Source organism: Crassostrea angulata, chromosome 10 (assembly GCF_025612915.1).
Source record: "Crassostrea angulata isolate pt1a10 chromosome 10, ASM2561291v2, whole genome shotgun sequence".
In the NCBI taxonomy this organism is placed as follows: Eukaryota; Metazoa; Mollusca; class Bivalvia; order Ostreida; family Ostreidae; genus Magallana; species Magallana angulata.
The window spans coordinates 42,933,263-43,059,726 of NC_069120.1; the positions used below are offsets into that span (position 1 = coordinate 42,933,263).

The 126,464-nt window shown below is 34.8% G+C and overlaps 4 protein-coding genes and 1 pseudogene across 9 annotated transcripts; 1 reads left to right on the top strand and 4 right to left on the bottom strand.

The window, feature by feature from the left end:
* Nucleotides 1-1,631: 1,631 nt before the first annotated feature.
* Nucleotides 1,632-22,100, bottom strand: LOC128165073 (brefeldin A-inhibited guanine nucleotide-exchange protein 1-like). Of its 5 annotated transcripts, XM_052829275.1 has the most exons (41): nucleotides 21,859-22,100; nucleotides 19,466-19,496; nucleotides 19,079-19,214; nucleotides 18,812-18,958; nucleotides 18,195-18,374; nucleotides 17,955-18,008; nucleotides 17,768-17,828; nucleotides 17,378-17,503; nucleotides 16,916-17,062; nucleotides 16,548-16,683; nucleotides 16,191-16,425; nucleotides 15,965-16,064; nucleotides 15,735-15,857; nucleotides 15,441-15,566; nucleotides 14,955-15,141; nucleotides 14,512-14,623; nucleotides 14,351-14,385; nucleotides 13,986-14,156; nucleotides 13,659-13,743; nucleotides 13,204-13,366; nucleotides 12,885-13,039; nucleotides 12,589-12,717; nucleotides 12,175-12,333; nucleotides 11,831-11,966; nucleotides 11,189-11,326; nucleotides 10,764-10,933; nucleotides 10,234-10,385; nucleotides 9,666-9,838; nucleotides 9,341-9,391; nucleotides 8,186-8,346; nucleotides 7,877-8,007; nucleotides 7,426-7,555; nucleotides 6,590-6,604; nucleotides 4,486-4,760; nucleotides 4,263-4,347; nucleotides 3,821-3,938; nucleotides 3,518-3,660; nucleotides 3,200-3,374; nucleotides 2,738-2,876; nucleotides 2,374-2,491; nucleotides 1,632-2,084 (listed from the first exon to the last, which is right to left on the bottom strand). In XM_052829275.1, the coding sequence occupies exons 1-41, from the start codon at nucleotides 21,980-21,982 to the stop codon at nucleotides 1,950-1,952; spliced, it is 5,367 nt and encodes a 1,788-aa protein (XP_052685235.1). In that variant the 5' UTR covers nucleotides 21,983-22,100; the 3' UTR covers nucleotides 1,632-1,949. The 5 variants fall into 5 exon arrangements, with proteins under 5 accessions (XP_052685235.1, XP_052685239.1, XP_052685237.1 ...); XM_052829279.1 differs by lacking the exon at nucleotides 16,916-17,062; XM_052829277.1 differs by lacking the exon at nucleotides 9,341-9,391.
* A 158-nt stretch (nucleotides 22,101-22,258) lies between these two features.
* LOC128165074 (COP9 signalosome complex subunit 5) lies at nucleotides 22,259-31,958 on the top strand. The gene is made up of 8 exons (XM_052829280.1): nucleotides 22,259-22,438; nucleotides 23,359-23,593; nucleotides 23,735-23,863; nucleotides 30,096-30,161; nucleotides 30,636-30,721; nucleotides 31,008-31,119; nucleotides 31,462-31,610; nucleotides 31,737-31,958. Exons 1-8 carry the CDS (start codon nucleotides 22,305-22,307, stop codon nucleotides 31,822-31,824), a joined length of 999 nt encoding a protein of 332 aa, XP_052685240.1. The 5' UTR covers nucleotides 22,259-22,304; the 3' UTR covers nucleotides 31,825-31,958.
* A 2,847-nt stretch (nucleotides 31,959-34,805) lies between these two features.
* LOC128166095 (uncharacterized) lies at nucleotides 34,806-74,654 on the bottom strand. Of its 2 annotated transcripts, none has more exons than XM_052831030.1 (62): nucleotides 74,540-74,654; nucleotides 70,791-70,936; nucleotides 70,280-70,400; nucleotides 69,283-69,449; nucleotides 68,391-68,593; nucleotides 66,754-67,065; nucleotides 63,038-63,127; nucleotides 61,874-62,413; nucleotides 61,300-61,372; nucleotides 60,828-61,102; nucleotides 60,128-60,194; nucleotides 58,750-59,006; nucleotides 58,300-58,363; nucleotides 56,281-56,543; nucleotides 55,816-55,873; nucleotides 55,008-55,303; nucleotides 54,803-54,860; nucleotides 54,413-54,678; nucleotides 53,978-54,044; nucleotides 53,572-53,843; nucleotides 53,197-53,266; nucleotides 52,793-53,067; nucleotides 52,509-52,575; nucleotides 52,162-52,418; nucleotides 50,640-50,694; nucleotides 50,225-50,502; nucleotides 50,068-50,125; nucleotides 49,637-49,893; nucleotides 49,258-49,336; nucleotides 48,876-49,153; nucleotides 48,678-48,735; nucleotides 48,197-48,462; nucleotides 47,974-48,034; nucleotides 47,577-47,845; nucleotides 47,395-47,464; nucleotides 47,019-47,284; nucleotides 46,751-46,826; nucleotides 46,014-46,288; nucleotides 45,814-45,883; nucleotides 45,455-45,717; nucleotides 45,271-45,331; nucleotides 44,732-44,997; nucleotides 44,419-44,482; nucleotides 44,029-44,300; nucleotides 43,796-43,853; nucleotides 43,378-43,649; nucleotides 42,833-42,896; nucleotides 42,402-42,673; nucleotides 42,089-42,152; nucleotides 41,686-41,991; nucleotides 41,038-41,282; nucleotides 40,739-40,799; nucleotides 40,340-40,623; nucleotides 39,769-39,817; nucleotides 39,422-39,678; nucleotides 38,780-39,070; nucleotides 38,488-38,593; nucleotides 38,140-38,378; nucleotides 37,968-38,025; nucleotides 37,549-37,702; nucleotides 37,051-37,148; nucleotides 34,806-36,717 (listed from the first exon to the last, which is right to left on the bottom strand). In XM_052831030.1, the coding sequence occupies exons 1-62, from the start codon at nucleotides 74,588-74,590 to the stop codon at nucleotides 36,561-36,563; spliced, it is 10,692 nt and encodes a 3,563-aa protein (XP_052686990.1). In that variant the 5' UTR covers nucleotides 74,591-74,654; the 3' UTR covers nucleotides 34,806-36,560. The 2 variants fall into 2 exon arrangements, with proteins under 2 accessions (XP_052686990.1, XP_052686989.1); XM_052831029.1 differs by having other exon boundaries at nucleotides 34,806-36,720.
* A 15,499-nt stretch (nucleotides 74,655-90,153) lies between these two features.
* Nucleotides 90,154-94,306, bottom strand: LOC128167432 (uncharacterized). Its single transcript, XM_052833154.1, has 2 exons — nucleotides 94,208-94,306; nucleotides 90,154-92,861 (listed from the first exon to the last, which is right to left on the bottom strand). Exon 2 carries the CDS (start codon nucleotides 92,856-92,858, stop codon nucleotides 90,597-90,599), a length of 2,262 nt encoding a protein of 753 aa, XP_052689114.1. The 5' UTR covers nucleotides 92,859-92,861; nucleotides 94,208-94,306; the 3' UTR covers nucleotides 90,154-90,596.
* Nucleotides 94,307-120,194: 25,888 nt separating this feature from the next.
* LOC128165982 (uncharacterized) lies at nucleotides 120,195-123,207 on the bottom strand (annotated as a pseudogene).
* Between the last annotated feature and the right edge of the window lie 3,257 nt (nucleotides 123,208-126,464).

Consider the following 126,464-nt stretch of genomic DNA (forward strand, 5'->3'; position numbering starts at 1 on the left):
AATATCACAGGTAAACACAATTCTTTAAAGAAAGAAATTTGACAAAGTATAATGGTTGCGATGTTTTAATTAAAAGCAATGTAACAGCATTCTAGAATACCTGTAAATTAAGACTTGAAAAGAGTTATCAAATGAAGTATATTTGGTTTTCTGAACTGAAGTAAAGACTAGGCAAAAATGCATGTATTCACAAGTAAAACCATCATCAGAACCCAGAGTTTTCTATCTGTTACATTGCGTTGAAAGCAGTTTAACAGATAGAAAACCTGTGGGTTCTGAAAATGAAGTAAAGCCAATTCACTCTATATAACACATACATACTAGTATAATACATGTACATGTAATTCATTCCTCATTCATGCTTGAAGGACTTCCATCAGCATATACATCACATTGTCTTTAAATTCTAAAATATTTTGTTAGAAATTCAAAATCACAAAATGTTACATATAAATAAAACAAACAAATGAACAGTGGTGTGAATAAATGTATTACCAAGAGATTACTTAAGAATATATTACACTATATACTCATAATAAATATAAATAAAGCATTAAAATTAACACTGTCAAATAAACCAATCCTTTTAAACACCATGTATGCCTCTCACATGAGAACTGAATTCTGGGTAATTATGATCAAATATATACTTGTGAATTACTGAATCATACAGTATATCAATTGCAGCTTCAAGCTGAATACCATTGGTCCCTTAATTACAATACACAGTAGAAAACAAACTTGTGTATATGTCCTGTATATGTCCTGATCAGTTTGTATTACACATATATGTACCTCATTCAAATATACATCGTATATTTTCCTTGATCAATGAAACAAAATCATAAACATGTACATGTATATCTATATCTTTCATTTCCAGTATCATATTATGGCATTAAATAATTTACTAGATCAAGATAAGAAAATATGGATATCACACTGTGATAAGACATCTAATTAATACAAAATGACTGGATAGGTACATGTATACTCTGTCCCAAGATATTTTGGATTCACGTTTGGACGATTTTTAATAAAAATACACTTACCTGTGAAAGAAGTGCAATTGAAATAGTTGAAAGGGATATTTTCCAAAATAATTTCATTGACACATTATCATCTTTCACTCGGAAAAATTCACAGGAACGAAAACAGATTCCTTACGGAGATTTATAATGGGGAATGTTTACATCTTTTCTCCATTCGGAATACACTCGGAATACATCGCGCAATATTTTAACGTTATCATCCGGGCTTGCTGCAATGCAAAATCTCCGTAGACATCACATTTTTTAGCATTGTATTAAAACCTGATAAGCTAACAGGGGCGTTTTGACTGAGAAATCTTGGAAATCTTTCATACTTTTGAATGAACATCGTTTGGATCCTGAGGTATTTATAAATATCAAACAATTAAGCCAAACGTGAATCCAAAATATCTTGGGACAGAGTATAGTATCTATTAATTTCACAACTGATATAAATCTCAAACTATCTATACATGTACTGTATTTATCACAGATTTTTCTTTCAATCAACAGAAATTTTAATGGAATGTTCCTTCAAAGAAGCCTACAGGGTATCAAGTTTATTATTCTTTTTACCTAATTTTTTTTTTTTTTAACAAATTTAAAATTGACTCTTGCTATGATTTACATGTACAATGTATGTATATTCTTTAAAATCACTCCACAAAATCATACATGTCCTTATGGAATAAAAGAATCATCAGATTTTTACTTGGTTCTAAAAACTGATATATACTGGGATTAATCTTCAATACATATATACAATTTTCTGAAGTTGTGAATGCTATAAAAAATTTTGAATGCACTTTTTAAAAGAGAGAGCACTTTAAGTGCTGAACACGTCAATATATAAGTATTACAGTGAAAGAACAGTGGGCTTGTGTGAAGGCCCTGGGTAATGGAAACAAGGTCTGAATGCTAACTGTTGGATATGTGACACACTAGGCCGGCCCGGCTGAAGAACTTGCGTAATGTGGATCTCATTTCAAGCTTCAGATCAAACATGATGACCTCACACATTAGCTGGTAGTAAGCTGCCACATGAACTTTGAACTACAAAAAAAGAAAAAAAGATTAGAAGTGGAAGTGCTAAGCATGGTCATGTGTAATTTTCAAATAAATGTAGGTAGGTTATATCAACTTTACATGTACAATGTTTTAGTTTCACCTTTTCAATCTAAGACACAAAATTATTAACAAGTCTTATGAAAGATACATTTTTTCACTATAAACCCAAATGATAGATCTAACTAAAGGTGATATACAAGTCAACATTGCATTAAAGTAAAAAGATATAAAAACTAAGATTATAACAGGAGTTTGCGTTCCTTAGAGAACTCACCCTATCATCCGGGAGCTTGAGGAGGCGGGTGATGAGGAGGATCATCAGACTCCCCCACGCCTCACGGTGGCTGTCTGACTGTAGGGACAGGAAGTACTCCAAGGAATCCCGGCAAACACTAGCAACAGAACAACAATACATGCATATCGATGAAAATGAAAAACCCTTTCTATAAAAATTCGTAGATTTTTTTTTTACACCTTAATCATTCTTTAAATCTAGCAATGAAGTTAAAAACTATTTCACAATAAATTAACTCAACTGCCAAACAGGCTTTTTTTTATCATTTTGAATTAGATTGTAAGAGAATATCTACAAGAGAATTTTGTAAGACTGTCCATGTTTTCCTATTAATATATCTTACGTGATTTGCATATTCTCCACATCTTTCCAAGCATCCATCCGCGACTCGTCATTGTACATCCTGAACAGAATCCGTAACAAACAAGCCAAGCTCTGGGTCTCTTGCTTCAGAAGATTTGGTTTGGCTTTTCCCCGAAAACCTATTGAGGATGAAGTTTTTTAAAAAATCATTCAAAAACAGTTAATTTTTGGAATCAAAATGAATGCTTATAGAGTAGTATTTACTTATCAAAATTCATTCAAGCATGTCATTTAACAAAATTAACTATTCTTATTTCTTTCATAAGAATTGTTGGCTATCACTATTCAATAATTCTAAAACAATAATCTTAACTCAAAAAATGTAATAAAAGTTTCGTACCTTTCTTATTTACTGGTATTCATAAAAGTTGTAAAGTAATACGATTAATATTTCTTAAAAATACTAATCAACAAAATGATTGTCACCAAAAGGCCAACTAACCTGCTTTCCAGAGAATGTTTCTTTGTTCATGGTTGGAATTGAAAGCCTTGGCAAACTTGTGGGATTCCAGGAGGCAGTCGGCAAGCAGGAAGAGCTGGTCCGAGGCCAGAAACTGGTACATGCCCTGGTCCTCCCTCTGCTGGCTCCCATCCTGACCGTCGTCCGGAGAGCCACCCTGGCCACAGAAAACAAACAGATTCTTTCAACTCTTTTATATGTCTAAAGTATGGTAAACACTCTGTCGATTTACCAGTAGACAAATGGATTCTTTAACAAAACTCTGGATTAATGTCTAAGTAAAATATACCAGGGTCATACCTGAGCTGCAGCCAGATTTTCAGCGTCCTCTTTTTTGCTGGTGGCCGGGAAGAAGACGATGTCATCAATGGTCTGGATCAGCTCTAGCTGTACCACACACTTGATCAGCAGGCCCTGGAAAAGCTTCTGATCCGTCGACACCTCTGTAATTACACAACAACAAAGGTTAACAAAGTTCAACTACAATGTAACACACAGCGTTAAATTTAATTGACCTATTGGCCAATACATGTAAAAGTCATAAAACATTTACTGCCTATGGGTAAGTGATACCTATTTTAAACTTTAAACTTTTAAGCTTACTAGAGCGTGGAATTTTGTGATCTCTGGAATCCTGGGATACTGTGCTGTTGACGCTATGGTTACTGTCCGCCCTTGTTAAAGCACGATTGTCCTGATTGCTGTCCATAGAGACAGCGTCCTGGAAAATTTCGGAAAAAACACCAAAATAATCAAACATGCTCTTTGGATTGATTATTCTTATTCAGGGCATTTGACAGACCATTTTTAGATTTTGATTCAATTCATGATCTGAAAATTCCAATGGACCATATCAGAACTTTTAATAGCTTAGTTGAAACTTCAGACAAAATAGATATGCTTTAATGGTAAATTGTATGAGGGATTGCTAAGAAATTTTTTGGGGCACTTGTAGTTTTGATAGGATCTTCCATCTGTTCAAAACCTTTGAAAGATTGTTCAAACATTAGATAATTCTATAACAGAACATGTACTAGATATATACCTGACTTTCATCAGCATCTGGTTCTGAGTCTCGACTAGACACCATTGAGGCAGATTCAGCTGTATCTGGTCGCCATGTCAACAAACTGTAAACAAACCATCAAATTTTACCTTATCTTAAGTAAAGTACATGTACATAAACGTACCGATAGTTGTATAAAGTATCAATCAAGTATCAAATTACGATACCAACATTTCCTTTACACAATAGCCAAATGACTTACTTAGTTGGGATTGTAGACCTAAATATATCCAGCATGCAGGAACAAGTCTGGTGCCAGACAGAAGACGAGAACTTTGCTCCGTTAGAGATGACCAGGTTCTCCAGACAGTTGGTCCCGGAGCGGGCCAGCTGCTCGTTGTCCTGCTTCACGCACCAGTGGAGCTGATTGTACAGTTCAGTGAGCAGCACAGGGCTCAGGATCTCGTAGTACTGGGTGAAGACATCCACGATGGCATACAGCGCGTGGTTACACGTGGTCGTCATCCACTCGGCCTTCTGTGAAGTACACAAATACTGTAGAAGCAGAAATATTCCTTCAAGATTTAATTTTGTTATTTTTATTTATGACAATTTTTTTAACCCAAGTATCAATAAATACAGAGTTGATGCACAATTCATTTAAGGGATTATGATATGACGAAATTAAATGCTGACAAAATTGTATCTGGTTTAAAAACAACGAATTTTAACCCAATGAAAATATGTGCTTCTACAGTATCCATACTCAACTTAACAGAAACCATAGATATCTTACTGAATTATGAATTAAGATATACAATTTTTTTTACAATTACTGTCAACTTAATACAGTGTTTATTCATGTACAACGATCGTTAAAACAACGTACAAAATGGAAATTTAAAAATAAAGAAAATTCTCCTATAACTAGACCATTGTCAACAGAATTTAAGAACTGAGGTTACATCAGAGTACAAGTACTTGTATTAATTTTAAAAACTTCATACAAAACACACAATAATGATTAGTAAATACACACAATCAAGTTCACTGTCAAGTACATTCATACAAATTTCAAACCATTAAAAACTGTAAAAGCAGCTACCTGTACATGTATATACAGTTCCTGTACAGTACCTGATCTCAACCAAACAGCAGCTCAAAATAAGCAGTGCATGCTTATAGAAGCAACAAAACTCATCAGACAGCTCAAATAATCATCATGCCAAGCATTGATTAATAGCTTGGTAATGTCCACTCTCTATAAGCCCCTAGGACTCCAAAAAGCTAGTTGGCACTTTTTGCTTGACGTTTTATGTCATTGATGGAAATGGATCTTTTATAGGTTTATTGTTTCAAGAAATATTAAGTCTCAATAGCATTGTGCTTCATTACAAATTAATTGTTTATAGATTAACACATACTCCATAAATCAACATTAGACAAATATACTGACATATTCTAAATATGAATTCATTTATGATACGGAATACTCAAAAATCCCTCTTTAATCTTGTCAACTTATACATTGTATAATAATACAACTTCATTCTAAAACCTAAAATTGCTAAACATCATAAAAATTGCAAGACAGGGCAATGATCAAAACAAGCAACTTTTTCAAGGAACCAAGAACACCCAGAATAAGGCACTCAGAAAGGGGCAATATATTTGTGTGCAAGCTATGCATACTTAATAGTCATTAAGAACCAAAAGGACCAAGAAATAATGATAAATAGAGGACTCCCTGCTGTATAATATTACCACAAGGCGCATTATCTTATAGATGGATCGTAATCATAATGGTTAATATCACTGTGTTGTGGTAACTTGCATAAATCTAACTGATATTTTGGAACTGAATGAGGTATTGACCTTTTTTTTTATTGGGGGTGGTTGACATTCATAAACACAATTTGCTTTTCAAAGGAAATAGAAAGAACATACATGATGCAAATAAAGAAGAAGAATGAAAGATTACCTGTTCCGCCTGTGATGTATAAAGACAAGATAAAACTGTGTAAAGTCAGAGAGAATTTAAGAAAAAGAAGAGAAGCCCTTACTAGATGGAAATTACCCATGTCTGCTTACTCAAGTTTGTAATTATGGCATAATGATATATACAGAGAGAGAGAGAGAGAGTAGTTGGATTCCAGATTGTTTCTTTTTAAAGCAAGTACCATAATGTGATGACAGCCATTTTAATGTACACTTCTTGGCTATCAGATTGCACTGCTGAAAGAATGTTAGAAAGCAAATCCAAGAGCACACATCTTCTATTACTGAAATACTCAGAGGTTAGAATTGTGCTGAAGTGTGCATGCCTTAGTTTGAAATCTGAGCACTAAGTGAGCTTGCTACTTTACCTTGCTTTTAAAATGCTGTAATACAAGTTATTTTGTTTTTACAACCAGCATTATAGCAGATTTAATTACTGAAAAATGCACTTAATTCATCAAAGTTTACTTGTTGTCATTGTCATAAACCTTTTTTGAATTTTACTTTTAAATATTTTAAGCTTATACTGGTGAGTTGTTAGTAATTTGGGTGAAATATCAAAACAAGTTGTAGCCTTGATTTTTAAGAACATGTATAAATAAACAATAAGAAATATTCTGACACAAACCAACTTAAATTTAACAAAGTTCCCATTGATTTCAATTTATATTTCTCAATATTGAAAAAGAAAAACAATATTATAGAACTTTTTTATTGAACAAAATAAAAAAAATTTGTACACTAATTTAAAAAAACCCAAATCTCAAGTCATCAAAGCTTGTACAAAAAATTCCAAATGTAAATATTGTAGTATTTATAAAACTGTATATTCATATGCATATACATGTATTATAATATCCATGTATGACAGTTTAAATTGATTACTTAGTCAAAGATTTTATCGAGAATAAGTACAGGTACAAGTATACTCAGTATAATTGCATTTGAATTTGTACTATTGTGCAGCAAGAATATCCATTGAAAAGTAAAAAAGCAGTGTTCAAAATTCTGTAGACAGATACGTTTATGTGTACCATGTCTACAGTGTGAGCCAAAAGCTTTGATTTCTTTGTGTGAAGACAATAAAACCCATGTCTACGGTGTTAGCCAAAAGCTGATTAAATGGCACAGAAACCCCACTCCAAGAAGAAGCTGATATATGATAAAGCTTACTGAAGACCGAGCCCCATCCCCTCCCACTCACCTCATTCTGTTGCTCTGGTAACTTCATGTTGTCAAAGATACGGAATACAATCTGGAACAAATCCTTCCACCAGTGACTGGCAAAGGTCTCACCATATGTCTTCATGATTTCAAACATGACAGTAAGACCCCTGTAAATGAACAATATTTATAAAATATATTACAATAAACCCCAGTAAAAATATTGTTTATCAAACAAAAGAGTCAGACCCCTGTAAATTATTTGTACATGCGTATCCCATTAATATCATTTACATGAAATTTTGCATATACATGTATTGGGCATTCATCTCTTTTAAAAAAGAACATGTTAATAATCTTCTTTGAAAGAGATGTCTAATATATAGATAGTTACATTAACATCAATCACAATTAATGTATATACATATATCTATCTTGTGTTACAGGTAAATGCAATTTTCTGCCACACTGCTCCTGTACCAGTACTTTACCTGGTTCTGACGTCCAGCTTACACCTGTTGATGACACAGGACAGTTCAAACAGCACGGGGAACCACCCCCTCACCCACACTCTGTCCTCCTCTGGAACATTTAGATCCTCTCCTCCGTGATCTTTGAACATCTACAACAAGCACATTACATGTATCGTAAACAATCACTACTGTTTAAACTGACGGAGGTCAACTCTGTTAATTGTACCATTGAGGAACAAAACCATGTAAAATCATTTTTAGAAATAAGGATATCTTTCTGCAGACTTTACAGTCTCTCGGTCAATTTTTTTTAAAATATATACTTACATGGGGCTTTTCAGCGACATATTTAGCACAGTTTCTGATCAGCCGAATTGCCTCCATACTAGTATCAGGAAAAGCTGCATTGCAAGCAAATTCAGACAGACACTTCACCGCATCTTGGAATGAATCAATGATGGACGCAAAATGTTTTTCACATATGCTGGCTATAAGTAGATTGAAAATAATTCGAAATGAATACTAATCTTCCTCAGGCATATTATGCTTGTTATGTGATACTTGGATTATACAAAACTGCAATGAAGACAGGACAAGAAGTTAATAGAAATGCTGTTATAGTAATACACCAACCAATGTTTTATACTTCTTCACAAATAAAAAGAAAACAATTGCTATAACAAACCAATTCAAGAACAATGTTATGTCAATATATTTAATGTGGAATTCTTTCACAACCTTTATGATGACTAAGGGTTTACAAAAATGATCAATATTGCAACTGTTACAGTAAAAAAGCATTGACTTACATGTATAAGATCTAATATCTTTTTAAAACATTTTACAGCTGCAAAAATTACCTACATTTACATGTACATTATAAACAATTTGCTACATAAAATTATAAAAATATCCACACCTATAGTGATTAATCTGCTCAAACTATATTCTTAGACTACCAAAAAACAGCAAAACTTGTCCAGAATTGAAAGATTTTGGCAATCTGTACTTTTCCAACAAAATATGGAATTCAGCAACATTCAGAATCAAGAAAATAACACATTCAAATGTAAATGATTAAAAACAAAGAGCTCAGCATCAGAATGTGCATGCAGACAACATAAGACTTAACCATGCACAAACCAGAGGTCAGACAAGTTTTGTTGTTCAAGTATCAGTGTTTTGGAGTGTAACAAATGCTACTGTTTGAGAATGTGACAGATTTTTTTCAGGAGTTGTTAGTTGTTGGAGTTATTAGAAGTTGAACTCCGTCACATTTTGAAGTTCCTTGATCCATAGTTCCAAGATTAAAATGCAATCAGTTAAATCCAGATCAAGAGTTGAGAAGAATTTTGACACATGTACATCTAGAAGATTTTTTCATAAGACTGAGTTTGATTGTGAAACCTTGCTAGCTAAAAAGTTAAATAAAAAAACACAAGTGTAGAAAATAACTAGACACACTGCAAAGACCAGTGTTACCTTCACAGACAGCGTCTGCATCAGATCCTTTGACAACAGCACTGCTGGCAACTGTTGGACAATGTATTGTAGTCATAACAAAGTCAATCAACACGTACTGACACTGACAAATACCTTTAACATTAATTTATTCACAACAAATCTTTGAAATGCTTGTATCATGGAAATGTAGTTATTCACCACAAACTCTTAATTTAGTTTTTTCTCCCAATCAACTAAACCCAAATTTTACTACAGACGAGGAACCCTGTCAATATATAACATTAAATACTAAACATCTAAAATTATCGAAATTCCACAACTGAATCTAACAAATCAAACTTACATATAATTCTGCCGGTGGTCTGGAATGCCAGTTCTACAATGCTTTCTTCGTGATCAGAAGCTGCTAAGTGGAAAACACCAAAGATATTTTTCCACCCAGACCGAATGTTGGCGTGTTGGGAATTCACCATCTGAGCTACACATCGGACAACCATGTCTCTGATGGTTGGAGATCTGCCAAGAAGAAAGATATAATGCGTGCAGTACATGTTTAGTATCTCTTAACTTTAAATTTTACTGAAGATGAAGTACTATTTATGTCTATAATGAATCAATTTTTCACTGTTTTTTGTTTGTTTATGGGACTCTCATCCATAAATTCAAATCTTTAACAAACTACTACATACAGTTTTTTATCATTACTCCTACAAAAAATCCATCAAATTAAGTCCAAGTAAATCTTTGATACACTGGCAAATCACAGAAATTGGCCTCCATGATTTTTGATGATTCCACAGTACATGTAAGTCCCCATTGCTAAATCCCCATTGTTAAATTAATATTTATTCTAATTAACATTAAACCTTCTTTCTTCCATTAAGTGGTTAATACATGTAGTTATTGAATACCTGTTTCTTTTCATGATATGTTCAAAAGGCCTGAGGAAATCTTTCTGGAAACGGAAGTTGGCGAACTCTCCTTTTTCTATGAATTTCATGGAGAGCTGCCGTAGGGAATCCACGGCAAAGAAAGCTATATCCTCATTAGGATTACACCCAACCTACAAAAAAAGAAAACTACCAGTAAAAATAAAAATTTTACTTTATAATGTACAAAACATTACATATTATTTACCACACCAAATTTAATCAAACTGATAACTTATACTGTTTGGAATAAAAAATATGACTGTATAACAAATTCATAACATTGAAAATACACTGCAGAATAATACCTGGAAAATTGTAATTCGTGTATTTTCTAACAAATTAAAGTTAAATAAACTTGAATTCATTTGAGACTAAACTGATAAATAACCAGTTTCCTTGCAAATTTTGACCTTTTAATATTCAATCCATGCACAAATGCAACTGAATTGAAAATTTTATGTTCTATTACACTTGTACATGTAAGTCTATAGGAAATGCCCTTGACTGACCTTGTTAAAGTGGTCTCCAATGACCTGCCAGATTCTGGACCACTGCAGCCTGATACGACCCATGTTGTAGTAGGAGATCTCCACAATCTTGGTCAGGCTGAACATGCGGGGGTGATTTATATTGGATAACTCGTCCATTGAAACCTGACACAGGGCCTTTACAAACTCAACTACAAAAGAGAAAGACATACATGTAGTTTAACAGTTATAACATGAAAAATAGTTTTTCTTTAAAAAAAATGATCAAAGAAAATTGACATTTGAATCAAAAATATAGCAGGACAGGTACATGTACAAGTTCATCAATATCATCTAATGACAATTCTCTAATGTTAAGAGTATGAAAATTCTTTTCCATAAACATGTTCATGATTATTAATCTGTTTGCAAGTACATTGTCTTTTGGATTATTTGACACAACTGACCTATGGCGTCCCCATCCAGTTTGAGGGAGCCGGTGAAGATGCGGTCCACTGCCACCACCACACTCTGGGAGCTGGTCTCTCCCATCTGTTCCTGTAGGTTGGCTAGTCTCTTAGAGTCCAGACCACCTCTTGCTATCACTGACAACAAACAACACCAAAAAAGATGAGTTAGGGAAATACTACATACCGGGTAACAATGGGGTTCAACTCAATTCTGGCTGAAATTCAGCTCATTCTACAATACTGTAAATTCCTAATTAAACGCGAGGAATTAATGTCCGCGTAAAATCGCGAGAAGCCCGTCTCGCGAATTCTAAAATCTCGCTTTTAAATTTTCGGACAAATGTAAACTACATGAAACTATGATAAAATTTCGGCATTCGCGATTTTATGTTCTCGTGATTTGATGGAAAATCGTTGAATCGTGGAATTAAGTACTCGCGTAAAATAAGGAATCTACAGTATACAATCTACGATCAACTTAATTCAATCAATGTTTAATTTGAAAAGAGAAAAATATTAAATCACAAATTTTCACTTCATTAATTCATTTCTGCATAACATTGATCTCACGTATTTTCACTGACCTTTGAAATATACAATGTACATTTATAGTGACAGATGTTGTCCAAAGATTATTACCTTCAGGATCAAAAGCCTCCAGAGGATGCCCTGCATTCTGCATATCTCTTTCCCTATGGTGACCTTTATTTGACCTAGGTTTGACCCCTGTCCCAATTAATTGAGCCAGTTCCAGCTGTGAAATGCATCTTGCAATCTATGGAGAGGAAAGGAAATGTATAAACAAATATAAAAGTAAAGTACATTTTTTAAACTTTCTTTAAAGTTCTCCTTACAAAGAATTATTTTTCATTTGTGCAAGTTGAAAAATCTTGACTAGGAATCAAAATCCAATGTACAATATCATTCTTGTAAGGTATCAAGCAAGTTTATCCTATAGAACAAATAGTTAATGATGAGATCACCTCTAGCCAGGATTTGCCGAGATAGTTGCCGTCTGTGTGGGCCACAGAGATGAGGGTTTTGATTGTATCTATGTTCTTGGTTTTCATGTCCGTCAATGAAGAGGAAGCTGTGAGGAGGGTGAATCTAGCTAATGCCTGGACATAGGCATCTCTCTCCAGCTAAAATACAACAATTACTGTCATGTTACAATGTCATTATTTCAAACATGAGTAGATATATATGTACATTTGTTTATAAATGTACTTTTATTGATTTAACAATAACAAAAATTTTCAATCATCAAAATTCTTGATATTCTACAAAACATATAATTGTAACTGAGTAAAGCTTTAATCAACCATGCAGTTCATAGATATGTTTTCTGAAACATTATCCGTTATTGATTTTTAAAGAGAATCCTTTTCAGTGCCTACCTCCATATGAAATATACAAGCTATTCGTATGGCACAGCGTATTCCATCCAGACACAGTGTGGCTATGTTAGAATCATCACAGTCCTGTAACCCCACGCTGAAAGCTGCCAGGAATGGAGTCCAAGCCGTCTGTAACCAAATAGAAAAGGATAATGCTACAACTCTTCTGATGTACATATACAAAGTATTATAACATAAACCATAAAACCAATGGGGTTGTCCTACACGTTTGATATCTTATTTTTCAAATATTTTTTTACTTCTGTAGGTAATTCCCAAGTGTGCTTTATACTGACCTTAAACATTGGTCGGACATGCTCAAAGTGGGTGGCACTGGTGAAGTTTGATTGGACGTGACTGACACTCTCCATTAAAGCTTTGGCGGTGGTTGCCATGTGCTCCATTTCAACGTTGTATAGCAATCGACGCTGCTTGTCACTTGTGATATCACCTATCAACCAACCCAAATCAAGTTATCGAAAAATCCAAGCATTCATATAAGCAAAAAACCAGCTTAAACTTTCTGAAACTTCAAAATTTATTCATCTTTCCATTCAAAATAAGTCCCATTTTATAATCACCACATCAAACACTTAAATACTTGTCAAAACTTACGAGATGATTTATTTGGCTTTACTCCGCCTACAACCTTCATCTTGATTTCGTTCCCTGCAATCTCATCATAGATAGCAGACAAGTATTCCCCTGGCAGGTCCTTGCTATCATTAATGCCCCTATTCATCTTAATATATTGCTCCTTTGTCATCTTGTTCACCACCTGTAATAGGGAAAATAATACCATGCACTTAATTCAGATACAAATTTCTGAAGTTTGGTATACACATATCAAATGATATTCATTCCTTTCATTAAACTTTTAAACAAATTTTCAGGGTTCAATGTCCAGGCATCTTTACAGGTCAATTTTTCTCCAGATAGAATCAATTTAAGACATGTATTACATGTACATGCAGCAGCATATCAGATATGTAGTCATTTCTGAGTGACATTCATCTTACAGAATAATCAATCATGATATAAAAATATACAGAGGTTGGAATCAGTCTCACCTGAGGACTGTGGAGGTCTGTGGTCAACATGATGATGGAGTAAGCCAACACGTAGGCTGTGTCTGCACTCGCAAACAGGTTAGTGCTGCAAACAACAAAGCATACTAATATAGAGCAACTGAATATTAAAAATTGCTCATTAATATCGAGGTCCGAAGTTCCATATCTCATAAATCATTAATAACGAATCAGTTATTTTACATACAGATGATCCATTTCAGTCTGTAAACCCCTCACATTTTCTTGCATCATAGAAATATTCCAGAATATCATTAGAATCTACTAAACTGCATACACAATATCAAAGAATCAGAAATAGTGACTTACTTTGAGTTGCACACACAGTAGCGAGAAGCAAACTTTTCCATCAATCTATCAATTTTCTGGGCTTCTCCTGGCAGCCTAAATCCTTCCAGAAATCTCCGAAGGGCAGACACAAAGTCCATTTCTGTAAAGTCCAGCTGGTCCACATAGGCATACATAACTTCTTTGTTAAACCTGAAAAGGGTCAGAGTATTGGCTTGAAGTAATTTTGTACCATTCTACAATAATGATTGTGACATCAACTAGATCTACATGTAAGTTCATATTTACATGTAAAGTTTCAGTTCTTGATCCAAACTTGAAACATAAATTTTAGGGCAAAAAGTCAGATGTATTAAATCTGTCTTAAACTGTTTGAAAATACTTACTTTTCATTTTCTCCCAGAAAATCTCCAATGGCAGTCTGAAAACAGAGTCATGTGTACTGGTATTAAATTATTGGTCAAAGAGATAAAAATTCATGAAAATTTTTAACATCTGAAAAGCAATTTCACGGTCCAAAATGAATATCCTTGTACACTTAACTCACCTTATCTAGGCGATCCTCTGAATGGAAGAACTCTGCTAAATCATCGGGAGAAGTTCCCAGCATGCCTTGCTCCTGTAAATATTGCAGGCCTCTTTTTGGTTTTTTGTTGAACCTTTAAAAAAACACAACATTAAAGAGCAGCTAAAAGGGGAACAACTCTACTACTTATACTTTTTAAAGCTCTGAAATATTTATAACTAAATTAAAAGAGCATTTACCTGCACTACCTTTAATACTAAGAGAATCATTCCTCAGTTATTTATTGTCCTAAAGAATGCTTCTTGAAAAATGTAAGCATATCAAACATCACCACCACAAAAGTAACAATATTGTAAAATTTTCCAGAATGTATTGATGTGAGCATGAAAGAGTTCACAGCGGTTCTGATAAAAATTCCAAAATTCATAAACATATATTTCATTAAATAGAGCTTCATCACTAACATTTCAATGCCGGTCTCCATGATCTCTTTCTGCTGTTTCTGGGTCTCGAACTGTTCCGGATTATCCATGGGTGTGCTGGCTGTCTGGGAGCCATCGTTGGTGTTCAGGGAGTTTACACTGCCATAGCTGGTCATTGTTCCTTTCCCTGAATCACTATCCGTCTCCCTTGTGGGCATTTTTTCCTGGCCTACAAAATTAATGCATATTAAAATGTAAATCTTTGAAATTATCTTTGTTTTTTTAAAGAGAGTTGTACAACTATAGGAAGATTTACATTGTGCATCTACATGTAACTGCTGCATCACTCAAATAAACTATTTTAGAAGAAGCAAACGTATTTCAATGTAAATAAAATTACATTTTTGCAGTTTATGAACAGTGCATGTATGCAGTATATGTACATTGCAGGTACTGCAAGAAAGTAAATATTAAGTAAAGAGTTGCCATGTCTCCGATCAGTATACGTCAATTACATGCATCACTCACCCAGGTTTGACTGGGAGTGGGGATTGATATACAGATCCTTGCTCCACTCCACCATACACTTCAACACAGACACCAGGCATTCCAGGCCTTTGATTCTTATGCTCTTTTCTTGGATTGGAGTAGCACCTACATTGTACAAGTTAAGAGAAACCTTATTATTTGAAGATTTAAATCAAATTAACTGATGTATTGTCTATTCTTACTAAGTCCCTTCTATAAAAAAATCGAAGATGTATTGAAGAAAAAAAATAATTGCAAAGTGTGATCTTTTTGACAAAATTTAAATATACTTACCAAGAGCTAAAGCCTGCCTTCCTTGGGCAATTTTGGACAAGTCATTAACTAATCTCTCAAAGATATTGGCCAGGGCCAAATCGCAGTCATAATTCAGGTAGATGTCCACTACACACTGTGCATCTGTTGTGCAAAATAAAGACATGAAATTCATTGTTCTGTTAATATAAAAGAGTGTTACATTGAAAGATTACAAACATTTTTAAAGATATGAAATATAGTAAGCAAACCTGCACAAATCCTTGTCAGTGCCTGAATGACCATCCACTTGTGTTCAAATGAACTGCTTGGTGTTTCCAAGATGTACAAAAATATTTCTTTGAAGAACACCTGAAAAATTGGATTCAATATTGCAAAAAAAGGTTGGTAATGTCATCAAAATACTGCACTGAAGTCAAGAGAACAATGTACATGCATTAAAATGAGTTTTTTCTCAATGAAAAACAATTAGCATACCTCAATTTGCATCTTTAAATGTTGTTTGAAGTTGGATAAAAGAGTGAGAAAGATGGCAAGCGAAAGTTCAAACACCTCCGGAACAGAACTGACTCCATTTTTAGATAGAGCTACACATAAATATTGTTTGATGGCATTTATAAACATATCATTGGTTTTGAAAACTGGGCCAGCATTTTGTAGAATGGATAACAGGAGCTGCAGGGACAGAACTTTGGATCTAAGTTCGTGTGACCTGAAGGAACAATGGAGAAAGAAATTCAGCAAAATGAAATTCTGTAATGATGCTAACATGTACATGTATTTAAATGGACTCTGAATTTGAATATAAAAAGTATTTATGATCAGAAATCATACTTTGGATCTGGTGGTCCATCAGCCAAAGGTTTCATGGAGAGTTTACACAGGCTTCTGAACACCAGAAAAGCATCTTTTTGCAGTATGTGGCTGAACACGCCTTGTGTCATTTCCCCGTCCTCTCCACCTCCAGATACTGGCAAAAACAAAACAGAAAATCATCTCTCATCAGCTCTACAACATTCCCCTGATAATGCATGTCATCTCTATACACTGTATGTACATGTATTACAAAATTTGAAAATGTCCACAGGAATCAGGAATGTACAATTTTCATGCAGAAAATTTCAAAGTTCATGCATATTAATTGTGTAAATATTAGTAGCAAGAACCATTTTAAAAAGCCAAGGAATGAAGAACCCAATTACCACAAAGATTGTCATGGTTATCGGATACATTTGAAGGTGGGGGTTGCTGAGGACTATCTGCCTGGGCACTAGTTTCTGCTGGAGAACTAGTTTCCGTTGGAGAACTAGTTTCTGCTGGAGAACCAGTTTCCGCGACTGCATTTTGGTCTGTATTTGGCAATGTACATAAATTGTGTTTTTATGCAAATATATATTAAGTGTATTTAGCTAGATATATGTACAAACTAAAATATTATTTGGGTAATTCAAGTGTAATCATTATCTATATGGAAACTTGCTAACATGAGGATAATTATCCAAAGACATGCATATTTTAATTGAAAAGACAAATCAACACTCAGAAAAGAATCCAAAGATTAGAATACAAAGCAGAGATAATAAGCGATCATGGGTTTTTCTCCCGTTTTTAAAATCAAAGCCTTTTCTCACAATTGCTTGCCATTGTGTAGCTGTCAATCATACCTTTGGTGGGCATGGCCTCTCCAGTCACCTGACTTATCATGTCCTCCAAAACTTCTTGTACAACCTCTAATGTTGATACTTCCTTCTCAACTTCCTCTGACTCCTCTTGGTTTGTTTTATCATTTTCTGAGCAAAAATATCCTTTACACTTGTATTACAGAACCAAGTAAAAGGCAAATAGTAGTCAAAATCTGAATTTTCCATGCTTTTACACTAGTAAAGACCAAAATATAAATATCACAGATTTCTCCAAGAAAAATGAAGTACATGTATTTGTGCAGCGTCCTTAATAAATATAGTACATGCACATAAATATAGTTCATGAAATCCAAATATAATACTTAAAATAAAAGAAAACATGCATTTTTCAAAATTGGAGTTATAAGTCACCTTGAGTTGCCCCCTGACCTGGCCCATCTTGTCTCTCTTCTTCAACATCAATTCCTGCATCCTGTCAAAACCATTTTCAATTCAATATAAAAGTTTCATCCAAAAATCAAGTCTAACTACACAACCATATCATATCTGACAGCATGATTTCTACTATTAATACTATAAATATTTCTTTGTTTCTTACCTCTTTTCTTGAGCTCTTGCTATCACTTCGTTCTCTTTCTTTTGTCTCCTGGGCCTATAAAGATAAGCAATTTATATGCTTGAAAATTGCACTAACTTTTGAATAAACTAGAGACTAGACTGGCACATGTGTATTGCAAGTTCAACCTTCCCCTAAACATTGCTTAAATTACACTAACTTCTGAATAGACTTGAAAATGATACTGACAAAATCGTATGACTGTAGTGTGAAAACACTTACGGCTTGGACCTCCATCCTTGAGAAGATGACGTTGAGCATCTGGGTGAGGGTGGCCTTGGCTGTGGTCTGGTTGACCAGGTTCCTGCTGGCCAGGTAGATGTTGTAGCATGTCCTGACGGTCTGCAGCACCGTGCCCTCGTGAATCTCACAGGTGTTGGAGGTCACCACTGTCAACAGCGCCTGTATTACAACATAGAAATCATTACAAAATCAAAATGTATCATGCATTACAATTGGAAATTATATTTACACTGTAACAAAATCCAAGAAATGTGCTAATTTGTCTAACATCATTGTCAACATGGCCTGCATTAAAATGACAACTAGTGCCATATATGCATGTAAATAAGAACTGGGCACAATGAATAATTATCTAAACTTCATTTTGGAGAATTAAGTACAAATTTTAAGAAGCACAGAATGATAAAAACGAGCCAATTTGTTTCAAATGACTGATCCAAATGAAAAAAAGAACTCCATCAGTATTCTTTCTTGTGGAGATAATTTTACCATGAAATAAAACTGAATTATTACCTCTTCTTCTAATAAATCTACCATCTTCATTCTGTGAATTTCAAAACAAAAATTACAGTTCTGAATACTTTTCAACTCCTGACCTTTATAATTTGTAGCTGGACCCCATCATCTGTTTGTGGTCCATGGAAACATCCACAAATGGTCTCTACAATCCTGTCTATCAGTAACTTCCCGGGGGTGGTGCTATCCTCAGTGTTCCCAGTCAGGTGTCCATAAGCAATCAGTTTCTGGAACAAACAATAAAACATGTAAGACTTGTAAGTTAGTGCATGGCCATAGAACTGATAAGCAATGCTAAAATTTATTTGTCATTTGTGTTGATATGATATTTTGTGTCAAGTTTATACCTGTAAACAATCTAGTGCTATGTTGACTATCCTGGCACATTTCGACTGACAAGCTAGTTCAAAAGGCAGAAAATACTTGTCCGCTTGAACAAATCCAGCCCTCTGGGGTTGTGGCAATGCAGAAGATGGCTGGTTTCTGGAAACAATTATACATTGTTAACATTTTTATTTCTAAAAATTAAAAAGTTTTTTTTTTTTTTAAGTGGTACTTCATAAACTGGTTTAAAATTTTAAAATATCTACACTTTTCTGATAAATAAACTTATGATTGAAATAAACCTTAAGTTTATAGATTTTGTTTATATAAACAAAATGTACTATGCTGACAGATTTTGACCCTTACTGAAAATATTTAAAGTTTATGACATGGATAATACCGGTACTTACCCATTAGAACTGTTATCATCTTTTAATTCCTCTGTAAAACAAATTACAGTCATGTACTATCTCAGTTGTATATCTTAAACATACAAATAAACATACAAGCAAAGGAATGGAAGTCTGGAAAAGACATTGCTAAACCTTTAGATGTGGGAGATTAAGTATAACATTACCTGTATTTTCATAATACAATGTATAAATATGAATAGGATATCAAATATGATGAAAATTAGAGATTGGTTTCATATATATTTTTAAGTGAAAAATAAAAACACCAAAAATAGATTCAAGTTTTATATGCATATCCTCAATAGAGAAAGTTTTCATTTGAAATCTATTTAATTTATAGGTTATGGAGCATAAACTTTTTTAAATGTACATTTACTAACTATTAAAGGAATAACTTTAATGAGAATTAAACAATGGGTACCATTTCCACTCAATGCAAAAAGATTGATTTTTCAAAGTGTAGACTAAAAAATCTGAATTCAACTGCCAAGAAAATCATAATACATTTTTTTTAGTATTACTGACAGGTCACAAAATACTAGATAATAAATGTGATACATATTTAATAATTTAATAGTGGATTATTTTTTTTTAAGTTTTTTATGTGATTGCTATACATTTGCTACTAGAATGGTTATAGAAGCTATTTTCCATTGGTAGAAAAGAAAAACACCCATTTACTAATATTTTCATATCCTAGTAAAACTTATTCATTAAGTCAAATATCTTAGGAGATCTACCTGAAATATCAAGCGCGCCTACAAAGGATATTTTCTTCATTGGTTTTTGTTAATAAAAAGTTAATTTAGGATAGTTGAATCAGGCATGTTTTATTAAAATAATTAGCAAATAACATTTCCTTTGACAGGCTTTAGCTAAAGAGTTGAACCATGGTAATAAGGAAAATTTATTGTGCGCATATCCCAGTTCGAACGCACAAAAGTTGATGTCTGGTTAAAATAATGATGTTAATTGCTACTCATAGTTTTATTGTTTATTTAAAGGGAAGGATAATACCATGTAAACACATTAAATCCTATTTGTGTGCACTAAAACTTAACAGAAAGCATGTTGTGCTGATTAATTAAAGGAAAATTTGGAGGTTTCACTTTCCTCTGCCATCTTTAAACTTCCTGACCAGAGTCAGGCCACATCGAGTCTCTAAGCTGGTTGAACCACGGTTTTATTTTAGTCAGACTAAAGCAAGTTCAATCTCATTTTTATCGCCGGCCAAGCGAGCTCTAAGAACCAGTGTGCGCGGGAAAAAGAATGAGCTAAACCTACAGTTCATCAAACAAAATTTTTTGTCTACGTCCCATAATGCTCTCTATTGTTTTCACCTGTGGTGCTATGCCAAAAATGGCCGACTTTCAACTCGTAATTTACGGTGTCTTAAGGTTTGAAGACACGTTTAGAGTACCGCATATGCTTTGGCGAGACTCAAGAGATTTGTTACTTGCTTCCATACCTTTGTATTGAGTAGAGATACGTAAACAAAGACTAACAAAGTTATGGATGACGTCACAGTGCTCTCGCGCTATATTTCCCGTGATAAATTTAGAGGTGGATTAAACATCTGTAATGAGTGTACTGCCTATTTCAGTATAGACTGCGATACCTGTCTCATTGACATATGATTTGTTGTTTTTTTTTAATATAGAGATTATTTAAATATATACTAGCAAGAGCCATACTTTACTGTCATATCGATTCATTTCTAAGCTAATTGTGCATGCAGGCACAGTAGGCAGGTAAGTATATGAGTATATGAGTAGGGAGGATATAAACATTATGATATTTTGAACTAAATAAAAAGGAATAAAGAGAAAAAATAAACAGTTAAAAAATTCTGTAGATATTGCATATAGTCAAACCATTAAATTTAAAAGTGGGAAATTACACACCTACAAACAGGGACCGGGCCACACACACACACTCTCTCTCTCTCTCTCTCTCGGGAGAGGGGTAGGGGGTTGCGCTGTATGTATCATGACCATTAAAATTAGTACCTTTGCCCCGGCATACTTAATATATTGTAGAGAAATAATTTCTCAAAAATTGACGTTCGTTGATACCTAAATTACACTAGGTTGACAATGAAGCAAGGTATATGTAATTCTTGCTGCGCTCACCAGAACGGTAGCACCGTAAAACATATTAATATACAGTGTAATCATATTTACTTGGAGTTCCAAGTGAGCAATTCCACATGTTCATTTATGATGTGTCATAACTAAATTTAATTTAAATGCATGCACGAGTCTAAATTAACAAATAATTTTACTTTTAACCTACTGAGTACTTATCATATTGCAAAAAATAAACCAGACAACGATCCTTCCTAAGAATGTTAAATAAACAGTGGAACAGGTAAAACACTTTTCCCTTACCTAGGGCAACCTCACAAGCTTTCTTCAACTGTGAATGATACGACTTCTTAATCTCCTTGTCGCTAAGTATCTTCTCTAATGCACGCGTAAGGAACATATCGTGTGGCCTAGTGCCTGTCGCCATATTAAAACATTATAACATTTTACAGTAGTATTGCAAGTCTGAAATCAAACAGGTGTTTCTACCCGGTTCCTCCTTCGAGTCTGTCTGTCCACCATGACAGATATGATCACGTGGTCATGTTTTCAGTGTTGGGATTGATAGGAAAAAAATAATTGATCAATCATTTATATCCCTTAATAGTATAAGATAATCTATGTTGTATTTTGACCAAAACAAATTATGCTTTTTCGTTTAAATGATTACACGACACAGTTTCTGCGTAACTAATTCACCGCGGTCTTGCTTTTCCAACAGGTGGCGCTGTTTCCCTACATTAGCCAGAATGGACTCGAAAAATGCCATGAAAACATGGGAATTAAGTAATAATTTAGAGAATGTCAGCGGTGTTGACGAAATTTACAGATATGACAAGAAGCAACAACAAGATATCTTGACAGCTAAACCATGGGAAAAAGAGTAAGCGTTGTTAAAAATGTCTTTGTCATTTGATAAAAATGTGTCAGAATTCAACATGAAAAACATTGAATCCGGATATCCTTAAATAGCACTGCATCAAGACAGAAAACAACCCAATCTTAACATGCTTTCAAATTGTTATAACGTTTCAGTTAATTGTGTATCTAAATGTCTGATACAGTTTCTACACAAAAATATAAAGTCTTGATCCACCATCAATGTTTACACTTTGATAATGTCAATGACATTTATACTTTGACATTTGAACTCATGGTATCCACTACTTCTATAATGTACTTTAGCTATTTAATATTTAGATGTGGAAATCACTAATATTTTTGTATTTTGTCTTAAATCTTCGGTCTCATCCAAGTATCCTTTGTCTTGTCTCTAAACATTTTATACTGTAACTAGAATTTACACTTGATTACCTTGTCATGGTCAAGGTAAAACCATCAAAGGTCAATATGAAATCATTTATCAAGTTCAAGGTCAAATTATCAACAACAAAAAATGTTAATGGAAACATTTTATGTTGGAAAAATCAGTACAAAAATATACCACCAAAACTGATAACAAGTACATATGTTAGAATCTGATTTTATAAATATTTTAGAATATTTTACCAAAGGAATGCGAGGAGAGTTGTAATTCAACATGAAAAACACATAGCTCTCTTATATAATATTAACTTTAATAATCTCTGACATCAACATCTCAAATTGAATGATTTGCCAAAGTGAGTAGGATGTCTGATCCAGTTTTGTACCTTTATCTCTATATCTCAAATTCTCTGGTATTTCAAAGTTGTTCCTGGTCTTACCATGTAGAGATAATAAGGTTTTACTGTATGTATATATGTGCGCATATGATGGTTCTCACATTTACAATACATGCTGGAATTTGTATTTTTATTTCAGTCCACATTATTTCAAACACATCAAAGTCAGTGCTCTGGCACTGCTAAAAATGGTGATGCACTCCAGATCAGGAGGAAATCTGGAAGTAATGGGACTTTTGTTGGGAAAAGTAGATGGCAATACAATGATTGTGATGGATAGCTTTGCGCTGCCAGTGGAAGGTACAGAAACCAGAGTGAATGCACAAGCACAAGCCTACGAGTACATGGCTGCATACACAGAGTCAGCTAAGCAGGTTTGTCAAAAATCAAATTTATTGTTTACTTACTGTTTTATACCTTTTCTTGATAAGCTTGGTGTCTTTTTTGACAGTTCATAAATAATATTATATATTTTAATTTTCATTGACTTAAGTAATACTCTCTATGATGTGTAGGTTGGGAGGTTGGAGAATGCAATTGGATGGTACCACAGTCACCCTGGCTATGGATGCTGGTTATCTGGAATAGATGTCAGTACACAGATGTTAAATCAGCAGTTTCAGGAACCGTTTGTGGCCATTGTGGTAAGTCAGTAGCTGCAGGTCTGTGGCTCCCGGTCTGAAAATGTTCGGATGGAGGACGTGAGAGCTACAGTTCCTTAAGTGTTAAAAAGATTCAATTTATGGGGCAAAATATTGCACTAGTTAGCTCACCTGAGCTGAAAGCTCAAGTGAGCTATTCTGATCACATTTTGTCCGTCGTCCGTCTGTCCGTCCGTCTGTCTGTCCGTCTGTCCGTCTGTCCGTCTGTCCGTCTGTAAACTTTTTACATTTTGAACTTCTTCTCTAAAACCGCTAATCCAATTTCAACCAAATTTGGCACAAAGCATCCTTATGGGAGGGCGAATATAAATTGCAGAAATAAAAGTCCGATCTGTATTCAAAGCGGAGAAAACCTTGAAACTGTAGAAAAAGGGGGGTGCATTTTTAAAAATCTTCTTCTCAAGAACTACCGAGTTAATCTTAACGTAATTTAGCATAAATCATCCTTAGGGAAAGGAAAATATAAATTGCAAAAATTATAGGCGATTTCTGTTCCAAATTTGAGATAAGTGCGAAAATACTTATAAAGAATGGCTCGTTATTCCATATATCGTAGACTGGCAATTCATTGCGATAGACTGGTCTTATGACAGGCATCGCCAGTCTACCGCATCTCGAAAACGAGGTTCTTTGTTTGAAGCTGGCAGTTTGTTGTGCAACAGTTCACGTGCGAATATAATCTATGAAACATGGAAATAACCTTGGTGCCGATTATTGTGAAGTAAATTGAGGTTAAATATTTCAACGCGTTGTCATTTTCACTTGTGATGTTGGTTTTAGTTTGTTTTCATTTTTAGCTCACCTGAGCTGAAAGCTCAAGTGAGCTATTCTGATCACATTTTGTCCGTCGTCCGTCTGTCCGTCCGTCTGTCTGTCCGTCTGTCCGTCTGTCCGTCTGTCCGTCTGTAAACTTTTTACATTTTGAACTTCTTCTCTAAAACCGCTAATCCAATTTCAACCAAATTTGGCACAAAGCATCCTTATGGGAGGGCGAATATAAATTGCAGAAATAAAAGTCCGATCTGTATTCAAAGCGGAGAAAACCTTGAAACTGTAGAAAAAGGGGGGTGCATTTTTAAAAATCTTCTTCTCAAGAACTACCGAGTTAATCTTAACGTAATTTAGCATAAATCATCCTTAGGGAAAGGAAAATATAAATTGCAAAAATTATAGGCGATTTCTGTTCCAAATTTGAGATAATTGCGAAAATACTTATAAAGAATGGCTCGTTATTCCATATATCGTAGACTGGCAATTCATTGCGATAGACTGGTCTTATGACAGGCATCGCCAGTCTACCGCATCTCGAAAACGAGGTTCTTTGTTTGAAGCTGGCAGTTTGTTGTGCAACAGTTCACGTGCGAATATAATCTATGAAACATGGAAATAACCTTGGTGCCGATTATTGTGAAGTAAATTGAGGTTGAATATTTCAACGCGTTGTCATTTTCACTTGTGATGTTGGTTTTAGTTTGTTTTCATTTTTTCGTTTCATTTTGCTTTTTAACTTGGGAAACAATCGCCTTGTATTTGGAACATAGACTTCGGTAAATGTTTACCTGCGAAAATGATTAAATCTGATGCATTAACAACGTACTAAAGTGCATTTCCCTCTGTTTTTATTGTTTATTGATTAATTTTCTAATTGTTCCAACAAGGATCAAACAAGTGTGTTGGTGTTAGCTTGTTCGGATTTTCGTTTCGTTTTCATTATTTACGCTTTTAAACCTGGAAACTATCGTCTACAGGTATTTCGTGATTTTTACGTATCAATTCAAACAGATACTTCGGTAAATCAAACAGTTAACTGTTTACCTGCGCAAATTAAGCAAATTCTGATGTAGGGGTACTGAAATACAATTCCTTCTATCGGTAATTCGGCATTTTCTTTTGATATCGCTGACGGAAATATGTAGGTATATACATGTATATATATATGATTCATTTCGAAAAAATAAATTGTGTTCTTTATTTGTTATAGTGCATGTTTCTTGTGTTTAATTGATTACAATTTCTATTTACTAACCATATTTGAGTGTTAAGCTTCGAATTATAAGCAAGATACAAAGATTTGCTCACAATTCTATGTTTGTACACAGATCTTAAAAACTAAAGATTAAAAAAGTAAAACAAATTGTCAATATTTATTAAGAAAATGTTTAAAATCTGTTCTTCCAGAAACCATCTTTAACAACTTATTGTATTGTAAACTTAATCTTTTTAGCTCACCTGAGGGTGGGGCCACAATGGGGGGGGGGGGGGTGGAAGTTTTACATAGGAATATATACAGTATATCTTTAAAAATCTTCTTCTCAGAAACTAATCAGCCAGGAAAGCTGACACTTGTGTGGATGCATCCTCAGGTAGTGTAGATTCATAGTTATGAAAATCATGACCCCCTGGGGTAGGGTGGGGCCACAATGGGGGATCGAAGTTTTACATAGGAATATATACAGTATATCTTTAAAAATCCTCTTCTCAGAAACAAATCAGCCAGAAAAGCTGACACTTGTGTGGATGCATCCTCAGGTAGTGTAAATTCAAAGTTGTGAAAATCATTACCCCCGGGGGTAGGGTGGGGCCACAATGGGGGATCGAAGTTTAACATATGAATATATAGAGTAAATCTTTAAAAATCATCTTCTCAGAAACTATTCAGCCGGCAAAGCTGAAACTTGTGTGGAAGCATCCTCAGGTAGTGTAGATTCAAAGTTGTGAAAATAATAACCCCTGGGGGTAGGTTGGGGCCACAATGGGGGATCGAAGTTTAACATATGATTATATAGAGTAAATCTTTAAAAATCTTCTTCTCAGAAACTAATTAGCCAGGAAAGCTGGCACTTGTGTGGAAGCATCCTCAAGTAGTGTAGATTCAAATTTGTGAAAATCATGACCCCTGGGGATAGGTTTGGGCCACAATGGGAGGTCGATATTTTACATAGGAATAAACAGAGTAAATATTTAAAAATCTTCTTCTCAAAAACTAATCAGCCAGGAAAGCTGAAACTTGTGTGAAAGCATCCTCAGGTTGTGTAGATTCAAGGTTGTGAAAATCATGATCCTCAGGGGTAGGGTGGGGCCACAATGGGGGGTCAAAGTTTAACAAAGGAATATATAGGGTAAATCTTTAAAAATCTTCTCAGAAACTAATCAGCCAGATGATTCTTTATAATTATTAAGACTTTGGCCCCAGGACAATTCTTTGGCCTCACGAGAAGGTTCAGAGTTTGATGTACGTTTATATCCGATGTATAAACTATTGTTAAGGATCTTTTTGAGAACTGCAATACTCAACATATGACATGACTATAAAATCATCCTGTCAGAAAGGGGACTAATGATTATAAACATAAGAATATCCAGGGGAAAATGGATTTTATTTATACAGGATCTACATGTATTATTGTACATTGTCCAGATAGTTTGTATTATGACTCCATTAAGCTGATTTTATCATACCTATTGTTCCTCAGGTGAGCGATGTGGCCCATGGGCCTCTTGTTTCGTTTCATTTTGCTTTTTAACTTGGGAAACAATCGCCTTGTATTTGGAACATAGACTTCGGTAAATGTTTACCTGCGAAAATGATTAAATCTGATGCATTAACAACGTACTAAAGTGCATTTCCCTCTGTTTTTATTGTTTATTGATTAATTTTCTAATTGTTCCAACAAGGATCAAACAAGTGTGTTGGTGTTAGCTTGTTCGGATTTTCGTTTCGTTTTCATTATTTACGCTTTTAAACCTGGAAACTATCGTCTACAGGTATTTCGTGATTTTTACGTATCAATTCAAACAGATACTTCGGTAAATCAAACAGTTAACTGTTTACCTGCGCAAATTAAGCAAATTCTGATGTAGGGGTACTGAAATACAATTCCTTCTATCGGTAATTCGGCATTTTCTTTTGATATCGCTGACGGAAATATGTAGGTATATACATGTATATATATATGATTCATTTCGAAAAAATAAATTGTGTTCTTTATTTGTTATAGTGCATGTTTCTTGTGTTTAATTGATTACAATTTCTATTTACTAACCATATTTGAGTGTTAAGCTTCGAATTAAGCAAGATACAAAGATTTGCTCACAATTCTATGTTTGTACACAGATCTTAAAAACTAAAGATTAAAAAAGTAAAACAAATTGTCAATATTTATTAAGAAAATGTTTAAAATCTGTTCTTCCAGAAACCATCTTTAACAACTTATTGTATTGTAAACTTAATCTTTTTAGCTCACCTGAGGGTGGGGCCACAATGGGGGGGGGGGGGGGGGGGGTGGAAGTTTTACATAGGAATATATACAGTATATCTTTAAAAATCTTCTTCTCAGAAACTAATCAGCCAGGAAAGCTGACACTTGTGTGGATGCATCCTCAGGTAGTGTAGATTCATAGTTATGAAAATCATGACCCCCTGGGGTAGGGTGGGGCCACAATGGGGGATCGAAGTTTTACATAGGAATATATACAGTATATCTTTAAAAATCCTCTTCTCAGAAACAAATCAGCCAGAAAAGCTGACACTTGTGTGGATGCATCCTCAGGTAGTGTAAATTCAAAGTTGTGAAAATCATTACCCCCGGGGGTAGGGTGGGGCCACAATGGGGGATCGAAGTTTAACATAGGAATATATACAGTATATCTTTAAAAATCCTCTTCTCAGAAACAAATCAGCCAGAAAAGCTGACACTTGTGTGGATGCATCCTCAGGTAGTGTAAATTCAAAGTTGTGAAAATCATTACCCCCGGGGGTAGGGTGGGGCCACAATGGGGGATCGAAGTTTAACATATGAATATATAGAGTAAATCTTTAAAAATCTTCTTCTCAGAAACTATTCAGCCGGCAAAGCTGAAACTTGTGTGGAAGCATCCTCAGGTAGTGTAGATTCAAAGTTGTGAAAATAATAACCCCTGGGGGTAGGTTGGGGCCACAATGGGGGATCGAAGTTTAACATATGATTATATAGAGTAAATCTTTAAAAATCTTCTTCTCAGAAACTAATTAGCCAGGAAAGCTGGCACTTGTGTGGAAGCATCCTCAAGTAGTGTAGATTCAAATTTGTGAAAATCATGACCCCTGGGGATAGGTTTGGGCCACAATGGGAGGTCGATATTTTACATAGGAATAAACAGAGTAAATATTTAAAAATCTTCTTCTCAAAAACTAATCAGCCAGGAAAGCTGAAACTTGTGTGAAAGCATCCTCAGGTTGTGTAGATTCAAGGTTGTGAAAATCATGATCCTCAGGGGTAGGGTGGGGCCACAATGGGGGGTCAAAGTTTAACAAAGGAATATATAGGGTAAATCTTTAAAAATCTTCTCAGAAACTAATCAGCCAGATGATTCTTTATAATTATTAAGACTTTGGCCCCAGGACAATTCTTTGGCCTCACGAGAAGGTTCAGAGTTTGATGTACGTTTATATCCGATGTATAAACTATTGTTAAGGATCTTTTTGAGAACTGCAATACTCAACATATGACATGACTATAAAATCATCCTGTCAGAAAGGGGACTAATGATTATAAACATAAGAATATCCAGGGGAAAATGGATTTTATTTATACAGGATCTACATGTATTATTGTACATTGTCCAGATAGTTTGTATTATGACTCCATTAAGCTGATTTTATCATACCTATTGTTCCTCAGGTGAGCGATGTGGCCCATGGGCCTCTTGTTTTGAACTAGTCTCCGCACATATGAAGGTTTTCCTTGAACCATTTCACTGTATTAAAGTGTCACAATTCAGTTCTCTTGCCACAATAAGATGTTTAGCACCACAGTCAAATATCTTTGTGCCACAGTGGATTTCAGTGTAACTCATTAAGATCTTTCACTGTTGCAACTTACAAAAGTTGAATGTAATTGTTTTGAATCATGAAAATAAAAATGAATGAAAAATTAATACATTTATATACATTATAAAAACTATGTGTTCATTTGCCCAAGCATTTGCCTCTGTCTTCACAACGTCATGTCATTAAAATCCTAATTAAATGTAAGAGTGCTTTGCTTCACTTTAAAATTTTGGAGATGGAACCTTGATGAACAAAAATGTTTATATCACTGTTTTCAGGTCAAAAAGTGATATGAGAAATCTCAAAACAAACTATACAGTAATACTATATACTGTTATATTCCATAATGCAGCTTCAGTGTATTCTGTGTGTCTGAGATTATTTTATTATTTGAACTTCTTGCAGGTTGATCCTGTAAGAACAATATCTGCTGGAAAAGTTAATATAGGAGCATTCAGGACCTACCCAAAGGTATGTAATCATTGATTGCTTAAAAAAATGAAAGAAAAAAAAATGAAAGGCCCAATGGCCACATCACTCACCTGAGCAACCATAGCCTTAACTCTGTTCAAATCAACTTTATGGTATCAAATACAAATTATCTTGACAATATAATTGAGTATATTTTGTTTAAAAAGAGGTTAAAAGTTAATGCACACATTACTATGTTAAACATTTTTAGCTTAGATGAGCTAAAAACAAACCCAGATATTACCCATTAGAATATACATTGTAAGATATTGTAATAACATTTGTCAGAAACCACTCAGGAGAAATAAAAAATTAATGCAGATTGTCAACTAAATAGTTAGAATATTTTGCATTTTATTTGGTGTATATGTGTAAGAAAGATTTTTTTTTTTTAAAGTTGAAATAGCAATGTATTTTAGGAAGAGTTCTTATCCCCAAAACAAGGTTTTGACACAGATGCAATTGTATTTACAGGGTTTTAAGCCCCCAGATGAGGGTCCCTCAGAATATCAGTCTATACCTCTAAATAAAATTGAAGACTTTGGAGTGCACTGCAAACAGTAAGTGATTAAGTTTAATCAAAGGATAATTGAACATTCAAAGGGAAAAAATTATTATATGAAAAATGTCTCGTTAACAAGATGACTTCTGTGTATTATATTAATAAAATTCTAGTTGAAGTTTAAGACCGTGGCATGATATCAATATGAAGTTGATGTTTGATGATTGTCTAATATAAATTTTTCATTCTTTTGATGAATATGAACACATGTATTCATGCCTTTTTTAAAGGGAAAGTAATGTGATGAAGATTGCTTTGTTAATGAGATGACTTCTATGTTTCAGTTACTACAGTTTAGACATGTCCTACTTTAAGTCTGTGGCCGACAGAAAACTTCTGGAATCTCTCTGGAATAAATACTGGGTCAACACACTTAGTTCTTCAAGTTTATTAACAGTAAGTAGAATATTAAGATGTTGAAATGTCTGTCAGATGACAAAACGCTGCACTTACCATATATAAATTCTTTTTATTGTACGTGACTTCCAGTATTTCAGCATTTGCTTGGTTCTACAGTGTACATTGAAAATGTAATCAATCTCTCAGTATATACTGAATATAATGTCATTGTAGTGTAATTTGGAGGCATTTATTAAAAATTTATTAGCTCACTTGAGGCCACTTTTCCACTCGGAGGCATAAATATTGTTGGTTATGAAAAATTCATAAACTAATAAATTACTATCTATAAAATTGATAATATATTTGCAATAAAATGTTTTTTGTCATAATGTTTAGAATGCGGACTATACCACCGGTCAGATCTTTGACCTGGCAGACAAACTTGAACAGTCGGAGGTACAGCTCTGTAGAGGGGGATTCATGCTAGGCATGGACACCCACGAAAAGAAGTCTGAAGATAAACTCGCCAAGGCCACCAAAGATGGGTATGGAGTTTGTTTTTTCAATTTTATTAAAAATAATAGATATTAAAATTGATTCCATTTGTTTTTGATAAACATTTTAAAGTAATTGATAAAATCAACAGTTTTTGTTTTTTTGTTTTTTATCAGATGTAAAACCACAATGGAAGCTATTCATGGTTTGATGTCACAAGTGATCAAAGACAGACTTTTTAACCAGGTCCATACAACAAAATGACCTTAGTTCTGTTAAGCAATGACGTTCTATGTCTGTAGTGTTTAATATGTTGTTCATGAAATATAAAGACAGTTATGTAATGAAAAAGTGTATTGCCAATATGTCGCTATTAAAATAATTGTTGAAGAACTAAAGAGTAGTAGAAATTCTTTCTTTACCCATAAGAAGGGTTTTGATTATCATTTGTACAGTTTGCTTTGTAACTATGAACAATTACTTTTTTAATGCCTAGTGTGATCAATTACATACATTTCAAATGTGTGTCAGGAAATGGGAGAGACTAAATATTGGGGCCAGAAAATACCAAGATACAAAACAGAAAACATGATTCTATTTTTAAACTGTAAAACAAAAAAAATGGAGCACTACAAATTTTGGGCGCATATGCCAAAATGAATGATGCGCCAACGATTTTCCATTTGTATTTTTTTTCAAGATACAAAATAATAACTTCAGTCCCTGTGTAATGCTTAATGTGTACACTTTCGAAATTTTGACGGTCAATAGGTAAACAGTGCAGGATTTCAAGTAACTTCTGCCAAAACATTAATTCAATTTTATTGCTAATTAGTGTCTATCATAAACACTTTAAAACTGGTCTTCTCCCCGTTTCAATTCCATTTAGCGCCTCAAGGTTAAAATGTGATTAAGCGTGGCGATTGCTCACACTGACAATACATGATAATTGATAAATATCTAGCTCTCTATTTAGTGGGTATAAAAATAGTAAGACGATACCTCTGTTTGTGTTATTGTAATATAAAATTACTGTGGAAAAGATTCGCTCATGGTGATCGAAACTCAAGGTACATGTACATGTACATAATGTAGCATTAGATGTTATCACTTTCAGTTTCGGAACTCTTCTAATGTTATCCCATTCGCTATGTTAAATTCAAAGTCCAATAACTGAAACATGTATACCAACAAAAATTAAACACCATCACCAATATATGAAGTTTTTTCATTTATCTACTTGAACAAGATTTGAACAAAAGTAAGTGTATTGTTCTCAATGACCGTACTCTACATTGTATGTGACATAAAAATCAAATTTGTTGAGTTCATGTGCTTTAGTAAAAACAGAATTAAAGTTCTTTGGTTGTAACTTTTTAGCTCACCAAGACAAAGTCAGGGGGAGCTTATGCTATACCCCCGGCGTCGGCGTCCGGACCTGCTTAAAGTTTTTGTTGCAGGTCCTGTATCTAAGCCATAACTTGTCCTATCTTCACCAAACTTGCATGGATGATGCATCTGGACCTACTTGTGGACTTGAAAGACTTGGATGCTGAATCTGGGTCCTTAATTTCAGATGCTGGAGGAGGTTAAGGTTTTTGGAGGAGGTTAAAGTGTTTGTTGCAGGTGCCCTTTGATAGCAGAATCTGAGCCAAAGGTTTCAGATGCTGGAGGAGGTTAAGGTTTTAAGAGCTGGTTAAAGTTTTTGAAGCAGGTGCCCTCTGATGATTATATCTTAGTTACTACTGGTCCTAACTTTACCAAACTTGGGCCGATGGTGTATCTTATGATACTGATGCACCTGACAGGTTTGAATGCTGAATCTGAGCCATAGGTTTCGGATGCTGGATAAGTTGAGATTTTTGGAACAGGTCACATGTTTAATAGATAATAGTACTATTTCAAACTTGTATAGTTGATTAAACTATAATATGAATGAATTGCAGAGAAAGCTTCAGATGCAGAGGTTGATCTCCTTTATCAAGGATGCTAAAAATTATATCTTAGTTATTACTGGTCCTAACTTCGCCCAACTTGCATGGATGATGCGTCTCATGATACTGATGCCCATGACAGACTTGAATGCTGAATCTGAGCTATAGGTTTCGGATGCTGGATGAGGTTTAGTTTTTTGGAACAGGTCACATGTTTTATAGATACATGTAATAGCTTGCATAGTTGATTTAACTAATAGTATATTATAAATGGAACGCAGAGGTAGCTTCATATGAAGAGCCTGATCTCCAATATCAAGGATGCTAAAAAAATCTCCTACCTCACTCAAACCTGCTTGATAGATAGATGTGTTTGTTGTTAAATGATAGAACATGATTCCTACCTGACTAAACTTTAAATATTTAGTCTTGTAAATATTATTTGAAAAGAAATTTTTATGATAACTCAACTCAGACCCACATTAAAATGTGTAAGCCTTCTGTCTTACGGATCCTATTGAGGGTCAGCTCAAACTTAGTGATGATAAGTCCAGTATTTCTTTCTCAAGCGGTTTTATTAAGCTTGATCGTATAGTTACAATAACATCAGCTAATAGCAGCCCAAATCAGGAGTCTCAGAATCTCTATAAGCGGAATCTCTCTATCTATATGCGGGATCTATCTAAATCTCTTCAACATCATTTTACATGGGTATATATAAGGTTTTACTTATGATGGACAGTTTTGACTAGTTCGGCCCTACACGACGATCATGAGTGTTCAAAATTAAGATTAATATTTTATTTCCAAATAAAGTAACAAAACTGCCAATCAAAGAGTCTGGATGCAGGATGTGAGTCTCGGAGTCCCCCACCTAGTATGAGGCATCACTTACTCATAATACGTTCATTCATACATGGCATAAAAGGTTACAAAGGTTAATATATAGAATACACAATACATGACTCAATATAGAGTACTAGAGTACTTGTAGCAATGCTACGCATTGCTACAAGAGTCACAGAGTTCATTCTGTTAATTATCATTAATACCATTCAGTGCGCAGTATTTAGGTACACATAAATATCATAGTGACCATTATGTAATACTAGCAATTCAAGGTCATAGCATGGCTATCTGTTTACAAATGACACAGACATTTTTTCTCGAGCACATGTACTATTAAATGTAATGAACTTTAACGTACCAAACATTTATGTAGTGAAAGTCTGTACAGCCAGTATTAACCATATCAAAGTTCAGTCCCTTTTGTATTTAATGTTTTAATAACTGAATAACATAAACAACATGTAAATAAAAATAATAAGTTTATTTTTGTAAAGACACTTACAATGTATGACTTTCAACAAAATATGTAATTTTCTCTGTATTTTTAAACATGCTTAAGATCATCAAGGATTTTACGAGTAAGATTGTGTTTTGAAGGGAGACAACTCTTCATTAGACTCCAAAGCAATGTAATGATCATATCTGACAGTTTTGAAAGACTATTCTAAAAATGCACTAATCACAACAAAATAACAAAATATGATATAGATATCAAACCATAGAGAGTACCAAGTATTAATTAATATATCCTAACCTATAATAGGATTCTTTGCCGATAAAGTTTATGCAAATAACTACATGAGGTAAATTAAACTTTTAATAGATGTACATGTACATGTATATAATAATGCCATAAAAGTGATTCTTTCTTAATTCAAGTTTTAAAGACATTGTGAATTGCATCCAATATAAACTAATGTTGGATGAATAATTCAATGTTTGAAAACAATTTTGCATAAAATAGCAGCAATTTGTGAAACCAACAATTTAAAAAAAAACTACATGTACATGTGTAAATATTTCCCTATACAGGCAATATGAATAATATTTTCCCTGTAGACTATAAAATGCCATAAATCTATAGTTACATTACAGGATAATACACACATACATTTCCTTTCATAATATCACTCAATCCTGTGTTAAAGATGAGACAACTTGTTTGTTCTTCATATTGGCAAGTTCACAAAGATAACATGCTTTCCTCTTATTCCCTGGTTAAAGCTTTACACATACATGTACTACATTTACCCATTATACACATCAATAAATAAAGCAGTGACACAGAAAACACAAAAAAGAAAAGCAGCACTTTAAGTCATGAACTATATATATTCCATATTTATATATCATCTGTAATTTAATTTATTTTCTAGATCTCCTTACAACCACTTTATCAAATATTTTTCACTGGGAACATAAAAAAAGATTTTACAATAATTGATAAATGGATCAGTTCTCATATGTACAAAACAAAAACGCATGCAGTTATATAATGGTAATTTGAAATAACCAAGTGCTAGCCATACAAAAAACAAAAACCCAGGTATATATTAACCTTAATTGTATGTTGCAAACAATATTGCATGTTCTAAAACATTTAAAAAATCTAAATTAAAACACCTAGTTCATCTAAGAATAAACAGCTGGCAAGAGAAATAGTTGGTCAGACATTGAGACAGGCAAGAACACGGACGGAAGCACTACTGTCACCACATCATGCATACAGTCGTAAAAATAAAGTCTCTAGTAGGAATGAAAATATAGTTTAAAGAAATATCAAAGAATTAGGAGGACTCATTCGTTGAATGTTGACTTTAAACTCATCTGAATTTAAAACATGATGTAAAACATTGTAACTGTTGGTTTCTCAGCATTTCAGAGAAAGGTTCGAGATCTGCTATTTGATTGCATAGATAAGCCATTGAGACAGATAAAATACGGTACTGTAAAATGATTTTACTGTATCCAGTGTCAACTTTTCATGATTTCTTGTGAAAGTAGAGGTCACTATGGTTCTAATTTGACACTAACAGATAATACATGCTACAATTCACATGGCAAGATTAATATTCATAACTCTGAATCACTGAAGTTTAAATTTCACGGAAGTGAGGCAAATCATGAACAAAAAGAACCTAGAACCACTATGATATTCCCCGATCTACTTGTTAACAACTTTATATCTTCACAGAAATTAATCTAGGAATGGTCGCGTCACACATTTCTGAGATCTTGCTTGACGGGGCTTGGCTCGTATTGTGGATTCTCATACATGTGAGAGGCGGCAGGCTCACTGAAATGTTCCGTGTCAAAGAAATTGTTCTCCTTCACTGTCTGCTCTCTCTTCAGTAAGTTGCCCTTCTTCCTTCGCCTGCTTAAAAAGATATTAAAAATTTATGATTGATCAGTGAACAATGCACCTTTATCTATTAAATCAAACTTCACATCAAAATATATGCACAGCTAAGACTTGAGCAAGACATGCATTTTTAAATCTATTAGTAATGATGAAAGGTCTTATGAATTATGTATTCGATCACACATTTTAGCTGGGAATGTAATTTCACTGATAATAACTTGGATCAGTTATCTTAGCGTTATTGCAAATTCCTTCGAAATCATTTAAACAGAGTTATGCTTATGAAAAATATCAAAGGCTGTAAAAGTTAACTCTATGGAGAGGTATAAGATACTAGTCTTTCACCTTCTGATGTACGCAACATAGCAGATAATCATGACTAGAATGATGAAGGCCACCACACCCACTGCTATATAGACAGCAAGCTTAATCTTGTCGTCCTCCTACAACATTCACATAAACCATTATTATGTATCCATTATTTTTCTCATTTCTTACTATTAATTATGTACATGTATTTCCATATTATGATACAATTGGATTTGTTGAGATTTCTTTCCAATGCACCTGAATTAATGTCCATAAAACTGCATAATGGCAGTGTTAACAATGATTGACAAATTGAATAGATTGCAAATAATATAAACTTTAAAGTTTTGTTTTTAATATTATTCCTAATGCAATACACAACCACTTTAAAAAAAAAATCTGTAACACATGGTTGATATAGAAACTGACTGATATAGTATATATACATTAATTCTTACAATATACTATATGGCCACACAAATCTCACTTAGTGACCTTAACCTATACATGTTGTATATAAAACCAATGTCTCACCTCTTCTGGGGGAGGGGCCGGTGCTTTAGAGTACAGGGTTTTCCCAACTGTACTCAGACTTCTTTCCAGGTCGACACGCTTAGGTGACCTCAAGTTCTCCACTGCCTCATCATCACTTCGTTGGACCGTGTAATCCACTACCGTCACATCCTCTCTGTAATTAATAATGTAAAGATTTTCAAATTTATCTTTATTTCTATAATACTCATTATGAATCAAATTCAAGTCAACAAATATACATACAATTCAAAATTAATTCCAATTACAAAAATACTGTTTAGAATGGCAAAGAGGATTTTATGTTTGGGCAAAAAATTAAAATTGATGGCATGAATGAAAAGTGGAAGGGATATAAAATTTTAAAATGTAAAAGGATCACAGTTGTATGTAGTTTAGGAAAGTTATCACTGAAAATTTACCCATTACTCTTGGTGTTGTTTAGTTTTGCATCAGCTTTGATATCTTTCTTGTTTACATCTGTCAATAAAAGAAATTGATGTTAACCATTACTTTTTTTAATCATAATACATAATCTTTGTGTGCAGGTAACATAAAATGGAAGTTGTGTGGACTTCAGATCAGATCCTCTACCTTTGTTTTCCTTTGCAAAAGCATCAGCAATGGCATCTGTGATCTTCCCCTTGTCACTAGGATTAGTTGCTCCTTTCAACTGGAAGCTTCCTTCCAATTTTGGGCTACAGCCACAAGGAGGAGCACCTGCCTGGTTCAAAGGTTGTGCAAGGTCATTACTGGTGGGTGTGTCCACAAATGTAGGGTCAGGGTCATGACCATCCATTGCTACCATATAGTGGACAGGTGTAATCTCTTTACTGTAAATATGATAAAGATTTGTTAAAAACAAATCCCTTACATACTTTCACAAGAATAAATATCATTAGTCTGAGTAGAAACACTTATTCAAATTCATCATTGTCATACTTGTCTTTGCCCACTAGCTTGGTCTTTATTGTTGCACTGTCTTTCTCTCTCTTCTGTCGACTTGTGACATCTTTGATTCTCACTGTCAACTTCTGACCTTGTATACCTGTACATGTGACAGAATATTCGTCAACAACAATGAAATCCTCTAAAAAATTTCACTTCAAAAAATCTATCACGTACATCTTTACAGAAGACACTCATATTGTTTCAAAATTTCTGGTAATTTTTCTACCCAAAGACCTAAATATTTCAAGACAAAATATGGACAATAACAAAGAATGAATGGTACCTGGATTTTTGCTGGTCCAGGCAGACATGAGGGCTTCCTGGACTTTATTGACTTTTATGGAGGTCTTGGTTCCCAACAAGTACTCCTTTTGTGCTTTCTTTGCATAGCAGGGGCACTGTGCTTTGTTCACTTTCTTTAGTTCAGCTTCCATCATTTCAAAATATGGAGGTGAGACTTTCAGGATCTCTGGACTGGATCCATTGACTGTGACAGTGTAGCTAAGCTTGGTCACATCCCTCCATTCATCACTTACATATTTATGGGCACCATGTGTAGTAACTACCACTGACCCTTTGAAATAACAATTTTGAAAATGTCTGATTTCAAACCTACGTCATGATTGATATTAACATTTATTTTTTATTACAAAAATATTTCAGAGTTAAATTCTATGATGTGCAAGTAGGTGCAAAATTTGATGTTGTCAATAGGTATATCTACTGGTAATAGCAGGTAGTATCATTGTTAAGAAAATTTACATATACACATATAAAAATGGTAGTACCAGTAACAATTTTTTAAAAATTGATTCAGAATTTAAACAAGTCCAACAAACCCTTGATTCCACTAAATAAAATCAATTTACAGACAATTTACAATATAACAAACAATCTAAGATTTTACAATCTTCAAGGCAGCTACCTGTGATACTACTCTGCCAGCTTCTCTGAATGGCTGTACGTATATCTGAGAAGTCCTTCTGATGACCTTGAACAAACAGAGTATACACCTTCGTCTCTGCCTGGCTGCTCATCATAAAATCGTCCCCAAGAGAAGAGTCATTTTGCAGCAGTTTGGCCAGATTTTCATGGAACTTGGCAGGTTGTACCTTGTCTTCCCATGGTTCAACAGTTTGGTTGTTCTGTTGGACATGATAGTATAACCTTGTGATCTGTGACCTTGAAAAGAAAATATATCTGTAAATTTCCTCACTCCCAAAGCTTTTTCTTTGGTAGCAAAATGATGTCCGTATTTTATAATATCTTTACCTTCCATTCAAAGTTCTGTATGCTTGTGTGTAAACAATTACAGTTTCCACTGTTAAATAAAAGAAAAATACATCAAAATCAGCATCAGATGAAATCTTATGAATTACCGGTAAGAACAATCCTTAAAAGTACCCCTACATCTTCCTAAAACCATGTAAAAATAAGATACAAGTCTTTTCCCTAAGGTAGCTCCACACCTTGGAATAGTTTCTCAAATTAGCAGAAATCCATTTGATTATGATAGATAGAATAATGCATAATAATTATATAAAAGTCAAATAGGTGAAAAAATATGCATTTTTGAATAAACAAGAGGTCCATAGGCCTTGACAGTCCCCTGAGTACCATAGACCTTGGATTGACATGTCAGAGTCTCATGTTTACGTTTAAGCTTCATTTCTAAATTTAGTGAGGTACCTTTAGATAGCAATGATAATTTTTTCTCCTCCTACATGTACAAGGTATAATGATTTCAATTTTTAACAGTACCTTTAATAAGCCATAAAATTTATCATCCTTCTCAAAACTATTGATGATTCAGATATAATACTGTTTTAGAAATTACATTTACCTTTATTTTGTACCATACTGTTCCATGCACCCTTGATCATAACGCTCAATCTCTGAACATGTGAAACAGACATTGTCACATTCCTTTTGTGGATCAGAGAAACTTGAAATAGGGACCGGGTTCTGAGTGGGGTGGACCTATATATTGTCAGCTTGGACTTCTGGGAAGACAGAGCTGTCTGGACCTTTTCACTCTCTGGATGGATCGTTATATCAGGGGTCATAACTCTGGTCTGTCCAGCAGACTGGTAGGAAATTGTGTATAGGAGGGCTGACAATCTAAGGCTAAAATCATAAAGAAATACTTATACATTTTTGCTTAATAGTCACTTTTCATCTTTACAAAAACAATGGTATAATGTTTGTAGTTTATTTTAAGGTTTGTTATGCATCATCTTACCCATAACTCCCAACAAATGCATCCATTCCATTTATAAGGTTTATAGTTATGTTCTTGGTTGCTGCAAGAAAAAAACACTAAGATATTGGTACAGCTTTTGAACAGAAAATAAGAAGTTGCAAATATTACAATCACAAATAAATTCACATCTTCAAATAAAAACAATACAAATTACAGACAGGTTATTATAAATAATTTTAAAACGCATATGAAAGAAAAGCTCAGAGACTACAGGTAAACTGTTTGATCTGCATCTTTTGAGTGTATCTTTAATTAATTAACATTTTCTGTCTCTTTACCTGGAGAGTGTGTCGTCCAGACCTGAGTGAGGGCCTTCTTTACGCTGGACCTGTCCACTGTCCACTGAGGGAGACCGACATAAAGTCTGAAGCAGTCAGAGTACCGCAGGGAGGACTTTCCTGTAAATAGCCTCACCCCTACACTGGTGGCCAATGAATCGTACACTGGGGGCTTGGTAACGGAGGGATACACTGGTAAACCGCTAGATTTTTCCACAAAGTAACTCAACTTTGTTACAGGTGCCCTGGTGAAAAAAAAATCAATCATTTTTAAACATGCATGCTTACATTTGAGAGTTTTTGAGTGTTCCATCAGAAGTTTTTAAGTGTTCTATCAGAGGTTTTAAAGAAATGAATTTACAGCTGCTACTGAATTTATATGATTTTAAACTATGTAAGGAAAGTTTACAACTTATAACACAGAACATTTTATATATAGGAGTATAAAGTTTACAGTTATCAACTTAATTCTGTATTAATTAAATTCATAAATGTCAATAAGCACAGAATTTAAAAAAGTCTGCTCTTAAACATCAAAGATTGTTCAAAAATATCAGGGAGATTGATACATATTTCATTGTGACATAGGGGAAAAATCTACACAGGTATGAAATATATGCCTTAGCAAATAAACATATAAAAACTTACCCTTCTATGGAAAGATACTCTTCTCTTAATAAGTTGCCAGCAACGTGTACATTTCCTGTCCATATCTTTCTCAGTTCCTCTAAAATCTTTTGAGTTTTTAAGGTACTCTGAATGTTTTCTACTTGTAATGAGAACATTTCCTTGTAGGATCCCACTTCTGTATTGACTGCAGCATAGTTTCCTTTACTTGGAGAAGTGAAATTTAGGTTAGAGGTCAAGGTCGTACTGCTGACCCCATAATGACGGGAAACATCCAGGGCATGTCCATTAGAGGTAACCACATAACTGTATCGCCAAAGTATTTTTCTGTAGTAGAATAAATGATAAATCAGTAATAGTACAATAAATTTTGAAAGTCATTAATTCTCAATTTCACAATTTTAACCATTTCATGTGTCCTCACCTTGAACTCTTGTCAACAACTCTCTCCTTGGATCTGACAGTAAAAGACAGTTCGGAAGAGACATCTACAAATATAAAGTTAGACAAGTTTACAAAAACACTACCAAAAACTGCAATAGTTCTGCACCCCTGTTCCCCTTCTACTACTGACTCATAAACTTGATGCAAATTTGGTGGTAACCAATATTTTTATAAAGATAAAAATAAAATGCCCTTCCTTTTCAAGAGAGAGAGAGAGAGAGAGAACGGGGGGGGGGGGGGGGGGAGGGGGGGGGGGGAGGAGGAGATGTGAACACTTTGGAATATCTTTGTACCTGACCACTGACTCTTCAGGGAATGTAGGAGGCTGCTTTCAAACTTGGACTGGTCAGACATAAACACCTGTCTGTTGACCACCACACTGAACACCTGGGACATTCGGAACCCCTCGGTCACGTTCAGCACTCTTTTGGCCACCCCAGTGGGACCCTCCACTTTTACATGTTTGACCAGTGCATCATGGGAAGGACCCAAGATCAGAGGTCTGTTAATGGTGTAGTCCTGGTTTCTGCTCTCCACATGATACAACAGTTGGAATGCCGAGTCTCTGCAAAAAAGTGAATCACTGATTTAGTACCGGGTACTCACTTCTCACAGCATTTATAGTACTCACTATTAAGTTGGTGGAGAAAAAAAAAATAAGATTGCTCTTCATGACTTCTGAATTAAAACAGGACATTTCTTATCACAGAAAGCTAGTACTGACCCATTTTTTAAGAGAATCTTCTCCTGACCAACAATGGACACTTTAGCTATCTTTTCACCTTCAACTGGAATACAAAACCATGACAAAACTGTAGTGCATGAATTAATAACACTTTCATTTTTGAAATACATGTATTATTAGTTACACAGTCAGTATGGGACAGAAAAAATATAATAGTCCGCACAAATTTATTTATGTACCGCCTTAAAGTTTTGCATACAAATAAAAATAATTATACTATTTTAACGCTCGCCCGCTCCTACCTTTTTTTGTTGGATGTCCAACAAACGTGAAATTATATTGGTGTGGCCTTAGCTATCAACTATTATTTAGTAAGGAAAAAAATCCAAATATTTTACCTTATAAATTTATTTATTTTTTATATAGAGCTCTTCTTATAAAGGAGATCTGTACAGTCTATGAATGGCAACGACCATCAGGCCCTCTTAAATGATCATTATTTTATTTAACTCTACGCAGTAAATAATTATAAGAAATAAGAACATTTACTTCAAAACAAAAGATCACTAATTTAATAAGGTTACCATTAACAGATGAATTCCAAGCCTCCTTAATCTGACTCTCCAGTAGAGAGTAGTTGGCCACCCTGTCCCTGAAGTGAAGACTGAACAGATCTGTGTAGCGGAACAGATCACTTCCACCTCCGTACAGTTTATCTATGTACTTATAGCTGGCCCCTGGTTTCTGTAGCGTTACATTCCGAGTCAGCATAGACGAGCTTAAAGCTCTACGCTGTGTGGCTCTCTGCACTTTGGAGTCTCCATTCATAAAATATAGAATACGATACACTGGAACTCTGTAATTTTGAATGAAAAGGAAATAGAGATAACAAACCATACTGGGATAGAGATCAATTGCAATTCAAAAGCATTTAAAAGGAAAGAAAGTCATCCTATTTCAAAGAGTCTGATTTAAAAAAATATTTTTCACAAATTTACTTACCCTTGTCCAGATATCAAACTCTCTTGGTGCAAAATTTTGATGGTCAAATTCCTAAAATCTGAAAATATGCAAAGGTGTGATTACAAAATATTTCATTTAGATAACAAGATGAGGAGAGAGACGAAAAACATACCATGTAAATGATTCTATAATACTTTTATAACTTCTATACAGACGTTCCATAAACTTATATCGCACTAAAATATTTCAACAATGGTGTGACAATTACATACTTGTTGAATTATCTGCCATCCATGCTGCTGCTAACTGAGATTCCATCTTACGGTAGTCCACAGAGAGGAGAGGTACCAACAGATCCAGAGTAAACAGCCACTCATATCTGTACAAGTCCTCCTTCGTCACTACTACCAGCTCGTACTTGTGGCTAGTGGACAGGGATGTTAATTTCTGTTGGAGGATCGTCGCGTTCACATTACCCAGCATTCCACTGTCCACCCAGCTGCCATCCACGGACAGGAAGTAAAGAATCTTGCTTGTAAGTCCCCTAAAAGATTTGGTTTGGTTTAAAATAGATTCAAGGATCATTTTATTAGCAATTTCACATGAAATTACCTTCTATAAGTTGCATCAAAAGTTGATAATCTTACACATGGTATACTTGCATTTTTGAGGTATAGTAATTTTCCTGACTGATGACTTCGACTGTGATATTCTTTAGTCCTACTTCTGAAACAGAAATTTTTTCGTTTCAGCTTCCAAAATTTGCTTCTTATTACAAATTATACATAATATTAACCTTTCTGTGTCCATTTCACTGGTTATCATAAGATATGTATATACTCCAATGCAAAATGTGCTTTATTAATATAAAGTAACAAGTATTTCCAAATTTATTTGAACATCCTATGCTTTGACAACATCACAAAAATAAAATTTCCAATTTTAAAGTCTTAAATATTCCAGTGATAAACCAACCTGTCAGAGTCCAGGTTTCTTTGATAGCATTTGAAACATGAATGAGGTCTGATCTCAGAACAGTACGAGAGAGGAGGAAAGAGAAACCAGCGTCGTATCTCCTGAGAGTGTTCGATCGGTCGTTCACTAACTGGTACTTGTGACCCCGGGAGTCTACAGCCGTGATGCTGCCCTGTAGATGGGTGGTGTTCACACTCTCTGATGTCCTTGAGTCCAGGTAAGCAACGCCCTTCTTCATGAATATTACCAATTTCCACAACATTTTCCTGTTGGTTACAAATTTAAAAAGAGTTTTCACCTATGTAAATTAGAAAAATAAAGAAGTTACACTGTAAGTTTCAATAACCTTTGTATTCCTGAATTTAATGAAATTGACAAAGATGCATTTTCAAACTTGAACTGAAAATAAAAACAATTTATCTCTTACACATGTATTTTTTCGATATCATACGTACATCATATCGTTTTTTGCAAAACTAAGACGTAAATAATGTGAAGCCCAATAAATATAGCTAAAATAATTATGGTATCATACTCACCCATAACTGTTAACAAATCTTTCCTGGAAATATACTGCGGCTGAACTATTTCTATAACCATCTAAAATACACGAAAAAGAAAAAAGAAATGCAATTATATCACTGAGGACTCTTGGCATGAAAAAATTGAATAATTATAAATCATATAATATTTTAAGCTTAAATTTCATTAAACTACATGTACCTTTGGAGGCCCAGTAGTGCTCTAGGGCAGAACTGAAGTGGACAAAATCTGTCGACTTGATCTCCACGGACACAAACAAGCCAAAGTGCATCCTGTAGTCAACCAGACCAGTGGGCGTGTCCACCACCTGATAGAGGACACCTCGGGGGTTGTGGAACGTGAGGTTCTTCTGAAGTTCTGCGATTGGAAGTGGGGGGAGTTCTAGAGGATCCACCTTACTGCTGGATTTCTCAATCACATAATCCACCTGCCAAACTGCATTTCTGTAAAATATTTAAAATTGTCCTAGCTTATTGTCCTTTTATTTCTGTTCAGAGCGTTCAATGCCAATGGCAATTCATGACTCATTGTTAAAATACCTTTTTAATATATCCACAAATCTAGTGTTCCTGTAAATTCTAACTGAAATCTCCCCAGCCTTTAGAGTATCTACAAAATAAAGGAAATCCCAGTGATGACTTTCATTTATTTTCTATAGCTCTACAGCAAAGCTGGACATTAAAATACAAATTACAACATAATTGCAAATTTAATGCAGTAGATAAACAAACGCTTTTACCTGGCTGCATCCGTATCCAAGCTGCTTTTATAGATGACTGGAATTTCTCCCTATGCATATATCCAATCTCTGTTGTCATGTGGAAGGAGAACATCATCCTTGACCTTACTACAGTCCCAGTAACGACCTTGACCTGGTATGGTTTACCCTTGACATTGGTCACATTGGTGAGAGCCTTAGAGAATTCATCCAGATCCAGTGGTATGTGTGTCATGGATTCTACCACTGAACCATTGCTTCTCTTCAGGAAATAATTCAGCTTCCAATAAGATACCCTGTATTTTAGGAAACATTGCTCTTTTGTGAAATATGTTTACAAATAGAAGCTACACATACATTTGTTTACTCTGCACCAGAAATGTTTACAACATTTTCCTTCATAGGAGAAAAGATTTCTAGGTGCTTTGATTTTTGTGGTTTTAACAGCACTGTTGAACATGGAACTAGTTAACTGGTAGTTAACATTTAGCCTATAAAAACCTTGTATAAACAAATTGACAATGAAGAAGATGTACCCAATTGACACCAATAACTGCATGTTTGTGTACCATATACATGTACCTAAAGTACCTATAATCTGGTTTCTAAGTGAAATAAAGAATTGGATTGACTGACATATATGACCATTTCTATAAAACAACTTTAGAGCCATCAACTTGACCATTTCTATAAAACAACTTTAGAGCCATCAACTTGAAGCACCTGTATATATTATATATCACACTAAATCTACTCACCCATGGCTATTTATCACCTCCTCCTGGTGGTTCTCTGTTATGTTATCAATACCAAGGCAGTTGCACTGTGTGTACACTGTAAGAAAAATACACCCTTAAAACAATAGACTAAACAAATAAATTGACCAATTATGATGGATTATCTACCAACTTTTTTAATTTTCGTATTTTCCTTGCTATAATTTATTTTTTGTTGTTTTTACTTTGGTATTAATTTAACCTAATTTGAAAGAAATTTTTTACAAAAATTTTTTTTTTAAATAGAAACCTGTTGATTTCTCCCATGTTTTGACTATCGACTGTTGAATTCTGAGAAAATGAGCAACTGCCACTTTGGAAGTGAAATAAACTGAGAAAGCATTTCTGTAGCTGTGTTGCAGGTCAATCTCCTTGATGAGCTGGATCCGCTGGTTGTGAGAGGTGGTGAAGTTGGACAGAAGAGCCACTAGGCGGTTCTGGTCGATACTGACCAGGGACGTAGCTGGGACATAGTCACCACCCAGTCTCACAAAATACAAAATCTTCCAAGCTCTCCTTCAAGAAACAAAGAAAAGTCAAAGTCAAAGAATATTTTCAGACATATCTGTGTAGAGCAGAGTAATCATATTAAATATCAGATTTCATAGCTGGATTTAAATACCTACCCATTTTGTTTGGTAAAATATTCCTCCTGTCCAGCTATTTCTACAGATATTGAGCTTTTCAGGCTAGTTTCTACAAAATTACACACACCATACTTTAAATTCAATAAATACCTCACAGAAAATAAATCCTAAAACAATATTATAACAATCAGATGTAAATTCAACAAATCTATGGTGTCTACCCGTGATGCTGCTTTTTAAGACTTCAGTAACTGCACGTCCAAGTGTAGCTCTTCCCTTTATGTCAAGTTTGGTGTTGATTGTGATATATTTTGACATGGATTTGGACAAGTGTTGAGAGACGTCCAGGTGAGTGCGATACCTGTACACACCTCTCGGCCCAACCACAGGAAACAGGTAAGTGGCATTAATATTCTCAGTGACTCGAGAGTCCACGACAGCGTTTGAAGATTTGTGTTTCAAAAAGTAGACAAGTTTCCAAGAGGAAACACTGAAAAAAAGTTTGTTATCATGGTTAGTGTTCCTAATAGATACAATGCTTATCACAATCATTTATGGAAATATTTCTATCAGGTTTGGTTTTAAGATCATTTTTGAACTGATTTGCTGAAAAATTACCCAGTTGTCTTGTCAATAATTTCTTCCTGTGTCACTATTTGAACAGACACAGCTCCTAAACCTAAAACAAGAAATTGTTGGATTAGTTTTATATACAAATTCACTTTTTCTTGAAGCTGTATGAACATAACACTCCAATAATAACAGACTAAACTTATTTGTTCACACTCAAAGATATTTGTACATGTATATTCAATAAATCACATCAAACATCACATTTTACCTTTTTTGGCCCAAGCTTCCTCTAGTGATTTCTTGAAGTCGTCTTTGTTTTCTTTAGCCATCTTTGAAGTGAGATACAGAGGGAAGTGCATCCGATAGTCCAGGAAGTTGACACTGGACTGGACCAGCTGGTACTTCCTTCCTGTCACAGAGACCAGACTCCCAACAGTCCCTTGTAAGTGGGTGTGGTCCACAGGGGGAATCTCTGCCCTCACCAAGTGGGAACTGTTCAAACTCAATGTGTAGTCCCACTTCCACACTGCCTCTCTGAATAACAATAATCATCCTAATTTATCAGTATAATGTCATTGTGTGTATGAATGACAAATTTTATTCTGGACTCTGGTTATCTACTGTGTTTCAAAACCAGCAAGAGCTATTTATCTATCATTATATAATTCTGTATTAAAAATCAAAATTATTTGCAAAAAATTCACAAGAAATTATTTCTTTAAAACTAAATCAATTCTTGAAGTTCTTACCCATTGTTGTTCATATACTGTTTCTGCCTAATGAAGGTCACCTTTACTTCTTCAGAAACTGTTAAGCAAAAAAAGATTACAGTACACTAGAAATTTTTATCCTAAAATATTTAAAAATTAGTGCCAAAAAACTTTACTTTATAAAATTCACATCATTATTTTTTTGGTGAAACTCTTTTCTCAATATCTTGACCATACTATTATACTGCTGTTTCCAAGCAATGGCAATTTTTTCCTCCATCTTTTTGATGTCCTCCACAGACACAAAGGATTTGACATACAATGAGGAGACTCGACTGGCAGCAATGTATGTGTGGGCCTCTGTGTTTGTGATGACCCTGTACTTGACATTGTTTGGCCCTGTGACATTGAGGTTAGAGGTCAAGAGGGAGGTGTTAAGACTGGTGGTACTTCTGGAATCTACAGTCGAACCACCAACACTGATGGTGTAACTCAACTCCCATGATGAAGATTTTCTAGAGAAACAAACATTGTAACTTTAGAACAAGTCTTGATATTTAGGCTTCCTTTATTATACAAAGTTAATTTTGCAAAAAATCACAAATATATTAATACATACCCAGTGGTTTTGTTGTCCTTGCTAGAGAAAGTTTCTTGTTGACTTCCAAAGGTCAAATTCAACAAAGAGGAGTTCACACCTAATAATACAGAACGTCATACACCGGTAGTTATTTAAGCATGTATCAAAAAAATACACTTCATTTAATAACATATTATTTAGTTCATTTTCTTTGTCATAAAGTTAAACTTTAACTTTTAAACTTAAAGTTTAAGCTTAAAATAAATACAAGCTAGCAACTGTCTAAAAATGTAAGTAAAGTAGGAAAAGCATGGTGGCAAATCAGCCAACTTTTGTAGCACTTCAATTGTCTAATCGTGTAAAACTTATTCAAGCATATTAAGATTACTTATCATAAATGAGTAAAGGGAGAGCATACCAGGGTGTTGCTGAACAAATGTGGCAATGATGGCTTTTTTTATCTCCTCCTTAGCTGGCTCTGACACTTTGTGGTTGAAGAGGATTGAGAAGACCTTGTGTTTGTCCGTAACCTCATCTGTATGCACCAATGTAAACTTCTGCTTCCATTGCGATGTTGTGTTGAAGGTCGTCTCAAAGGTCGTTGAATTGATTGAGGGTGGTGTAACAATGCTGCCATTGACTTTCAGAATAAATGGAAGATGCCAGACAGATGACCTTTAATCCAAAGATAATTAAATTCCACAGTGGTTTTTGTATAGTTCAATTAAAGAGATAGAGAGATATTTTTTCTCTCTACAACTTGCAGTGATAAAGTATATATGTCAACCCCTGTTAACAATGGTAATATGTAAACCATGTAAACCCGGTCATAACATCTTTATAACCTACCCATCTGTTTTCTTGTACTCTCGGGTTGTATTTGTCATCTCTACATGAACTGTGGAGTCTAGAATACAAAAAAAGAATCAAAGAATTTTCAAAATAAGAATGAGGGGCTTAAATTTATGTTATATATAATTGATCCAGTTTGAACTCAGAAACTTACCTTTGAAATATCTTTGGTAGTACCATTCTAACCATGCTGCAAAATTACCATACAGTGATGGAGGAACCCAAGTCTGGAGAAACAAGCCTCCTGATTGGCTGTATCCCACAAACTTATGATTTCCATACCGAGACCATGAGAAATCCAATTTGTGGCCATCCCATGATGTAAAGTTGTGCTTGGAGCTGAAGAGGCCCCAGTTAATTGGAGTGTAGGAAGAGGGATTCTGGTAGGTTCCATTCTTTACAAGGTGGTAATACACTATCCAGGAAGATTTTCTATGCAAATTGTAAGACAAAGCATAATTAAACCAATTCAACATTTTTAAAACTGGAAAGTTGTTGAGTCAGGGATGAACTATTTTAATAAAAATCAAGCTGGTTATATGGTTGTCTAGTGTAGGTAGAATTCTTACCCTTGACTATCAATAACCTCTTCTTGGTGGGCAATGGAAACATGGCATCCACATTCTGTAAAATCAGGGCAAGAATATAGCAAGTAAATTCTGGTTTGGTATCAGAATATATAAATGTATTGTCCCTCTCTCCACAAACCAAGAGGCCCATGGGCCACATCGCTCACCTGAGGAACAATAGGTATGATAAAATCAGTTTAATGGAATCATGATACAAACAATCTGGACAATGTACAATAATACATGTAGATGCTGTATAAATAAAATCCATTTTTCCCCTGGATATTCTTATATTTATAATCATTAGTCCCTTTTCTAACAGGATGATTTTATAGTCATATCACATGTTGAGTATTGCAGTTCTCAAAAAGATCCTTAACAATTGTTTATATGTGGGATATATAGCTAATCAAACTCTGAACCTTCTTGTAAAGCCAAAGAATTGTTCTGGAGCCAAAGTCTTAACAATTATAAAATATTTTTTGGCTGATTAGTTTCTGAGAAGAATATTTTTAAAGATTTACTCTATATATTCCTATGTAAAACTTTAACACCCCCCCAACACCCCCAAATGTGGCCCCACCCTACCCTCAGGGATTATGATTTTCACAACTTTGAATCTACACTACCTGAGGATACTTCCACACAAGTTTCAGCTTTCCTGGCTGATTAGTTTCCGAGAAGAAGATTTTAAAAGATTTACTCTATATATTTCTATGTAAAACTACGACCCCCATTGTGGCCCCACCCTACCCCCAGGGATCAAGATTTTCATAACTTTGAATCTACACTACCTGAGGATGCTTCCACACAAGTTTCGGCTTTCCTGGCTGATTAGTTTCTGAGAAGAAGATTTTAAAAGATTTACTCAATATATTCCTATGTAAAACTTTGACCCCTCATTGTGGCCCCACCCTACCCCCGGGGGTCATGATTTTCACAACTTTGAATCTACACTACCTGAGGATACTTCCACACAAGTTTCAGCTTTCCTGGCTGATTAGTTTCTGAGAAGAAGATTTTTAAAGATTTACTCTATATATTCCTTTGTAAAACTTCGACCCCCATTGTGGCCCCATCCTACCCCAGGGGATCATGATTTTCACAACTTTGAATCTACACTACCTGGGGATGCTTCCACACAAGTTTCAGCTTTCCTGGCTTTATGGTTCTTGAGAAGAAGATTTTTGAAAATTACTCGAAATTTTTCATTAATTTCTAATTATCTCCATTTGAAAAAGTGCATGGCCTTAATTTTCACAACTTTGTATCCCCTTTGCCTAATGATGATTTGTGCAAAGTTTGGTTGAAATTGGCCCAGTAGTTCTTGAGAAGATGTTGAAAATGTGAAAAGTTTACGGACAGACGGACGATAGACAAAATGTGATCAGAATAGCTCACTTGAGCTTTCAGCCCAGGTGAGCTAAAAACTTATTTAACTATATTGCCCTGGGTGTATATGTATTAGTAATAAAAGTGTGAATGAAGTAATTCAATTTACATAGCCAACAAGTGTCTCTACCTGGATGTTTGATGGTGTATTCCTGAGTCAGGGCTTTCTCAACCTTTCCATACTCAGATATAGATAGCTTATGATTCAGAGAAAACTTCAGCATGTACAGATAGTAATAGAGGTCAATATCAGTCTTGACCTTGACCTCTTGAGAGGTCACAGTGCTCCAGTCAATTAGAGCAGTGTTTAATGCTGGCCATAGATGGGCATCCATTACTACTTTACCCTTGTATAAGATAAAGTATGTCAACTTCCAAAGTGACTTTCTACAAAAATAAAATAGATAAGGTCATTTACAAGAAGCCAGTGATATTGTGTCATTAATTTTAGAAGAACACATCATGGATGTTACTTACCCATTTCCTGCATAATATCTTTGCTGTGGTAGAATATGAATGGAAACGCAATTACAAGTCTTTAAATCTGCAGTAGAAAATCAAATTAAACTTTAGAGAAATCTTACCATTTCTCCACATTGCTTCATTAATGTATATACCACTAATTTTTTAAAATGCAACAAAGATAGGATCTAAACAAATCAGTGCATTAAATGGTGCATAAAAAGCATTTTGCCTGATTTTGGAAGACAGTTGCCAAGAAATATTGAAATTAAACAACAACAAAAAATCCCCTTACTCACCAGATCTGACATTCATCTTATACCAGGCTTGCAGCAAGACCAAACGAATCTTGTCCATGGCCTCAGTATTGATCGTCAAGTGCTCCTCTGTCCACAGGTGGAATGACCTAGAGAATTTCCACCATCCACTGCTTGCTTTCACCAGGTGATAAGTTCCGTTATATACATTTGTCCAAGAGAAATTAAGTTTATTTGTATCGATGGAGGAATGAGACTGAGAACTTATCAGGTGATTTTTGTAATGGACAAAGTAGACCAGCTGCCAGTTCCATTGCCTGTTGTGTGAAAAATCAGGAAAAAAAGGCTAAATAAATGCATAACAAGACCTTGTAAATTCAGGTCAAAGTTCAAATGTAACAATGTTAAATGTAACAATAAACCTAATTCATTTAACAAAGACTGACCTTGAAATGTCATTCCAGTACTGCTCCTGTTCTTTAATGGTAATAGAAACATCTTGTCCGTTCCCACATACTGATTAAATAAGTTTAAAAAATATGTCACAATTTCTCAAATTAAAATACATGTATGGGCTCACTTAGAATGCTTATAAAATTACTATGAAAGTACACTTAATTTTCAGTAATTCCAAACTCTGAATTGATTGTATTTTCTGTGCCCAGTTTAAGATAATTGAACCATAAGAAATGAACTTAATAGCTAATAATTGTATCTGAGTAAAAAGATACATATGAAATATATATGTCTTAAATTATTTTTTCCATTTGGGTATAACCAGTGTCCCATTGAAATGAAAGAATACCTGTTACAATACTTACCAAACCTGTTTCTGCACCACTGGCTGGAGAGTGTTTGTTTGACCTTTAACCAATCCAACCTTGACACCTCAGAGCCAAAGGTCAAGGAGAAATGGCTGTTGTAGGACAACCAAGTAGATGACATTTGACCTTTGTATAAATGATACAATTGACCAGATATGCCCTTGATTTCCTCTGACTGGAACAGCTGGTGAGTGATAGAGCTGACAAATTGACTGTGGATTTCTCGCTGGTTGGACGTCAAGTAGAATACTAACTTCCAAAGTACCATGCTGATCAAATTGAAATGTTTTGTATCAGAACTTTTGGTTCAGTGAAATGAAAATGTTCAATTTTTATTTTTATACACGTATTTTAAATTGTATGTGTTTGTAAACTTAAATTCCAACTTTGTAAAATATATTACCTGTCTGTTCCATACACTTTTTCTTGGAAATCAATGTACAAATCTAAATTTTTGTAGTTACCAGAATCTGCAATTTAAAAGCACATTCATTTCATGGTTTAGATGCAAGAATAGCAGGGCACTTATAAAAAAGATGTCTTGCTAAACATAAAGTTCTTAGCTTGACCTCATTCAATGACCTTCATTTGCATTTGACGAATGACCTTGAACTTTTACTGGTCATTCATTCACCTTTGACTTGAACCTATAACTTATCAGTACATGTATTAAGTAGCTTATTTGTCATACATCAGACCAACTACAATATAACTTTTATCTCTGTGGCAAAACAAGGTCTTCATATAACAGTAATACAGACGAACGGTTCCGTTTTTTGTTTTTGTTTTTATACAAAAAAGCAATTTTAAATTAGTGTATGTTTGAGTAAATTTTTACCTCTCCATTTCCTTTTGATAACATCAAGAAGCTGAGTCTTCAGTCCAAGGTCAAAGTCTAGGTAGTTAATCTTGGTGGTAAAGTAAAGAGTAAACTGGTTCCCCCTGTCGAGTAGCCTGTCCTTTAAAACATATACAGGGAATCTGGATGCTAGAGAGACCATGGATATGTTGTACACCAGTGTTCTCTGGCTGTACAGAACAGTAAATGGGGAAACCAGTTTACCATCCACACGGAGACTATACCATAACATGGTGACAGTCTCTCTGAAAAAATCAATGAGATTTTAACATGTGCAACTCTTGAAGTCTTGTCCTCATCTAACAGTCCTAATTCAATTTAATTGTTATTTATGTAATACATATCATTATTATCTTCATTAAATATTACCTTTTGAAATACACAGAATAGGTACTGCTCCTCAAAATTTGAACACTGATATTTTTTCCTGCAATAGAAAATGATACAATATTTCAGTCAAATTAGTAGCTAAAAATCTTCTTAGCTGCACAATCAAAATTCACACATATCTTAGCTCTGAATATTCAACAAACCATTAACAGTTGCAAAATTTGTTGTGTCTCCCATAGCCTACCTGAAAAGTTTGTAGAATTCCATGCATTCTGCAGAGATTTCTGAATTTCTATCCAATTTTCAACCTTAATATATCCTTCAAAATACATTGAAAACAGGTCTGTCCTGAGATGGAGTTGACTGAGTGAGAACTTGGTGTAGATTTGGTATGCCTGGCCTCCAGCCCTGGTGAAGACGAGATTTGATTGGTTCATCCTCCATAGGTGTAACCATGTCATTGTGGGAGCAGGAATCAGGCGAGCATCCATATCAAGGTCACCGAGCGAGATAAAACACACAATATTGGTCACCAAGTCACTGCAATAAAATATTAAACTTGTTCAATGTCATAATTTTTGTAAACTGTTGTAAAAAATAAAAATCATACATATCAAAGTATGAATCTTTGGCAAAACACTTGCCAACACATTTCATTATGAGATTTTCACATCAGATTTGCACAATGAAAAATTACAGTTCAATGCTAATAAACTAGATTGTTCTTTTCAATACTATAATTATCATTATAAAATAACAATAAATTCAGGAACTCATCAAAAGCTGGGAAGTGTATTGAGTCTTGTTCAGTAGAGAGTGTGCTCACGAACGCTTGCCAAAATTTGTTTTACAGGTACCGGTATATGGTAATTTGGCAAGCGCTTGCGATACCAGCTCTGCTGAATTTTACACACCTCTGATTTACATAATGATAGTTAAAATTGCTTAGGAATTTGCCATATGCCTCTAGAGCTAGGCCCTTTGGGAAAGAAATTCAGTAACTGTAAGTGACTTAGTGTAAAGAATTGCCCATGTAAATTTCTCTTACTTACCCTGTTGAACTGACATACTCTTCCATTAAATAACTAGGAGTAATGCTAGTCAGGGATGCTGAAAACAAAATTCAATGCAGTTACAAATCTGTGATAATGTTGTTCAAGTATGATGCAGTTTTGTTCACAAAATAAATATATATTGAAGGATGATACATGTAAATATGTATACTGTGAATTATATTATGCGAGTACTTAATTCTGTAATTCCGCTGTTTTGCATAAATTCGCAAGAATATAAAATTGCGAGCAGCAATTATTTGTTATGATTTTATATAGCGCAAAACTGTTGGAAAAATAAGAGCAAGATTTTAAAATCCGCGAGGACTGCTTCACACAATTTTACGCAGAAAATAATTCCTCGCGTTTAATAAGGAATTTACAGTATCAATTCATATTTATGTATCAATTCTAATTATTTTTTAACTCTATAAACTATATAAACTTTTCTCATCTACCACACACCATTGTAATCCAGCCATGCCTGTTTCAAGGCTGCAGTAAACTGGCTTCGATCTGTTGGGTCTATCTGGCCGTCTATGAGGAGATTGTAAGCATGCTCATAGCGGTATTTCTTTGTTCCATTATATAATCTGTACTGGTTCCCATTGACATCAGTCAATTTATCCAGCTTTATATACTGTATATAATTGTATTTTTCATCCATAATTGGCATTGAAAAGATTTCCCGAACTTTGAAGAAGTACACTATAGCTGTCAATGACTCCCTGTTGAAACAAAGAGCCTGATATATGAGGTTGTACAAGAAATCACCATCAGGCCAAAAAAAAATAATGATTTGTTTCTCAGGCACCGCCGCATCAGTAAAATTATCGCCGCATCAAACTTTTTTTATCGTTATTTTTCCGGGTTTTTCATATCTTATCATTATCGGTTTTCTCTACTATGGAATCAATGTAAACAAACGCTGAGAATAAATGCTTGTCTCTGTCAGTGAAAACGTTATTTTATCTGACACATCTACCCATTGACAAACCTAGGGGGCTACTTGGGCTAAATACAAGTTTATGTAAATATAAGTACTCGCTTTGTGGTCGGTAACTTCGCCAGAATTTCCTCAGAAAGTGAGGTTGAAGTTGCCCTGTATTCTGATTTCACGATCGTGAAAGTTAACCCCTAATGCAATAAAATGAAAATTATCTAATTCAAAAGACATTTTCATAGCCTAAATTAACCCCTTTTGTGATTAATAACTAGCGACTGTCTTATCTTTAGACGTTATAAATAAGGTTGATGCAACCACTTATGCCCCTACTGTGCACTGAAAATTACAACCGATGTTTATAACTTTAGGTGCTGATTTTATAATTAGTTGGTAACTTGTAATTAGTTAATAACTTTGCCAAGTTAATGCTAAAATAATCATAAAACCGTTTGTCTACAGTTATCTTTAAAGTTAAACAGATCCAACTATATGACGGTTGTAATTGGGTCAAAGGGTTTGACTAATACCTCCAAAATACACTGAAACACATAGACTGGTTTTATTTGTCATTTAGCCAACACATTTACGAAACATTTCATCTACAAAATGTATGAATACACATAATAAATTTTAAAAATTGGATAAGATTTTAATTTTTTTAGGAGTTATTTTTATATTTAATTGACTTGCTTCTAATCCAATTTAAATTAAGGTTGAATCTGTGTATACAAATATTATCTTTAGCATTATGCCATTGTCAAAGAATGGAAGTCCACCTAATTTCTCAAACTTCTCCCTATCTTTCTGTGAGGGATAATTTCAGAAGTGAAGTCTCCATAAACTAAATTTGCCCTATGTTGTTCCCTGTTAACACTAGTACTACCACTGAAAATTCTGTTATCTTCAGAAATTGAAGCCTCTGTGATATTGCCTAGTAGCAGGAATAAAGGACAATTCTATTATTTGAAAATTTTTTGATGACTTATTTACTTTTACTTGATTTCTGTCCTCAAGGCAATGAAGATTAATAAAATTGCTTTATTTGATAAATTTTTATATGGCAAATTCAGCTAGTGAAATGCCATAAGAAGTCCCCTATTTCAGTTCAGACTTGTGTTATTACTGTGGAGGGGAAAGGTGGGCTGCAAAATGAAGCAGGGGCACACACCATTTGTCATTGTTTGTTCATCTGCAAAAACTTAACCTTTGAAAAGGAAACAGAGACATTTTAAACTAAAAAGAACAAATTAAAAGAAATATTTAAACTTAGCCAATGTATCAGCTTGATGAATAAATCATAAAATATGGGTTACCGTCACTGTAAATTTTGTCCTTTTAAAAAAAAAAAAAAAAAAAAAAAAAACCTGCCTGCCTCATCAAAATTTCAAAATTTTGGCCCGAGAAACTAATGATTAATTTTTTTTGGCCTCATAAATCGCATTGTAAAAATAAGAAGGCATTTCGGTATTGTATCAACCATACAATATCTCCAATTTCCATGTAAAAGAAAGCTGAAAATATTGTTTACTAGTGCTTACCCATTTTCTCCAACATATTTCTCTATCCTATGAATGGATGCATTACAGAGTGTACAGTAATATCCTACAATCAAAGGGAAATCAGAAACAACAGAATTAAGATGTATGCTACCAGTATAGAAATAAAACAGTTCTTAGATAATTTTCTCCAAACATAATTGACATCAATATTTCAATTTTTCAATTAACATGAACAAATACATGAATTTAAAAAAAACTTCAAAATGTGACACATGGGACTCTTGAGTTTTGTTGATATGTTGCAGTGGAGTTTGGGTTGAAATGTTGCCATGAAGTTGTCCAAGAGACATACTCATGCAGTGATACTAGCTGAAGTTTATTCAGATCAGTACATAAGATCCATTTTATATTCAAGGTCAATATAAGTTGTTTAATGCCTTAATAGAGTTCCTCAATTCAGTGCCAAATTTCAATGTTTACTTTACAAACCTGGTTCAGCGCTGTACCATGCATTCTGTAACCTCCTCACAAATTCAGGCAAGTCTCTCTGATCCACTGAGCCTTCTATAAATAGATCATAATGATGCCGGTACCACAGCAGGTTGTGCAAATCGAGACTGCCAGAAAAGAACGTGGCCTTGATTGCTGAATGGTTTTGCAAAGCTCGAATATATGGGCCAGCATTAGTTGGCGGGTGAGCTAGTATCCCAGTAAATATGTATATATACAACCTTGTCACTTCCCTTCTGTAAAACACAAAAAGAGGAAGAATTGTACAAAGTGTGTAAGAGTGCTACAATTTACAGCAACTACAATTTACAATTGAAACTTTTTTATGAATCAAAACAGAGTAAATATCAATTATTATTGTTATACTTTCATGTTAAATACTGAAATCTGATTGGTTAAGACGCAGTTGATAATCTGTTCTTTTACCCTCAGCGTTAGCAACAGACTTGCCAACGTAAAACACAACCAACTGTTACATGCACGTAAATTAAGCGAATAAGGTTCGACGAAGAATTCACGTCATTTCTACATAAAAGCAACTAAGTTCTCTTTGAAATTAAGACATTCAGTATAATAAATGGTTTTCTCTGGGTGTCAATTTCAACTGTTACCCTTCCAAACAGGCACTATTTATATACTGGTACCCTTCTATTATCAATTCCAAAACTTATTTTTAAAGCTGCTTGGTCCGATTTTATATAAAATTTTGGGTACGTTTTTAGGCGATGGTGATGCTAAGTATGTGTATAATAATAGACATTTCAGTTATTTTCCCGGTGAATTATGCCAAATTTCAATGAAAAAAATTATGTACAAAATTTGTTTAAAATACAAGCGACAAAAAAGGGAATCGTGTTTTTTCGCCTCATGATAAAATTCCCCCCTGACGTAGAGACCGGTATGGTTGTATTACGACTTTGACATCGCTATAAATAAAGATCATAATGTTCAGGTAAATTTTTTAAAATGTGTACATTTTGTTCGCTAATATTTATGAAGTTTGCTTTGTTTACAATCGATGCATAACATGCTGGTTGAATACACCCAATCATCCGGGGGATGAAACCAAACGGTTCCCTTTTCTAAACATTCCCGTGATGCATTTTGGTTTGTTTTTTTGTTTGCCCAAAAAGAAATTATTTTATTTATATAAATATTTCTAACTTTGAAAGGAGACCAATTCTGCTGGTGTAAATAGGAGAAAGTCCATAACTTTCTTAGATAATTGGTTTGTATTGAAAATTATTTGATACTGTAAAAACCAAAAAACCGGACCAAGCAGCTTTAACATTATCTTTATTATCTTTTAAAATTGGCTAAAAATGTGAAAACCAGATGAAAGTGTATCTATGTTTACCCTTCATAATCCATGTATTCATCTGTGCATTTGATTGAGACTGAATTCAGTTGACAGGCCTGTGAACCTGAAAAGAAAATAGTTTTTAATATCTCAGATATACAAGCACTTTGAAAGCTGTAAATTAAGTTTTCAGATATTATGACATCACTCTTTTAGAGGGAGATTGCAAATACCAATCCATTTCATGAAAGCAGATACAGTACAACACAGATATAAAAACACGCTTATAACAAATTCACTCTTATAACGAAGAAAGTTTTATTCCTTTTATCTTAAAAATGAAATATATTTTGTATTTTTCTTATTATTGCCATTGCTTAAATCACATTATCTTAACAATTTATACTTTTTTCATGTAACTAAGGCTTTTAGAGTCCATTACAATTTTCCAATATAAAAAGGAAAAACTTTGAGGATAAAATATCCTCCTAAACAAAATAATATAATTATGTACCTTGTTATAATAAGATAAACTGATTTAATATAAACAAATAAGGTTCATAACAAATCAAAACTGGGACCTGGTGCTACGTTATAACCATATTTCATTGCAAATGCTTCAAATAACACCTTAACAAGTACATTAATCTTCCTTTACAGATCAAAATCCAAATTAATAGTACATATAAAATAAAGCATTATTTTTTTAAAGAGGAGGACAAGGGGGAATCTACCACTGAAAAAAACCCTGACTTACTGCAGTTACTTTCAGCATTATAAACATCCAGAATGACTTTCTCCCACAAGGTCATTTCATTATCCCCTGGCCCTGGTCCATAAACATTGAGTTGGAAACTGAATTCCTCAGGGAACAGTAGATTGTTGGATACTTCATAAACCCTTACATTGTCTGTGTATTGTTTCATGACCTGTATCTGTATATCATGCTTGGCGGGAACTTTGATGGTGGCAGATACGCCGGATATAGAAATATTATACTTCACTAGGGAGAGGAGTTCACCTCGGTGTTTCCTACAATAAAATTAACATACCAATACTGTAAATTCTTGCTCTCCATAAAATGATCTTTCAGTAAATTCAGTTATGACAAAGAGATAATTATTCAAAGTAAATAATTAATCCAATTACCTTTTTAATAATTTTGGAACTACATTTACTTATAAAACCCTTATGAATTACACTAAAATGTAAATTGTAAACACTCAAACCTTTTTTCGTAGACATATTTTGAACGAAGTATGCTATCTGGAAACTCAATATTCTTCCTTTGTAAATTCTTATCTGTGAAAACACCAAATTCATATAATTAGCATAAAAAATGTTAGGTTTATTAGCATGAAACCTATTGGTCTTTTAAACAGTCACCTGAGAACAAAGCAGCAAAATTATTTCATAATCACAATACCTTCTGAAAAATAGTCTAATTAGTTATACATGTAATGCATGGAGAGAAAAATATACTCGCACTGTATGGTGATGTATGACAGATCTTCCCAGTAATTGAGATATATAATTTGTACAATTCCTTTAATAAATAGAAGGAAAGGTGGAAGGCCCATGAAATACCAGGAGACAATGTCCAGTTAATGCAAATAGTGCATAGATAATGCTGTTACATATTTTTTTGCAATATTTAAAAGCCTGTTGTAATGAGAAAGACTGTTTTTCAAATAAAATTTGAATATCTTAATCATGTAAGGTAAATTAAGTGTATTGAGAATTTTATCCATTTGTTTAAATAAAGAACATGCAATTAAAGGAAAAAATAAAGCATTCCGGTACCTTTATTTGCCTCCACATATGCATCCTCTATAGCAGAAATCACTGGGCTATCAATCTCATTGTCCAGAAGATTAATGAAGAAACTGTCTTCTAAAACCTGGACTGGGGAAGTTGATGGAGTCACTGGTTTACTGGTTGTCACCACCGTACTGGGACTAGATGCCACCTTGGTGGTGGTGGTGGTTGATGGTGGTGTTGTTGATTGCTTTGTGGTGACTGTGGTGGCTTCAGTGGTGTCTGGCATGGTAGTAGCTTTAGTGGTGGTGGATTTGGTGGTTGACTCTGTGGTAGGTTGTTCCGTGGTGGGTTTTGGTGTAGAGATTGTGGTTTCTGGTGAGGTTGGCTGTGTAGTTGTTGTTGTTGATGTGGTTGTTGTTTCAGGGGTGGTTGATTCAGTTGTTGGTTTCTGTGTTGTTGGTCTCTGTGTTGTTGGTTTCTGTGTTGTTGGTTTTTCTGTTGTTGTTTTTGGTGTTGCTGTTGTGCTTGTTGTAGTTGGTGATGTCACTCCTGCAGTTGTTGTAGTCTCACATGTAACACTTGCTATAAAAAGACAAAAAACATTTTTATCTTATGATTTTCAAAAAGTAAAAAAATGTAAAATGAAAAGAAACAACAAAAGTTCATTTGCTCAATTTTTAAGGTATCATATGTCATAATTCTTCATTGAACAATAAAATGATTCATATTGAGAAATCATCATTGTTTGAGTTACTTGGCGAAATAAATTTTTTGTGGATATTAAAAACTCAATAATTAATATTAATCTTTATTATTTTTGTATTAACATTTGGAATCATAGACATTTATTCTGGCAGTTATACCCACAAAATTACATCCCCACAAATGACCACAATGTAGTGAATACCCACTAATATTAATCAAATGCCCAACAAATTCCATGGTGCTTCACAGAATAAATAATATTTATTTAATTTCTGTAAATTGTATATCCAAAACATAAAGTTAAACATACATTTGCTCCATTCATGATCAAGGCATTATTTTCAAAATCATTTAAAGAAAGTTGTATGACATATTTTTAAATTTTCTTGATTGTTCCTTCTTTATTAAATGACTGAAAAGCTTGATTTCTTCAAATACTGTTACAGTAGTTTAACATATTAATTTGGTAATTTGACCCAATATTTCAAAGTCGATGGGTACCTTTATTGCTATTAGCACAGCAACAGTAGTATTCGTCTTTCTGCTGACCATATCTCACACAAGTACCGGACCCACAATAGTTGAAATAAGCTGTAATGAACATTCATAAACAGATCAAGATTAAGGTCAGATGAGACCTATCCGCCACTATTTTTCATGTTTTCCTTTATCTGCAATGTGAAAATTCCCAATATGTAAATCCATGGTTAAGTTTTTATGTTGTATGATACCGGTATTTATCTATTTGGAAAACATAGGTAATCACAGATTACAAAGCTCACCGAGACGAGACATCACCCTTATGAGACATCACCTTTATGAGACCACCTTTATCATATTATATGAAAATCATACTTTATGATCTTGGATATTCATGGATTCTGTTTTGAAACAATATCATATATCATCTGTTAAAAAATTGTATGATAACCATATGTTCATATGTCAATCAATACAATAATATCAAATTAAATATTGCATCCTATCATATTTACAATATATATCATATAATACAATAAAATACTGTAATAAACAATGATGAGATATCATAGTGTAACATATGATATGAAATTGTATTGTGTTATACATTATTGTATTTGATCACATAATACAACATCATTATATATAATACAATATAGTATTATATTACAATATCATATTACATAATACATCATAACATTGAAACATATGATATCATATTGTATAATATAATATGATACTGTATCATTTTTGATACATTATACAATATTGTATCATATTACACAATATAATTTGATACACCATTAAATCATATCAAATGATAAAATATTATGTGATTAATTAAAATATTATATAATACAATAATATATATTACAATATCATATAATACAATTTCATGTGATATGATAATATATCCTATTTATAAACCAATATCATATTATACAATATTGTATGAAATGATATTATATTATATAACATTACAATATCAAACAATTTAATTTCATGTGATATAATTCTATATTACAGAAACCAATATCATATTATACAAAATCGTATGATACAATATTAAAGAATATACAACATTGTATCATAGGATACAATATTATATTTTGCAATATCTTATGTAATAGTATCATGTGATAAAATAACAAATTAATAATACAATATAATATTATACAATACTGTATCATAATATACAATACTTTACATAACAATATCATGATACAATATCATATCATAAAATATCAAAAAAATTGATACAATATCACACCGTAACATATAACTTTCTATAATATAACATATGAAATTATATTGTATCATATTAAACAATATTGTTTCATATCATACAATACTATATCATAGGAATCATGTTATATCAGTTAACAACAAACACATCTATCTATCGAGCAGGTTTGAGTGAGGTAGGAGATTTCATTAGCATCTTTGATAATTGAGATCAGGCTCTGCATCTGAAGCAACCTCTGCGTTTCATTTATTATAAAGTTTAATCAACTATGCAAGCTATCATCTATAAAACATGTGACCTTTTCCAAAAAAACTAAACCTCATCCAGCATCCAAAACCTATGGCTCAGATTCAGCATTCAAGCCTGTCAGGTGAATCAGTATCATAAGACACATCATCCATGCAAGTTTGGTGAAGTTTGGACCAGTAATAACTAAGATATCATCATCAGAGGGCATTAGCAATTAACACCTTAACTTCCTCCAGCATCTGCAACATATGGCTCAGATTCAGCATCCATGTCTGTCAGGTGCATCTGTATCATAAGACACACCATCTATTCAAGTTTGGTGAAGTTAGGACCTGTAATAACTAAGATATATTTTTTAGCATCCTTGTTAATGGAGATCAAGCTCTGCATCTGAAGCTACCTCTACAATTCACTCATATTACAGTTTAATCAACTATGCAAGTTTGAAATACCGTAGTACTATTATCTATTAAACATGTGACCTGTTCCAAAAAACTTAACCTTATCCAGCATCCAAAACCTATGGCTCAAACTCAGCATTCAAGCCTGTCAGGTGCATGGAAGTCTGGTGAAGTTAGGACAAGTAATAACTAAGATATAATCATCAGAGGGCACCTGTGTAAAAACTTTAACCAGCTCCAAAAACATTAACCTCCTCCAGCATCCAAAACCTATTGCTCAGATTCAGCATTCAAGCTTGTCAGGTACATCTGTATCATAAGACGCACCATCCATACAAGTTTGATGAAGTTAGGACCAGTAGTGACTAAGATATAATCATCAGAGGGCACCTGCAACAAAAACTTTAACCAGCTCCAAAAACCTTAGCCTCCTCCAGCATCCGAAACCTATAGCTCAGATTCAGCATTCAAGCTTGTCAGGTGCATCAGTATTATAAGACACACCATCAATGCAAGTTTGGTGAAGTACGGACCAGCAGTAACTTAGATATTGCTATCAAAGGGCACCTGCAACAAAAACTTTAACCTGGTCCAACAACCTTAACCTCCTCCAGCATCTGAAATTTAGGACTGAGATTCAGCATCCAAGTCTTAAAAGTCCATAAGTAGGTCCAGATGCATCATCCATGCAAGTTTGGTGAAGATAGGACAAGTAATAGCTTAGATACAGGACCTGCAACAAAAACTTTAACCAGGTCCGGACGCCGACGGTATAGCATAAGCTCCCCTTGACTTCGTCTCGGTGAGCTAAAAAATAGTTTTGATTGAAAATATGTACTATGACTTAATTTAAAAACTTTTTGTGTGCTATGATATTATATTAATAAATATTCAAACCCCAAAAATAGTATGGTAATGTACTCTTGATTTTTGGACATTAATTAAGAGCTAGTTTAATTAAGGAATGAATTCAATATTTCTTAGTTTTATACGATATAAAATGGTTTGGGGCAGTTTACGCTTTATAAACCGCGAAGCGGTTTATAAAAAAAGCGTAAACTGTTCCAAACCATTTTATATCGTATAAAACTAAGAAATATTGAATTCATTCCTTATAATTTAATTTATTTGCTATCAATTGTTGATAAAAACGGTAATTTGATCTATAAAATGACATCAAATTGTACAAAATTCAAACGTAACGTCAGGCGGATTGATACGTTTTTGACGTTTGTCTTACTATGACGTAGGCAACATTCTTTATACGATATAAAATAAATTTTTCAACCAATCAGAAAGCATGTTACAACCAGAATTAAATTATATGCAAATAAATAAGAAATATCTATTATGAAAAATTATCTCCAGAGGAACGTCTCGTGTGTCCTTCGTGTGTCGCCGGTAAATCTCAAAATAAAGTTGTTATAAAAAAAAGTTGGTTTACAGTATATTGGCTTTAAAGCAATGATTAATTAACAAATACTTCATACAAATAAACATCAATATGAATACTGGTTTAAATGAAAGCAATGAATGCTTATTTTTGGATGTTATATAACACACCAAGGCTGTGCAAAAAAATTATCATTCCATGTTAACTCTAAATACTGGTAATCATTTTAAGGGATTCATTTTGAAATTGGAAAAATCTGTCATTTCTTATTTTTGAAAATGGTTTGATATCTGTTGTAAATTGAAGGAAGGTAAGGTTCAGAAAATAGATGTTTCATTTTGAAATTAATAAGGGAAAATGTCATATAATAGAAGCTTTCTGTGACATAACTTCCATAAATGCATGCCTTTTCATTATTAAAACCAAATCCAATTATTAAATTACTCACATTTCTGCATATTCAGAGTGAGGGGGCATGATTTCCCATCTTTTGTTAGGTCTCCAGTCATGGTAGTCAAATTGTTTGCTGGTTGAGTCCCATAAAGAATCACAGAAGTATTATTATCTTTACTTTGTATATTTAATGATCTATGACCAAATGTTCCAGTAGCTATGGTTGAAATTCCCTCAAATGTCAAAACAGCTGTCATCTCTATACTACCCACTTTTCTTTGGGTAACATTCACCTGTATAATGTGTGATATCCCATCAGGGCAGGCATAGCTGCCCATCCATAAGCTTGGCAATAACTCGTTGGAATCTGAGTAAAGAGGACAATATATTTATGCATTCCTTGGTCAGAAACAAATTTAGATGCTCTACATATGTATAAAGTTTCTCCACATATAACTCAACTTTTCCTATATATACAAGCTCAAATCTAATATTTTTTTAGCTTAGAACTTATCTTTGTTAGTAGAAAATTTTAAAAAATTGCTTTTTCCGTAATATTTAAGCACTGATGGATACTTCTGATTTAAATGCACACTTAAATTAGCATATTACATTCTAAACAGTTGACTGCATGACTTATTTACTTTTTTTAAATCATAACAAAAATTCCAAAGCAAGGACTCTTAGTTGAATAGACCTTTTTAGGGTGTATGTACTTTTTTTGTTTGTGTATTTGGGAGGAGGGGTTTAAATATTGATGAACTTTTTTTGACACATCTAAAAACAAAATATCAAAAGAATGGAAAAAAGGGCACATGATTTGTCACTGTAATAATGCAAATGCTGGAGAAATGACAAAAACCTACAAAAAAGGATGAGAATAATACAATTTAGAAAGTATGGTGCTGTATAAAGATTTCCATTTGCTTTTTATTATACGATAACAAAGTTTTTTAAAGTTAGCAAATGCATACATTTTCACTTTATTATAGCGATTTTTGTATAATGTAAGTACTCCACCCCCACCCCCTCCCCCCCCCCCCCCCCAAAAAAAGTTACTCTTCAGGCTGTCTGATCAATTTTTATCTACATTGCATGAGCTGCTGGTTTTTATTTTTCAACCGACAAGAAAAAAATTCTACCCCTCTTATACACAGGAGTAACTAAAAGGGAAAGTACATATACATTTTATTTATTTCTAAATTATTTGACACTCGAAAATTGGCATTGCCCGCGATTTTCTTTTGTTCCATTGAAAAATTTTAGTCTTATGATTCACTGCAATTATGCAATAACATAATAAGTATTTAATTTTTTTGTTAAAATGAGGGTGATTATTATATATTTTTTAAACCAATAAACCGCTAAACGGAGGCATCATGCACACAGCAACCATGCAACCAATGTCTTACCCAATCTGCACTGACAATACCAGTATTTAATGATCCCTTATCCTAAGCAATGTTCAATAACTCTATTTTTCCTGTTTAGATATCAATAGATGATGTAAGATATAAAAAAAATTATGCCTAATATGAATATTCAATTTTTTTTTATTTTTACTGGGGCTCATACATGTACATGCACTATAATAGCTCTTTCTTTATATTCCAGTGGAATATCCATTCTCATAAATGATTTGGCTTCAATAAAAAATTCTGCATTTTACAATACAGACCCTGTCATAAGTACCTTTATAGAAGCTACAGTCTCCCTCTCCCCCAGGGATCTGTATGTCACAGTTTGGCCCCTTCCAGCCAGGTAGACATATTTTGGCTCCGTCGGCCCTACATCTATAGTGTCCATTACATCCAAAGTCCTCAGGCACACAGTTTATACTGCAGTCCTCCCCATAGTAGTTCTGGTCACAGTAAGACGCCAAACTAAAATTCAACCTGCAAGTACCAATGTTATCATAGATTTATACAATTTAATCATTCTTATTTACATCTATCTATTTTTATCCTGCACACACTAAATCACAACAAGAGGTACTGTGAGCAAGCTTGTAAACGATACCCCTGCAAAGAAAATATAACAACTCAAGTATTTCTCTAGTGGAAAGAAATGGATGCACCATTTTTCTTTCAGTGACCTTAAACTTGCACAAATGACCAAAGCTCAAGGTCAGATCATATTTTAAGGTCACAGGAAATCTTTGTGCCATGGTTTCTTAAATTTTGTCTTCATTTAAACAAGATATGACCTGGACAGAAATTCTGCATTTTTTCCTCCAGTGACCTTACACTTGCCCATGTGACCTTGGGTTAAAATCATGACACACCCTCTGGTGACAAGCACTTTATATGAAGTGGAGACTTCTAATGCTTCTACATAAAAAAAGATATGGACCAGACACAAATTATGCACTATTTCATCTAGTGAAGGGGGGGGGGGTGTATGAATAGTTTAAAGACATAATAATTACACTGAATGCCAATTCTAGCTGCATGTGTTAAAATTGCAGAGTCATTAACACTCATTTAAATTTCAGAATTTCCTGTGGATTCCTGATATATATACATTTACTTGTGCAAAGCATGGAGTTTCATTCAGACTTGAAGTTGATGTATTTACCACTAACCTTGTTGGATTATTTTTTCTTTCTCCTCTAATAAAATAATCCATGTATTCAGCCAATGATGAATTAAAGAAAGCTGTCCTGCTATACTTAAAGTGAAAGGCATCAACCAGATCAGTTGCCTCCTCCGAGTCCTGGTCTGTCACATTAACTCGTATGTACAAGTCCTCCTGTTAACAAAATTATCATACATTTGTATTACAATAAGTAAAATGTAAATAAAATAATCCAATGTATGTAGAACATGTAGACTTGGTTTAGTTATATTAAAGTATAACACTTTTTCTCACAGCTGTCAGCAAATAATTTTCTTGAATTTATATATAGAATAAATTGAATATATTGAATATTGAAGGAGTTCCCCCCCCCCCCCCCCCCCCTTTTGGGGGGAAGTACATTGTATACAAAAAGTTATAGTAAAATACACGCATTAACTTAAAGTTTACGTAGATGGATTTTTATGTTACTTAACTTCAACTTCAATGTGAATCTATACCCGCTGAAATCCATTTCGAACATTTATTACTGGCAGGGAAACTGTTGTGTACTTTTGTGTGTGTGTGTGTGTGTGTGTGTGTGTGAGAGAGAGAGAGAGAGAGAGAGAGAGAGAGAGGGGTGCCTTTTTTTTTACACTGCAGACATTTTTCTTAAATTTACATATCATATCATATACAAAAAATTGAAGTATCATGGAGTTGCCCACCCACCCCCAACTTTTGTGGGAGCATGTATTAAATGGAAGTGAAAATATGAAATGAAGTTGACAAGGAGTTCCACCCCCCCCCCCCAAAAAAAAAGAACGTTTTTGAGGAGGTTGCCCCCTCCCTCTTTCAAAGACGATGCTACGTGCCTGTTGTGTACTGCTCTTAATATTTTTTTTTCTAAAAGATATAGATAAATTATGGATAACAATTTTTCATTAATAACATAACCTTCTATAAAATTTTACGATATAACAGTTAAAGTTCCCATATGAAAATTGCAGCTCATATCAACATACCTTTAAACTGTTCGTGATAGCGAAGTTGAAGACATCGGTGAACTCAATACTGTTCATGTCAGTAGGTGATATCACCTGTTTAGTGCCGTAAGTACAGTCGTATGATCCATCTATGTGTTTCCTGAAATTATAAAAGTTCCCGCATTTTGTCAAAATATCTATTTTCTGAACCAATGACGAATACTAAATTCCGTAATTTATGGTTTCGATTACATTAGCCATATTTATTAATTCTAACAGAGACATAAATAGCATTTATGTCTCTGATTCTAGGAATAAACATGCACATATCATTTCAATAAATAATTCTTATCCGTTGTTTCCGATGATATATTATCGCTCACATATGATCAGTGACATGTGCATAACTGTAAAAATAAAGAGTACTTATAGGTCTATCCCCGATGAGACACAATTTAATAATTTCAAAACCACGTTGCCTCTGGTAACCAAACGACAGTGTATAGGATTGGTGTAAGATATGATAAAAATTAATGTTACATGTATTTACCCAACACAGATGTCAAACTTGAGATCGCACTTGTCGAGCAAACACTTCTTAACGTCTGAGTCGCAGCATTCGCCATCGTACGTCGTTCCTTGCACGTTATCGTAAGAATAAAGTTTAATTGTTAACTTTCCTGTGCTCTCCACCACCTGAAATATTCCGTAAACTATTTTTATAGATACATTCTATAGAAAATTTTAACATTATAGACCTTGACCTCTGACCTCGTCATATTCATTTCTACCCCCTCCCACTTTTTTCTTTTAATTTAAATGTAGATATTCAATCTACGAACAAATTTTCAACATCGACGGAATTATTTCCTGATGAAATAAGGTATAAGGAATCATTCTTTGAGTATTATGAGGTGATAATTTCGGTCGGGGCGTGATCAAATTCAATAAAGCCCGAAGGACTTTATGATAGATTTGATCACGCCCCGACCGAAATTATCACCTCATAAATTGATAATATTCAAAGGATGATTCCTTATTACTTATATTTACATAATTTTAAACCATCGTACGATTAAATATTAAAATATAAATAAGAAACCCCGCTGGCGCCTCTATTTGGCTTCATTTGAAGTTATGGGTTTTATAGTACAAAATCGATACTAGTACGTAGTGTTATTACAGGCAAAGACACTGGAAAATGAAAATACTAACGAATAAAAGAATCATTCTACATTGTATATAATAATAGAAAATATACCCCTTTCCGCCTGGTGCAATATAAGCCGAAACTCCGCTAATATATGGGATGCGATATGAAAATGATATGTCATGATTTTTATATCATATACTTATAGAAAATATCAAAGAAACAATTAAAAAAAAACATGTGATAAATGTTCATTGTCAACAAATTGATCCGTGTCTATATATTCCGTCTTCTATAAACTTTCCTGAAAAATATATCATTGTTTGTTTACAAATAGTTTATAACAAGTTAACAAGTGCATGCCCTTGAAGTAGTCATGGCTGGGCAGTGGTCATTGTAGAGTGATGTGCATGTATATGATAATGATCTTCTCCATGAAACTTTCTTACTTACTACCCAGCACTACTGATTTCGCGATTGACTAATTAAAATTACCAGACACTAGTATACTTTTTGTACTTTTAGTAAACTCGGGTCATTAAGTTGAACCGTTATCAATGTCCCTGGAATATTTTACTTCTATTGGGTTTAAAATTCCGCGGTATAAATCAGTAAGGGGGGGGGGGGGTCGACAGATTACAGGAAATCGATTGCCGAGTCACCTGTAATTTACTTATTTGATCTTGTGGTCGCCAGAAACAAGTCGCTGTTATTAAGTAATATCAAGGTATGCCCTTGTAGACGAGGTAAACTCCCGAAGAAGCAACGGCATTGCTTGATAATTGCGTTGTATCATGTTTGTTAGCCAACAATTTACGACTTTAAATAACGCATCCAGTATTTGTTTTTAACGTCTGGTGTTAAATTCAGGTTTATTACTGTTTAAAAATTTGAAGATATTTTTAATTGGCGGAGTAAATAAAAACGTGTGTTTTTTTTAACTGGAGTTGAATAATTCATGTCAGAATTGTGACGGTTCTGGGAAATTAAGAAACCATGATCTTTTCTCATCATCTATGTATTTTAAAAGTTGTAATTCTTTTCCATACATATCAAATGTAGATATAATAATTTGCCAAACAATTCAAGAAGGCAAAATTGAAATTCATTATGCACATAACACATGCGTTAACATAAACAACTAGAATATGTTCAATTTCATTAAATACGTTTAAATAAAATAAGATAAAATTCTTTAGACCATGTACATAAATATGCACTTCAGATGACATCTTTGTTTATTATTTTTTTATTTATTGGTTTCAGGTTTTTGTGCAGCGCAAAAGTAATGTCAGTACAACAAGGATACTTGTATGCATCATAATGCTTGTGACAAATTCGTTCTATTAAATTTATTCATGCTGTTAATATATTCTAAAAACTTCACCGATACTGGGTTTCAATATTTATGTTATTCTCGATAGAATGCTAAGCAACAACAAAAGATGAATTCTCGTTGTACTAGTATCTAATGTCATTTTCAAGTTATCTTAATTATATACACTTAATTAATAAATCTGATCATGAATCATACATTTGTGCAATTAATTTTGCTCAAAATTGTTAAATTATCAATTTAAATTTTTTCTCTTTGAAGACAAATATCCCATTCTTATACAAGTTTCGGTCTAAATATTGTAATAATTATTACCTTATACAAAAACAAATACAGTCCAGATAATGTACATTCTGACTGCATGGCCATTATAATATATGATATGAGTAATAAATGTATACGACAAGATTGTAATAAAATTGTGAATTGCATAAAACATATCAACCATTTAATTAAAATTAAATTTATGTGCTAACTACCGGTATTTATCTATTGATCTATAATAATACAAACCAATGTGCTCCCCTACCCACTTTTTTAGACTTAATTAGTGCTTAAAGGAGGCTGGGTGGTTAACAAATTACCCATCAGATCTCTTTTAATTAAAAAAAATAGTTTTGACAAAAACGTTCATTAAATGAGCTCAGACATTTGTAGCCCTTATTTATCATGCTGGACCCTGGTGTGTTTTTTTTTTTTATTTATTTATTGTTTGCTTTGTTTTTTTTTTTGCTTCGTTTTTTTTTTGTGATATTTTTGTTTGTGTTATTATTTGTATTGTTATTTTTCTTCTTTTTTTAGGTATTGATCAGGCACGTAGCATCGTTTTTGAAAGTGGGGGGGGGGGGGGGGGGCAGACTCTTCCAAAAAATTTTGACAAGCAAAAAAAAAAAAGGGAAATTTTAAACTTTCACTAAATCTTCAAAATCCTAATCCGGGGGGGGGGGGGGGGCTGGCGTAGTATATAACTTCAATTTCACCTCTCATTACCTTTTTTCATATCAATTTTTTACATACTCCAAAAAAAGTGGGGGGGGGGGGGGGGCAACTCCATGATAATTCAATTTTTTATATGTAAATTTTAAAAAAATTGTTGCAGGCCCCCCTGCCCCCCCCCCCCCCCCGATGCTACGTGCCTGTTGATGAAACATTGTTTTTCGCCGGATTAACTATATTAAACCATTTGATATATTAGTGTATTATAGTTTTTGATGTATAAAAATAAATATTAAAGGATTCATATTTTATAGTAGTTTCGTCAATGTTCGTTGGATACCAATTTTCGTGGATTTCGTTGTCAAGATAAATGTCCATTGAATGTCCACTGAAGTGCAATTTCGACTACATGTATTAACATTTCGTTTTGATAAAATCATTGGCCACATTTACGTCCTTGAAACTGTAATCCACCAAAATTGATACCCACGAATATAATAACCGCAGTAAGTCTCCAGGACGATAAATACACATTTATATTAATATAATTTGATGAAATGAGTTGAAATGCAATTAGGGGAAAACTCCTACCGTTAGACCGGATAGATTCAATGTTAATCGACCATTTTGATTTTAATTTGTTCAACCTTTGTTGTTTTGTTTTCTTTATATTGACTTTAGAAAATTATTATATAAATAGCGACAAAAGTTCATTCAAAAGTTGATTTGTCAACTCAACTTAAACTAAATAGTCTTTTTAGTAAAAATTAAAAAAGTATTACCCAATAAAAAGATTTTAATCAGATATTTTTTAAATAATGATTTCGAAAATTTATCGATAAAAATTAAGTCATTGACAATAACAACAATAACTTACCCCTATTAAAAACAAGGAGACAAATCCGACGGAAAATAAAATTCCGTTCATTTCGACATCAGAACGTGAAATGGCCAATAACTGATATACGAGGGGGTATGACGCCTCGCTTTGACAGAAGCGGGAGGGATTCCCTCTTTAGCTGCCAGGAATTCAGGGATAAATCGATAGCTTAATAATTACAATTGAGACCCAACCAACAGAGGAATGTACCCGCCACACCCTAAGATAAGAGTGATGTACCAATGCACCGATACTTAAAACGTTTTTAATGCATATTCTTTGTTTATAAGCTGTGCAAACGTGCATAGGAACGACAGAATGCCTGCAAAAAATTGGAAATGCGTGGGTAGAGTGTCTTTCTCAATGGGAGACTTCGTCAAACCCACTCACCAAATTCACTACGCTTTTGCCTGAACAGAATTTCAGAACTCTATCATTGATAAAGCAGACCCGGCATTCGTAATTACATCTGTAATCTACTGGCTGTGTCACCCACAAAAGTGAAATATCTAGAGGTCTGTTAACAGGTGTGTCCAAATCAATGCAATCGATGTCAGGAGGGTGGGCAGCAAACAGATAGTAGGACTCAGTACTGCTGGCAGCGACTACGTTATGTACACGCATTTGGAAGATTGGACTAAATTTATGTTGTTCTAAAGTGGTTCCATTTGATCTTTGCATTTTTGTACATTTTATGTAGTGGAAAATTGGACTAAATATCATGAGGCAAAACTATGTTCTATATAGTACTTTATAAATCGTTATTTCGATTTTTTTCGTTTTTACATATATTATTCACGAAGTCATAGTTAAATTTCAACGAAAGCACCAAAAAAAAAAAACTGTAAATGAAATCTACATTTATACTCATTATCAGAAAACATTTTCGCAAATAAAAGAATACACAAAAAAGATAGAAACCATAATTAAAAAAAAAATGCACTGTCCTTTTTAAAAATGTTTTTAAAGTGTTGGTTTTTATTTTAACCCCTTTGCAACCCATATGAAAATATCGACATCATTTGTTGTGGGGCAATGTGCAGAGAGAGTGATCAATTTGTTGGCTCATTCATTTCGAACACATTTAAATTTGTTGATAGTTAACCCCTGCTTCGATTCAGAAAAAAAGTATATAAATAATGGTTCTGAAATTTAAGTCACATAAATCCTTATTAAGATTTTTGAACAACCCCAACCGAACATCTGAAAATCCCAAACGTCAGCGAGGATTTATTGCATAAGACTTTGTTCGGGACTCTTTGATGTTCATAAGGAAACAAATCTACCACAACTACCATAATCTAGAACATTCCCCCTAAATGCGCATATACGGTATATGAAACAAAAATTTCCGTGAATTTTAGTAAATTCTGAACTTATACAAATAAAACATGACCAAATACCTGTTTGCTTTAAGACATATTGCAAAACGGTAGAACGTGAAGGGGTGGGTTAAAATTTACACAGAACCGAACGAAATGATAAATGTATTTTTCCATGGCATAAGAGAGTGATATTTGAACGTGGATAAATATTCTTATCAAAGTGAGTCAACACGTCAAAATATTATCATGAGAAGGCCATCGGACCACACTCTCTTAATGGTAGTATAGGAACCACAGAGGTCCTGTCGCGGTATTTTTGTGAATGAACAGAGTCCTCTGTCCCGCATTGGTCACCGGTTATATGTCGCGTATTGTGTTGCCTTATCAGCTAACATAACAAATCTAAACCTGTAAAGCACCCTTAATAAGTTAGGGATGTTGACCGAAGATTTATGGACTTTAGTGTGTCTGTGGGTTATTGGAGTCTGCAATGATTCAAAGTAATAAAGAGAAAAAAGGAAACGTTTAATCTGTCGGCTTCAATTTTATTTTAAGATAAATCATTAAAGCCCAAACCATTATGCTTTATCGATTCTATCATATTAAATTTTGAAAGTAATAAAGAATACTTAGTTAATTTTATCTTAAGTGTTCAAATCCATATGTTTGTTTAAGATTGCATAAAAGAAAACAGACATCGATTGTTAAGGAAGTTACTAGTATTGACAATTTTTGTTGAAATAATTATTTGAATGATTATTAAATGACCGTCATCTAAATGCAATCATTTTTTGATCAATTACATAATACAAATAATACAATGATCAATATCAAATAAATCCATTTAGGGTTGAAAATTTATTGGTTAAACAACATATGTGCGCATCAAGAGGATGTTCAAATGAATGCAAAGTGATACCCTATCAAATAAAAGTGAAAAAATACCAAACCATGTGTAATACATATGTAATAATAATAACAAACTAGATCTCGTTACGAGTAACGAGTAGGTCTTCCGTCCGATTTTGTTTTCATATGATACGATGAAATATCGATATTCTCTGCCAAATCTGCGATCTTGGTGAATCTAGGTTTTTTGTCCCGAGACCGAAAACGGACGAACAAAAGAGGTTTATGAAAATAAAAGCTAGGGTTTTTTATACATATGTTTAGTGTACACTACTGTTAATCATAGCAGATGAAACACCAAAGATAATCAGTTAAACTTGTGAAAAAAATGAATTGTTTGAACTCTTCTGGTGAGTACCGGAAGTGACGGTTGACAAAAGAAAACTCGTTAAATATATCTTCAATCGATTGTCTATCATTTATAAAAGTTTGTGTCTCAATCACTTACAGTGACTAAAATCTCGCTGGTATCAATTTTGTAAAATAGGCTAAGTACCAAAGATATTTGAAATCTTGCTTGTTTTCAAGTTATCTGTAATATAGTTTACGAGTGTCTTGGCTCCTCATTTAAGGGGCCTACCCCCTTTTTCTTGAGTTCAATCGAAAGTTCTCACGAATACTAACATTTTATGTTCTTACACCCATCTAAAATTGTTGTTCATTTTTGAGATACAAATGATTGAATATTTTAGGGGCCAGCCCTATAGATCCTTAATGGGGACAGACTTTGGAGTTTTGATTAGTGGAATTGATTAGAATCATCAATGCAAACATTTTCTTTTCTACATTGCCTAACAAAATATGTCTCCTTCTCTAGATATATTGCATCAAAGTTTAAGTACTTTGGCCCCTTAAAATCCCTAATTACGTCATAAATGGGTGTGAAAATGATTTTACCTGATAAATATTGCTACAATCAACAACTTTGCTTCTATATTGCATTACAAAATTTTGATCGTTTTTAAGTTATTTGCAATAGAGTTTACGAGTGTCTTGGCCCCTAATTTAAGGGGCCAGCCCCTTTTTCTTGATTTTGTTGGAAAGAACGTTTAATTATCTACTATTTTTGTTATATATGTCTTAACAAAATATCAACTGATAAAAAGATACAGATGAAAACGTATGAAGAATTTGAATGAAAATTCGTACCCAATTTTCGTGCCTAGGCGCGCTCCAAAAAATGGCGCCACTGGCGTAAAACAAAATAATAGTGCACAACTTCAGACTATAGACTACCTATCCTGAAAATTTCATAGTCATATCTCTGATAGTTTCTGAGATCAGCTCTGCACAAAATAGGTCGTAAAAAACTACAAAATGGCCGATAAATCGGTACCGGAAGTGCCGACAGGAAAAATCTCAAAAACGTATAAAGTTTACATCAAGACTCATCTTCTCTGAAAAAATGGTCGAAATCGGTCGAATAGTTTTCGAGAAATCTCGTGCACAAAATTTGTGGAAAAAAATAATAATAATAACTAGATACGATCTCGTTACGAGTAACGAGTAGGTCTTCCGTTCAATTTTTAAACGATACGATTAAAATGTCAATGAAATTTCAGAATTCCCCTCAACCACTGAATCCCTTTCAGATAATGTATAAGTTTGTCAATATCCTTGTTTTGATTAGTGGAATCCATTAGAATCATCAATACAGACATTTTCTCTTCTACAATGCTAAACAAAATATGTCTCCTTCTCCAGATATATTACGTCAACGTTTAAGTACTTTGGCCCCTAAAAATCCCTAATTACGTAATAAACGGGCGTGGCAATGATTTTTTCTTATAGATATTGTGACGATCAACAACTATGCTTCTATAATGGATAACAAAATCTGTATGGTTTTTAAGTTTTTTATGATAGTGTTTTTCAGTGTTTTGGCCCCTAAAAAAAGGGGCCAGCCCCTTTTTCTTGATTTTGGTGGAAAGATCGTTGAATTATCTACTACTTTTGTTATATATGTCTCAACAAAATAATAACTGATAAAAAGATACAGATCAAAACGTATGAAAATTTTGAATGAAAATTCGTACCCAAAATTCCGTGTCTCAGTGAGCTCCAAGGAATACAGCCACTGACATAAAACTTAATAGGGCCTAACTTCAAGCTATATTCTATATATCCTGAAAGTTGCAAAGTCATATCTTTGATAGGTTCTGAGATCATCTCTGCACAAAATAGGTCGTAAAAATTACAAAATTGGCCGTAAATCGGTACCGGAAGTGACAACGTCAAAAATTTCAAAAACATATAAAATTCAAGTCACGTGCCATCAACTATGAAAAAATAGTTGAAATCGGCCGAATAGTTTACGAGAAATCGCGTGCACAAAATTTGGAAAAAAATAATAATAATAATAACTAGAGCCGAGCTCGTTGCAAAGCAACGAGTAGGTCTTCCGTCGCAACTTCGTGTCGCGAAAGGATTGTCCATCAGTCTGATTAAAATACCTCCTTCTCCTGACACTTGTCAGAGCCTGACAGACCCTGTATTGATTAAAGGTCATCTTTACATGACAATTTCTTCTTACGAATTAGAGCTTTAGAAAATTGATTGGAACTCTTCAAATGGAGACAAAAAAAAGTAATTCATACCTGTTTTCTATGTAACCTCTAGATTGAGTATTGCACTACTCATTAAACAGATAAAGGCATATTCTGTTATTGATACAGGTCTATCAGAACCTGGCGAGTGTACGGAGAAGGGAAATGGTTTTTAATTATACTGGATTATCAATATGATAATAGTAAGTTCAAGAAATCGAAAACGAGACTCAATTTCAAAGTATTATTTTCATACCAGGCAAGTTCTTCGTTTAACTTACTTCAAGTTTAGGATAACTTTAAAAAGTACATCATTTATGTACATGTATATAATTAATTTAATTATAACAAAAGTGTGGATGTGGCGGTGGGGGAAATGACCCAAAAATCAATTTTCTAAGCGTAAACTTAAGGGAAATTTTGGTTGAGAGAAAGGGGGCATTGCTCCCACTGGACCATCTAAAAGGTACTGTTAGCAAGCTCACAAATGATATCCCCGCTAAGAAAGAAGTCATTACTCACGTATTTCTCTATTAGAGAATAATGGATGGTTCGTTTTCTTTAAGTAGTGAGTCAGACAAGGCAGGGTATATTTACAGGTCACAAGTAATCTTTATGACAAACTCTAGCTTTTACTCATTTCAATTTATACAAGATATGACACATGTTTAATATGACTTTGAACTTGCGCAACTGACCGTGGGTCAAGTTCATGACACATCATCGGTCATCAGGAATCTTTACATGAAATAGAAACTCCCAATGTTTCTCCTTAAATGACTTAGGAACAAATCATTACACACCCTCAGGTCATAAGCAATCTTTGTGTGAAGTAAGAAATTCCAAAGTGGACCGGAAACAAATTTTGCACTTTTCCTGTCAGTGACCTTTACTTTGTCCAAATGACCTTGGGTTTAGGTCATGACGCTTCGACAGGTAATGAGTATTATTTGTATGAAGTAAGAACACTTCCAATGTTTCTCCATCAGAAAGGTATAGACCGGACACGACGTACGGACGGACAAGGTGATTTTTATTTAACCCCCCCCCCCTCAATTTATTTTCGTGGGGTTTAAAAATCTTTTTCGCCCGTTTTGTGCGGCACAAAAAAGACCTATATTTTTCAATTATTTCTATCATATCTCATATAAATATACATGTAAATGTATGATTTGTATGCACATTTGAGTTCTTCTCATCATCGTCGGAAAGGATAAGAAACCCTTGGGGTCCAATAATGTCTTTTCATGGGCATTTGTCAATTTGCATAACTAAATGATTTCCAAGCGGTAATAAGCTATCAAAGCTATTGAGATGTTACATGTAGATATTGAATTTCTATCGATTTAAATTTAAGGTTAGGAAAAAAACACTTTTTTATACAGTAAAAAAAAATCTAAAATAGCTTTATGTACGCGTACACATAAATAAGAAGATGTAGCGAAAGCTATAAAGACTTTATTTCTTCTGTTCTAGACTTTTTCAGAGTTAACAAGCTACAAGTTAACAATCTCCCACTTTGACAAGCTAGATTAAAAATAAAATATTCAGCTGAGTTTTAATCTGCATTACAACCTCATATTACACAACTTCAATGATTTTTTTTATGTGCATATAACAATAAGTAAAATCCCCAAGAACAAATATCTATCGCAATTAAATGCATACATTTTTGAGAGGCAGAAAAGTCGCTATATTATAGTCTGCAAGTCAATTGAACTACTACAATTATTTCAAAGAAATAAGAAACTGTCGACACTTGCAGTATTCTGATGATTTAATGACGATCGACCGACTTTATTGCTTAATGTAGTCGTATATCATTACTTCTAATCCTAAGAACAAATTTTATTTAATATTTGACTTAAAACTGTTAACTTATAAAACCAGAGACATAAATATCTTATTAAGTTATTTAAGTCTCTGAAAATATATATTTTATTCTGTTCATAACTATAGAAGTTTAGCGTGTTCAACAGGTTAATTTTTTAGCCACATTCTCAGATTACGATATCGCACCTTTAATGTGAGGTTGATTGACATTGAATATTTAAACACTTATTGTTTAACAATTGACCGCTGCATTGAAAGCATCCTTCCAAATGTTACTCAATTATTTATCAATTGCTGATCTGCAGCCCGGGGGCAATATTTTAGGCTATGTGCGCTGACGTGACACGAGATTTTCGGTCGCACGTGGAGCGGATTCATTTGACTTAGCATAGACTGACCGAATAAACACACGGGTGGGAAGGTGACATACATTGAGGAGAAAAATGTACACATGTTAAGTAGTCGCCAAAAATGGGTCTTCGCCACATTTTGAAAAATCCCTTGCACTGTGATCATGAAACCGATAAAATCTAAACAAATCTTGTTTAAAAACACATGTAAACATTCTAAAAATAATCACTAAATCCCTCAATTCTATCGTGTCAGCCTCTACCGCCAATCGCAACTTCTCGGGCCTTTCTGGCAAGCTCGGAAAAACACTTCGAATGTATTACCTAGGCGTCCATGACGACCCCCCATTTTTTAAAACTTAATATAATTACAACACATTTTATGATCTGTTGAGATGTGAGCTATACTTCATTAAAGGTATCAATATACACTAAAATATAACACAGAAACGACATACAAAACTTCTTGCCGATACTTATTTTAATGGGAAGCGACTCCATTTTGTATAATATTCTAACATCCAGTGATGTTAATACATTCGAGGTGTTTTTCCAAACTTGCCAGAAAGGCCAGAGAAGTTGCAATTGCCTCTACCGCATGTGTTAATTTGATATTTGATTTTTTTATCCTGCCTTGAACGCTTGGAGACTGTTTCATTTTCTTAATTCGGCTAAATAATGCTTCCAATTTTGAGCGCTCTCTCTCTCTCTCTCTCTCTCTCCCTCTCTCTCATTTTATGTGCAACCTTATGAAGACGTCAACTACTTTCTACAATATCTATAAAACCTCTTAGCAGTATTTAGCGGAAATATTCGTGGGTAAATAAAAAAAATCTTAAATTGAAACACAAGTCAATCTTACATGTACCGGTCAAAATCTCGAATAAACAAATAGTTGGAATCGTACAAAATATCAATAAACATGCACGTGTGATAAAGTACATGCAGAAGAACACGAGCTACCGCGGATCACTTGTCCACTCGCGCGGGATCTCCTTGGCTATGTTCTAGGGGTGATCATTTGAAGGTTTAATCTTTGTGGTTTTTCGTTGTTTATCTATAACATTATTAGTACATGTATAGTTTTTAGAACATTTTAGAATTACAAATTCACTATTGATTTATGTCTGATGATGTTTCTGATTTGGAACAATATCGCTTTTATCAATTTTTAGAGGGACTTCTCAATTCACATTTTAATGTTTCATTCAATAAATTGAAGGTGAACAAAAAGAACATAAAATTGAAACAGTTCTTGTATATATATCTTGTTATTAGATAACCGCTGACCTCTAGGTAGTGCAGCCGCGACCGATTTCCTCGGCCGCGGATGAGGGATCGGATAACTTACGTAAAGTTAAAACACACATAAAAAGCTCAGAACCCAGGAAGATTTACAATGTTTGCAGTATGATGAATAAACTCTAATTAATATAAGTTTTTTCCCCTTTAATCCCACAGTTGGTCTATCTGTCTGATACTGCTTCAGTTCGAGTTTATGATTAAACAGAACGATTTCTTATTCTATCGTTTAATTCAAATTAAGAAGAGTAAGCTTTAATGTCATTGTGTACGATTCTTGTGTTTGCTGCTAAGTAAAATCACATATGACAGACGCGATTCTTGTGTATTAGATAACCGCTGACCGCTAGGTAGTCCAGCCGCGACCTTGGCGATCCATTTTTATCGGCCGCGGGCGAGATGGGTTATGTAATGACGCACACAACTAAGAATTTAGGTCGATTTGAAATGCTTGCAGTAAAATGACTCAAATCTATTTCATGGAAGTTATTTTTTTTTAAATCTAGTTTATGTATCTCACTAGATAAGAAAAAGAACGTTTATATTTTTTCGTTTTTGTTTTTCTTAACGGTTGTCCACTATAGGACCTAAACAGAGGTTACTCTAAAAAAAAAAAAAGGCTGTAAGAAAAACATGTACACGCATACTTTTTAGACACTTTTTCAAATGAATCAAAGCATCCCGTATATGCTGGAACACTTTCAGCTGTTAATATATGTACGTTATTCGCACGAAGACGATTCGCCTACTTGCCAAATGAATACAGGTACATGTTAACAAGACAAGCTTTTTACACTCATAATACGCATTACCGGTACAAAATAGTTTTGTAACGACATTGATAACACAATAATGAACAACTTTTTTATCAACAGCTATAGCGAAATATTAACCATTTTTGAGTTATAAAGCGAAGACTTTTAAGGGCTCTAGACCACTAATTTAAGGGGCTAGCCCTTTTTCAATGGTGTCAAGTGAAAGCCCTTGACATTTTGCACATATTTTGTTCTATATGTGTTTTGAGAAAATTTTAAACTAAAGAGCTACATAACAAAAACACAACAAAAAATCAGCATTTTTTGAAACACAAATTCAAATTAATTTTTTGAAACTTTAAAGGAGGAAAATTGTAAAAACAAAACTCGGAGGACAACGTTCAAACTCTCTATTTTGAAGATTTATGACTTTGTAACACAGGCTGTGAGCGGTTTCAGAGCCTTTGCGTGCACAAGAATGCCTATATTTTGGGGGAAAAGGGGAATAACTCGGTACCGGAAGTGTCGATATCAACGATTTTCCATAGATTTTGAGAAATAGTAACTACCAATAAGCTATGCAAATTTGAACTTTATAGGACAACAAACAAGCAAGATATTTGAGTTTTAAAAAACGTCTAGAAGAAAAAAAAGAATAAAAAGAACTAGATACGACCTCGTTACGAGTAACGAGTAGGTCTTCCGTCCGATTTTTTTTTTTTAGATAAAATGATACCATGAGATATCGATACAATTTCAAAATTACCCCCCCCCCAAAAAAAAAAATTGAAGATAAAGAATAAAAACCCTAATTACGTCAGACATGGGCCTGACGATGACTCTTTCAAACCGATAATGTAGAGATCAACAACTTTGATTTTTATAATGCATAACAAAATATTTATCGTTTTCAAGTTATTCGTAATATAATTTACGAGTCTCTTGGTCCCTAATTAAAGGGGCCAGCCCCTTTTTCTTGATTTTATTGGATAGAACTTTTGATTCTCTACTACTTTTGTTCTATATGTCTTGTCAAAATATCAACTGATAAAAAGATACTGATCAAAACATATGGAAATTTTGATTCGAAATCTGTACCCCATTTTTGTGCCTAAGCGAGCTCCAAGGAATAGCGCCACTGGTGCAAAACAACTATATAGTGCACAACTTCAAACCATGCTCTACCTATCCTGAAAATTTCAAAGTCATATCTCTTATAGTTTCTGAGATCAACTCTGCACAAAATTGGTCGTAAAAAATTACAAAATCGACCGTAAATCCGGACCGGAAGTGATGACGACAAAAAATTAAAAAACATATAAACTTCAGATAATTTCCCATCATCTGTGAAAAAATTGTTCAGATCGGTTGAGTAGTTTTCGAGAAATCGCGTGCACAAAATTTGGAAAAAAAAAATAATAATAAACAGTACGAAAACAATAAGGTCTTCCGTTGGAAACGGAAGACCTTAATAAGAAACAGTACGAAAACAATAAGGTCTTCCGTTGGAAACGGAAGACCTTAACTAGACACGATCTCGTTGCGAGCAACGAGGAGGTCTTCCGTGTGTTTTAGAACATGAAATACATGTACGACCTTGGTTTTGCTATTTAACGGCTAAACGTGATTTAGCATATAAGACAAAGGTCTACATTCTAAGGGCCAGATACTATTTTGTTTTAGATGTATGAGCTTTGGTTGAAAACATTTAGATATCTAATTCAAGGGGTAGCCTCTTTTTCCTCGTATCAAATGAAAAGTCATTTACTTTTAGAGATATTTTGTTCAACAAGTGTATAGAAATTTGTTACCATTCTTGAGATATCTCAGAAAGAGCGTTTTAGGGGCCGATACCTTATCTCCTTATTGGGGTCGTTTAAAGAAATTTTGAAGAATCCATATTGTTTAGTAGATCATTTTGAGTATCTTTTCTTCTATACTGCATTTCAAAATATATTTTTCCTTTCTGAGATATCGGTGATCAAAGTTTTGGATTTTTGACCCCTTAAAAACCTTAATTACGTACCACATTATAAAATCATGACACTGCTTGGATACATAACTGTAAGATAAACATATTTGCTTCTGTAATCTTTCACAAAATATATCTCAGTAAAGGGGCTATAGATGAAAGACTTGAGAGCCCTTTGGTCCCCTAATTTGAGGGGCCAGCCCCTTTGTCTTGATATCAAATAAAAGTTCTTATAAATATAAAAAAAATTAACATTATATGTTTTAACAAAATATTATTCAGAAAAGAGATAAACAAAGAAAACCAGAAAAAATTATGATATTTGTTTAATCTCAATTTTTGGGTCCAGGCGAGCTTCGGCGCTTTTTGCGATCGAATTGATTTTAAACCTTTATGCACAATTTCAATCTTCCGTCTACCATCACTGAAAATTTTAAGTGTATGTCTGCTATAGTTTAAAAGGAGTACTGCCGAAAAAATACCTCTCTGAAAATCGACAAAACGACTATATCTCAAAACCTGAAGTGACGTCATCAATAAAAAAAATTTGCAATACGGTTCACATCGTAATCTATTAGATCGACAGGTTTCATAAAAATCAATTGAGTAATTTTCGAGATCTTGCGTGCACAAAATTTGTAAGAAAAAAAATAATAATATAGAAGAATAGGGAAAAAGGAACAAAGCAATAACAATAAGGTTTTCCGTTGGAAACGGAAGACCTTAATAATAAGAAAAGAGAAAAAGAAACAATAGAATGATAGAAGAGTCATCCGCTGAAGACGGAAGACCCAAATAATTAAAGAATGTTTTTGTCAAAATCTTAATGTACGAGTGTTTTCAACTTGTACTTCAGTCCAACAACCCCTTTATTTTGAATATCTTAGTTAGAAAGTAAAAAAAAAAATGGAGAGAAGGAAATAGAGAGAAAGAACAAATCTTGGCTCCGTCGAGATTCGAACACACAGCATTTGCATGTGTCATAACAGTATTTCATCGTAGACTGGTCCTCTGTCTCTATCGTACGAAATATATATCGCACATATCAGACAGGCATTGCCAGCCTATATTTCATCATCGAAGGTTCACGTCAAAACATGGCTGACGCGAAATAATTCCCGATTTTCTCTTGGGGCGTTTCCGCCCGGGACAGGAGCTGAATTTTTGTATGAGATGAAAAACAACGTGTAAGATGTCTCACTACTCAGGTTTGGTAACAGTGCGAGGTCATTTGAAATGTTGATGCGTGTTTGTGTCTGGAGGGGGATGAAAAGGACCGAGCTTGATGTTCGTCGTAAATAAATCGAAAGTAGAATTTTGAGGTGTGGATCTCGGATTCGGTTAACGTCAATTAGGGGAAGTCCTAAAACAATGACTGATGCATTTTACACATGTATTTCAGAGTAGTGATTTTTTTGTGTCGTTTACTATTATGTTTGACTGTTTTATATCAACAGGATTGGTAAAATTCTTATAAATGTAGAAATAACGAAATCAGTAACACGTAAATTTATTCATAAAAAAATTGATGACAGTAATTTCCACAGTTCTAACATTCATAAGTAGTTCATACGCTATCGTAGATACAGACTAAACGGAAAACAAGAAATATACATGCAACAGAAATATTACGCAGCTGCTTACATCCCTTGCACTGTGTAAATTTTAAGTCCCCGTACAGGCTATACTCGCGGCTTGATATCGGAAATTTCTTCTTAATTGTTCAACCCGCTGCAAACTTGGCAGAAAAACAGAATGAGGTCCGAGGTACATTTACACCAAATTTCATGAGGATTGAGTGAAGGGCTCGGGAGTTAGAATTTTTTTTCTACAGTACATGTCAAACACGAAAATTAAAACTCAAATGCCAAAAAGTTCATAACTCTGTTAATAATGAACGAATTGGTCTGGTAATTAGTACGGTAATCTAGAATGGTACTAAGTTGAAATTAAAGGTCCAAGATCAAAGATCAAGTAAAATCGGGCCAGAAAAACTAAATGATTTTATAAAGGGTTGGGGGGGGGGGAGTGGTCGGTGACTTCTATATTAAACGGAAAATACTAAATTCCCAATATCACTAGAGTTTGAGATACATGCTTGACCTTTATTTTGCTACTTACCAGCTAAACATGATTTGGAAATAGAATGAAAAATCCTTTGATTTTAAACAGACTCTTTTCTTCAATTTCTATATCCTCTTTTTCTTTTACAAATAAATCATAAATGTATTGGACTTCTCGCCCTTGTTTTGTTTCTGATATATGTATAAGAGCTTTGATTGAAACATTTAGATCCCTCTTATCATGTAATTTGAGGGGCTAGCCCCTTTTTCTTGATATCAATGAAAGGTCCCTTAATACTAAACACATTTTGTTCAACAAGTGTTTAGAAATTTGTTACTGTTTTTGAGATATTAGGGAAAGATTGTTTTAGGGGCCGACTCTTTATCTCCTTATAAGGACCATTAAACGAAACTTTGGTGGTTAAATATTATTACGAATATTATTCTGAGTATCTTCTCTTCTATAATGCATTTCAAAATATTTCTCCTTTTTTTAGAAATAAATGATCAAAATATTGGACTTCTAGTCCCTTTAAAATCCAAATTATGTAACATATCAGAAAACTCTTAACAAATATAGGTAGATAAGTGGAAGATACACATTTTTGCTTCTATAATACATTACAAAATATTTTTCATTAAAGAGATATAGATAAAAGACTTTAGACCCCTCTTGGCCCCTTATATGAGGGGTCAGCCCCTTTTACTTGGTGTCCGTTGAAAGATCTTTTATAGATTAATTTTTGATGCTCTACATGTGTTAGCAAAATATTGATTAGAAGAAAGATATTCGTGATCAAATCTCAAATTTCGTAAAAATTGTCAAAGAAATTTAACATCAACATTTTCAGTTCCGGTCTAGCTTCAAGGATGATGACTTCTGGTCAAATCTAAAACAAGCAAGCAAATCTACCATAACCACTCTATCTTGCATATAAATTTCAAGTCCCTAACTATAACAGTTTTTGAGGAGATGCGTGAACAATATCATGTTCCAAAATACACGAAAAAGGGAGATAATTCAGAAGCGGAAGTGAATTTTCAGACAGGAAGTAAGATGCAAAGAGATATTCACCTAAGACATCATCCCTGTAAAAATCATTAAAATCGATTGAGAAATGGCTGAGAAATTAAGGGTGACTACCAAGAAGAAAAATAATAATATAGAAGAATGAGAACGCGTAGAAAAACAGTAAGGTCTTCCGCTGAAGACGGAAGACCTTAATAATAACTAGATACGATCTCGTTACGAGTAACGAGTAGGTCTTCCTTGCGATTTCTGTTTTAAATCATACCATGAATAATCGATACAATTTCAGAAATAACCCCCCCCCCCTCCCCACACACACACACACACTTTCAGATAATGTATACAAATCCATTATTACGTAATAAATGGGTGTTGCAATGAGTTTTCCAGATAGATATTGGTACAATTAACAACTTTGCTTTTATAATGCATTACGAAATCTTAATCGTTTTTATGTAATTTGTAATATACTTTACGAGTTTCTTGCCCCCCCCCCCCCAAAAAAAGGGGGGCCAGCCCCTTTTTCTTGATTTCTTTGAAAAGGTCTTAAGAATACTAACAATTTTTGTTCTTACACCCATCTAAAATTGTTGATGATTTTTGAGATACAAATGTATGAATATTTTAAGGGCCAGCCCTCTAGATCCTTAATGGGGACAGAAATTCGTGTTTTGATAAGTGGAATCGATTTAAATCATAAATTCAAACATTTTCTTTTCTATGATGTCTTACAAAATATGTCTACTTCTCTAGTTATATTGCGTCAAAGTTTAAGTACTTTAGCCCCTAAAAATTCCTAATTACGTAATAAATGGGCGTGGCAATGATTTTTTCTAATAGATATTGGTACGATCAACAACTTTGCTTCTATAATGCATTACAACATCTTTATCGTTTTTAAGTTATGTGTGATAGAGTTTAAGAGTGCGTTGGACCCTGAATAAAGGGGCCAGCCCCTTTTTCTTGATTTTGTTGGAAAGAACTTTTGATTCTCTACCTCTTTTGTTATATATGTTATAACAAAATATCAACTGATAAAAAGATATAAATCAAAACGTGTGAAAATTTTGAATGAAAATTCATACCCAATTTACGTGCCCAGGCGAGCTCCAAGAAATGGCGCAACAGGCATTAAACAAATACATGCTGCACAACTTCAAACTATAGTCTACCTATCCTGAAAATTTGATATTCATATCTCTTATGGTTTCCGAGTTTATAGCTGCACAAAATGAGTCGTCAAAAATTATAAAATGGCCGACAATTCGGTACCGGAAGTGACTACGAAAAAATTAAGAAAAATGTATTAAGTTTAGATCACGCCCAACCATCTGTGAAAAAATGGTTGAGATCGGTCGAATAGATTTCGAGAAATCTCGTGCACAAAATTTGGAAAAAAAAAAAAATAATAATAAGAAACAGTACGAAAACAATAAGGTCTTCCGCTGGAAACGGAAGACCTTAATAAGAAATCGTACGAAAACTATAAGGTCTTCCGTTGGAAACGGAAGACCTTAAAAAATAAATAAATATTTACAACTTGAACAAATCAAAGTATACAATTAACAAATTACATCACCAACTACATCCATTATTAACAACAACAACACAAGGGGGAAACCCCAAACCCCCACAGAAAATCAAAATAATACATAAATGATACATGTACCTGATCAAATAAAAAACGAATAAATACCAAATCCATGATAATAAAAAATAACAATATCAACACCTTTAGCAACAAAGTAAAAATATACAAATAAAGAACTGCTGTTAAATCAACTACATCCATAATTAGCAACAACAAACCCCAAAAAATAAAAACAACGCAATAACACATTTATAAAATTAATCATAATTATCACATTGTACATCAGACACTGTGATTATTATGACATATTACTGTACATGTAAGTACGCCGTGTGTGTATATATTCGAGAAAAACAATAGTAATCGGAGTATCCGATATTAAATGTCTTTTCTTTCATCCTTCATCCACTTTGTTATTCTGCTTATTCTGTGATCGGGCTTTGTTACTGTGACCCAGTCATGGATGTTTGCCACTGCTTCCGGTAAGTTATATATTATTTTGTCCGGTAATTCGCAATTGTCTGCAATTATTATCAACACTCTATTTGAGGAAATGAATCCCATTTTAATGCACTGGAGCACTGTTTCTAATTGAATATCAACAAAATTTTCTTCCTTCAGATAAGAGGAGGTCACATAAAAAATCAAGTGCTTACACTGCTTAAGGATGTCACATTGAATATCAAATACCGACTTTCCACTTTTGTTGATATGGGATTCCTCAAACGTAAAACCCGTCGTAACGTCATTATTTCTCAGTGGAACAACGAGCTCATTATAAACCGAATTTCGATCAGCATCTCCGCATAAAACATAACAGCAGACCAGAGGACCGCCCCTTAAGACAGAACACTTACTAGAAATATAAAATGGCTGTCCCAGGACAAAATTTTTGATAGGTTGGATGATGTTGTAACTGTACCACTTCAACCATTTATATAGAAAAAAGCAGCATAATAAAAGTAAAAACAGGACGGTTATTAGTTCCCAAAAAACACGTGCTATTAAACAAACGTCATCACTGTTGTCAAACCACGGATAATCCAAATCAAATTTTTGTATATCTTTTATCTTTTTCTCCTTTGTTGCATTGTCCATCTTGTGGAAGTATGCTAAATCTGGACGGACATATAACGTGTCTGGATGTTGAACTTCGCGTAATACATAGGATCCACTCTTTTTATCGTAAACTGGACGGAGATATTCGACTGTGTGTATTCCAAACACACTAGGTCCTGCGCATTCCGTAAAATGAGTTTCAAATAAACTTGAATGTTTTTTTAAAAAGTGTGAAGACTCCCAAGCATAATTAACATCAAACCAATTCATTGCCAGCCCATAAAGAATGTATAAATATGAAAAGCTTGAGCAATACAGTTTAGCATTTTTTGGTCGATTGAATAGGACTCCATTTACGTAATAATATTGGATCAGGTCTTCTAAATCATTATTAAATGACATTGGTTTCCATGTAATATCAATCGCTCCACCTGCTGTTGCATATATATAAAAGTCCCTACCAGAGTACTTTCTCACACTGTACTGTGCTATAACGGCCTCTTCACTCTGAATGGAAGACGTAGCCATTTTGTTCTGAAAAAATAATTGTTCACCGAAATGCCGATAATGCCGAAGAGAACAAGTGATATCCCCAAAACCAGAATTTTCTAAATCAATATTTAGTTCAGTGGTAATAATGTTCGACGAAACGCTTCTTTCAGTGCTGACACTAAGATTGAAATCAGAATAACTCCTATTTAATGACCATAAGACACTCACTGGCTCTTTGATTTCATAACCAACATTACAAGGCAAACTGACACTCTCACCAATTCCAACCTGATACACTCCTTGCTGATATGGCCGCGTCATTTCACCTATGTTTTCTATCTGCAAACTCAATAAATTTTGAGTTTGATATGATTTCTGCCCTGTCGCCAGAAATAAATTCTGGTCAAGACTGAAATCTTTTAAATATGTGTTTATCTTACTCACATTTAAGTCGTTTGGTTGTTCATGATCAACGTAGGACCATTGTGTCAGAAATTCGTCTTTGCTTTTCTTAATTATATTAAACAATTCTACACAATTACTCAAAAGAAGACAAAAAAGGTATGTGATTACGAAAGAATGAATCACTGTGATTAACACATACAAAACCAATCTCCAAAACTTGTACTTTTGTACAATACACAAAAAGAGAGATAAGATAAACCGAAAAATTGAAGATATTACCAGGAACAAACGCTCCCAATCCATTTCAATCATAATGTCATCGGATGTAGTGTCCGTTAGGTTGATGTATCTTATAACAAATGGGATTACACAGATTATACAATGCCTTGTAAAATACGGACGGTAATACTTGATCTGATATCTAGCAGTTTGATTCGTAAACGATACCAATGTCAAACAAATGCAAGTGGTAATTAATGTTATTGATATAGCAAGGAGGAAACCCTTGAAATGCGAATACATAAGAATAATTTCTGATGAGTTTTCGTAGAACGAGTTTTGATGAATGACTTTCACATATGTCCTTTGGTCCAAATATCCATAGATGTGAAGGAATATTGGCAAGAGCAAAAACGCTGTTAAATATATCACACCGTACATGAAATCTATCCTTTTCATCTTCATTTTCTGTAATGATAGATGAGTAAAATGTAAGAATATGCATTAATATATGATTGATTTATTCCCAACTCTCTGACTCATATCCAATTATCTAAAAAAAATAAAATAATAGAACGTTATATTCACCTATTAAAAGATAATGCTGTTTCAGGTTTTTTTTATAAATTGATAAAAATATACCAGAAAATGAAATGTTTGTTTGTTAATCTTCAAGGAATTTTTTTCAAAGCGTAAAGTTGTTGACGTCTAGTAGTGAATGTGTTTTGCGGCTCACAGTTATAATGTTTACAGAAAAATTGAGGTTTAACAAACGATTAAGGTTTAACTTATGGTTTAACATGTGTGTTTTCTATCCCCTCGCCAAGGCTTGAGGATGGAAAACACACAACTCGTTGGATAAAAACCATATAGGCCTACCACAGCAAAGACAAAGAAACCGTTTAAGGAAGATTGCAATAAATTCTAGAAACGCTTTAGATATGCAAAAGTTTAAAAAATCACGCAATAAAGTTAACAATATGAAAAAGTATGCAATTGACAATTATTATAACAATTTAGAAATTAATCTTTTAGATTCCAGTAAAAATAATTCCAAATTATACTGGAGATTATTGAAGAATGTTTTTGATATTAAAATGTCTACCGAAATTCCCCCATTGTAATTTGCCTTAAAAAACGGTAATCAATCCATAGCTTATACCAATACAGAAAAGGTTGAGGTTCTTAATGATTATTTTTCCTCCATTTCATGTTTAGACGACAATGATGCTAGATTACCTGAATGCAACAATTTTATTTGTGATGTATGTATTTCTGAACAAGATGTGATAGATATTATTTCAATCATTCAAGTAAACAAAGCTGTGGGGCCAGATAACATAAGTCATAAAATGCTTAAGAATACTATGTATACAATAGCAAAGCCTCTATGTTCATTATTTAATCGTTCTTTAAAAAACTGTACATTTCCAAGCTCCTGGAAAATATCCAATGTTTTACCTTTATATAAGAAAGGCGACTCATCAGAAATGTCGAATTATAGACCTGTTTCCTTATTAAGTTGTGTTTCTAAGATAATGGAACGAATTATTTTTAGACATGTATATAACTTTTTTCATGATAATAATCTTTTTTATAAGTATCAAGCTGGATTTTTACCGGGTCACTCTACTGTTTATCAGCTAATAGAAACGCACGACCATATTTTAAGAGCAATTGATCAAGGTCAATCTTGTTGTATGATTTTTTGCGACTTGTCAAAAGCATTTGACCGCGTTTGGCATAAAGGTTTATTGTTTAAACTCCATACCTATGGTATTACTGGAAATCTGTTCAAATGGTTTAATAGTTACCTTGTAAATAGAAAGCAAAGGGTTATGTATCGTGAAGTGCTGTCGTCTATTAAGTCCATCAATGCCGGAGTGCCTCAAGGCTCTGTCCTTGGTCCATTGTTATTTCTTATTTATGTAAAAGATATAGCAGATAACATGTTAACATTTTGCAGATTTTTTGCAGATGATAATAGCCTTCAACATGCTGCAATCAATGTACACGATATGGAATCTTATCTTAATCGGGATCTTTTAATTTTAGAGGCTTGGTCTAAGATTTAATCCTTCAAAAACTAAGGCTGTTTATTTTAGTAATAAACCTAAGACAGTAACCCCTACGCTAAAATTTCAAGGATGCGATTTGGAATTCGTACCCACCCATAAACACTTAGGTGTTATATTTTCTGAGGACCTTTCCTGGTCATCTTATATAAATTCTATCATAGCAAATGCTCAAAAGAAATTGGGATTAATGAAAAAACTTAAATTTAAACTTAATAGAAAATCACTGTCACTATTATATACTTCATTTATAAGGCCTCAGTTAGAATATGCATCTGATGTATGGGGCGGTTGTTCTATTAATGATTCAGACAAATTAGAAAAAATACAATTGATTGCAGCAAGAATTGTTACAGGTTTACCTATTTTTGCATCTCGGGAATCTCTTTACTTTGAAACAGGGTGGGAAACGCTTTATAGTAGAAGGAAAATATCCAGGCTAAAAACAATGTATAAAATCGACCGAAACCTTTTACCCAGTTATGTAATGGATATTTTTCCAAATAAGCGTGCTAATGTATCTAACTATTCTACCAGAAATGCACATAATTACATTATACCAAAATGTCGTTTGGAATTGTATTTTTTAAGGAAAAAATACATGTTTCTGTCAAAAATGAAAATGTACTTACATGTAGAACTAGACCTAATTTTTTTACATATGGGGATAGATTTTTGAATATCATTCACACTAAACTTCGTCACAATTGTGCACTAAATAATGATTTATTTCGATGTAATATTATCAACAGTCCACTCTGTTCGTGTGGTAAGCTCGAAGATACTTACCATTATTTTTTCACATGTAATAAATATAAAGATGCTAGAAATGTTCTATTTAATGACGTTTTTCAAATTGTAAATCTTAACATTGTCAATACTCATGTTTTACTTTGGGGTGACAGTTCAATAAGTGACAATGAAAACAAGCATTTATTTACATTAGTTTATAATTTTATCAAAAATACTGAAAGATTTAACTGATCTTATAACTACTAGTACACCGTTGTTTACTATATACATGTCAATTGCATTTATGTATACGTCCATTCTATCCACTGACCTTTATTTATGTTGTGTACACATATTTTGTATTATATCTTTGTATTGGGAGAGGGCGGTCTAAGTTATAGAACTTGTGCCCAATCCCAATTGTATTTTGTACAATAAAAATATGTTCAAATCAAACAGCAAATCATGAGATCATAGATACTCTTAGGATAAAATAAGAATTTTAAGGTATAAATCACCTTTGCAGACATGGCAAGAAGTTAAAAAAAATGTAAATATAAGCATTAAATCATCATTTTTTTAAACATATAGTGTCATGACTGCAGCGATGTGTGCATGCAAATTTTCATAACGCGCTAAGGGGCGTTACTCAATTTGTATGCACACACCGCTGCAGCTATGAGACTATCTTTCAAAATTAATGATTCAATGCTTATATAATATACAAATAAATGTTATTTTATCCCTAGTTAAATGATCAAATCGTATTTAGTTTTACACAGAATATATAATTAGACTTGAAATAATCGCGGAGCTAAGTGATTTTGCTCGTCTAGTGTGTATTTGATTGCACACAAATTTGACAAAAATGAGCTAAACACAGTTTCACAGTTGATAAATTAAGTTTATTGACTGTTAACTATGGTTTACAAACCGTAAGGTTTAGTTAACGATTTGTTAACTATAGTTTTTATTTATAAACTATATTCAATTGTTGTAAACTATATTTTACGAATAATAATCTTATTTTATCTGCCTGCAAAAAATGTTTACAACATATTTTGCTGATAGATATAGATTCATATCTGTAAACTATAATTTACATTCGTTAACTACAGTTCAGAGTTGTTAATCATAGTTCCAATCGTCAAACTTTATTTAATTATCAGATAAACTATGTGAAGACAAATTTACGCTATCTAAATTTGAACATTTGCTTAAACAAGAGCGCAAGGGGCCACATTGCTCACCTGAGCAACAATTGCCTTAACTCTGATCAAATTAGCATAACAGTATTAAAATCAAAATATCTTGACAACTAAGCACAATACATTTTGCTCAATAAATTTTAAAACATAATCCGCCGGTGTTTATTCACATACAGTATTCTTTTTCTCTACTCCTATAAAATCCCCTCCCCCCAACTTGATGGCCCCACTTTTCTTTACGGAATCACGGAATTTTAATCTGCACAATCCATGCTTTCACACAAGTTACTGCTTTTGGACTGAAAACTTTCCCAGAATGTTTTTTTTAAAACATTTCTCTATATATTCACATGTAAAACCTGATCCCCCCATTGTGGCCCCGCCCTACCCCAGGGTCAATGATTTAAACAAACTTGAATCTACACTATCTGAGGATGCTTCCACTTCAATTTGAGCTTTTCTGGACTAATATTTTTTAAAAAGATTTTAAAATATTTTCTCTATATATTGCTATTATGTAAAAATTAACACCCCATTGTGGCCCCGCCCTACCCCTAAGGACCATAATTTGAACGAATTTGAATTCACCGTGTCTGAGGATACTTCCACACAAGTTATAGCTTTTATGGCGAAATGATTTTTGAGAAGAAGATTTTTAAAGATTTTCTCTATACAATTTTATGTAAAAATCCATTCCACATTGTTGCCCAACCCTACCCACAGGGACTATGATTTGAACCAACTTGAATCTACATTACCTAAGAATGCTTCCCTACAAATTACAGCTTTTCTGGCCCAATGGTTTTAAGGAGATTTTTGAAATATACATGTACCAACACATTTTATATAATTCTAAATTATATCCCCTTTATAGAGGGTGTGGCCCTTCATTTGAATAAATTTGAATCCCCTTCATCCAGTGATGCTTTGTGTCAAGAATGGTTGAAATCTGCCCAGTGGTTCTGTAGAAGAAGATGAAAATGTGAAAAGTTTATAACAACGACAACGCCAACACTAACGCCAACAACGACAGACAACGGACAAATCCTCTTTCTATATTTGAATTTAAATAAATGTTGCCATTCAACATAAATTAGGGCCCAGCACCCCCTCCCTTGTTGCCACGTGCCTTAATAGTTGTGAGTTAACAGAAACAAAGTGAGAATACTTACGAAAATGAGCTCAATGGCTTTCGTTGTTTTGATAGGCTAATTCTGTCATTGAATTTCGTTTCATAGCTAAAACCACACTCAAAATTGAGCTCTTCTTCTTATTTGGCCTATGTAATGTATTTAGACTATTCATAATTACAACATTGAAATTGATAATCAGCAAACCGAAGACATTAAATAAACAACACTTCAAAAATAGTTTAAATGAAACTTATTATTCAGAAAAAAAGATTTTTAAAATTATCTTTCTTTGCAAACATTCCAGTTTATATTTATGATGCATCGGGGTTAATACATGAAGTGCGAGCAACATCACTTAGATTTGCGAAGCACACAATATTATCAGCAAATTTACTTCTTATCTGGTATTTTGAGCTACTAGTATGCAAGAACGAATATGATTTGTATATATTGATAATGGAGATCAATGTATAACATATTTCAACTGGCTAATTGCATGTACTTGTAAACAAACATAATGTGATGAAAGGATACGTTAGTTCTGTTGATCAAAAACATAAAATTATAAAAAATTTCACATCCTTATGTTCATTTTAAGTTTATAATAATTTAATGTTTGTTAATGTAATTTCCTTTTATTTTGAAGTGATTTATTTGATTAGAAAATAAAAACAGAATGTTAAAACTCTTATAAATTCTTTAATATCCCAAATGAACATATTATTGTTTGGCTAGATCGTTTTTTCAATATCACTCCATGTACTTAATTTAAAACAGAGTATATTTCTTTTTCCACTCTTAAGCGTTTAAGTTGCTTAATATCATATGTTTTGGAAGAAAAAAAGAGAGGTAGGGGTCCTTCTTCCTGTAATCAAGTAAAGATGCACTGGTGATTGACCGATATCTTTGGTTAACCCCCACCCCACCCCATCCCCATTCTCAAATACGGTAAATTATAGATTCAGCAGTGTTAACAAATCATCATACTATCAACAAATTAAAAAATGTTGATGTACCATCTTAACGCACTTTGAAAAAAAATTTCAAAGTGGGTTAACTTGGTCCAAAATTTAACGCATTTTGAACAATTTTTTCAAAGTGCGTTGATTTGGTCCAAAATTTAACGCACTTTGAATTTTTTTTTCAAAGTTCGTTGCCACACACTACTCAATAAACGTATACAAACGCGATTGTTCTGCATCATTTCGACAAGTTTTTTTTTTCATCAGTATAATCGTGAGTTATTTATTATGAATCCTGCAGTCTACAAAGGGCAACTGAGAAAGTTTTTCTGAGGTTTTTAAAAAAATAAATTTTAAGAATATGTGCTTTCTCATGCCATAGCCGTATGGCAAAAGTATCACATTTATTGTTTAAGTACGATGTGCGGCCATCTTTTACATTTGAGGATACAAAATGTAAATATTTTTTAATCGGATTTGTCTTTGCCTCAAATGAATATGAGGTTCTACATTTTGTTTTGTATGTAAATTACGCATACAAGAGCATAATTATGCTTTTTTATCACCTCCATACACAGTCAATATAGCCAGTTTATCAACTGTGAAACTATGTGTGTTTGGCGTGCCATAGATGAAGATCATTCAGACTCATCATTTCTTACAGTATGAATGACCTATTGAACTACATATTAACCTTTTAAACTAAACCATGCCAACAAAAATTACTGTAATGGTTGAAAATATGATTTTGGTTTCAAGATTGATCGAGTTGAGAAGAAGTAAATTGAATTTGAGGCAAGTTTTGAATAATAACAATTGTATCATAAATTAACTGGATTATGCACATGTATACATTATTGAATTTAAATATCATTATTATTATTATTATTAAAAAGTATTCCTAATATCACTTTGTTATTTCGCAGGAATCACGGTGACGATTACAATTTACCGGTACGACACTATTTGACAAGTCAGTATGTAGTGTATTGGGGGGGGGGGGGTTAACTTCCGTTTCATTTCTATCGGGCTCTGGTCCTTTTCGCGGGCTTCTGTCTCTTTCCCGGGGATCTCAACCATGTCAACAGAGAAGCCACGAGAAGGTCTTGTTCCAATTGTTTATCTGTTATCATAAGAATATAACTGTTTTTCTCTTAAGTGATTTGTTACTTGTTTATTGACCGCAGAAATCACTTCATTGGCGTCGCCGGTAGGATTTCTAGCGGTCAGTTTGGACCGGCGCGGTGCCTAGGGGACACCGCGCGGTTCGGCCATGTGGTAATTTCTGTAATTTATATGTAATTTTTAATTTTTTGTAAAGTTAAATTGTGTTTTTGCAGATGTAAGTAGCCGTGCTAGGCAACGGCGGTGACTAGCTGTGAATCATACATTTGTTGATATTGGTTGTGGGGGAAAATGGCGGATGGTCAGGGGTCATTTGGGTTATGTAGGGGCGGTTCCTGGAACAGGAGTGGCATGGGTGTCCCGGGGGGCAAGGGAGCTAAGCCGGCTGGCTTAGCTGGGGCCCAGGGAAGGGATATGGATGCCATGGGGGGCCATGTACCTGACAGATTTGACCAACTGTTCGGATTTGTTACCCCATTTAGGCCACCGGTTTACAGTACTCCTCAGGCCCGGACAGTGGAGGATAGCACTGTGGTAGGGGAAGTAGATATGTCCCTTACTAGGGAGGTGAACAGAGGGGAGGCTGTAAGGGAAACAAATGTATTGGGGACAGCTGAGGGAGAACAGGGTAATGTTAAGGCAGGACAGAGGGACCCTGTAAGTATGGCAAGGCATGAAGCCAGAGGGTATGCCCGAGGGGATCAGGGTGCGTCTGAATTGCAGGCACGGGTTGGAGCTATAGAATCCCAGTTAGCCCAGATAACGCAACTGTTGGTGGGGATGTCAGGCTCCTTGGGGGGAACTCGCTCTCGGGGATCAAGCCCCAGGGATAAAGCACAAGATAACCTGCCGCCAGAGGCAGTATTGAGCTCGCGGTCTGTGGGTCAGGGGAGTGTAGACACTGGGCACCCCCTGGTGGATGCTAGCTTTCCCAGGGCTGAAAACACTGTGAGCACTGCTCGGGTGACACCAGGTAGCATGGGGGAGGGTGGCCCTCATGGGGGGTTCTCCTGGGCAGGGGCAGCGGCCAGGTGTTGAGACAAGGGGGTATGGGGAACACCACGGGGTTGTAGTGTCAGGCCCAAGGGGTGCTGGGGGCAGTGGGGGAACCCATGCCTCGGACAGCCATGTCGGGGCCCATGCCCTTCAAAGTAAGGGGCCGTGCCCTGGGGGGAACCCTTGTATGGTGGGGCAGTCCCAGATACACCTGTGCTCGAGAGTCTCTCATCTCACAGGGGGGTTATGCATTTTTGTTCGGAGCCCTCTGGAACCCACAGCCACTCACACTCATCCCTAGGGCAGGGGTACAATGTCACCTTCAGTACTCCGGCACCACGGAGTGCCACAGTTGATAGTCAAGTTAGAGCTGCTTACCCATTAGTTAGGGAAAACATGTCATTGGGGACCCCGGGAAGGTCTGAGGGAAGTGTCTTAACCTCCAGCAGTAGTTGGGGGCGGTCAGGGCGAAACATCCCAGCTGAGGCCAAAAGTCTACGGTACAATGGTAGTTTAGAGTGGGGGTTGTTTTACGCCAAGTTCCGAACCTTAGCGAGGTACTACGGGTGGACAGATGACGACAGTTTGTTGGCCCTAAGTGTGTCAGTTGAAGGCCCTGCGTTAAAGTACTTTCATATCCTCTCCTCGCGGGGGGAAGAAATGAGCTTTGGGGAATTAGCTTTGCGCTTTGAGCAGCGGTTTGGGAAGGGCACGCTGCAAGCTGCCTCTCAGGTAGAGTTTAACGCCATGACCCAGGGGTCCGAGGAGAGTTTAGAGCAATGGGGGACCGGGTTATGGAAGTCGCGCAGTGAGCTCTAGGGGCAAGAGTTCCAGGACAAGTGCTCCAAGAGCAGGCAGTTCTACGGTTTGCGATGGGCTGCCAGGATCCGCGAGCCGGACGGAAACTCATCGATAATCCTCCACTCACTCATATCAACTGAGCCGACAAGCTTTTGCGCCACGACGCAGGGGGGTACATTCTGTGTCGCGAGATGGTCAGTTGTCCGGTGGGGAGCAGTCGAGATCTCCCTCGCCCGCACCGCGTAGTGATTCCTACAACTCAGTAAGGCGTGATGGTTCACCAAGACAGGAGTCCGTCGCACACTCTAGTTTGGCCAGTAACAGAGGGAACATGACACCCGTGGGGGCTCAGGAGGGTTCTTCATTTAATCCTCGCAGCCGTCAGCGGGGGTCTGGGTTGTGCTATGCATGCAATCAGCAGGGGCATTTTCGGAGAGAGTGCCCAAATGGACAGCGGCTTGATTCACCACACCGTCAGGGCCAGCATACCAGTAAACAGGCTGATGGTAGGCAGGTCCAATTCTCAGAAACTCCAACAGTAGGGTCGGCAACTCGAGTTGTGCCATCAGTTAGGTCGGGGGGCCTTGGCTATGGGGAAAGTGCGTGGCGCATATCAATCAAGGTCAATGGTGTCCTGGTGAGCGCGGTGCTCGATACTGCAGCTGAGATTACAATCATAGCACAGCGGGTTTATGATAAGATGTCTCCGTGTCCTGAGATTTCCACTTGTATCGATGTCAACCTCGCTGGGGGCGGGGCAACCATGGCGGTGGGTTCTCTAAGGAATGCTCTTATAGAGATAGGGGGGACCCAGTTAAGACATCTTGTCTAGTTGCCCCACTTCAAGATGAAATGCTACTGGGCATTGATTTTATGCAGGAGCATGGGGTTCAATTGCACTGCAGCACAGGGGAATTCCGCGTCGGGGCAAGTCTGACAATACAGCCCATGTTTAAGACAAACCCAAACTCTCTCTCCATGCAAGCTGTCTCGGTGCGTCGCGTGCGTCTACCTCCCTTGTCAGTGGGGATGATTGATGGCGAGATAACTGATGAGATCTCTGACTTTGTTCTTGAGCCCTTAGATGAATTTCCGGTAGGGGTAATTCCGTCGAGGTCATTCAATAAGTCCGGAAAAAGGGGGAAGTTGTGCCTCATGAATCTCACGTCAAGGGCGCACATTTTTCGGCAGGGTCAGCCCATAGCCACCGCGGCACTCGCAACCGAAGTAGGGAATTCGCAGGCGTCGGTGAGACAGGTCAGTATGGAAAGTTCGTCCGAAGTACCCAGTCACATCAAAGGGATACTCGATGACATTCGGATTAATGCTCCGCCTGACTTGCGCGGCGAGGCGGTGCGGCTTATAACATTCGCCGTTAGTGATATAGACCTGGGCGAGTTCACAGCTATCAAGCATCACATCAAAACTGGAGAGGCGCGGCCTGTTAAGCAACGCATGTGCAGAACCCCAGCGGTCTTCCAAGGGGAGGAAGAGGGACACTTAGACCGTATGCTGGCCGCAGGGGTAATACAACCATCCACATCGGATTGGGCAGCCGCCCCCGTGCTGATAAGGAAGAAAGACGGTTCTGTGCGGTGGTGCGTTGATTATCGAGCGCTGAACAAGGTAACCGTAAAAGACACCTACCCGCTCCCACTCATCAAGGAGTGCCTCGACACGCTAGCGGGTAACCTCTGGTTTTCAAAACTCGATGCCAACGCGGCGTATTGGCAGATTAAGGTCAACCCCGAGGATCGGAAAAAGACAGCGTTCATAACTAAGTACATGTATGGGCTTTTCGAGTTCACAAGGATGGGGTTTGGCCTTTGCAATGCTCCGGCTACGTTTGCCCGGGCTATTAATCTCGTCCTTCACCGGTTAAATTGGAAGATAGCCTTTGCCTTCCTGGATGACGTTCTCATTCTCGGAGATTCCACTCAAGCACATCTGGACAACTTGCGTCAAGTATTTGAGAGATTCCGCCAGTATGGCCTTAAGTTCAAGCCCAGGAAATGCGAGTTCTTCCGGCAAAAAGTTGAGTTTCTAGGTCGCTCAGTGAGCTCGGAGGGGGTTGAAATGGGTGACCAATATATTGAAGCGGTTCGAGACTGGCCAAGACCTGTCAATACCAAGGCAGTGGAGAGATTCTTAGGGTTCGCGAATTATCACCGGTACTTTATCCCTCATTTTTCAGAAGTTGCAGCCCCGCTATATGCCATCAAGGGCAAGGCTGCCTTCCGGTGGGAAAATGAACAAGAACAAGCCTTTCGGGACCTGATATCGCGTCTGACTAGCCCCCCAGTATTGGCTATCCCGGCCCAGGAGGGGCACTTCATTTTGAATACTGACCCCTCAGACCTCGCCATTGGCGGGGAATGTGTCAAATTCAGGATGGGTGTGAGCGAACAATAGGGTATGCAAGTTCCGTGTTATCCACCGAGCAGCGTCGGTACTGTACTACTCGTAAAGAGTTGCTTGCGGTAGTCAGGTTTACCAGTCAGTTCCGACATTACCTCCTTGGTCGGAAGTTTACCGTGCGCACAGATCATCATAGCTTGACCTGGTTAATTAACTTTCGTCACCCAGAGGGACAAATAGCACGGTGGCTTGAGGAACTCAGCCAGTATGACATGACAATCATTCACCGGCCGGGCAAAAAGCATATTAATGCGGACGCTCTCTCGCGAGATGTGATTCAGCCGTGTGGGCCCTGACATCCGTTTGAAACGCCATTTTGTTCCGGATTGATAGCATTATGTCGTGGTACAAAATAACTATACACCGTTCAATTGAACTCTTTTAATGAGGGAGGTGAGATAAGAATGAAATCACCCAAACGCTTAAAAAAATTGTCAATTCCCTTCGTGATTAAAGCTTTCAACTAACATTGATTATCAGCTGATATGTACAGGAAACGTGAAATCGAAATAATATACTGTTTCCCTGCTGTTGGTAATACATATTTGTCATGTCATCTGAAACAGACGATCATAAATATGTGACGGATTATCGATAAAGGTGAGCATATTTAATATTTACACTTGAACCATATATGCATGTCAGATTAATATAAAACTAAAGTTCCGTAGTACCATCTCTTGTTTTAATTGAACTTCCCAAATTTAAAACATTTGCGGTATAAGACTTGCATTGAAAGTTTGACACTTAACTAATGTATTTTAATTAAAATAGATATAGCTAGGTAGCAAGAGCAATGGAAGCCCGAATGTGCAAGCCAAATGAGGGAACGACAGAATCTTGAAAAAGAACATGTTTTTAATTACCACACGTACATGTGTATCACTATGGACATCTAATGTATGTACAAATATGCATATGGTTGTTTATAATTTGTAGTGTATATAAAAAAAGTAAAAGGCAATGAAACTACTAACATTTTGTTTTAAAGAGTTAAATATGAATATAATGCATTCATCAAAAAAAAATTTCAGATTCAAACATTATCATAAGTACTACTAACCTTATTCCTACATTTTAGCATATACTTGTACCTTTTTAAACAATTTCTTGGTGATTTTTTTTTAATTTGAAAATTGGTCCCAAGATATTTGAGACCAAGTAAAATCAAGAAAGACAACTCTTAAACAGGATCTTTCAAACCAAGATTTTTGCAATAATTCAGTATTTCTTTTAATTTTTCAATTTCATTCAATTTCATTTTTGTTCATCTCATTAACCAACGAGTATTGTTCCTTTTTTTCCGATTTTTGTGGGATTTCATCCAGCAGTTTGCCTTAAAAGAATTTTTAAATATTTAGTTTCATATTTATGTGAATTCCAATAAAAATCATACAAACTTTATTCATGATTATTTTGTTTTTCATTTTCAAACTTTATAACATTTCACTTTCATAAGAGTTTTAAAACAGAAATGTTTAAAAATTTGACTTATAAGGGGTTATCTGGAAGCAGAATGATATTTTAAAAATTCTCTAAAAAATAGAGTATTGTACTTTGAGGTCTATTATTGTTGAATACTGTGCCTATTATTAGTAACAAATGCATGCAACAAAAATCTCCTACACATATTTGGTGTAGACATCCCCCTTAAGGATTTGCCTTGTGGTGGTTGTCACTACTGCCGGCGTGCGCATGAGCGATGACAGGATTTCTCAAGTGAGGTAGACGATGTGATACCTCTTGCATCCCTGTTCTCAGAGGAGAACACCCAGACGGGGCTTCCTGAAGTTCAACCCTCGTCAGCTGGATTGCCTCCAGCTTGCCGGGAGTTCCTTAGTGAGGGGCCATTAGAGCAGTCATATGAGGATGTGGGCTTAGGGGAAAGTCAGGTCCCTAGGGTGTGGATGGTAGTGTTGTCTGAGGCGTGTACCAAGCCACAGTTCGTAAGTGAAGAGGCCCATGGTCTAGTAGGGCGGGCCGTAAGGCAGTTGTCTGGAGGTGGTTCTGACTCGGCAGAGGTATCGGACCAAGAGGGTATATCTCTTTCTTCGTATAGTTCAGAGGAAATAGCGAAGAAGCAGAGAAATGAACCTGCTTTTCGCTGGCTGGTAGGGTCCCTGGAGTCAGGAATTGTGCCTCAGGAGAGTGAGCTTATTCTGTCTGGGCCAGAGGAAAAATGCTATTACTTGGAGCGGGGGCAGTTTAGGATGGATAAAAAGGGAGTTATCTGGAGAGTTAGTTCTCCTGACAGGCTCTTGGTTCCGAGTAGTTTACGGGAGGAGGTGATGTCTACGATCCATGATATCCCTAGTTCTGGGCACCAGGGGGTGCAGCGCACAAAAGCCAAGGCCAGAGAAATGTTTTATTGGTGGAAAATGGGGACAGACATTAAAACCTACATACTCGCTTGTGATGTCTGCTGTCGGAATAAGCGCGGTCCTCTGCCGTCACGCGCTGCCCTTAAGAGTTATCAGGTGTGCAGCCCCATGGAAAAGGTACACTTGGATTTTCTGGGACCCCTTCCCCGCACTGAGGCGGAGAATGAGTATATCTTAATAATGGTAGACAGTTTCACAAAGTGGGTTGAGTGTCTGCCACTCCCCTCACAGACGGCTGAAGTAACAGCTCGGGCTGCAATCATGGAATTCTTCGTCCGGTTTGGGTATCCTTTCGAAATTTTTACGGATCAGGGGCGAAATTTTGAAAGTGAATTGTTCCGAAAGGTCTGTAATCTTCTGCAGATTCATAAGTCGCGCACGACCCCGTATAGACCCTCCGGCAACGGTCAGGTCGAGCGGTATAACCGCACCCTGATGGATGCAGTCCGTTGTTACTTAGACAATCAGGCAAAGTCTTTGGACAAACATCTGGGTATTTTAGCGGGTGCATTACGGTCTGCGGTGAATAGACACACCGGATATACCCCAAATCGCCTAATGCTAGGGCGCGAAGTGAATAGCTCCGCAACTCTGCAGTTTAGGCCTCCCCCGGGGAAATTAGATCAAAATGGGGGGGGGGGGAGAGGTGGACACCTATGTGGCGAATTTAGAAAAAATGCTCAGGGAGTCTCACGAGTTGGCCAGGGCAAAATTTTGCACCGCTCAAAAATCGATGAAGAGAGACTACGATCTTCACACTCGCGAACGGCAGTATAAAGTATGGGATTTAGTTTACTGGCGCCGTAACGCAGGCAAGAAAGTAGAATCGGTCTGGCTGGGCCCCGGGGTTGTGATAGCCGTGAAGTCTGACACTATCTATGAGGTGCGAACTCGCCGAGATGTGCTTATTCTGCATCACGACAAGCTAAAAATCTGTCAGGCACGCGAACTGCCCAAGTGGATACGCGACTATCAGGCCCGTACGCGTGTCATCGCAGAGCCAGCAGGGGAGGAGTCGAAACAGTCGCCATCAGAGAAACGCGACAAACGTGGCGAAGAATCCGTATTGCCAAAGACCGATAATCCGATAAATGCGCCGTTCATGGGAACTCGGAGCCGGACTTGGGTTGCCCCGGAAACAACACAACCGCTTCAGGCTTCGAAGGGCCAGGGGCGAAAGAGAAAGGGTGGCAAACGCAAACGGTATGAGTATTGTGTGTGTAAAACAAGAACTCCCTTGGGTCTCATGGTACAATGCGACCAATGCAAAGATTGGTTTCACCCTGGTTGTGTGGGTAGGGGAGATGAGGAGGTCAGGGAATTGCAAACATATTACTGCCCTGACTGCACCCTTGTGGTCGAGTAGGTTCGGGGGTAAGAGTTGTGTTAAGGGGTCAGGATGGTAGCTTCAAGGTTAAGGGTACAGCCAGTTGATAGGTGTTTATGTTGCTCCCGCTCAATAAACGGGAGGTTGTTTGGCCACCAATTGCGGTCGGCCCCATTGCCCAAGGGAAGCTAAACGCCCACGGGTCCTGTAGCTGGCAGACTTAGCAGGATCAGGCAGTCCACCCAGAGGAACGTTAACATCGGGGACCATCCAGAGAAGAGCCAGGATCGAGACCAGAGGGACTGGAAGGAACCAACCTGGATGTTTTTCTTTTGTGTTTTATGAACTGTGATAACTGATTTGTATCTCGTTTGGGTAACTGTAAATGTATTGTACTGTGTAAATTGTGTGATGCGTATATTTGTAACTTCCGTGGTGTCTCTAGTCGGAATTGGGACATTCCTCCACAAAATGGGGGGGGGGGATGTAGTGTATTTTGGGGGGGGGGGGGGTAACTTCCGTTTCATTTCTATCGGGCTCGGCGTCCTTTTCGCGGGCTTCTGTCTCTTTTCCCGGGGATCTCAACAAAGAAGCCACGTGAAGGTCTTGTTCCAATTGTTTATCTGTTATCATAAGAATATAACTGTTTTTCTCTTAAGTGATTTGTTACTTGTTTATTGACCACAGAAATCACTTCAAGTAGAGAAAGCTGTAAAGCTGCAGTATTCTAACATTTCTTATTTCTGGTCAAACTTCGTATATAAGTCGGTCTTTTTATCTGACACTGCATGACGTTGATCACTTCAATGACACACAAAATAGTCTCTTTTTTTCGAATTCGTTCATGAATGACTAGAGACAGATGGTATTGATTATGATACACTACTCATTTGTCCATGTATAAAATCGTGTTTTTCACTACAGTTTCTTATGGTAGTTAAAATACTGAACAAATAGATATGATACATATTGTGGCATATCTCTGCCCCTTGTGTGCAAGTTATTTTTCAATTAATTATGTCGACATGCAAGGTAAATATGTTGATATGCAAGATAGTTATGTCAACATGCAACATAACTATGTTGACATGCAAGAAAACTACAATCAAATAAGAGTTATAAAAAAATCTCAAATATCGCCAACATGTGACATCCAAGATGCTAGGTACGCTACCTACTGATGTCAACATGCAACTTATTTATGTTAACATGCAACTTCTTTATGTCGACATGCAACTTATTTATGTCGACATGCAACTTATTTATGTCGACATGCAAGATAAATATGTTGACATACAACATTATTTGATTCAAAACTTTCATTACTGGCGGGACCACCTTCTGATGAAATTATAATTTTCACCAATATATCTGTATTGCTGGAAAGAGCATGCAGATTTCCCAAAGTTGTTATCGATGATAAGTTTTGTTGACTAAATACAATGGTGTATTCAACGTCTTTTTGTTGCAGGCACTGTTATTCAAAAATTATGATATTGATTGAAAGACTTCAAAATACTTACTGTTTCTACATTTGTTTCAATCCCAAAACCATATAAACTAAAATTCTCACCGATTCCAACTGCATATCATTTGTATGGAGGTGTAAAACCAGACTTGTCCTTCAGCTGATAACTTCTTGAACTTGTGGTCTTCCCTGTGCGACGAAATAGATACTCGTTTAGAGTGAAAGTTATAATAATTTATACGTTTTACCTACTTAAATTTTTTTCCAGTATTTTAAGGTCCTTGTCGAAAAAAAGACGATTCTATTAAAAAGTCTTTAAAACTTCCCATCAAATCAACAAAATGACTAAACAGAATATAAATAACAAAGTTAACGCAATTACAAATTATTGAATCACTGTTATAAATACATGCACATCCAATAGAAATCTCCAAAAGTTTGCATTTTCAAATCAAAGACAATATATAGGAAAGGTGAAATTAACTTCACAACTGAAGACAGAGCTGAGAAATCTTGTACCCAACACATTTGAGCCATAACATTATCTGATAAGTTTAACGGTCATGTTTACATACCGTAGAATGCATAGAACTAAACTCAATAGACAATGGAGCAAGACATACAGACGATATCATCGTATTTAAAATCTTTTCATTTACCCATCGAAAAATCGCAAGAGGATTTTATGGACTAAAGCATATAACTTACTCCATAGCCGAGTGGATAAGTGTCGGACTTGTGATCCGTCCATCCCGAGTTCGACTCTCACAGGAGCTTTTGTTGTTACTTACTGGAATAATTATTTTAGATATTCATTTTTTATTCCCAAACTGCAAAAGAAAGTGGGCGCTTAAGATGTACATTCGGCAGAAATCTGGGCGCACAAAGAGTGAAAATTTCATCAATTAATTTTAAACATTTTTCGAATTATAACCGTTATTTGGTTTCTGTTGGATGTGGAATGAGTGGAAAATATTTGTAATGCAAAAGGTTTTATCATAATAAGGGTCTAAATATAGCAACACGATGCAATTTATGCAACAACCTACTTATTTACAACTGTTTTTAAATGATTTTGTTGTCTCTGGGTCTTCTCTTCACAAATTTGAAACGTGTAAAGATAACACATTTCAACATTAAAAATGTCGCTTTTTAAAAAAAGATGGAGAGATGACCCAGAGATGACTTATAATGTAAAAAAATTATTTTTTGAAGGATAAAAAACAAAGTCCATTGATATGACAGTGTTGTTCCAAACAGTACTTTACATCGCATATTGACAAGTCTCGCATGGCTCAGTGGTTTAGTACTGGATTAGTGAATACAAACATGCAGTGTTTTGGGTTCAAATCCAACTGGTGGTCTTTTTTTTGTAAATTAAAACTTTTTGTTTTAAATGTTTGTTATTATAACATAATGTTGAATTATAATATACCGGTATATTTTAATGTGTCGTTATTGATTTCTAGATCTGCTGTATGAACACTATTTTCTTTTCTGATTACTAGTTTTTTAGGATATACATAATATAACTTCATTAAAATATGTTTGAATTAACATTTCCAATATAACTAGTTATCGGTTTACCGCTCATTGTCATTTTTGAAAGCTTGGGAGTTTTTTAATAACCGGAATAGCCATGTACTTCGACTCTCAACATTATATAAATAGTGCCTGTTTGGGAGGGTAACAGTTGAAATTGACACCCCGAGAAAACCATTGTCAACCGACGCAAAGCGGAGGTTGACAATGGTTTTCGAGGGGTGTCAATTTCAACTGTTATCCTCCCAAACAGGCACTATTTATTTTGTTATACTGAATGTCTTTTTTAAAAATTTTAAGAAAATTTTACTCCTTTTATATAGGAATAACGTGAATTCTACAGCGAACCGTACGCGCATAATTTTCGCGCATGTAACATTTTTTAATGTTACCCGTTGCCAAGTGCGTTGCTAACGCCGAGGGTAATAGTAAATATTATTAACTGCGTCTTAACCAATCAGATTTCAGTGTTTAACATGAAAGTATAACAAAATATATTATGACATAGCCTTTCGAGGTTACTGTATAGACATTTAAATCACAATTGATTCGTGTCGAGAATTCCTGCAAATTTACAATCTTGTGCGCTCACTTTCTTTTCGCTTATTTGACATTTGTACAATTTATTAATCATTATATCTTTCATTATCAAAAAATTTCCTGTTAATTTGAGTGACTTTTTGCAGGTGTGTTATTCCACCTTACAGAGATTACACTCTACGTGTAAGTCTATCCTTTTCATCTTTTGGCTACAAAGATAATGTATATAAATTTTTGTACATTTCATGAAATGGAGGATTTGTATAAATTATAAGGCAAAACTATGTTTTATAATACTTTCTATATCGTTATATCGATTTTTTTTTTACATATCTTATATTATTCATGAATTTATAGTTAAATTCAAAGGAAAGCACCAAAAAACTTTCAATGAAATCTACATATATACTCTTTATCAGGAATCATTTTCGCAAATAAAAGAATACAAAAAAATGAACAAAAACCGTAAATTTAAAAAAATAATGCTGTCCTTTTAAAAAAAAAGTCCTTTACGTGTTGGGTTTTGTTTTTAACCCGTTTGTATCACATATGAATCAGAATAGATCGAAATTAATTGTTATAGGGCGATGTGCATATAGAGTTATCAATTTTTTTGGCTTATTCATTTCGAACACATTTTAATTTTGATAGTTAACCCCTGCTTCGATTCAGAAAATAGTTTATAAATAATGGTTCTGACAATTCAGTCACATAAATCCTTATTAAGATTTTTTGACAGCCCCTACTGAAAATCTCAAACGTCAGCGAGGATTTATTGCATAAGACTTTGTTCGGGACTCTTTGATGTTCATAAGGAAACAAATCTACCGCAACTTAATCTAGAACATTCCCCCTAAATGCGCATATACGGTATATAAAAAAAAAAAAAAATTCCGTGAATTTTAGTGAATTCTGAACTTGTACAAATAAAACATGACCATATATCTATTTGCTTTGAGACATATTGCAAAACGGTAGAACGTGAAGGGGTGGGTTAAAATTTACACAGAACAAGACGAAATGATAAATGTATTTTTCCATGGCATAAGAGAGTGATATTTGAACGTGGATAAATATTCTTATCAAAGTGAGTCAACACGTCAAAATATTATCATGAGAAGGCCATCGGACCACACTCTCTTAATGGTAGTATAGGAACCACAGAGGTCCTGTCGCGGTATTTTTGTGAATGAACAGAGTCCTCTGTCCCGCATTGGTCACCGATTATATGTCGCGTATTGTGTTACCTTATCAGTTAACATAACAAATCTAAACCTGTAAAGCACCCTTAATAAGCTAGGGATGTTGACCGAAGATTTATGGACTTTAGTGTGTCTGCTGGTTATTGGAGTCTGCAATGATTCAAAGTAATAAAGAGAAAAAAGAAAACGGTTTATCTGCCGGCTTCAAGTTTATTCTAAAATAAAACATAAAAGCCCAGACCACTACGCTTTATCGATTTTATTCTCTAGAATTTTGAAAGTAATAAATTTAAGAATTATTCCGTTAACTTTATCTAAAGTGTTCAACATGTTCAAATCCATATGTTTGCTTAAGATTGCGCACAAGAAAACAAATAATTGATCAAGATCGACTTATCAACAATTTTTTGTTGTAATACTTATATATAATGCATTTATTAGATATTTTTTATGATAAACAATCAAAAATCATTCGGAGATAAAATATATTTACAGATGTAAATGCACCTATTAGAAAGCGTGTTTGAATTGATTTATCTGATAAAAATGCCTCAAATATTTAATAATGTACTGACTTCACTATTTAGATGATAAACATGCTGATCGATAATGCGGTTATTATAATTCCATAAAACGCGTCATTTAATTGGTCTAAACAGTCACAAGACAGGGCTAAATGCATGGCGGTTAATTTCCATGATAGTATAGTATTGTTATGATATAATAAAATGTTTTGGCATGAATGTTAAATATATATTATTAAGGTGTTTACAGATATTTAGATCATTTAGAACCCACCCCCCCCCCACCCCCAACGATTTTTACCCTAGGCCGATGTCCTTGTAAATGAGAATAATCATAAAAGAATTACGAAAGATAAATGTCTTTTATTTCAAACAAAACCGTGATAAAAACAAAGCAATTAATGCATTTAACATAACATCTTCAAACTGACAAAACAAAGAAATCAGATTTATGATATTGGACAAAAAGGTCAAACATGAATATAAATTAAAAATGTACATTTACAAATGTATAAAAAAAACCCCCAAAAATCGAAGAAATCGTTTATCAATCTCAATTATTGATTTAATCGATTACTATTTCAACATGTTTTACAGATAACACAACTGGATTACAACAATTTGATACAATTACAATGATATAAAATAGTTTCGACAACTAAGCCAGCCTCTTTTTATCATTTCTACACCGATGGTCCAGGCCTTCTATAGAATGTGAAAGGGAAGTCAGAGTCGGAGTAAAACCTTAATTGCTAGAACCAATTACCAAGAAGAAGAGTTTTGAACTCTGTAATCATTTACTTTTTTTTAGGTTGCCACAGAAGAAAAAAGAATACTTCATTCTTCGTAATAAAAAATGGTTTTGACATTAAAATACAAAATGTCAACAACCAAGACAAACTCTACAAGTAAAAAAATCTCTGTTTCTTAATATTAACTTAATCGCACGCTACATCAAGACATTTCAAATACCAATATATTCGTTGATGGTGGTTCATGCATTTAGGGTGACAATATGGCACCAAGGAATGTAGTCTTCACCAAAGGATAAATATAAACAAAATACAACTCCAAGGACGACGGTTCTTTTGGTCAAATACTATGCTACTAATTTGATGATTTGGCATTTGTTAAGGCAATGTAATGCCTGCTTGCAATAAAAAATAATTACAAAAGCAAGGTAAAAACATAAGCGTTGCAATAAGAAAAACCAAGGCGAACATTAACAACAAAAGTAATTAAGGATATTGATTCAAGGAAAATGTTGGAGATCATATGATCAAGTGTGGAGGAATAATTCAGCAGTGCTTTCCTGATAGAGTACCAAGGAATCCTTTAATTTCGTTGGGGCCAATTTTGTGGATTGTGGTGGGTATTTTTCGTTTTTTTGTTGTTTTTGCTTTTTCGTGGATATGTAATTTCGAGGATGCGGTTTTCAGTTTCAGTAATAACATGTAAACCAAATAAATCTTTCAAAATTTGTTCTCGTTGAAGATGTAAATTCGTGGGAAAAGGCTTCCCACGATTACCACGAATATTACCTGAAAATTACACAAAAGGAATATAGCTTTAGTTGTAAGAAGAACAGACACTGAATGCAGAATAAAGTGATGTAGTATAGATAATAATTTTAGTTTTAATATATTCGATCAGTGCTTACTATCTATTTTAGATATATTACTAATGTCAGGTACTCTTTACACAGTTGCGCTGAAAAATATAGTTCCATTCATCATCAGCAAATAAAACATTATAACAAATGTTTAGGATATCAATGTATATTTTATACGTGAAAGAAAACAAAATTGACGTAAAATTATTTCTAAAAATCACCTTTTTCAAGGAAATATAAATTTGAAGTATTCATATTTCTATGCTATCTGCCTCCTCAGTCTTTTTCACGAAAATTTAGGTCATTCTTCGATTGACAATTATTCACTAATGAATACTGCTTATATTATTACAATAATTATATTACTTTCATTATTATTGTTCGTTAGTTATCACATAATCTCTTTAATTATTTATTGTGTTTGAGTGTGTCTATTTTTCTTCTTTTTTTCTAATGACGGAATGGTTATGCAACACCTGCATCATATTTCTGATCGCACTCGTGTAAACTGTAAGGATGTGTGCACTCTTTGCTAGTGACACAAGACTGGTGGCAGTATTTGCTACGGACATGAAGAACTATATTCGCTAGTTTTCTGAACAAGTTCAGTGATTTTAACTTTTAACAGTGATCGGCTAAGCATAGTAAAAATCCAAGTAATTTAAAAGTCGAATATCTTGGATATGGGGTAACCCATATCTATTTTTGTTTATAAAAGGAATGTATTTACAAGATAAGATGAATTGAAAAAACTGTAATAATCGTAGGCGTGAACAAAACCAATAAAACCCGAAAGGATTTTTGATGAATAATATCAGGCACTTATCGTAAATGATCTTCCTCTAAAAGACAAGGAATGGTTTATCCTCGTTACTTATATTTACAGTATTCTTCAATCATTGTACGTACAATTACTATTAATTAATGACAATAAGTGATTTGTAAGACTTTTTTCATCATGCAGTGCAAACAATTACGTGACACTGTCGAACACGCCCATTCCAGGCCATATGTCAATGATGAAATTATTGATATATAAATAGATACGAAATTTGATTTGTAGTTCTACATGTATCACAAACAAAGACACTGAAAAATGAAAATATTTGAAAATAAATCCTTAGTAAATGAACATTTATCCAAGAAACACTGTAGATACAACTACATCTGAATTTCGCGGGTTCTTCTTCAAACCATATATCCACTTTAAAACTAGGTTTATTCTTTTGTCGGTGTTCTTTATTGTCACCCAGTCATGGATGTTTGCAGCTGCTTCCGGTAAGTTATATCGTAATTTTTCCGGAAGTTCGCAATTGTCCGCTATTATTATGAGCACTTTATTTGTAGAAATGAAACCCATTTTAATACAATGGAGAACTGTCTCTAACTGAACATCAACAAATTTTTCTTCCTCTAAATATGCTGAAGTCAAATAAAATATTAAATGTTCAGACTTTTCAAGCAGGTCACTGTGTATATCAAATATTGACTTTCCGCTCCTGTTTATCAAACATTCCTCGAAAATGAAACCCGTTATAATATTTTTTTTTCTCATTGGAACCACAAGATGATCATAAACCGAATCCCTATCAAAATGTCCACAGAAAACATAACACGAGTATGGCGTACTACATCTCACGGCTGAGCATTGTCCAGCCATTTTACTAATTGGTTTGTCTAAAATCATTTTTCTCATCGGTTGGAGTATGGTGTGTCTGTGCACTACCCACCAAGTACGCATAGAAAAGATACATAGTATAAACAATATAAAATCAAATATCAGTACAAGTACTTCACGTGCTATCATCGACAAAGTATGGTTCTTTTCAATCAAAAAATAATCCAAACTTAGTATCTCTATAATTTTTATCATTTCCTCTTTCTTGTCTTTTGTTGCTTTGTCCATTTTGTGAAAATACGGCAAATTTGGAAGAACATATATTTTGTCTGGGTGTTTAACTTGTCGAAATATAAAAGAGTTGCTTTTTTTGTCATATATTTGTCGAAAATATTCGACAGTGTGAATTCCAAAAATTCCAGATGCAGCACAAGTGATCAAGCGGGTCTCATACCATACTGAGTCGTTAAATAAAAGATGCTTTGACTCATGAATGATTGGGAGAGATAACCAATTCATTGCCACTGCATAAAAATATGAAAAACATGAACACGCTGTAGCTGAACCAAATGTTTCTTTGTAATGCGCACCATTTACGTAATAAAACTCGATCAGGTCTTCGTTTACATCATTGAATAACATCGGTTTCCATCTAATATCTATCACTTCTCCTGGTGTTGCATAGATGTAGGATTCTCTCCCTGAGTACTTCATTACATTGTATTGAGCAATTATCATTTCATGACTACGAATTACTGGCGAAGCTTTTCTCCCATGAAAATATACATTTCCACCAGTGTAGGTGAACGTGTGGAAAACGCACGTGAAATTCCCAAACCCTATATCATCGATGAAATCAATGTCTATGATGCTGGCTATATTATTATGCGAAACATTTCTTTCAATTTTAGTTTTAATGTGGCTATTGCCATGTAAAAAAGGATGTCTGCCATTTAAAAACCAAGAAACACTGATATTTTCAATGGACCTTAATACTGCACCACAAGTCAAGATAAGGCTTTCACCGATTCCTACGTTATACGTTAGTCTTTCATAAGGAAATGTATCTCCTTTCGAGTCTTCTAACTGTAACTTCGATGAACTTGAGGTCTGATATACTTTTCGCCCGGTCGTTTGAAATAGGGTATAGTCAAGACTAAACGTTCTTGAATAGGTGTTTATGTTAGTAACATTTAATTTACCAATTAAAGAATTTTTATCATAAGACATTGCAGTCAGAAATTTCATGTTTCTTTCTATTATAGGGTTTATAAACTCTACACAATTACTTAAGTAGACGTATGCAAAGAAAGTTAATATAAATGATTTGGTCAGCATTACAATCACATACTTAGTCAGTCTCAATAATTCGTATCGCTGAATAATGGACAACAGGAAAGAGCAGATAAATCGGAAAATAGAATACTTTACCAGAAAAAATTGTTTCCACGCCACTTGAGCCATTATATCGTCAGATATATGGCCAGTCAAATTTGCGTATCTTAAAACGCATGGAATAAGACACACCATGCAATGATACAAAAAATACGGACGGTAGCATTCAATTTGAAACCTGGTCAAAGCCTTTCTCTTGCACGAAACGCATACCAAACCAACTACTAGAACAATTAAAAATGTATAAATAGCAAACAAAAGAATTATGTAATGAGTATAACCAAGGATAAGTTCTGTTGAGTTTTCATAGTATGAATTTTCATTGGCAATAGACCGATACTCCTGGACGTCCAAAAATCCATACACTTGGAGAAATATTGGCAACAACAGAACGAATGTTGTAGATGTAACACCGTTCACAAAGTCCATCCGTTTCATTTTCGATGACTGCAAAAAGAAATGATAATAATAAAAAAAATAATAATGACGATACATGTATTTATAATGATAAATGATACATAAAAATGAAAAAAATATCGTTAAAAACGACTTTTCGACAAATTATTAAATTCGAATTTATCATAAGGATATTAACTATACACCCCGTTTTTCCAAAATTTATAGATGTTGTAAAGACTATATAATTCTACATACGATTCTGGTCAAATTCTTTTTTCTGTTTTTTTTAGTTACAATGGTTAAGAATTGCATTTCTAATGATAAAAAAAATTTGAGAGTCATCCGAGAGTCATAAGCGAGATACAGGGCTCACAACTCTTGGTCATGTGAACAAAGCTTGAGCCCTGTTTTTGGAGGTTTTTAAAGGTAAAACCCCTGTTTACGAGATATCTATACTTACCTGCATCAACTTTTTGCTTTTTCCCCGAGCTGCCTACGATCATGCATGAACTTTTGAGACCACCCCTGTGGTATCATCTAGTGTTTACCCATAATGCACAAGCATACTTCCGTTTCAGTTTTGTGAGGACCTACACAACTAGGACCCAACAAACAGGGGTGGGTGATGCAGGTAAGTATAGATATCTCGTAAACAGGGGCTTTACCTTTAAAAACCTCCAGTTTACATCAATATCTATACTTACCTGCATCAACTTTTTGCAGAATTTGTAGCAGAAATATTGGGAGATAACAATCACTATCATATAATAGTAAAATAAAGAATACACTCACCCAAAAAGGTATTCTGTTTTTGTTCTTTTTCTTTTACCCATCTCGATGTATCAAGGACTGATGACTTGGCAAAGCGAGCTTCTCCTTGAGAAACATCTCTCATATAGAATGAAGTAAAGGTGTTTTGTGTTGCCCAATGAACTGTCTGTAGAATTTCTTCTAGAGTTGCACTATTGAAAAGGGCCCATGAAGTTGCCAATTGTCTTGTATCATGTGCGCGCACATGAGATAGAGTCTCACTGTTATGTTCATACACAAACGTTACTAGTGACACAATCCATCTTGAAATTGAATTCTTGGATGCTGGTTTTTGCGAGTCTGATTTGTAGGTCAAGAATAAACACTTTTCATCACCACGAGAAGACTCTGTCCTTTAAAAGTATATTTTAAGTGCTCTACAAGGACACAAAAGCAAGTCTCTACTGTCTGTTTCAAAGATAATAAACTCTGGTATGAATATTGGTTTCCATGGCTTTCCTAATCTCTGAGATTTGGCTAAAAACTGTATACTAGTATTTGGTAATAAACGAATTCCATTCTGCTCAAGACGTAAATGTGACGCTCCAATTGAAAGAGCTTGAATTTTGCTTACTCTTGATGCTGTTGCCAGAGCTACAAGGAACACTGTCTTCCATGTAAGGAACCTTATATCGCATTAATTCATCGGTTCAAATGGGTAGTCCCACAACTTCAAAAGGACAGTCAGCAAGTCCAAATTTGGAAGTAATGGTCTTGCATTTGGTTCAGAATTGTATATTCCTTTTATTATCTTTGACAGATCAGTGTTGCTACTGACAGAACTATTGCTCCAACCCTTATGCATAGATGCTATCGCTGACCTGTAACCCATTCACGTATCTGGCTTACAATTACGTTCTTCATGCAAATAGATGAAGAAGTCTGCTAAATCAGCTATAGTGGCCTCAACTGAATCCTTTTGGTTCTTGGCACACCATTCCTTGTAGATTCTTATTTTAGCATCATACAATTTTCCTGTTGACTGTCTTCGGAAGTTGAAGATAAATGACTTAGCTTTCTCAGAAAATCTATTCTCTGTACTTTGTTGTTTGAAATTTTCCAAACTGCCAGGTGCAGACTTTCTGGACTTGGATGAATGAACTGCCCTCTTCTTTGAGTCAACATGTCTCTTATTATTGGAAGTTCCCTTGGAATGTCTACCAATAGATGTTGTAGGTCTGGAAACCATGACTGTCTTGGTGAAAACGGAGCGATGAGGAGAAGAACAAACGACTCCTGTTCCATTTTCCTGAGTACTTTCGGAATTAATATGGGAGGAGGAAATGCATACGCAAACATCCCTGTCCAATCTACAACTAGCGCATCGCATTCCCATGCTATGGAGTCTGGAAACGGAGAACAAAACACTGTTAGTTTCCGGTTTTCCCTTGTTGCGAATAAATCTATGTTTGGAGTGGGGAAAACTCGAAAAAATCTGCTGAACTATTTCTTGGTTGAGACTCCATTCTGTCATATTGGGAATTTGTCGCCCTGGACAACTGGTCCGCTATTACATTCCTTTTCCCTGGAATGTTAGCTGATTTGAGCTGTATCCCGAGAAGGTGACACCAATGCAGAATCCTCCATGTCACCACGCATAGGGCTGCAGACTTTGTCCCCCCTTGGCGATTGATGTAAGACACTACTGTTGAATTGTCTGTCCTCAGCAAGACTTGCCTGTGTTTGAAATTGTCCCTGAAGTGATGTAGTGCATTCTCCACTGCACTGAGTTCCAACAGATTTATATGTGATGACTGTTCTATCACTGTCCATTGTCCTGACACATTGCAATCCTCTAGGTGGGCTCCCCAGCCGTAAGTTGATGCATCCGTCCACAAGGTTAGGTCTGCTCTGAAGCTCAGAATAGATGTCCCTGCCAGAACGTTCCCTCTCTATATCCACCAGAGAAGATGTGGGATAAGGAAACTGTCGATTTGAATCATATGATCCAGTTCGTCCACATATGGACGCCACTGGGACAGAAGGCAGAGTTGAATGAGACGCATCTTGAGTCTGGCAAGAGGTACCAAATCTAAACAGGCTGCCATTAAACCAAGGACTCTGAGGAATGTACGTGCTGGGATAAAAGATTCCATAACCATGGTAGAAATTATCCCACGCAGACTGAGAAAACGGTCCAAACTGGGGTAGACCATACCCTGTTGGAGGTTGAATAGTGCTCCAAGATAAGTTATCTGGTGCGTTGGTTGCAAAATTGACTTGGATTAATTTATTACCAGGCCCAAATCCATGAGCAGAAACAAAGTTCTTCTTAGTTGATGAACTAATGTCATTCGATCTGCATTTTTGAGAAGCCAATCGTCCAGGTGCATATACTTAGTAAATGGAAATCTGTTGACTTCTTAGATGTGCACCTATTGCCTCCATTAATTTCGTAAACACTCTTGGGGCTGTTGCTAGACCGAAGGGCATTGACCTGAATTGATAATGGATATTGTCTATGCAAAACCTGAGGTATTTCCTGTCTTCTGGATAAATTGGAACATGTAGATATGCATCCTTTAAATCTATTGATGCCACCCAGTCTCCTACATTCAGAGCCTGTATTATTGATCTTAAAGATTCCATCTTGAAATGTTGATTTTGGAGAAATATATTTAACGGTTTCAAATTAAGAATCTGACGGTAACCTCCGTCTCGTTTTGGAACAACAAAAAAGGTGCTGTAAAACCCCTGACCTTCCTGGGTCTTGGGAACAATCTCTATGGCATGCTTTCCTAATAAACTTTCTACTTCTTTTAAAATACATTGTCTTTGGACGACATCTTGTACATTTGTTATTCTTTCTCCTGTCGTTGGAGGATGTTTTACGAACACAATCTTGAGTCCTTCCTGGACTAGTTTTAAAATACAATCGTCGGATGTAATTTTCATCCACTCCCTGTGGTACGAAATGATCCGACAGCCTACTTTGGCCGATTTCTGCAACTCGAGTCGAGTCTCTAATTGATCCGTCAGAATTACCTTGGGGGCGAAAACCCAAACGATCTTGTGCAGAGCCACGAGTTTGACCTCTGAAGGAACCTTTCGAATTGAAATTTCGTCCTCTTCCGTTCTTTCGATTTTGAGGTGCCCACTGACTCATCTCTCTTTCTTTTCCTTGCAGAACTGAGGACTGAACCATCTCTCTGCTTTGAACCCCACAGGTGATGTGTTTCTTTAGCATCGCGCAAACTTTCTGCACTTGAGTGAAGAATGTCAAAATACTTCGAACAAAAGAGTTTAGGATTCAGAGTTGTCTGTACAAGTAGTTTGTTTTCAGTTGCTTTGTTTTCAAAAGCCAAATCCTCAATGTGAATGGCTCTGCGGGCTGCAACTGCACCCACTAATATGCGGGAAGTAACATCAGCCATTGACTTGAACACCTGCATGAGTGCTTGTAGGGCCTCTGTTTTGTCCTCACCAGATACAACGTTATCAACGTAGGACGTAATTAGAGAGACATATGTCAACTCTCTAAGAAGAAGTCGATATCCTTATTCAACACAGGGTTGCGGAAACGGTAGGAATTTTTGTTTCCTTTCCTCCCTATTGTAAAACTGCTGTCCTCAATGTTGTCATCAAGGCGCGGCGTTGTGCAGTACTTGTCAAAGTCGGAGAAAGTGACTTTTCATCATCTGATGCTTTATAAGTCCGAATTGCACCTTTTCGCTGGAATTCTTCATCAACATCAATAGGCAAATACTGTTGTGGGGTAGATGATTTTGTCCAAATCAAACAATTTGACATGTATGATTTGAAGTCTCGGCTCTGAGTTTCAGAGGCATCAACTGAGTTGATGTTCAGTTCTGTAGACACCTTTTTAACAAAATGTTTCCAGTCTACCACGCATGAACCATTAGAGTCTGTGCCTTGCGTATGTACTGAACCCAAGACAGAGTTATCAAACTCTGAACGATTGTCCTCGTGAACATCAATAACATCATCAAGTGAATTGCATATGACTTGATCAGTTTCACCTCTCTGGCTTACCAGATCATCGTCATCCGATTCTCTGGAGCGTTGATCATCTGACGGTCAAAATCTAACTAACCTGTTACACGCCCTGTATGAACGAACGTCAGAGGTAATAGCAATAGTCGGTTGTTTATTCGAATCCTGGACCAACTCTTTAATTCTAGCGTCAATCAACCTTTTCATGCAATTCTCTTGATATTGTTGCCATTGGGCTTCGAAATTTCCCAACACAAAAGGCGGAAAATTACCTACTTGAGGAGGGACTGAACCCTGCGTCAAGTAGCCGCCATTTTGACTCGTTTCTGTCGGAGAAAGATTTTCTGATGCAGCTACGTTTCCCGCAGAGGAAACTTGACTATCAGAACGATTGCCACTATTCCCCACAGAGGGAACTTCTGGATTTGGCAATGTAGCTGACTTTCTCCTCACCTCTGTTTTCTTTCCCTCAATCATCTTTCTGATTAACGTCCGTTTTTTCCTCTGACCACCTACTGCAAACTTCGCATGGAAACGTTTTGTTGCAAACTCTGTGTCTATAGCACTCCGAGTGGTCATCCAAAACGGTCATTTCTCTATTACATTTTACGCAAATTTTAAATGAATCAGACATTTTAAGACCGCAGGCTAAAAATATTTTAATCGAAGAAAAGCACGCGGCTTTTCTTCTTGAATGCCCGAACAAAAATGAAACGGAAGTATGCTTGTGCATTATGGGTAAACACTAGATGATACCACAGGGTTGGTCTCAAAAGTTCATGCAGGATCGTAGGCAGCTCGGGAAAAATGCAAAAAGTTGATGCAGGTTAACATATGTTCACTATACAGTAAACAATCTTTTTCAGGCTTATTTGTCTATCTTTTTATTCATTTTAAGCACAGATAAACAGTTTTTAACGTTTAACCGATTCATTTTAGGTCTAAACCTGAAATTTTGACTTCTTCGTTCAAAATGTAAACAAACGCTTTGTTTACATAGACACGAATTCCAAGCTCTGTAACTCGCTTATAACTCAACAAATACCTCTCAAATTTCGGTTGCCTATTAAAAATGCCTTACTGAAGCATTGTAAATATTGAAATCAAAAAAATAATTTTTGACCAAAATCGTGATTATGCCCCTTTAACGAACATAGTTGTTGTAACTTAAATGGCTCAGTGGTTAGAGCACCAGGCATTAGGTAACAATAGATGACTGGTCTTTTTAGGTTGTGTGTTTCATGTTCGATATCACCAAAACTTGAGGCAGATATTTTTTTAATATATTAAATATTCATTACTTGATATAGTTAAATTTTGCTTTTGCAAACTTGTATTATAACATTTTTGAATAGATTTGATTTGGAAAAATAAAATTTGAAATTGTATTCTAGACTAACCTATTCCCAAATCTTCTTTTTGGCAAATTAAAAATCCTTTTTCTATCATACTTCTTATTTTTGCAGTTATATAAAATTGAACGAATTTTATTATTTTATTCATATATTTTTAATCATAAGAAACCAATTCTCTCACTTTTACTAATTCTTCTCTCAATCAATGTTATTTAGTTTTTTAAGAATGTGTATATATGAATCCTATCACTTTTCAATTTTATTTATTTACAATTCTCTAATGTGCATTCTGCATTTCAAGAATTTTTAATCAATTTAATCTGTTTTAGTGTATCAATATTAATCATAAACCCAGAATTTATAAATATGTTCCTACTTATACCATTTAGGTTGACTCACCTAATAGTAATGAAAATTTCTTATTACTGAGTCCAAAATGGAATATTTATTTACAGATATTGATTTACAAACACGTTGAGCCTTCTAGAGATTATTTGTAAAAAACATTCTTCTTTTAGTCACTGCAAACATTCAGTAACACTCTTTGTTTTACGAAGCACAACAAGAAATCATTTTGACGCAAGCGTCAAATGGGCCGCAAAAGAAAAAAAATGTTGTATGAATCATCATTGGTTGTTTACATAAAAAAAACACACCACAAAGAAGACAATAACGAGTTGAATGTACTAATTTTTATGGTAAATTTCAATATATTTTCAGCAACACGTTTTGAAGTTGAACATTTTACTATTGATACTAAAAATCGAGTTCGTTACTGTAAGCATTTCTAATGGTTATTGTATGGGCATTCCCAAAGTATGAAGAAATGAAGAACATCCTGATTTGTACGTTATTTTAACACAAAGTTCACCTCATCATTCTGCTCTTAAAGGTTATTTTTTTCAAAGCATTTTGATATTTTTGTTGCAGTTTATTGAATTAAATAAAAACTTCAAGCATTAGTTTGTATGATTTGAAGGGGCATGGTCACGATTTTGGTCAAGTTCTATTTTTCTGTTTTTATTATTTACAATGCTTTAAATATACATTTCTAATGATCAAATAAAATTTGAGAGTCAGTCATTAGTTTATAAGCAAGATACAGAGCTCACAACTCTTTGTTATGTTAACAAGGCTCGTGCCCTGGTTTTGTTTACATAGGTTCAATATACCAGTAAAAACCTTTTCCAAGCTGATTTGTATATCCTCTTATTCATCTTTAACATAAATTAACATTTCATAACGTCTAAGACATTCATTTTAGATCTAAAATTGGACTTTTCACTTCCACATTCAAAATGCAAACAAAAACATTGTTTGCATAGTAAAGAATTGTGAGCTCTGCAACTCACTTGTTACTCAACGAATGACAATCGAAATATTGGTTTCATATTAAAAATGCCTTACTTAAGCATTGTAAACATTAAATTCCAAAAAACAATTTTTGACCAAAATCGTGACGATGCCCAATTGAAGGACCAACAAAAAAATTAAATGGATGATTTTAAAGGTACATTAAGATCATGCTCATCTGGTAGAATCTGCTCAATTTTGAAGTTATAAAAAGCAATTTTTTTCCTAAATGGAATTATAAAACTTATCCACACTTCAGTTTATGAAGATTATTACGGTTATTTAATTGCATGAGGTTCTTAAAAGAATTTAAAATAAACCAGGTTAGCTAATTTTTTCCGGTCCATTCAAATTTTCATTTTTTTTTTTTGCCTAAATAATTGATATGGATGTCATTTTATGATATTTTTCTATCACATTTCACATGAAAATATAATAAATACATACACAAAGTAATTTTATTTGACGCAGCACAGAAATTCAAATATATCAGTTCACGTATAAAAGTTCATGTCATTCAGGTCTTTAATAGTTCAGGACTTTAGTATGTCCCGTATAGCGATCCCGATACATTGTTTTGAAAAGAATGAAAAACTCCGAAATTTTCCGAAAAGATTATAGTCTCGATAAAAACGCGCCTAACACGACAGTCTATGACCTACTTTACATTTACGAGTAAAACAAAAAACATGCAATATTTTTTAAAAGGCATTAAACATATTTCTACATGCAAATTTACTTCGAATTCAAAAAAATATATAAATATATTCATTCTAAAAAAAATATCCTGCAGAAACGCAGTTACAATATTTGAATATATATCAAATAACGGCTTCTGGCGGCCCGTAATCAGAATGGCAGAGGCCTAAATTTTAGGTCTAATTTTAGTCGAGTCCGAGGATTTACACCGAAACTAAGTCGGACGTATTTTGCATTTCATAAAGCGGCGTAACTGGAGGCGTAAACTTTAGACTACAGCTTTAGCATAAGTCCTTGACAACCCAGCACTGCACATGCATAAAACTGTTTCTAATACTCTGTAATGTATAGATGTATGTAGTATGTGAAAATTTAATCAATTCAAGAGGAACCAGCAATTGTATAATCTTTATTTTAAAAAATTTTAGATTTGATAAATTCT

What these genes read in the sequence shown, in the direction of transcription:
- LOC128165073 (XM_052829275.1), bottom strand. Translation starts at nt 21,982, where the DNA reads ATGGCGACAGGCACTAGGCCACACGATATGTTCCTTACGCGTGCATTA. An exon ending in AGCTTGTGAGGTTGCCCTAG is followed by an intron (nt 19,497 to 21,858) that starts GTAAGGGAAAAG and finishes TTTGTTTTACAG; the next exon opens with AGGAATTAAAAGATGATAAC. An exon ending in TGCAGACGCTGTCTGTGAAG is followed by an intron (nt 8,347 to 9,340) that starts GTAACACTGGTC and finishes ATCTACTTATAG; the next exon opens with CCAGCATATGTGAAAAACAT.
- LOC128165074 (XM_052829280.1), top strand. Translation starts at nt 22,305, where the DNA reads ATGGACTCGAAAAATGCCATGAAAACATGGGAATTAAGTAATAATTTA. An exon ending in ACACAGAGTCAGCTAAGCAG is followed by an intron (nt 23,594 to 23,734) that starts GTTTGTCAAAAA and finishes TATGATGTGTAG; the next exon opens with GTTGGGAGGTTGGAGAATGC. An exon ending in GCCAAGGCCACCAAAGATGG is followed by an intron (nt 31,611 to 31,736) that starts GTATGGAGTTTG and finishes GTTTTTTATCAG; the next exon opens with ATGTAAAACCACAATGGAAG.
- LOC128166095 (XM_052831029.1), bottom strand. Translation starts at nt 74,590, where the DNA reads ATGAACGGAATTTTATTTTCCGTCGGATTTGTCTCCTTGTTTTTAATA. An exon ending in TTGGAAACAGCAGTATAATA is followed by an intron (nt 48,736 to 48,875) that starts GTATGGTCAAGA and finishes TTTGCTTAACAG; the next exon opens with TTTCTGAAGAAGTAAAGGTG. An exon ending in CTGGACGACACACTCTCCAG is followed by an intron (nt 40,800 to 41,037) that starts GTAAAGAGACAG and finishes TTTTTCTTGCAG; the next exon opens with CAACCAAGAACATAACTATA.
- LOC128167432 (XM_052833154.1), bottom strand. Translation starts at nt 92,858, where the DNA reads ATGAAGATGAAAAGGATAGATTTCATGTACGGTGTGATATATTTAACA.